The following is a 141,774-nucleotide window of genomic DNA, read 5'->3' as shown; positions in this document are numbered from 1 at the left end:
CCACAGGGAGAATTCCAGTTCAAACACCAGGAGGGACAGAGAGTGGCCCCATTCAACCTCAGACTTTCTAGTGAGGGGGATTAATCTGACAGGGAAAGTGAGTTGGCATTAACTCAGAACCACGGGAACAAGCATAAGTCAAAAGTAGAGACTGAGGCCAACACCAAGCCCTGTTTGGAGCTGTTAGGGCTCAAAAGCCAAGTGCTCAGGAGGAAATGGTAGTCCTGTTGCCTGCTCTTTGTGGACCACACCTGGATCAGCTCAGGGTGCAGAATTCCTGGAACTTTTAATGAGAGTAAACAACATTTTCCACAAAGCAAGAGGAAATTAGCTTCACTCTCAACAAAGTGCACAAATTGTCCTGGCCCACGAAACATCATTTTTCTTAATGGTTTAATGGCCCTGGGTAAATAGTAGGTGAGCCCCTGACTTAAAGGGAAAAGTCTGAGTTTGTATAATACAGGCCCTTGGAGTTAATAAAAGAGGGCAGGGAGCTGCTTCAAAGCTGCTACTCCTATGTGAACCTAAAGGCAGATGAAAGAACCTTGCAGATTGTTTTGCTGGAACAAACTTAAAGAAAGGTTTCGTTTATCAAGGGAAGGAGATTTCCTTAAAAGTAGGGAATCAGCAGAAATACTGTGGCAAGGCATTATGTGGTTACCTAAAATGTGTCATGCTACACAGTGAAGATGGTGGATGGCCCAGGAAAGGGTTGGGGCAGGAGAGGGAAACCGGGTCAGGAGCATGGGCTAGCCTGTAACATGGCTGTGATCTTGGGGAGCCCCTTCTGGGCCGTGGTTTCCACATCTGTGAAATGCTATAATGACAGCGACCAGCACTTACTGAGAGCTTCCTCCAGTGCCACATGCATGTTCTAAGCACTTTAGGTGAGTTACTTCTTTAAACTGTTAAATAATTTCATGAGGTAGGAGAAGAGAAATGCCTAGCTTCTCTTTAAAAATCAGAAAATCTGACAATGTTGGGCACCAGTCCAACGTAGCAGAATAAGCCAGAGCTGAGTAGAAGCCAGGATGTTCTAAGATGGAGCCATCAGCCGCAGCCCTCACACTCTTCTTGTCCCACTTATTTTGTTCATGGTGCCTGAGTGGCTCTTGCAGCCTGTGGGTCTGTGGCCCCTGGATTAGATGGTCTCAGTGATTTCTCCTCTACCCTGAGAGTTGATGTTCTTTGCTCCATGTCACCCTGCCCAGAGTGGTCAGGTCACTCATCAATATTCAGGTCTCAGACAAAGGGTATAGGACATTGGGCTCCCCCAGTTGAGGACCCCTAAGAAGCAGGAATATTGGGGACTGAGGAAGGGCACTTCTGTGCCCTATGACATAGAGTTTCAGTGGACACCGGGCCCTCTGCAGCCTGCCCTCCCCTGTGCCAGGAGCTTGAGTCTCACTTGAATGGAGAAAGGAAGTAATGGAGGAATGAACAAGGACATTCTGAAACCCCCAGGGACTGTATCAGGACGAATGAGGACCCGCCCATCCTAGGAGCAAGACAAGGTAATTACTTAACCTCTCTGTGCCTCAGTTTCCTCACCTATGAGTTAATAATAGCGCCTACCTTACAGGGAGGTTGTGAGAAACAGAGTAAGAACCCCTTTGAGTTGCTAAGGACTCCAAAGTTTCTGATTCTAGTCCTTTGGCCATCATGACTCACCAGTGGTTTCTTGAAAGAGGGAAGAGATATGGGAACATATGTATACGTATAACTGATGCACTTTGTTATAAAGCAGAAACTAACACACCATTGTAAAGTAATTATACTCCAATAAAGATGTCAAAAAAAAAAAAAGAAATGCAGAAAAAAAAAAACAAAAAATACAAAACCACTTTCGGCTTAAGCTAAGCATGTCTTGTGTTTTACCCATCAGGAAGTTAGAGACAGAAATTACTTAGAGATAAACTTACAGATAACAAGTCCTTCAGTTCTATGTGCTTTTTCAATGTTCTCTTTCTAAATGGGCCTCTGGTGAAGATAATGATCAGTTCACTGATTTGTTCCCAGGAGAATGGGGTAAAATGAAGTCCTGTTCATCACATTTTTAATTCTTTTTTGTCCAATTACTTTGGAAAGGTTTCTACACCAGTTATCCTTCTCCAAGCTCTCCCTCTCTCCCCCGACCTGCGACGCCTCCTCAACTGCCAGGCTATAGGAGGAATCACAGAGCAGTCTTGCTCTATGACCAGCAGGTCCTTTTCAATAAGAGCTCTCTCAGACCATATTCTCCAAGTTGGGTTTACTCATTCTTCAACTGAGGTCCCTCCAGAGGGGCAGATGCTATGTCCAGCTGGAGACCAGTATGTTCACAGCTGCCTGTTATCTGCCTCTTCTTGGCTCTTCAACATTGTCTTCAATCAAATGAACCCACCCCCACCTCTGTCTTCCATAATTGCTATTTTATTTTATTTTTTAACAATTCACACATTTGTTTTTACAAAAATATTTAATGAATACCTACTATGTTCCAGAAACTGTTCTAGGCATTGAGGATGGTACAATAGCAAGACAGACCAACTTTCTTTCCTAATGGAGCTTGCAATTTTGCAGTAAGAATATGGTAAATAGGAAAATGAATAGCTAATTAAGAAAACTACAGATTGTGATTTGTATGTCATCAACTATTGGTCTATATATTGACATTTACATGTGTGTATATGTAGATATTGATATATACATGTATATACCTATATATCTATATTGATGTATATATGTGTATCTCTATCTACCTATCTATCCATCTATCTAAAATCACACTGAGTTATCACACTAGCTTGTTAAGCACTGTTCACTCCCTTCACAGATGAGGCTCAGAGAGGTTAAAGATCTTTGTCAAGGTCATACAGATAATAAAGATCAAAGCCAAGATTTGAACCCAGACACTATGACCCCAGGGCAGTGCTCATTCTATGATTTCACCAAGCTGTACTACTGAGCTCTCTGGCAGGATGGAGAAGTGGGAAATAAGAGGGAAAGGGATTGGTTGGTAATGATGAGAGTGAACCAGAAATGACTGACAAGAGGAGCAAAAGGCTATGAAGTCCAAAAGGGGAAGGAGGTCCTAACTTGGAAAATAGCAGGAGGGTTTTCAATTTTCCTGGAGGATTTCCAGAATATCAAGACAGGGAAGGCAATGTGGGCAGACAGTAGGCTCTGGTCGAGTTCTTATCAGTATTCTACTGGGAAAGTATAGTTTAGCTTTCCCTTGTGAGCTTCTATTTTAAGATGGTGTTGGTCTTGATGATAACTATTCTCTTATTCCTAATTAAGTTTCTGGGTCCCTCACAGAGGGACATAGTAAGTTTTCCATTAATTGTTACCATAATTGCTATTTTAAATAGGAAAAAGTTGGTTTCTGTTGCTTGCAACCCAAGAACCCTAGCTCCAATATGGTACCTCAGTGCTGAGAACAAGGGAATAGATGGTAAAAGAGAAGTGTTTATATCTGAATTTCAAAATGGTGACAGCAGAGCATTAAACCAAGCTTGATCCCTCCTAGGTGCAGGGCCCTGTGTGACTTCATGGGTTGCACACACGTGAAGCCAGCACTGCCTACCTGTTACTTCCCCTGACTGCACAGCCCCAATGCCTGCCATTGACATTCATGCAGCCAGTCTCCCTACATGTCCCCTCCAGCCCTGGGAAGAGCCACACAGGACTCTGAAGGAACAATACTCTTCCTTGTCTTACTGTCTCTCACTCTCTGAGCCTAGGAAATTTCATCTTCCCACCACCATCACCACCCTCCTCACCGTCGTCCAGGAACATGTCCTGTGGTCTCCATCATCAACGTTTCTGGCCTAACCCATCCCTCCTTCTTAGAGTTCTCTTCCTGTCTTGGGCAGCAGTGGTATCCCCGCAGCTCATACCTGACCTCTTGGATCACCTTCCAGTACCTTCCTGTCTCGGGTGGTCCTCACACACTCCTCTCACCTCAGTCCAGCCCTTCTCCATCTCCCACCATCATTCTCAAGGCCCTTTCCCATTTCTCCCTCCATGGTCACCAAGCTTCCGTCCCACAAAAGAGTTCTGCCTGCAGCTTGGTAATATTCCAATCCCTTATCATAATCCTGCTCAGAGTTGTATAGGACAGCTACATTTTAAAGATATTTTGTACAAAAAGATACATGCACCCCTATGTTCATAGCAGCACTATTCACAATAGCCAAGACATGGAAACAACCTAAATGTCCAGTGACAGATGAATGGATAAAGAAGATGTGGTACATATATTCAATGGAATATTACTCAGCCATAAAAAATAATGAAATAATGCCATTTGCAGCAAGATGGATGGACCTAGAGATTATCATACTGAGTGAAGTAAGTCAGAAAGAGAAAAACAAATACCATATGATATCATTTATATATGGAATCTAAAATATTTGCACAAACAAACCTATCTACTAAACAGAAACAGACACACAAACATAGAGAACAGACTTGTGGTTGCCAAGGGAGGGGGTAGGGGAGGGATGGACTGGGAATTTGGGATTAGTAGATGCAAACTATTACATATATTGATAGAATGGATAAACAACAAGGTCCTACTGCATAGCACAGGGAACTATATTTAATATCCTGGGATAAACAATAATGGAAAAGAATATAAAAAAGAATTATATATGTGTATAACTGAGTCACTTTGCTGTATAGCAGAAATTAACACAACATTGTAAATCAACTATACTTCAATAAAAAAATTTTTTAATATATTTTATACGTGACAAAAGACATCTAAAAGTTTATTATTTGGTAATAAATACTTTTATCAATGAGAAAACAGAAATTTGGATGGGTGAGGTCACTTTTCTAAGGTCACACAGCTAGTTAGTGGCAAAGCCAAGGCAGGATTCCAGCACCTGCTGACTTCAACTATAACTCCTATGTAATTAGGGATTAATGGGGTCATAAAGGAATGAGGACATAAAGAAATAAGACAGCACTGTGGTTTTTAAAAACAATGGCTATATATTCTTCAGCATTAGTGGGAGGTGGGGTCTGTGTTCCTTCCCTTGAGTCTGGGCAGGCTTGTGACTACTTTGACCAATAGACTGGAGTGGAAGAGATACTAGGTCATAAAAGGTCTGCCTGGTTCTCTTGGGAGGCTCACTCTGAGGAAAGCCAGCCTCCACAGAAGAGTACCAAATACCCTGAGACTGTCATGCTAGAGAAGACACATGTGGTGCTCTGGTCAACAGCCCCAGCTTAGCTCCCAGATGACAGCCAACATCAGCTGCCAGCCATGTGATGAGCAATCCTGGATGTCCAGCCAACTGGACCCTTAGAAGATTCCAGCCTCCAGCTGTCAAGTGACTCCCTGTTACATGCCTTCCCAGCTGAGGCCCCAGACATGATGGAGTAGACAAGCCATCCTCATTGTTGCCCTGCCTGAATTCCTGACCCACAAGATGTGTGAATATAATAAAATGGTTTTTGGAAGACAGTCAGTTTTGGGATGATTTGTTATGCAGCAGTAAATGGAACAGACACATACAACCCGTGCATCTGTCCACTAATATTTAAGTCATAAATTTCACATGACTTCTTCTAACAGCTTTTCAGAATTCTCTTAGCAGGCACTGAGAAGGTGCCACTTTCGGAGAATGTGCTTAGAGAGAGCAGGGCTCCCCCACCTCCTCATCCACACTCCTCACTTCAGCGAGGTCTACTTTCTGAAAGTAGAGAGGCTGTGGTGTTAACTCCAGTGCCATGTTAACCCCTCTGAAGTTCCATTCCTCCTCTCTAAAATGATGGAGAGTAATTCTTCTCACTTCATGGATCTGATGGATGACCCAGGAAAGCGAAGCTGTAAATCTGCTCTGGGAATGCTTCAGCACACTCTAAAGATAATCATGAAGGCCACCTATAGCCTGTTTCCCCCTGTGCCCACTCCACAGCCCCTTTCCTTGCCTTCATGCCTGGTAGATATGGTCTGACTCTGTCAAAATAACTTTCCCAGCCTAAGCCATTAGCTCTACAGAGCCTCACACAGCTGCCATCCTTCCCCTATTGTTTGTACCTTTCCAATAAAAGCACTGCCTCTTTTGATTACAGGAGAATTCTCCACTCTAATTGACTTCCAGGCATTAAAGTTTTACTGAGATGATCTCAGAGGCTCTCTGGGGAGAGGAGAAGTGCCGAGCATCGCCGCCCTTAAGGCCCTGGTGCTAGCTAACAGTTTCTAAAACTGTTTGCTCTAAATTTTGGCAAGGCACCTTCTGGGTAATATAAAGAGCAGCTCAAAGCAAGAGAAGCAGTTCAAAGCAAGGGCAGCTGGGTCCCAAGCTCCCTGACCTCTCACTGACCTCTGAGACAGCCAGCAGAGCAGGACACAGACCCGTAGGTCCTCGCACCTGCGTACCTGCCCATCTCTGTTCATGTGATGCCTCTGCAAAGACAAAAAGAAGTGAGAGGCATGGCACCTGCCCTAGACAGGTCAGCAATGCACAGGCACACATGACCTCTGTTGAGACAATGTGAGGCCATATAATTAGGTGCCAAATTCGGTGGCATAATTAGCACTAAAAGAGGTAAGGTGGAGGAGGAGAGAGAGAAGCAGGAATTAGGGATGATTGAGGAAGGTTTCCTAGTATTGACAGAAAGGAAACAAATGCTAGACCTTTGAGAACAATGATAATAGTAAACACCTCTATAGCACTTGCTTGGTGACAAATCCTGCCCCACGCCCTTCATATACTTAAACACGTTTATTTCTCATAACAACTTTTTGAGACAGATTCTACTTTTAATGCCCTTTTTATAGATAAGAAAATCGTGGCAAGAAAAGGCTGAGTAGGGGGCTTCCCTGGTGGTGCAGTGGTTGAGAATCTGCCTGCCAATGCAGGGGACACGGGTTCGAGCCCTGGTCCGGGAAGATCCCACATGCCGCAGAGCAACTAGGCCCGTGAGCCACAACTACTGAGCCTGCGCGTCTGGAGCCTGTGCTCCGCAACAAGAGAGGCCGCGACAGTGAGAGGCCTGCGCACGGCGATGAAGAGTGGCCCCCGCTCGCCGCAACTAGAGAAAGCCCTCGCACAGAAACGAAGACCCAACACAGCCATAAATAAATAAATAAATAAATAAATTTATTAAAAAAAAAAAGAAAAGGCTGAGTAACTCAGCTAGAGTCAGAGCTAGTAAACAGGAGAGCCAGGCTGGGAGCCAGAAAGTCTGACTGGGGGTCTGCACTCTTCTGCACTGTGCTGCCTTTCAAGGCATTCACACCAGGAGAGGAGGAGGAAAAGAAAGGTCTCCCAAGCGGGAAACACTATAGACACAAAGGCACAGACCTGGAACTGTGCTCCCTGTTCAATGGCCAATCATCCTTCCTCTGTCTCTTGGAGAAAAAAAAAAGAAATCACATGTATGGTTTTATATGCTTAGAAAATTTCTGGAATAACAGACATGTTATCAGTGATTATCTCTTGGAAATAGAAATAGAGAGGAGGGGAGAAATGGAAAGAGAGCTCTTACTTTTTACTTTATAATTCTCCAAATGTTACAAAATTTTGCCTCCAATCACTTTGACAATTCCATATTGCTCCGTAAAAAAATGAACATCTCCTCTATGTCCCCACCATTCTCCTAGGGAAATAGCTGATAAGAGGGCAAGTGGGCCAAGTCAGAGCCAGTCCTTGGGCTACAGGAGTGTGCTGGGAAGATGAGCCTCTGCATCCTGACCTCCACCTAGAGGGAGCTGGGGACCTGCCCTCCTCCCAGTGAAAGGGTCCATCCCTCAGGCCACAGACGCCAGGCTCACCCTCACCCTCTTCTCTCTTCTCTGAGTGTCCCCAGCTTTCCACTCATCACCACGTGTTTGCAGAGATCACAAAGAAAGCTGCAAACCCGTGTTTTGACATTTTATTAATATTGAGAACTTTTAAAAATTGAGAAATTCCATATAAACAACTAGATTTCTTTTTTCTTTTGACCAAACCAGAAGATCTGGCAATTCTAGGCCCGATTCTCACTGGGCAACTGGGAAGCTGAGTTGAGGCTGCTGCCCCTTTTGACATGACACAAGCTCTGTTTGCCTCTGTCTTTACCACTGCCTATATTCTCACATTAAGGTCCAATGTCATTTATATACATCCATGCAATTGCTTTCTTATAACTGGCATACTTCCTCAGGTACATCCCCTGCTGGGTCCTGGTAAGAGGCTGCATTTGCAGTCTGTGGTTTAGATTACAAAATAATCTCCAGTTGTTTAACAGTTCTGTTCTCCCCAAGATCCTTGAGTGTAGGAACCAAGTCCAACACAGCCTTTCCATTCACACATCCTCTCACAGTGAAGCTTTTTATTGACGGCCTGATGAACTGATTCATCATAGTTAAGATACAGAGTAAAGACCTGGATTTCAATCCATCCAGAACTGGCTGTGGCCGAATCATTCATGTAGCTCAACTCTCAATCCTCCTCAAGAATGCACTGTGCTTTTATGCCTGGAAAAATGGATAGAAACACACTGCTCTCCCTTCAGCCTATGGTTTTACTAAAGATAACTGCTGGCTTCTGTTATCTGTTTTTACAGACAATCTACATTCCTCTGGCTGATCTTCCCACCTTGACAATCAACTTCCCATCACATCGCTCTCCTGCTCATACATAGCACATGAATGATTCAACCAAAAAAGGAATCCCTTTACCTTCTACCTGACACATTTTAAATAGTAAAAAAATACCTTTCCAGTCATTGTGTCATACTAAAATTCTTTCATAGCTTTAATCTCACTTAATCCCTACAAAAACCATAAAAGGGGGATTCTCTGCTTTTAAAAATGGGCTTCCCCACTCTATGACATAAATCACAGCAAGATCCATTTTGACCCACCTCCTAGAGAAATGGAAATAAAAACAAAAATAAACAAATGGGACCTAATGAAACTTCAAAGCTTTTGCACAGCAAAGGAAACCATAAAAAAGACAAAAAGACAACCCTCAGAATGGGAGAAAATATTTGCAACTGACAAAGGATTAATCTCCAAAATATACAAGCAGCTCATGCAGCTCAATATCAAAAAAACAAACAACCCAATCCAAAAATGGGCAGAAGACCTAAATAGACATTTCTGCAAAGAAGACATACAGATGGCCAAGAGGCACATGAAAAGCTGCTCAACGTCACTAATCATTAGAGAAATGCAAATCAAAACACTGTAAAGCAATTATACTCCAATAAAGATGTTAAAAAAAAAGGGCTTCCCTTAGCATTGATTCACTTTATAAATTGTTTATTTACATGAATTGTTTTTTTTTTTTGCATTTGTCCAGTTATTTTTTTTTTAACATCTTTATTGGAGTATAATTGCTTTACAATGGTGTGTCAGTTTCTGCTGTATAACAAAGTGAATCAGCTATACATATACATATATCCTCATATCTCCTCCCTCTTGCATCTCCCTCCCACCCTCCCTATCCCACCCCTCTAGGTGGTCACAAAGCACTGAGCTGATCTCCCTGTGCTATGCGGCTGCTTCCCACTAGCTATCTATTTTACATTTGGTAGTGTATATATGTCCATGCCACTCTCTCACTTTGTCCCAGCTTACCCTTCCCCCTTCCCCGTGTCCTCAAGTCCATTCTCTACGTCTATTTCTTTATTCCTGTCCTGCCCTTAGGTTCATCAGAACCATTTTTTTTTAGATTCCACATATATGTGTTAGCATATGGTATTTGTTTAATGTGGCTGCTGCGTTATAAAGGAAGGACGAACAGTCAGTTATATCAGCAGCTGAATTTCTCATGAACCCCAGAGAGCAGCTTTTATAAGCCAGTCCACCACTTCCATGACTCAAGCCTGGAACAAGCAGATGCAGCTATCATGGGGGAAACCTCACTCCTCTTGCAGGAAGGAACTGGGCCAGCGATCTGCAGCCAGGTTTGCAATCTTCGCTAACCAAACACACAACACATCTAAAATGTCTTCATGCCTAGTGCGCCCTATAAGCTCTTACAGGGTAGAATTAAGGAGTCCTTAGAAAAAAAGTTTCTGAGGATAATTAGTCCTGGGGAAAGGTCACTTCAAGTGAATTCACTTAAATGGGAAGCAACATTTTACAGCAAACAGTGTGTGTGGGTGGGTGGGGGTGTGTGTGGATTGGAGCTTTATCTTAAAAAGAACTAAAAATTATGATAGTAAATTTATTTTATTTTATATTTAATCACATTTTGATTATAACTGCAAAAAATGGACTAATTCTTAGAACAGAAAAATGAATCAAGACTTCTTTGGGGCATCTTTATTCTGAAAAAAAAATTTCTAAGACAGCAAAATATGAAGTCAATCACTTCTTATTTGACCTTCACAGAAAGGTTTTAAGAAAGGTAAATTTTGCAAAATAGTCAAGGGCTTCATCACTTTTCCCCAGAACCTCTCCAAATCCTTTGCATTTCCAATCATCCCCTTCTGAAGCCTTTATTATATCATCATCTTTGTTGATTTTCTCTTTTTCAGTTGTAACCAGACAAACTCTGCCAGACTCATTTCTTGGAGGTTTTCTAACAATTATTGAATCAGTCCTCAATCATCACTTTCATTATCTTAGTGAAACCCTGCATCTTTTGCAAGATTGGCAATTTCACCCTGCAACTGGTAGGCACAGTAATCACAGTGACAACATCTGACACTAATGTTGTGGGGGGAGGGGGTAGATGCCATGTTAAGCCAGAAGGAGGTGTGAACAGGGACTAGCTTTGTAAGGATCGATTTGTTAGTGAACATTTCATGTTGGGATGACCCTACATCACAACTTGTAATTATTGGTACTCCAATAGTAAGTACTCTGATAATGAAGTTCCCTTGCTCTTAAAAATAGGAAGTAGCATTGCGGGTTCAGGTGAAAGGACTCCACTGGGAGAACTGTGATGAGTCCACCACTGGTGAAGGTGGTCAACTGTAAACCGTGTGACGCTGGCTGAGGGACTGACTAAGGTCCCTCCAGGCTCTGGCTTCCAAACCCAGTGTGTTTAAGCCCCAAACCTGGTCAACACCTAAAGCTAAAATAACTGAAAAGAAACAAAAATATCTGCTTTGTGACTACTGCCACCTACTGAAATTAAGCTTCATTTCCAATTTTACTGTTATCAACACTATAACTGACTCTAGGGGGCAATGCATTGCAGTCTATCACTTGGATAGGTTAGCTTAGCTCTAAACAGGTCAGAGGAGCTTTGCAAGGTCTGGCAAGGCTTAAAACCCCTTCTTCCTTTTGGGAGTCTGTTGGGAGATTCTGGATTTGTGTCTGGTTTGGTCTGGACTGGGAGAAGTTTGGCTCTACAAGTCTTCAAGGCTTGCACAGTAATTGGGAAATTCATTCTTGGGATAGGGTGCGTTCTTTCATGTCTGACTTTGCACATGTTCTTTATACTGCTGGCCCACCTCTCCTCCACTGGCAAACTGTTCTCCTTCAAGATCAAGTTCAAATGTCCCCTCTATAAAGGCTGTCTCCACCTCCCCAAAGTTGTTCTCCCTTTCCTCTGTGTAACATAAGTTTTACTCAGTTCTGTTACAACACTTACCATATGTAACTTAATACTTTAGTAGTCCATTTCTTCCTCTAGACTAAAGTTTTTGGGTACAACTGTCATGATTTAATCTTGTTAGTACATGTTGCACTACCTAGCACATTGAAGATACTCAATAAACCTTTATTAGGCAGAAGCAAGAAGAACTACAATCCTGCAGCATGTGGAAAAAAACCACATTCACAGAAAGACAGACAAGATGAAAAGGCAGAGGGCTATGTACCAGATGAAGGAACAAGATAAAACCCCAGAAAAACAACTAAATGAAGTGGAGATGGGCAACCTTCCAGAAAAAGAATTCAGAATAATGATAGTGAAGATGATCCAGGACCTTGGAAAAAGAATGGAGGCAAAGATGGAGAAGATGCAAGAAATGTTTAACAAAGACCTAGAAGAATTAAAGAACAAACAAACAGAGATGAACAATACAATAACTGAAATGAAAACTACACTAGAAGGAATCAATAGCAGAATAACTGAGGCAGAAGAACGGATAAGTGACCTGGAAGACACAACGGTGGAATTCACTGCTGTGGAACAGAATAAAGAAAAAAGAATGAAAAGAAATGAAGACAGCCTAAGAGACCGCTGGGACATATTAAATGCAACAACATTCACATTATAGGGGTCCCAGAAGGAGAAGAGAGAGAGAAAGGACCTGAGAAAATATTTGAAGAGATTATAGTCGAAAACCTCCCTAACATGGGAAAGGAAATAGCCACCCAAGTCCAGGAAGCGCAGAGAGTCCCATACAGGATAAACCCAAGGAGAAACACGCCGAGACACATAGTAATCAAATTGGCAAAAATTAAAGACAAAGAAAAATTATTGAAAGCAGCAAGGGAAAAACAACAAATAACATACAAGGGAACTCCCATAAGGTTAACAGCTGATTTCTCAGCAGAAACTCTACAAGCCAGAAGGGAGTGGCATGATATACTTAAAGTGATGAAAGGGAAGAACCTACAACCAAGATTACTCTACCCGGCAAGGATCTCATTCAGATTCGACGGAGAAATCAAAAGCTTTACAGACAAGCAAAAGCTAAGAGAATTCAGCACCACCAAACCAGCTCTACAACAGATGCTAAAGGAACTTCTCTAAGTGAGAAACACAAGAGAAGAAAAGGACCTACAAAAACAAACCCAAAACAATTAAGAAAATGGTCATAGAAACATACATATCAATAATTACCTTAAAAGTGAATGGATTAAATGCTCCAACCAAAAGACACAGGCTTGCCGAATGGATACAAAAGCAAGACCCATATATATGCTGTCTACAAGAGACCCACTTCAGACCTAGGGACACATACAGACTGAAAGTGAGGGGATGGAAAAAGGTATTCCATGCCAATGGAAATCAAAAGAAAGCGGGAGTAGCAATACTCATAACAGATAAAATAGACTTTAAAATAAAGAATGTTACAAGAGACAAGGAAGGACACTACATAATGATCAAGGGATCAATCCAAGAAGAAAATATAACAATTATAAATATATATGCACCTAACATAGGAGCACCTAAATACATAAGGCAACTGCTAATAGCTATAAAACAGGAAATCGACAGTAACACAATAATAGTGGGGGACTTTAACTCACTTACACCAATGGACAGATCATCCAAAGTGAAAATAAATAAGGAAACAGAAGCTTTAAATGACACAATAGACCAGATAGATTTAATTGATATTTATAGGACATTCCACCCAGAAACAGCAGATTACACTTTCTTCTCGAGTGCACACAGAACATTCTCCAGGATAGATCACATCTTGGGTCACAAATCAAGCCTCAGTAAATTCAAGAAAACTGAAATCATACCAAGCATCTTTTCTGACCACAATGCTATGAAATTAGAAATCAATTACAGGGAAAACAACGTAAAAAACACAAACACATGGAGGCTAAACAATACGTTACTAAATAACCAAGAGATCACTGAAGAAATCAAAGAGGAAATCAAAAAATACCTAGAGACAAATGACAATGAAAACACAATGATCCAAAACCTATGGGATGCAGCAAAAGCAGTTCTAAGAGGGAAGTTTATAGCTATACAAGCCTACCTCAAGAAACAAGAAAAATCTCAAATAAACAATCTAACCTTACACCTAAAGGAACTAGAGAAAGAAGAACAAACACAACCCAAAGTTAGCAGAAGGAAAGAAATCATAAAGATCAGAGCAGAAATACATGAAATAGAAACAAAGAAAACAATAGCAAGGATCAATAAAACTAAAAGCTGGTTCTTTGAGAAGATAAACAAAATTGATAAACCATTAGCCAGACTCATCAAAAAAAAAAGAGGGAGAGGACTCAAATCAATAAAATTAGAAATGAAAAAGGAGAAGTTACAACAGACACCACAGAAATACAAAGCATCCTAAGAGACTACTACAAGCAACTCTATGCCAATAAAATGGACAACCTGGAAGAAATGGACAAATTCTTAGAAAGGTATAACCTTCCAAGACTGAACCAGGAAGAAATAGAAAATATGAACAGACCAATCACAAGTAATGAAATTGAAACTGTGATTAAAAATCTTCCAACAAACAGAAGTCCAGGACCAGATGGCTTCACAGGTGAATTCTATCAAACATTTAGAGAAGAGCTAACACCCATCCTTCTCAAACTCTTCCAAAAAATTGCGGAGGAAGGAACACTCCCAAACTCATTCTATGAGGCCACCATCACCCTGATACCAAAACCAGACAAAGATACTACAAAAAAAGAAAATTACAGACCAATATCACTGATGAATATAGATGTAAAAATCCTCAACAAAATATTAGCAAACAGAATCCAACAGCACATGAAAAGGATCATACACCATGATCAAGTGGGGTTTATTCCAGGAATGCAAGGATTCTTCAATATACGCAAATCAATCAACGTGATACATCATATTAACAAATTGAAGGAGAAAAACCATATGATCATCTCAATAGATGCAGAGAAAGCTTTCGACAAAATTCAACACCAATTTATGATAAAAGCCCTGCAGAAAGTAGTCATAGAGGGAACTTTCCTCAACATAATAAAGGCCATATATGACAAACCCACAGCCAACATTGTCCTCAATGGTGAAAAACTGAAACCATTTCCACTAAGATCAGGAACAAGACAAGGTTGCCCACTCTCACCACTATTATTCAACATAGTTTCGGAAGTGTTAGCCACAGCAATCAGAGAAGAAAAAGAAATAAAAGGAATCCAAATCGGAAAACAAGAAGTAAAGCTGTCACTGTTTGCAGATGACATGATACTATACATAGAGAATCCTAAAGATGCTACCAGAAAACTACTAGAGCTAATCAATGAATTTGGTAACGTAGCAGGATACAAAATTAATGCACAGAAATCTCTTGCATTCCTATACACTAATGATGAAAAATCTGAAAGTGAAATTAAGAAAACACTCCCGTTTACCACTGCAACAAAAAGAATAAAATATCTAGGAATAAACCTACCTAAGGAGACAAAAGACCTGTATGCAGAAAATTATAAGACACTGATGAAAGAAATTAAAGATGATACCAACAGATGGAGAGATATACCATGTACTTGGATTGGAAAAATCAATATTGTGAAAATGACTATACTACCCAAAGCAATCTACAGATTCAATGCAATCCCTATCAAATTACCAACGGCATTTTTTATGGAACTAGAACAAAAAATCTTAAAATTTGTTTGGAGACACAAAAGACCCCGAATAGCCAAAGCAGTCTTGAGGGGAAAAAACAGAGCTGGAGGAATCAGACTCCCTGACTTCAGACTAGACTACAAAGCTACAGTAATCAAGACAATATGGTACTGGCACAAAAACAGAAACACAGATCAACGGAACAAGATAGAAAGCCCAGAGATAAACCCATGCACCTATGGTCAACTAATCTATGACAAAGGAGGCAAGGATATACAATGGAGAAAAGACAGTCTCTTCAATAAGTGGTGCTGGGAAAACTGGACAGCTACATGTAAAAGAATGAAATTAGAACACTCCCTAACACCATACACAAAAATAAACTCAAAATGGATTCGAGACCGAAATGTAAGACCAGACACTATAAAACTCTTAGAGGAAAGCATAGGAAGAACACTCTTTGACATAAATCACAGCAAGGTCTTTTTTGATCCACCTCCTAGAGTAATGGAAATAAAAACAAAAATAAACAAATGGGACCTAATGAAACTTCAAAGCTTTTGCACAGCAAGGAAACCATAAACAAGATGAAAAGACAACCCTCAGAATGGCAGAAAATATTTGCAAATGAATCAACGGACAGAGGATTAATCTCCAAAATATATAAACAGCTCATGCAGCTCAATATTAAAAAAACAAACAACCCAATCCAAAAATGGGCAGAAGACCTAAATAGACATTTTGCCAAAGAAGACATACAGATGGCCAGGGAGCACATGAAAAGCTGCTCAACATCACTAATTTTTAGAGAAATGCAAATCAAAACTACACTGAGGTATCACCTCACACCAGTTAGAATGGGCATCATCAGAATATCTACAAACAACAAATGCTGGAGAGGGTGTGGAGAAAAGGGAACCTTCTTGCACTGTTGGTGGGAATGTAAATTGATACAGCCACTATGGAGAACAGTATGGAGGTTCCTTAAAGAACTAAAAATAGAATTACCATATGACCCAGCAATCCCACTACTGGGCATATACCCAGAGAAAACCATAATTCAATAAGACACATGCCCCCCAATGTTCATTGCAACACTATTTACAATAGCCAGGTCATGGAAGCAACCTAAATGCCCATCGACAGACGAATGGATAAAGAAGATGTGGTACATATATCCAATGGAATATTACTCAGCCATAAAAAGGAACGAAATTGGGTCATTTCTAGAGACGTGGATGGATCTGGAGACTGTCATACAGAGTGAAGTCAGAAAGAGAAAACAAATATCGTATGTTAGCGCATATATGTGGAACCTAGAAAAATGGTACAGATGAACCAGTTTGCAGGGCAGAAATTAAGACACAGATGTAGAGAATAAACGTATGGACACCAAGGGGGGAAAGCGGTGGTGGGGTGGGGGTGGTGGTGTGATGAATTGGGCGATTGGGATTGACATGTGTACACTGATGTGTATAAAACTGATGACTACTAAGGACCTGCTGTATAAAAAAATAAATAAAATTTAAAAATTAAAAAAAAACCTTTATTAAATGAATGAATACCATGATTATGCCAAATGGCCCAAATTATATCAGCCTCCTGAATTTAGGGTTTTTTTGTTTGTTTGTTCTCATTGAAGTATAGTTGATTTACAATGTTGTGTTAATTTCTGCTGTACAGCAAAATGATTCAGTTATACATATATATATATTCTTTTTCATATTATTTTCCATTGTGGTTTATTACAGGATACTGAATATAGTTCCCTGTGCTATACAATAGGACCCTGTTGTTTTGGTAGAGCTATTTGACTCTTTGAACTCTAATCATGTATAATTTTGTTAAAGGTAAAAACTGAAAATAGAAAAAAGATAATACAAGTAGAAATTTTAGTATTTTTTTCTTGACCTCCACTTTGAAAACCCGAACACTAAGCTCCAGCATTAACAGCAGGAGCTGTGCCCTTGGAGCCCATCACAGAGTCTGGGGTGTGAACATAAACCTTTAGGAAGCAAACGAATGAAGAAGAACAGACAAAAACAAATTTTCTTAAGATCTTTCAAGTCATCTTATTATTTAGCCCCTATCATACAGATATGATCTAATTTGTTTAAGACTGACATGGAGATAGACAAGTTATTTCCATACCTTGCATATCGATTTTTCCGTGGGAAAAAAAGTAGAATCTGGAAAATGGGATTGATTTGTTCATAAGAGATAGCAGCTTAATCTTACACATCAGAGACCACCATCATAGTTAATTTGGGATTCTACATTTTGATTTGAGAAGTGGAATATTATAAAATGCTGGCTTTCAACTGGGAAAGGGAACATAAGAGAATCACAAGGGCGGGAATGCTGAGGAAGGGTACCTGTAGTTTGAAGAAAAAGCACTGTTCATTTAAGAACCACTGGTATTTATGTGAAGCAGTGAAAGTAGAGTCAAGAGGGTGGTTTGTGGTTCTGGCTTTGCCACTTACCTAACCAAGTAACTTGGTCTCAATTTCATGTTAAATGCAGAGGGCTGCACTTGATGGTCACTAAGATTATAATTAAGTCTAAAAATTGTTGTATGTTCCACCAATATTCTGAATGGCAAAGGCAGGTCAGACTGATCTAGACAAGGAAACTCTTTCATCTTTAAAATAGAAATAAAAACATTTTGGAAAAGAAAATAATATTTGATTTGGGCTTTGAGATTTACCAATTAAATAATATATAATTCAATTTGTTGAGTAAAATCAGTGTACTGGATACAGTTTCTTTACATGAAAATGCCATGGTGTTTTTATTTAGGCTCCTTGCCAACAGCCTTCCTGATTCATAAATTCTATTTTAGATGCTATTTTCTCTTCCTGATCTCTATGTGGCTAGAAAAAAAGGAGGTATGTTTAGGTAATAAATGATGATACTCATCTCTTACTTTTTCTCATGTTCATTTCTATGGTCTACTGCAACTATGTTTCTTTACTGAGGATGGCTAAAAATGTACCTGCAGCAACAGCTTGTAAATGCAAGGTAAATGCTTGATTAGCTGTAATTAGGGGCTCATGAAAATAAATACCAGGTGATAGTTTGCACTATTCATCAAAGAGCATTAATGGAGGTGAGGGAGAGCATATTTTTTTTTCCTTTTAAAAAAATAACCAAATGAGGAAAAGTCATCAATAATGCTACCACTTAGAGAAAGCCACCTTTAATAGACTGCATCATTAATAGTGTCTTCCTAATCCTTTTCCTGGAGCTATAGCAAACATAGTGGTCCAGAGACACATGTCAAAGGCTTAGCACACACACAATCTTTCACATACATAAAAGTCTGTATGTGCCACAGCTGATCTAGGGAGGAGACACAGCCCCTGCCAGAGATGATGCCCAGAGCAGAGAGGAAGAAATTCTTTGGCTTCTTCCTTTCTTTTTTCTTCGGATTCCTAGTAGTGCTGACCCCAGCCAGAAGCCAGCTGACATGAGAGTCCGGAAAATGCGGGTTGCAGAGGGGAATCCCAGTCAACCAGAGCGAGGCATAAACAAGCACAGGATCAGCACAGTACCCCTATGCTACTCAGCATTCATTCCCATCCTTCTACCCATCCTTAACTCTCTGAAACGACTTCGTGCTTGTACCTAACACAGAATGGTAGTGTAAGTGCCTGACATTAGGCTTTTGATTGCTGAGGCATCCATTTCAAAAGATATATATCTTGAATAGCATATTACCAGTTGTCTGACACAGCTACTGGCAAAACAACCAGATAAGGAATTAGGCTATCACCATCAATGAAGTTCCCTCTTTCAGAAAGACCTGGGTAATCTAGATAACTGACCACCTGAGTGACCCCACTTCTCCCTTCCTGCATCCCAATTCCCATTCTTATGCTTGAAATTAGCCAATGAAAAGTGAACCCATGAAACCCTAGACACCCCACTCTGGGACCCTAATAAATGCATAATACAAGCAGAAGTTTTAGTATTTTTTTCTTGACCTCCACTTTGAAAACCTTAACAATAAGCTCCAGCATTAATAGCCCAGAGTACTGGGCACTGTTATCTCTTATCCTTTTGCACACTTGTTTCCCTGGCCTCAGCTATTTCCTCACACCTGATCAGTATTCTCCCAAATACTTGAGGAGAACCCACAGGTCTCTGGGTTTCTCTCTGAGTGCAATTCTCTCCTCTTTGGAAGCCTGTCCTGAGAACTCTTGCCTGAACTGGAAGTCCTCTCTGTTATCATTTGTATTAATTTCTTACTTCCATTGCCCAAGGTTAATTTGTTCTTTTTCTAACCTTTTGAATAGAACGTTTAATTCATGTAACTTCACTCTTTCTTATTTATAATATTCTTTTTATCACAGCTTTAACCATAACTCGTAAATTTTGCCATATAGGATTTTTCTTATCATTGCTTTCATTTTCTCTGTAGAAAAATGTTTTAAATCCCCAAATGGTTGGGGTATTATTGTTGGATCATTTACACCATTGTTATTATTAACATGTGGTTTCCCACATTATGACTAAAGGCTGTGGGAAAGCATAGCCCACAGTAGTTAACAGCTTTCATTCTTGAGTCAGAAGGCTGGAGTTTAAATTCCTGCTCTTTTTCTGGCTATATGACATTGGGCAGAGTATTTAATCTAAGGCTCAATTTCTTCACTTGTAAAATTGAGATAATAATAATACCTATCTCAGATGGTTGTCCTAAGAATTAAATTACGATAATTCATGTAAAACCTTTAGCACATAGTAAGTATTCAACAAATCTTAGTTAATTTATATTTGGGGGAATTTATAGAAGGTCCTTTGTGGTCAACTTTTGCTGTTCAAGTGGCACTTGCAAGAATTAAATAAAGATGTTCTCTGTGGGCATAAAATTCAATATGGCAGCACATGCTCTTGATCCTAGCTCCATAACCCCTTGGCCCACTCTGAATTTGCCTGCAGCTGTAGGGGACAGTGTGCTGACAGTCTTTTCAAGGACCTATACATCCCTGCTTCTCTACTTGAAGGTACCCAGCAGGGTTTGGGACTTAAAACCCTCAGAGATAATTCTTAACCAGTTAGGGATGGGAGAAATTGGATAAACACCCTGTCTTTTCTGTCCCTGGAGAGAACAAATCTAAGGTGCATTTCACATGTTCCTCAGAGAATCCTCAGAGGATCCTCAGAGGAACTGAGCTTCAGTTACCCACGGGGAAACCTGCTCTCTTATGAATCCTGGATGGGGTTTTCCTCCTTCTGTCTCACCGTCCCTGCTCTTTTTCTTGTGCTTCCTGAGACGACCTCCTAAATAAACCAGCTACACCAAGACCTTGCACAGAATCTGCCTTTTGGAGGAACACAGACTAACACAGATACATATGTATTAAATTATCCTAGTAATTGTATTGTTCACATCCTCTAAGGAGTGCTTCTTAAATCTCATTTCATATTATAATCAACTGGAGAAAAATATATTTCTGGAGATTGTCAGATAAAAAAACAAATCCAGATTTAGTAAGGAGAGATTTTATTCAAAAGGATTATTGCAAAGAGGGGCAGCATGGACCTTTGCACTAAGGGGAGGAGAGCTATTGCAATAGGGAGAGGCTCTGACCATAAGACCTCAAAGGTTAGGCAAAAAGTTTTTCTTTTATACAGAGGAGTAAATAAGACTAGAAAGAACCAGGTGTGGAGGAGTGGGGTAAAAGAGTGATGTTGGGGAGAGGGAATGTCCCCCTCTACCCTTCTTGAGTTCCTGTGTCTGGACTAATAATAAAGTTGACACAAAGATTAACAGGAAAAAAAGAAACCAATTTTAATTTGTGCACACCAAGGTTTCATAGAAATGGGACCTAAGAAGTGGCCAAAGCAGGCAGTTTTTAAACTTTTTAAACAAAGAAACAATAAATTTGTGAGGAATTGACAGAACAAAGAAACTTAGGCTTTGGGTGCTTAATGAGTAAGGAATTTAAGCATAGTTTGGGTTTGGGTAGTAAATTAGTAAAGAAGTAACAAAGTTTTCTTATATAGGCTTCTCAGTCCTGAATTCCCTATCTCTGGTGATAAGAATTACCTTTCTACAGGGAGGGGAAACTTTCATAGGGATATTTATTTCCTGTTTTCAGGGGACAGAGAGAAAGGTCAAAGTGTCCCTTTTGCATGGGTCATTTCTTAAGTAACTTTAATTCAAAAATAATCAACATGCCATTGTGGTGTATTTTGGGGTGGTCTGCCCTGGGCCCCAACAGTGACCTGATGGGAGTAGATCAGAAAATGTTTTACCCTGAGGCCAGCCTTTTCTCAGGAGAGGTTGTTAAGGATGTTGACTTAAAGAAAAATGCACAACATGAGAGTTGTGAGTTTAAGTTTTTTTCAGGGTCTTACTGAGGACTATAGCCTGGGAGCCAGCCATTCAGTAGCTCTGAGTAAACTGCTCCAAAGAGGTAGGAGAGGAGCCAGTATTTTTATGAATTTTTTGGCTAAGACATATACACAACTCAAGCATACATCTTGGCAAAAGATTAACACTAAAAAAAATTTTAAAAAGATTAACGTTAATCGCAAACAAAATCAAGTTAATGATTTTAATGCTTTTCCATGTACGGGAAGATGAAAGAAGCTGGGGTCATTGGAATTCTTCCTGAGATATGCATCTTAGCTATCTAGGGGCCCATTGATTCAAAGAACAGAGTGCCTCATTTTGTTTTTTCATCCTGAATTCCCCTCAAGGCCCATTGTGCACTGTCAGTGGGTGACTGCAGTGGGTTGTGACCTCACCCTTGTAGAACTGGATGGTGAGTTACACTCTTCATTCTTTTTTTGCTCACAAGGAGGACTGTGTGCTGGCTCAGATTCAGTGTGGGCTAAAGCTTAGGGACCTTGGAGGAAAGAATCTTAACTGAAGTTTAACAAGCATTTTGTTCTAATTGGTCAATGGGGACAAGCAGTTCCGTTAATCATTTATGAGGCCAAGAATGGGAACTTAGAGGATCTGTGTCTAGTCTTGTCATAGGTAAACAAGGGGGCACACGTGAGTCTCACCTAAGTCATATGGAAGAGGATGGTTCTTTGCAGTCTTTTCCAGAACACAAAAGAGGCTCTGTGTGTACGCGCACACGTGTGTGTGTGTGTGTGTGTGTGTGTGTGTGTGTGTGTGTTTCTTTAACTGTCCCTGTTTTCCAGGAGCACATGGCTCAGGTAAAATTCAACATTGTCAGAATGAAGCCTGGACTACAATATTTTCTAGAAGCTCCCCAGGTAATGTATAGATTACAATAAAAGAATTGAGAGACACATCAACTAATCAAAATGTGTGGACCTTATTCAAATCCTAATTCAAACAAAACTATTTGTAAAAATGACCTTTATAAAACAGTTGGGAATTTTAATACTGAATCTTTGATGAAGTTAAGGAATTACTGCTATTTTTTAGGTGGGATAATGATATTGTACCTATGAATTTTTAATTTTTTAAAAAAGTGATAATGGTATTGTCAATGCAATCCCTATCAAACTACCAATGGCATTTTCCACAGAACTAGAACAAAAAATTTCACAATTTGTGTGGAAACACAAAAGACCCCAAATAGCCAAAGTAATCTTGAGAAAGAAAAATGGAGTTGGAAGAATCAGGCTCCTGGACTTCAGACTATACTGCAAAGCTACAGTAATCAAGACAGTATGGTACTGGCACAAAAACAGAAATATAGACCAATGGAACAGGATAGAAACCCAGAGATAATCCCACGCACATATGGTCACCTTTTCTTTGATAAAGGAGGCAAGAGTATACAATGGAGCAAAGACAGCCTCTTCAATAAGTGGTGCTGGGAAAACTGGACAGCTACATGTAAAATAATGAAATTAAAACACTCCCTAACACCATACACAAAAATAAACTCAAAGTGGATTAAAGACCTAAATGTAAGGCCAGACACTATAAAACTCTTAGAGCAAAACATAGGAAGAACACTCTATGACATAAATCACAGCAAGACCCTTTTTGACCCACCTCCTAAAGAAATGGAAATAAAAACAAAAATAAACAAATGAGACCTAATGAAACTTAAAAGCTTTTGCACAGCAAAGGGAACCATAAACAAGACATAAGATAACCCTCAGAATGGGAGAAAATATTTGCAAATGAAGCAACTGACAAAGGATTAATCTCCAAAATATACAGGCAGCTCATGCAGCTCAATATCAAAAAAACAAACAACCCAATCCAAAACTGGACAGGAGATCTAAATAGACATTTCTCCAAAGAAGATATACAGATTGCCAACAAACACATGAAAGGATGTTCAACATCACTATTCATTAGAGAAATGCAAATCAAAACTACAATGAGGTATCATGTCACACCGGTCAGAACGGCCATCATCAAAAAAATCTACAATCAATAAATGCTGGAGGGCTTCCCTGGTGGCGCAGTGGTTGAGAATCTGCCTGCCAATGCAGGGGACACGGGGTCGAGCCCTGGTCTGGGAAGATCCCACATGTCGCGGAGCGACTAGGCCAGTGAGCCACAATTACTGAGCCTGCGCGTCTGGAGCCTGTGCTCTGCAACAACAGAGGCCACGATAGTGAGAGGCCCGCACACCGTGATGAAGAGTGGCCCCCACTTGCCGCAGCTAGAGAAAGCCCTCGCACAGAAACGAAGACCCAACACAGCCATAAATAAATGAATAAATAAATAAATAAAAATTTAAAAAAAAAATGCTGGAGAGGGTGTGGAGAAAAGGGAATCCTCTTGCACTGTTGGTGGGAATGTAAATTGATACAGCCACTATGGAGAACAGTATGGAAGTTCCTTAAAAAACTAAAAATAGAACTACCATACGACCTAGCAATCCTGCTACTGGGCATATACCCTGAGAAAACCATAACTCAAAAGGAGTCATGCACCACAATGTTCATTGCAGCACTATTTACAATAGCCAGGACATGGAAGCAACATAAGTGTCCATCGACAGATGAATGGATAAAGAAGATGTGGCACATATATACAATGGAATATTACTCAGCCATAAAAAGAAACGAAATTGAGTTATTTGTAGTGAGGTGGATGGACCTAGAGTCTGTCATACAGAGTGAAGTAAGTCAGAAAGAGAAAAACAAATACCATATGCTAGCACATATATATGGAATCTAAAAAAAAAAAAAGGTTCTGATGAACTTAGGGGCAGGACAGGAATAAAGATGCAGATGTAGAGAATGGACTTGAGGACACGGGGATGGGGTAGGATAAGCTAGGACAAAGTGAGAGAGTAGCATTGACATATATACACTACCAAATGTAAAATAGATAGCTAGTGGGAAGCAGCTACATAACACAGGGAGATCAGCTTGGTGCTTTGTGACCACCTAGAGGGGTGAGATAGTGAGGGTGGGAAGGAGACGCAAGAGGGAGGAGATATGGTGATATATGTATGCGTATAGCAGATTCACTTTGTTATACAGCAGAAACTAACCCAACATTGTAAAGTAATTATACTCCAATAAAGATGTAAAAAAATAAAATAAAACTTACTGAGACTTGTTCGTAGCGTATTAAAAATAAAAAAAGTGATAATGGTATTGTCATTATATTTCTTAAAAAGAATCCTTATATTTTAGAGATACTCATTGGAGGAAATGTGTGTAGGTTAAATGATATGATTTCTGGGATTTGCTTCAGTATCATATAGAAGGGGGAAAAGTGGGTGGGGAAAGTTGGCCGTGAATTGGTAACTGTCGAAGTTGGGTGGTGTGGGTCACGTGGGTTCATTAGATTAGTTTGTCTACTCTTGCATATGTTTGAAATAAAAAAGCTTTTCTAAGGAAGCTCCCTAATTGTTCTTAATAGGCAGCCCATGTTGAAAACTGCTTTTTATATCCTTACTTATTTTTAGTCTGCTCAATTGCCAAGACCTGAAAGAGGTCTGTTAAGGGTTCCCCTTCCATGGCTATTGCATTTCTATCCATTTCCCCTTGTATTTTCTGCAATGCTTCATTCTATAATTCATTGCTTTATTGTTTGTCACATTAAGGTTTATGAAAGATTTCCTTTTCCTTGCCATGAAAAAAATGTTCATGGCAAAAGTATAGAAAAAAAATCAAGTAGTATAAAAAGGTATACAGTGAAAAGTAGATTTCCCTTTCAACTCAGATTCCCAACTTTCAGTCCCTCTGCCGAGTGTCAGACACAATTATCAATTTTCTCTGTCTCCATCAAGAAATAGTCGATGTGTATGTGAACACATATATGTACATATGTACACATACTTGGAAGGCAGCTATGCTCACCACTATACCACCAATGCCATATTCAGGTACATATACTTGAATGTCATACACACACACACACATACACACAATTGGGACCAAAGGATTTTACATTCTGTTAGACTTCTTGCATTTATCACTTAAATCTTGTACAGAAAATGGAAAACTATACACTGTGGTCAACCCTACAGCATTACTGATTCTGTTTCTATGAGAGCTATTTTACAACTCTGTAAATTATAGATAACTGATAACAAGGCAGAATAACTCCTATCTATAGACATATCAATTCTGTCAGGTACAGGGACAACCTCCCCCACCGTTAGTAAACCAGTGTGGCCCTCATTTGCACATCCATTTCAACCTTCCTTTATTGCACATGAATCTGTGTTTCTTGACTTCTCCTTTGAGCCAGTTATGACATCTGCCTAGCCCTCCTCAGTATAAAAGTCCTTCCATGTCCCTGTTTCTTGATTGTGGGGAAAAGGCTTCAGTCTCACAGGCCTTCCCCACATTCCAAAAAGCTGGCTCAAGCAGTTAATGATTAGGAAAAGAGAGTCACAGGACTCCTGGTTCCTCCTGAAGGAATATAGATAACAATCTGATCCATATCTTTGAGTTGTTCTGCAGAAACTGAGACCCTCACCCAGGTGGAGGATGGTGACTACATGCTGACCACAAGCACCAGACCCCAGACTGGTTGGAACCAGAAGGCTGAGATTCCTAAAACATCACCCTGTTACCTCACCACCAACCAATCAGAAGAAGGTTCAGGAGCTGATCAGGCATCCCACGATCCTATCCCCTAACAATATCTTTTAAAACCCTTGCCTGGAAGCCATTGGGGAGTTCGGGTCTTTTGAGCACAAGCAGCCCGTTCTCCTTGCTTGGCCCTTGCAATAAACCTTTCTCTGTTCCAAAAGCCGATGTTTTAGTTTGTTTGGCCTCACTGTGCGTTGGGCACACAAACTTAGGTTTGACAACAGTCCTTCATTGTGAGCAAAATGAAATCTTTAACACTTGTTCATTTTATATCTGCATGAGAGTCATGATTTTACTTTTTTTTTTTAAGAATTATCCTTTAACAGCGTTTCACATATAGGCTGAACATACAACTCTGGGATTTAAGGAAAACCCAACTTTACTTCTGTCTCTCATTGTCCAGTGTGAATAACTGTCTGGATGTATCAACTCATTTAATCGGTCCCAGTCATTTGCTTCAACAATGCATCAATAAATATTCTTTTACTTGTATTTTTAAGTTAAATGTAATTGCACTTGTAGGATGAATTTCTAGAAGAGAAACTACTAAATCACCCTCCAAGGAGATTATACCAATTTACCCTCCCACGAAGAGTCTCTAAAATGATGGGTTTTCCACATTCTCTGAACACAGTATATTATCAAACTTTTAGATCTTTTCCAATCTGGTAGGTGAAAAATGAAATCTTATTTAAATATGTATTTCCTTCATTATGAATGAGATTAAACACATTTTCAGACAATGTAAGCCATTAATTTTCTTTTTCTGTAAGCTGCCTATTTATGTCCTTTGCTCATTTTTTTCCATAGTGTTTTGGTATTGTTCATATTAACTTGTATGCTCTCTTGGTATATTAAGGAAATTGGCCCTTTGTCATGTGTGTTGCAAATATATTTTCCCATTGTGGTGCTGGGGTACCATGAAGAGATGGGGCAAGACAAGCGTAGTACAACTCAGTGGACCGAGAATATAGCTGCATCTAGAAAGGCTGCAACTCTCCAGCCCTCCAGATGTGACTGAGCTGTTACCTTCTCATTCACAACCGCTCAGCAATGAAGATCTAATTGAAGTGCAAGAAAAAGAGTGCACTGAAAAGTTACCATGGAAACTACCCCTCCCACAGCATTTAGCATTCAAAGGCTTCTGCAGGCATTCCTGTACAACAAATTAGCAAAGAAAGATTTCCAGACTCACAACCCTAATTTTGAATGCAGTTTAAAGGTGTTTGGAGGCATAAAGAATACCTGTGGTTTCTATAGGGAGATTACCAGGAAAATAATTGTCTTGGGTTCTAGCTTCTGTGGAGGATAATTTGTTGAGACATTAGAGGGTACTTTGTTTTTGCAGCAGTTTTCCCTCCTTCCCCCATCTTCTGCTGATGGTTGCCAGTCCATAGTGCTTGCTGATCTCAGGAGTGGTTTGTAATAGCAGTCCTGAAGCTTAAAGACTACCTCTTGTCTTGCCTTTAATGAAAGCCCAAGCTCACTGAAGAGGTTAAGCTGCAAATCTAGGTGGGAAAGGGTATGCAGGGGAAAAAATCCATACTCTTTGTAGGGCAGAGAGGTCAGTGAAAGCAGGAAGAGAGGTTCTACAAAGAGTAAAGACCGTGGGAAAAAAAAAAAAAAAGAGTAAAGACCTGTGACCACTGTTGAAAGCATCCCGGTTGGTGACAGACCCTGGTCAATGATGGCTGCATATCTTAGAAGGGTGGGGCCCTAGGCACTAGGATTTCCAGCTATAACAAAAAACCCCAGTCCCAGTGGAGGAAAAGAACAGAGGCCTGGCCACTTTCAAAGCACACTGGGCACCTCAGACCTAACCATTGTGGCCTGAGGATTGTTGGTGCCTCCCCGTATGACTCCTGGTCATTCGTCAGTGACCTAACGGTGGATCAAGGTAGTCAGGGGAGTCTTAACAATAACTGAGGTTGACTTTTCCATCATTTTGGCTGTCTGGGAGCTCAGAATTATAAATAATTTCAATAAGCTAATATGATATACTTATATGTCAAAGTTTTGGAGTAAGATTCACATACACTGTACTTTTTTGGACTAGTATTTTAGGAAGCCTCAGGCAGTTCAGCTCCTGTACAAAAATTCCACCACAAAAAAGTACATTTGTGGGACTTCCCTGGTGGTCCAGTGGCAAAGAATCCGCCTTCCAATGCAGGGGACGCGGGTTCGATCCCTGGTCTCGGAACTAAGATTCCACATGCCGCAGAGGAACTAAGCCCGCACACTACAACAAAGAGCCCCCGCAGCGCAACAAAAGATCCCACATGCCGCAACAAAGACCCGACACAGCCAAAAATAATAAATAAATAAATAAAATTTTTTAAAAAGTACATTTGTGATGTAGGTTTAATTTTTTTGTCCACTTAGTAAATACTTATAAATGCATTCATTTTGCTTTATTTTCTTTTATTCCCACAATCAATTATGGTTTCTTCTGGGAGTGAATAGGCTTTCTAAAAACGTACTTTGATTATGACATTTTCTCAGTAGGAAATAAGTACCAAGGATTTTAAGGTCTGACTTGTCACACATTAAGAGCCAGTGAGGTGCAAAATCAGGGATGGCTTGGATAGTTCTCTACTGCCCTCCAGTGGGAAAGCTAGACAAGGTCAAAACATTTTTGGAACGGAAGAAACTGATTTCTATTTCTAATATTGGCGTGCAAAAATATAGACAGAAAGAAGTAAAAAGAACTAAAGGATACTTTTTTCCCAGTGTGTTCAGAAATAAGTTAACGTTGAATAAGGAGTCACTCAGTAAAGCCTTCTAAGACTGTATTTAAACCTGAGGATTTGCTGACAAGACATAAACTAGCATACAACTTTTGACATAAACATCTTAAGCATTCTGAGTCTCTATGTTTACTTATATAATATTGCTTCACTTATGCATGTTTATTTAATTATGATCTTGTAGTCTATTATATATCATAACACCCTATTTCTTTAAGGAAGCATTGTTTTAGAGAATCATTAAAGAATTATAAGGAAATAACGCAGCCTCTCAATTTCTCCATGAAGCTGGTTGATATCATGACAGGCTTGCATTACAAAGTTTATTTAGCACTTCCACATTACCTGCATGAGGCTTAAAATTTTATTCTTTTTAAAATTCATCTTTAAAATATCCAAATTAATGCATTAAGCACTAGCAGACAGTAGTAGCTGTGAACCAAGGCGCTACGATTGTGTGCTTTTAAACAAATTTTCAAAACATATTAATTCCTCTTAAACAAATAAAACAAAAAACATGAAAACGTTCATGTCACCCCCCGATGGGGGTTTGGTTCAAAGACATACCTGGTCACCTTCACTTCCTTCAGTAAATGGATTGATCACGGAGCCAGAGAACATGTATTTAAACATGTGGACAAATCTGTTAAAAGGCCTTATCATTTCATGAATCTTTTTCCAGGCTGTTGAAAACAAGAAAGTAGGCAAGAACAAAAGATGAAATTTCAAGCTGGTTTGAAAACTTTAAAAAGTGATAGAGCCTACATTATATAAAACAGGAGAAAATCTATCCTGGGAAATCACAACATTTTGGTAATGTTATTATAACATTCTGGCAATGTTTCCTGAGCAAGGTGATGATTAAAAATAATACCTAAAGTATATTGAATATTTCCTACCTACCAGGTACTGTGGTAAGATTATTTCATAAGAACCATATGAAATAGGTACTGTTGTGATTCCATTTTATAGATTTAAAAAACTGAAGATGTAAGAAGTTAATTGAAAGGTAACTGACAGAGGGAAGGGTCAACCTCCAGAGTAAGATTTAATAAGAACCAGTCTGAATTATTTGGAAGTAGAAGCCTTCTAGAACTCTTATTTACTTTTAAAATCGATTGTATTTTTATTTAATACGTATGTGGATTTTTTTTCAGGATGTTAAAGTTTTCATGTTGCCTAGGACTTTAAACAGAGGTCTCAAAAACTGAGAAAAATATAGTAGGTGTCGAGGCTTCTTACATTTTGAATAAAGGTACCAATCTTCCTATGGAGAAAATTCTAAGAGACTGATGAAGGAATTCTGCCAGGATAAGCCTCCTGACAGTTACACAAGAAAAGACAAAGAATTAAATGGAGATTGAAGAAGCTGATGATGAGACTACCTTTGTAAAGTTGTGAAAGTGCTGTGACATTTCCCCTCCTCATGGAGAAGGGAGGGTGCATTAGTTATTTATTGCTGCATAACAAATTATCCCACAACAACAAACATTTATTATCTCACACAGTTTCTGCAGTGGCATGAATTTGGGAGCAGTTTAGCTGAATAGTGCTGCCTCAGAGTTTCTCACCAAGTTGCAGTCAAAATGTCATCTGATTAATCAAGCTGAGGTCACATGCATACACTCTTGCTATAAGAAGGCTAGAAAAACTGAGTAACTGTCTTTCTCACTTTCTGTAAGCAGTGCTCACCACCACCAAGACACATAGTGGGGAATTCCCCAAACACAGAAAGAGAACTCAAATGATGGACAGCAGAAAATAAAGCCACAAAAATATCAAATGTAAAGTCATCCCTTTGGCTGCCCAACACCAATATAACCACTGCTTTCAATGCTTATACTTCCAAAAAAGTTGTCACTTAAAATACTGCAACTATCCTTTACACAGTCAAAGATGCACTCACTCTGTAACCCTCCAAAAGAGTCAACCCAATGTTTCAGCAATTACCACATCCATCATCCATTTCTAAGTCTACAACCTCTAGTTGCTATCTTTTCCTCTGCAACTTACTAAATAATGAAGTTTACGAACAATAGCACACCCCACATATAATAGTGAAGTAAAGGGTAAAGAAAGAAAATAAGTTAAAACACTTAAAAGTATACATGATACATCAAGAAAGGAAAGGAAACATGACTGCTCTCATTTCTTCCCCTGATCATGAGAATTTCACTTCCCTTTATGACTTCCTTTTTCCACCAGCTATTCTGTTGTCCCTTTACCTTCAACCAATACCTTCATTTCTAAGGGATCTGAGTGTTTGATGGACCTATCTGTTTAAAGCTATATCAGCAAACCTATTTCTGCTTCATGATCAGGGTTAATTACTTCCACCAAAACCATAACCTTGCTCTTCTCCTTCTCTTGCCTATTCAGTGACACAAGAGATGTAAAATGGTTAGGTGGCAGTCCCAGCTCCAAATCAGTAGAACCATTGTTCAGCCTTGTTGGAGGAATTCCTTTCTTTGGTAACAAACCTCTAAACTAGCAAAGTCCAGAATCTCAGAGAATGGCAGTTTAAAAAATTGTAATTGGGGGACATTAGGTATAATATCTCTTTGTTCCTAAATCCACTAATTTTACCTTTGGAAATGCAGTGGTTTTAAAACATATCCACAAATTCTTTGACATTTCTCCCATTTTAAAAAAAGGAGTCTCCTTAGATATCAGCAGCCTTAGTGACTAAGTTCTATGAACTGAATGTGGTTTGAAGTGACACTGCAGGACTTCCACTGTTAGTTTAGAAAAGGCATTACAGTTCCCACCTGGATTTCTCTCTCCTGGCACGCTTGCCCTTGGAACCCAGCTACTATGTTGTGAGGAGCCAAACAGCACTGTGGAAAGGCCATGAGTAGGTGTTCTGCCCACAGATTCAGCATCAGTCACCAGACATGTAAAGGAGTGGGCCTTTAGATGATTCCAGCTGCCAACTTTTTAGCTGCCCCAACTGGCATCAAGTGGAAAGTGGAACAGAGATAAGCTGTGCCCACTGAGCCCTGCATAAATTACAGATTTGTAGGCAAAGTAAATGTTGAAGTTGCTTTAAACGACTAAGTTTTGGGGTGGTTATACAGCAATAGGTAACAGGAACAGGAAGAAAGAGTGCCAAATATTGGACACTAGTTCAAAGCATATACTGCATCCTATAAAACAGCATCAAAAAGGGTTATTTTCCAGAAAGCACCATAACTAAGACTTCAATAAGACTAGGTGCTTCTTGGTGATAGACTATACAATTAGACCAATGAATTCTATGGGCAACAGCCCATTGCATTGCTTCTTTCATTACAGAGTGAATTTCTTGATCAGAAGCAATATGGTGTCAGACACAATGACAGTGCATAAAGCATTCAGGAAGTTCCCAGATGGTGGTGCTGACAGAGCACAGCAATCAAGGAAAGCAAATTTAAACTCAGTGTATTTCAGAGAGGACAAATAACTACCACTTCCTCGATGACGGGGAGGGCCAGTGGAATCCGCTTGCCTCCAAGTGGTTGGCTGGTCTTCCTGGAGCATGAGGCATATCACCAACTCAGGACTGCTCACTGCTGCTAACAAGCTGAACGCTCAGCAGTGGCTTGGTGATCCCATGCACAGCTCCAACCTTGTTATCATCACCATTTCATTCATGAGTCCACTGAGCAATCACTGAGCCTGGAAAAGGAGGCTGAGTTTAATCCATAAAGCTGTTCATTTCATCCATATGATTCTTAAGATTCATTCTGCAAAGTCCATCACCATATCCCTTCCCAAGGCTTCCTTGTCACCAGTTCTCCAATCGTGCTCTTTCCATGTCCTTGACCAACTGGCCAAATAATTAGCCTTGGACCATCAAGACATAATTAGTGTCAGGAAAATTTCCTCAGGTCAAACCTTCATCCAGAAAGGTCTAACTGTCCCAGTATAAGAGATGATTTAAACCAGATACTAGAGTGAGCCCCAACTCCTTCAGGATTTGGAATTTAGTTGTCTCTGTCAACTTTTTTTTTTTGCCGTGGGTCATGCGGGATCTTATTTCCCCCCGACAGGGGATCAAAACCATGCCCCCTGCAGTGGAAGCTCAAAGTCTTAACCACTGGATCACCAGGTAAGTCCGGCTGTAAACAATTTTAACTAGTATGTATTTTTTGCCTTCTTATAACACCAATTTTTTTTTGGCCGCTGAGTCCTAACCAGGACCGCCAGGGAATTCCCCATCTCTTATTTAAACGAATACTGTGCGCCTCCTTAAGATGGGGCCACCTCCTTTGCAAACCTTTCTATTTCTCCTCCCCAGGCCAGTTTATAATTCTCCGCCTTTTTTAGGTACTTCATGGCAAATATGCCGGTTCCCTTGGCTGCTCACGAATGTTTGAGGGAGTGGAGGTGGAGTCCAAGGCGCCCATCTCCAGCAGTAATTCTTTCAGCGCTTTCTTATGCCTACTTGGGCCTCTGAGGAGAACAGCGCACGCCAGGCCCACACAGAGCTGGATACAGATTGCTCCCTTGCGTCACAAAGTGGCTCTCTCTCCGCCAGCATTATATGCACGCAACGGTTTTTAAGTGCTTCTGCCGCACCACAGGGTCACCGGCCACAGCGAGAAAGATTCCCTGAGGAAAACTCCACCAGGCCTCGGCCAAACGGGAAGAGGCGGTACATCCGCCTGGTCCAAGCCACTGCCGGAAATGACGTACGAGTGTCAACATGCAAGATGGCGGCCCATCACCGGCAGAACACGGCAGGGCGGAGGAAAGTGCAGGTAGGGGACCCCGGCTCCTCGACCTCCCGGGCGTGGCTGGCATCCCCGGGCCCACCTCCAGCGAGCAGATACCTCGGGCCGCGGTCGGCCGGGGTAGCGGCTTGGGGCGAGCGGGACGGGGCGCGGCCGGCGGCTAGGGGTGGGGCTGCGGCTCTAACGGCTTGAGGAAGGGGCGGGGGGCGGCAGACTGGACCCGCCGGGGCCCCGTCCCGGGACCCTTGGGCGCGCGGTTGGGAGCCTGGTGTTGCCGGTCGTCCACTGTTTCGTAGCCTTGGGCTTGCGTGGTCGGGCTGGGCTCGTTCCCCGCCCATCTGCCTCCCTTCCCTTGCCTGTCTCCCAAGCGCTGTGCCCAGCGGCGTCGGAGCGGAGGCCTGCGGGAGCTTCCCCGCGGGGCGGGCAGCGGAGTGAGTGGGCCCGTGCGGGGGCGTGGCGGGGCTGCGGCGGGGCTGCGGCGGGGCTGCGGAGCCCTGCCGGGTTTTTGAGCAGGGGTCTTGCATGTGGGAGCCCCCTGCCTCCTTTTATGCGGGAGCTTCCCCCCACCCCCAAGGTGGAAATGACGTGGGAGTATGCTGGTGTTAGTGGGGGAATTATAATTTTCATTGTTTTGGAATTTAATTTCGTCTTCACCATTTCTTCAGAGTGCATCCTTGAATCTTTCTTTCTGTTTCTCTAATGTATTATTCAAGGGTAAAGAGTTACCTAGCCCGCCCGTGTGTGCTTTATGCCTTCGTGAATCCAGTTTTGTTTTGGGTACGTTTAAGCGTTATTGCTATTATTTTCAACGATCTAAGGAGTAAAAGCCCTATTACAGGTGTTTACCTGCAGGTATGTTGTATGTAGTGGTGACAGTACGGTGCACTTATTAAACATTTACTGAGCACTTAGTTTAGGCCCCAAAATGTGCAAAGAATTGAGAGAGTACAGGAATAAGTAACACCCAAGCTTTCTTTATAAAACACAGCATTATATGTAGTTCTACAGGTTGAAATCAGTGAGTGTTTAATAGGTAGTCCGGACAAGGGGTTCCTTCATTGAGGAAATGGCTGTAGGCCATAAAGTCTTCTGGCCAGTTCACTTCTTTGTTTTATTGATCTCATTGATCAGTACAGTGTCCTAGGCACTTACTAGATGTTTGTTGAATTGAGTGACATTAATAAGAATCTAAAATAGCATACCTTGTTGGTGATTTTTAAGTGCATCAGTGATGGGATTTAAGTAACCCCAGCATCCAAGTCAGGTGGTGAGAATGTCTCTTCCTGACTAAAATGTAACTCAAAATTGTAACTTGATTGTATTCTAGACACTAGAGTGGTAGGTACATTCCTTAGGATAGTAAGGAGAGTTAATCAAGTGTCTTAGTTTCTTGCATTTAGACTTAAAAGGCAATATAAAAGTACTGAATGGGGAAAATGTAAATTAGCTGCAGCATGTGTGGAAAAACTGAGTGTTTTAATAAGCTGAATATGAGCCATTGTATGCAGAATGAAAAAGATGATCATTTCACTCTTCACTGATCAGAGTACAAAACTAGAGTTTGGGGATCAGCACTTAGTACCTTGTTCTTAATAGGTATAGCAATCAGATTGGTGAAGTGACTTGAAGCTATTTCCTAGGAATAGCATTCAGAAGAACCATCTAAGATCAGTCTGCTGAAGAGAAGATTCAATGAGTCTTGTTAGCTGCTTTCAGAATTTGTCTTTAAGGTGTAGAACCAATATGAGAAGCCACAGAGATTGATTTTATCTCAACACAAGGGAGAACTTTTGTTTATGGAAGTGTTTTTTAAACTAGTGCATGTTCATTGCAAAAAAAAAAAAACCCCACAAACAAAAGTGTAAATGATAATTGTCTTCCACTCTTCAAAGAAAACTGCTTTGAAGACTGTGAGATATAATCCTAGCTAAGTGTTTTTCACTGAGAGCCCTATTGACATCTTGGGCTGGATAATTCTTAATTGTGGGAGGACTGTTGTTTTCCATCATCCTGCCTTCCCACTAGACACTGGCACCTTCCCAGTTGTGACAATGACAATTGACTCTAGACATTTTCAAATGTCCCCTGGAGGTCACAGTTGTTGCTGGTTGAAAACTAATGTTCTATACTTTTTCGTGTGTGTGTGTACCCGACTTAGGTGATTTTTTTACTCGAAGTGGAGTCATGGTATTCACTGTTTCGTGTCTTCCTGTTTGTCAGATTTTTAAATACACATTTCCTTTGACCCAGCAATTCCTTGTCTAAAAAATTGTTTTACAGAAGTACATATGCATATATCTTTCTCTTGTTATGCAAGGGTGTTTATTATAGGAATGTTGTCATTGTGAAAAACAAAAATCTAAATGTTTATCAGTAGTCAATTGGCAGATAAGTTAGGTACATTCATATAGTAGATTAGTTTGCAATTAAAAGATAAACTAGATTTATATTATTAAAAAGGAAACGTGTCCAGAAGTCAAAATAGGAAATCAACATAGCATGGTCCCATTTCCACAAAGGAAATAAGGCATTTTCAAAGTCTGGAAGGATGTCAACAGTGATTATCTCTGGAGTATTACATTATGTGATTATTGGTAAGGTGGGAAACAGAATATCTTTTACTTTAAAATATATGAATCTTTATATTTTTTAACTTTTTACAACGTTCTTTGCTCTTATAAATTAAAAAAAAATCTTTCCATTTTGGAAAAAATATAAATGGCTACAGAAATTTATTTTGCCTCTTGGCTGTCTGTTTCTTGTACCAAGAGGCAGTAGCCCTGAGCTCCGTTATCAAATAGTAGGCCAGAAAGAACCGTTGAGACTTATAATATTGATAAATAACCAGTGGAGAAGGGTCCAAGCATACTACTTATTAATTATAGACATAATGAAGAATGAGCACATGTCCTACCGTCTTCAACTTCTAAGGAGACTGGAGGTGAGTATGAGGAGGAGGGGTGGATTTGTGATTGTCCGAAGCATGATCAGACAAATGTGTGAATTTAGATAGATGATGCAGCTCTCTCCTGGTAATCAGGATATCAAAGCAAGTTTTTTCAGTCCCTGGAAATCCCCTTAATGTTATGATTTTCCAACAGCCTGGGTCTGTTGGTTGGCTGTCTGTCTCCATCCTTCCTACAGCTGTGGCCTCTTTTCCTTACTTGCTTCAGAACTCTTGGAATGAGGTTGGACAAAAGTCACTAGTGTTCCTGGTTTAGGAGCAATAACCATGCCCTAGTACTCAATGTTGTTTCAAGAGTGTAAATACTTGGTCTTTCATAACAAGATGATTCTTTTGGTTGGAAATGACCCCAAATCCAACATAACCAGGTTCACACAATAAACATATGTATTGGCTCATATAAATGATAACTCAAGAGGTGGTGCTAGCTTCATGCAAATCTTGAACCAGCAGATTCACTGTGACTCTGTACCCTGAGGAGTGATGTAAAGTCACCTTTACTATTGGGCTGCCTCCAGGTTGTCCTCTCCTATTCCCAAACTCCTAGATCTAGGTCTTCCCTCTTGGTGGCATGGTGGCTGCACCTGTTCTAGATCTCAAATCCTTTCCCCATACTATCCATGGTAACAGTCTCTTAAATAGTCCCTACACAATTTCTTCTGGCATTTGCTTGCCTTGAGGAAGATATTGGGGAGCAGTGGGGAATATAGAGGCAACCAACAAATGTCTATTCTACCAGTACTAATCCCCTTTCCCTGCCAAATATTTAGTTATTCTAGACCTAGTCAGAGCTCAGTGTGGTCTTTACTCCTCATTCTGAGCCCCAATTCTGGGTTGTTTAATCTTCAAGACTTTCTTAAGGTAGCAGTAGGATGATGCCAAATCCTGGTTTCTCAAGGAAAGACCCTTATAAATTAGCCATATGTCCAAGGTGAGTTACTTTTTATATAGGATGGGTAATAAAAAATTCGGTGCCAATATGATATCCAGTAGAACAGGGGTCAGTAAACTTTTTCTCTAAAGGGCCAGGTGTTAATATTTTAGGCTTTGCAGGCCATTTTCCTGTTTCGTAACCACTCAACTCTGCCGTTATAACGTGGAACCAGCAATAGGACAATACCCAAATGAATAGGTGTGGCTGTGTTCCATTAAAACTTTGTTTACAAAACAGACTTTGGCCTGGATTTGGCCCTTGGGTGGTTTTTTACTAACCTCTGTAAAAGTTTTTTACTAACCCCTGACTAAGAGAAGTCAGGCTAGAAAGTGTCCTATTTTTATTTGCAAGACTGCTTTTTAGAATACTTTTTAAAATCAGCACTCTCGAAACATAGGTACAAGCAGAAAGTCATGGTCCACGAGATTGAACAGGAAAAACACATGTAAGAATTATTCATATTTGGCCAATTTTTCTTGGCCAAATTTAGCCTGATGTAACCTGAGAGCTAGAAGTAGCCTTACAGAAAAGAGCTGTGTGGTTCCCTTTATAAGGTGTTACAGAACAGGCAAAAGTAATCTATGGTGAAAAGGGTCAGTTCTAAATTGTCTGGGGGTGGGGTGTAGAGGTTGGGAAGAGGATGAGGGAACTTTCTAAGGTGGTGATGTATATATCTTGGTAGAGTTTTGTATTACACAGGTGTATTAATTTGTCAGATGTATCTATGTATACTTAAGATGTGTACATTTCACTGAATGTAAATCTTAACCTTTGAAAAAGGAGCCATAAATAAATAATGAACTCTGGTCAATGATATACATGAAGTACTTAGGAGGAAATATTATTAATGATGCGCAACTTAATTTGAAAGCCATTGAAAAATGATATGGATCAAATGGATGGGTATGTTCAAATGGATAGAAAATGTTCATTGTAGAATATATCCATATGGATATATGGATGTTGCTGTGTAATTCTTCCAACGTTTATATGTTCTCTAAATTTTTCATGATACGATGTTGGGGGAAAAATAACCTTTAAATGTCAAAAAATGATTAATGATAAGCAGCAGAGGAGGGAAAGTGAAATTTTTTTTGAGGTGGTCAGAGAAAGCCTTGCTCAGAAGCTGACTTTTGAGTAAGAATCTAAGAGAAATGAGATTGCTACTTGGGGGAAGAGCATTCCAGTGAGAATATCAAACACAAAGGTCCTGAGGTGGGAATGTACCTGGCCTATTTGTGGAATAATAAAGTTGCCATTGTGGTTGCCATGGAGTGAGTGAGGGGAAGGGAGTAGGAGCTGAAATCAGAGAGGTAACTGCAGGCCAAATCATGTAGAGCAGTACAGGCCATAGTAGGGCTTTGGCTCTTACTCCTGAGTGAGGTAGGAAGCATTTGGTGGATTTTGTGCAGAAGAAATGTGTTTTCTCAGGATCACCTGACTGCAGGTGAGCAAGGGCAGAGCAGAGAGACCAGTAGCTATTTAAGAAATCCAGGTGCTATGTGATAGTGGCTCCACCCAAGGTGGTGAAAATTGGTTGAATTCTGGATGACAGAACTTGCTGACAGGATGTGAGATGAGAGAAGTTGAAGTAAGGCTGGCACTAAGGTTTTGGGCCTGAGCAACTGGCAGAACGGAGTTGCCATTAACGTCATCAATGAGGAAGACAGGAAAAGCTCATTTGGAGAGGACTGTCAGGAGCTCGGTTTGGGACATGCCGTGATTAAGATGTCTATTAGACATCCAAGTGGAAATGAGTTAATGCATACCTCGGGGAAGCCTAGGGGAATAGCCCAGAGTGTCCTCTTTGTGAGCCTGAAATGCTTTTAAGTCTCCTTTCTTTTCTTAAAAATACTGTGATCTTGTACTCATTCTGTAATATATCCATATTTGTTTTCATACAAAAAATTGTTACTGTGGTAGGCAGAATGCCCGCCCCCCCGCCCACTGCCAAATGTCCATGCCCTAATCCCTGGAATTTATGCATATGTTATGGTTATGTGATAAAAGGGATTTTGCAGATATAATTAACGTTACAGACCTTAAAATAGGAGAATTTTCCTGGATTATCCCAGTGGGCCCAATCTAATCATGTGAGCCCTTAAAAAGCAGAGAACTTTCTCCGCTGGAGGACAAAGTCAGAAAAATGTGAGACATGAGGGGGGCCCTCCTGTTGCAGGAGAAGGCACATAGAAAGCATGAGGATTTCAGGCAGCCTCCAGGAGCAAGGATGAAGCCCTGGCTGAAAGCCAGCAAGGAAACAGGGCCCTCGGGCTTACAACTACAGGGAGCTGAATTCAGCCACCAACCTGAATGAGCTTGGGAGCAGGCTCTCCTAGCATAACCTAACTGGATATTGCTGCTGGGGGAATACCCTGTCATTTTTCTCCCTGTCAGAGTCCCTTTAATTGTCTCTTCCAAATGCATACTTCCTACTGAAGGTCTGGCTTCTGGCTTCCCATCCCTTGCAGAGTCCTTATAGTACCTTCTCTTCCTCCCCCCCCCCTTTTTTTTTTAAAGCAAATCAAGGCAGAAATGAGTCCTCATCTTCTCTGCCTTTGCCTGTACTCTTGACTTTGCCTAAATGAAGTTTTTCCAGGACTTTGTTCACTCATTTATTGCTTCTGTGTCCAGCACCTTCTACTCTTCTTTTTACTTCCATCTCTTCTGCCTGCAAAGCTTGCCTATATCTTGAGAAAAAAAACTTCACTTACTGTCTTTCCCCCACTAGAGTGAAAGCTCCAGGAGGGCTTCTGTGCTCACTACTGTATCCTCAGCATTTAGAATAGAGCCTGGCAACTGGTGGATGCTTAATCAGTATTTGTTGAAAGACTTGAATCCTATTTTTCTTCTGTCTACAGCCAATTTTTGTTTCTTTAACAAGTTTTTAATGTGATATGTCTTGGAATATATCATCGTATGTAATTTATTCTTTAATGACTACATAGAATGGATGGACCATAATTGACCTAGCCATTTTCTTATTGAAGTTATTGTTCCTATTTTGTCCATCATACTAAAATTTACCAAAAAAATTAATAGAGTTATGAAATAATAAAGGAAGTCTTACAAAAGTAAGCAAAAAGACAGAGATAGATAGTATAGAATGCATAAAAGATGAAGGATCAGTTTGAAAGTTCCAACATCTGACTGATGAGAGTTTAAGAAGGAGCAAAGAAAACAGAGATAGTTATTAATGAATTGATGTAAGATTTCCCAGAGCTGAAAGTTTCTAGATTGAAAGGGCTTTCAAAGTGCACAGCAAAATTAATGATAAAATGACCAAAAATTATCATGATAAAGAACCCCCCCAAAAAATACCCCACCAAGTAAAAAGAGAAGATCCTAAAATCTTGGGCTGTATAGGTTGTGGTACAGGAGAGAATGAAAATGGGATCACCTTAAAGGTGAGTGAAACAGAATTGGCATTGAATTCAGTGGCAGCACTGGATACTAGAGAAAGTTAGAGTAGTGCTTTCAAAAGCTGAGTTTTTTTCTACATGGACTTCTTTATCCTGCCAAATCAAGTGTAAAGGTAATGACCTTTTCAGACATGCAACAGCTAAGTCACCTCCCGTGTACCTTCTTCTATGTTAGTTTCTTAAGGTCCTGGGGATGTACTTCTGCCAAACTGGGAAGTGAACAAGGAAAAGAGACATTGGAATTCAGGAAACAATGGCTCTAACCCAGAAAAGCAGTAAAGGGAAGCACCGAAGGTGACAACTGTGCCAGCAGACCGAGAGGGCAGCCAGCCCAGATTAGAGTGAGAATGTGGGGGATTCTAAGGGGGAAGCCTTGTGGGAAAGTGGGGGTTGGAGGTGGGTTCTTGCTGGACTATCTAATATGCTGCAGTAATTCAAGAAAATCGGAGTTAAAGTAGAGGGAGCCATTGAAGGAAAGAAGGAACTCTAGGGAAAATGAAGAGCTCTCTGAGGAAGGAAATGTATTCATAATATAGTACTTGGCTAGTCAGTAGATAGCAATTACAGTCCAACAGTGTAGCACTGATTATTTAATCAACCAAAAACAGTGATAGATCTATCGATATCAGAAGAGTAGAGGGAAGAATTACTGAGGGAAGTTTCAGAGCTACATCCTAACCTACCATAGCTTGAGTAAATAGGCGATGTCTAAAATGGATAAGGATAAGCACAATATTTCGAGAAATGCAGTAGCTATGTAATAGAAACAACCAAGAGTTGAAATTAATTACCTCTAAGGATTAAGACTGGGTATGGGGAGTCTTAACCAGACAGTAGGGAGATGGTTTTTCATTATTGTCTTTCAGTACTATTTGATTTTCTGAATACAGGCAAGAATTAGTTGGATAAGAATTAAATTATAAATTCAAAAAACTAAGTAATATATGCCTATTATAAAACATTCATACTGTATTAAAAAGGCATGAGTGAGTGACAGTCACCATAATTCCATCACTCAGGAATAACTACTGGTAGTTTTATACATGTATATCCTTCTAAATTTGTGTGTTTATTTTTAAATATATGTATATTTAATATTATGCAGCATTTTTACAGTAATGATTATTATACACTACTGTGTTAGACCATGCATACTTCACTTAAATATACCCTGGGTTTCTTCCCATATTAATCAGTCTAGAGTTACACCAACATTTTTAATGATTAAATAGTATTCTCTTTTATAGATGTATGTGCCAAAATTTACCCAACTAGGTAGGATACTTCTAGTTATTTGCTGTTTTTAATCACACATCTGTAATAGATGCCCTTAAAGAGGTTGGTCCAAACTTGTTTTGCTAAGAATTCCTTGCCACCTGGAATGAGGACTGACAATCATGTTGTTATTCTCTGACCCTTTCCCACTGGGCCAATCAGATCATCTCCCAGAATTTGAAAATCAAGATTCATATATGCTACCTCATCTTCGTTAAATAAGAAATGTACTGAGAAAAGCTGATAAGGAGACTTGAAGCCCCAGAGGAAGAGGCATTAAGAGAGACTGAAACTAACATTGAAGCCAGCTTGTTTCCTGATGGTTTTTCAGTATCTGATTCATGCAAAAAATATTTATGAGATGTCTTTTATATGCCAGATACTATAATAAGGATACTGTGGTGGGAGGAACAAGGCAGACAAGTTCCTTGCCCTCTTGCAGCTTTTATTCTAATGGAGAAGATATAGCAAAAAAGATAAATATGCAGTGTGGTAAGAACTGTAGAAGAAATGGAGTAGGGGAGGTGATAGGGGAAGGAGATCAGGGAAGGCCTTTTAGAGGAGATTACTTTTCTGCTAAGACCTGGAGGGTGAGGGTGAGGGTTAGTCAGCCAAAATGAAAGCTGGGAGAATAATATTCTTGTGGGGATTGGAGAGGTGAGGAATCTTCTTGGCACAGGGAAAAGTAAATCTGAAGGTCCTAGGATGGGAAAGAACTTGATGTGTTTGAGGAACAGGAAGGAGTTTAGTGCGACTGTCATCAAAGAGCATAGGGGAAGTTAGTTTGAGGTGAGTGTGAGTTTGCAGGGTAGAACCAAAGCATGTGAGGAATTTGGACTTGTAAGTGCAGTGAAAAGCTTCAGTAGAGAAGTGCCATGATTTTATTTTTAAAATGTCTCTTATGAGTCATGATTGAATTTCCTGCCCTTGAGCTCTGTTAGATATCCTTGTTAAATTCTCATCTTAAATTCTCCATTTTTAAAAAAATTTAAGCTTGTTTGAGTAGATTTCAGTTACAGTTACTTGCACCGAAAGGCCGGGTTAAAACAACATCCTTGTCTTTGTGTATACAACCCTGGCCTTTTTCTCATCTTTTATTATTTATGTGTTTGTTGGCCATTTTCTTTTCTTTTAAAAAAATTTCCTCTTCATGATCTCTGTTCCTTTTTCTGTTGGAGAGGTTGACTTTTTCTTATTGTTATCTAAGGAATCTTTGTATGTTGTCAAGAGTAAACTTTTGTCTTTTGTATTCATTTTTTCCCCAGTTAGGTGTTTGCCTTGTAACCTTGCTCATGTTATTTTTTTGACATTCAGAAGTTTGCTTTGTTTTAAATAACAGCTTTAATGAGATAAAATTCACATAAATTTACCTTTTTAAAGTATACAACTCAGTGATTCTTAATATATTCGCAAAGTGCATTGACCACCTAATTCCAGAACATCTTCATCACCCCCAAAAAGAAATCCTGTACACCATAGTAGTCATTCCCCATTCTCCTCTTCCCCAAGTCCCTGGAAACCATTAATCTACTGTCTGCGGATTTTTCAGTTGATGGACGTTTGAGTTGTTTCCATTTTTTGGCTATTGTGAATAATGCTGCTGTGAACATTTGTGTATGTGTAGAAAGTTTTGGCTTGTGTTTGGTCAGATCAGCATTGCCCTTTTCTTTTGCAAAGATTGTGGTCTTTCGTGTCACGTTACCAGAGCCTTCTCTATGTAGAGACTATGTAAATACTTGCAAGTATTTTCATGATTAGGTTATTAAATTTCAATCTTTAGTCCATATGAAAATTCATTTTGGTTTAAGATTTGGAGAGAGGATATTATTTTTTGCAATAGAATCACTAGATGTTCCTAGATAATTTATTAAATAATTTATCATGCCCTCATTGTTTCAAAATCTGTTTATATCAAAATAAAAAATGTATAATGGGAAAATATGTTTCTGAATTTTGTTTTATTTCATTGATCCTTTTATATATTCCTACTGTGGTTCTCCTTTGTAATTCTGGTAGCTTTATAATACCTTTTAAGATCTTTAAAGAATATCTTTTCATTTAAAAAAGTGACTGGGTAGTCCCTTCAAAACATTGTACTATTGGTATATATTTTGTCAACTTCTAGAAAGAAATCCAGTGAGACTCTGACCACAGTTGGGTTAAAATCACAAAGTTAGGAAAAAATTGTTTATTTTGAATCTTCCTGTACTACCTTCCTGTACTAATATGGTATGTCTCCTTTATTCAAGTTTTCTTTTATGTACCTTGTCCTGTTGATTATGTATCTCCTTTGCAAAATGAATTTCTAGATATTTATTTTTGTTGCTATTGTAAATAGGATCCCCCTCCCCCCATTATATCTTAACTGGTTATTTCATTAGAATAGAAAAGTTTTGCTTTTGGCTGCCAGCCAGCTTGTTGAGTTTTTCTTAATTGTAATTGCTTTTGGTTGATTCTCTTGAGTTTTCTCATGGAGCAGACAGAAGTTATCAACCATAACAGAGTAGGGAAAAGTTCTCTGAAAGAAAAGTTTAGTGTGTTATTGGAGGGCAAAACCTCATTTTACTTAGCAGGTCAGAGAAGGTCTTTTTGAGGAAGCATCATTTCAACAGAAACCTAAAGACTGCAGTAGGAGTTAGTCAGACAGAGTGGGAGGAAGAGCTTCTAGACAGAGGGGACCAGCACATGTGCCCGTCTGGAGGCACAGTGTGTGCAAGGAGTGGGAGCAGTGAGCAAGGATGAGGGGCAGGAGAGGCGCTTGAGGAGTCCAGATCCAATCCTGAGTCTAGTGGAGTAAGCAGCCAGAGGGGTTTTTGAACAGGGAGCGATATTCCTATTTACGTTTTTAAAAGATATTTCTATTTATGTTTTAAAGATTCATCCAGCTGCTTTGTGGAAATGGATTAAAGACAAACAAGGGTAGGAGAGAAAGTCCAGTTAGGAGATATTTGCAGTGGTTTAGCCTCAAACTTGCTTATCTTGGTCTAGGCTTTTATTAATGTCACTCTTCTCTCCTCAGCCCTTCAGTCTCTATAGAGTAAAATAAAGTTTTTATTGGATTGGGAAATAAGTTTTATATTAGAAAACATGGGATTTTGAATTTCAGATTGGCCACTAGAAGGCTACATTTTATTATCACATGGTTTGTAACTTCATAAACAGCCAATCTTGACATATTTGTCAGGTTTCCTATGTTATTCGAGATGAAGTGGAGAAGTACAACCGAAATGGGGTCAATGCCCTGCAGCTGGACCCAGCACTAAACAGACTTTTCACAGCAGGTCGAGACTCCATCATAAGAATATGGAGTGTCAATCAGCACAAGGTAAGTCAGGGATTGAGTTTATATTTTAAATCTATACTCAATAAGTTTTGGTCTGTCTAATACGGTGCCTTTCACAGTTTCAGATTTAATCTCTTTGAGCACTGAGTTATTTGGTACACTCTATAAATAAAGACACTGCAACCAGAATTCAGTAAGCTTCTGAGAAAAACACCCCAGGGGAGTTTCAGAAGTGTTTTAGCTAAGGCAGGGACTCTATAAACTAGGTTTGTGATAAGAGCCCTTTACTGCAAAGGAACAAAGAGATTTGTCTGGTAGGGAGCTTCTTTTCAACAATTTATTTTTCTGTTTTAAATATGTTCCCAAAAAGCTTTCTTGCATCCCTTTTCAGTGTTACTAAAAAAAGATTGAATATGCTTTTACATTTATAATTAACCTTGAACAAGTATTTGATCTCTTCATTTAAAAGTGATTAGGGTGCCCGCAAAACCCATAGGGCCTTATTATATAGTATAAAGTTGGTGTAAAAATATGAAAACAGGAGCAGGACTTAATGATATGTGAAGATAAATCCCCAGTCAAATGGAAAGGAGCTCTTTTTGTATTTTGTTTGAATGCCTGTATCATGAATGACATAGAAAGGAAGATTCAGGGAAGAAGAAGGAGCATTTCTTGAACTCCTAGCTGTGTACCAGACACTTAGCACTTTCATATCCAATATGGTTTTAATAATCCTTCAAGGCAGATATTAAGATCCATTTTCATAGATGGGAAAACAGACTCAGAGAAACCCATGGTTAAGTAGCTAGTTCATGACAGAGAGTTAGAACGCAATCTAGCCCTGAAACCCTGATGTTAGACCTTGTCATTTTAAAAGTCTGTGTCTTTTAGCAAGCTCTACAAGTCTGATGTTCCATCCGAAAAGGAACCACTACTTTGCACGGTTCCTGGATAGTTTCTTTAAATGGACTTTGGTCCAGTGGGCTTTGAATTCTTTAACCAGTGGAAACAGTGGTGGCCCAATGTTAAAAACATGGAAAGTAAGAAAACTATGGCTCTGAAATGCTTTTTGGAACTTATATTTGAATTGGAATGTCATTCTCCTGGAAATTTACAGTATTTCAAACAAATTAAGGAGAAAACAAGAACTAGCCTGGAAGAATTAGAAAGCTGCCTATCCTGCCCTCAGACATCTCTTTCTGGTCCTCATTTTTATGACAAGATTGAATAGCATCATTTCTCAACTAGACTTGTAGAGAGCTATTCTTTTTGCCCATGAATCATCTTGAACTTGCCTGTCTTAGGTGTAGGATATAGCCAAATACTCTTCTTTAAAAGGCCTCTCCTGGTGATTAAACCAAGTGAGAGGAATAGAAAAATCTTGAGTTACTGAATTGAAATGATGATCCTTTAGCCCTTGGCTTCCATTTCTTCTCTGAAGGACTGTAGATACTGTGACAAAATGTTTAGTTCACAGGTAAAAACAGCAGTAGGAAGCTAAGAGCAGAAGCGTGCATCCCCCTCTGCAGTCCGGCTACGCTTCTCACCACTCTCATCAGCTTCCTTTCTGTCCCTGCTGTCTGCTTTGAGCCTTCACCACTACTGAGTCAGATCCCCCCAGCCTGCAGATTTGTTCATGTCCTGTCCTTTCTAGTGAACCCCTTCCTATTGTACTCGTGTCACACACAGTGCCTAGCCCAGATCTTGTTGCCTTCACTAACTCAGGGCATAAAAATTAAGCATTTTTCCTGGAAACCTAGACTTTCATCAGTAATAAAACTGTCCTGAAACAAAACTTCTGTTTATATCTGTCATATGGAAGCATCAATTGTTTGATGAAATTCTACTCTGAATTCAGTTGTCAATTTTAAGACCTTAGAGCAGTGTGTCACATTAATTGAAGAATATAAACATATCTATAATTTGTGATATATTTTATCCTCTAATATAAACTAAAGACATTTTTATGATTTTTCTTTTAATTTCAGCAAGATCCATATATAGCATCTATGGAACACCATACCGATTGGGTAAATGACATTGTACTCTGTTGTAATGGGAAAACATGTAAGTATTTCTTTGAATTATAGGGCTGCTGGAAGATTTTAATTCAATTTGATATATTTTTCTTTTCTTTTATGTAAGCCTTTTTATTGAAGTATAACATACATACAGAAAAGCACACACACCTTGAGAGTACAACTCATTAAAATTTTACAAGGTGAACATCCATATCAAGAAACAGATTACCAGAAGCCCCCTTATGCCACCCTTTCAGTCACTACCCCTTGTCCCAAGGTAACTGCTCTCATGTCTTATAAGCACTATTGATTAGTTTGCCTGCATTGTCATTGTATATAAATAGACTCATACAACATGTATTCTTCTTTTAACCTTATTAATATCTCTTTTTGTTTTCATTATGGTAAGATCCATTTCTTGGTTTTGCAATCTGTGTTAGAGAAACTTTTCATAATCAAATTAGTTGTGCCTTCAACTGAAACATTAAAAAAAGTTTGTCTTTCCTATCTAAAAAAATATTTGAGACAAAATACAATAGGTTCTAGAAAGAACCTTCAGGTATATATGTATATGTGTATGTGTGTATGAATATTAAGATGTTTGAATTAATGTTAGGAATATTATAAATATTCAATATACATAAATATTCAGATATTTATGTATGAACATTTTGTATGTATGTGTGAAAGTTTGAGACAATGTTACATTGTTTTACGTTAATTCTTTAAAATGGTGTTAAGTCACATTACTAAAGGGTTTAATTCTTTGCCTCTTCTAGTAATATCTGCTTCTTCTGATACAACAGTAAAAGTATGGAATGCACATAAGGGATTTTGCATGTCAACATTAAGGACACATAAGGTAAAACAACTAACACAATTTTCAATGTCTTTAGTGTAATACTGAGATCTCAGTACTTCATGTGGCTCATTTGCTTATTGATCTACAGAGTAGATCAGAGTATGTGTATTTTGTTGCAGGATTATGTAAAAGCCTTAGCATATGCCAAGGATAAAGAACTGGTAGCATCGGCTGGGTTGGACCGACAAATATTCCTTTGGGATGTGAATACTCTAACAGCATTGACTGCCTCAAATAACACTGTCACAAGTAAGGTGTTTGAAAAAAATTTCTTTGAAAGTGATCCAAATTGACATAAATAAAGAATGGTGTATAAAACAAGTTTGATAAGTTTGCATCAAGACAGTGGTTCTACCTACAGCATTCTAGCCCCCAAGAGTATGATTAAACAACAAGGAACTAGTTCCTCACTGCAATATAAAAATGGTAACTTCTCCAGGTGTAACCTGGTTATTTTTGTACATGTGCGTGTGTTAGCTCCCTAGCTGAAGTGTAAGCTTCCACAGGGCAGAAGTGCCTGTCTTATTACTTTGTATATCCCAGCTGCGCCGGGCCCAAAGCCACACTCTAGGCAGATATTATTGATGGAGGTGGTGATTACCTGGCAAAAAGTAGGCAGCTTTTGACTTTTAAAAGTGTTACTATATACTAAGAGCCTTTGAGTTAATGGCCAACTTGGAAAATACCCAAAGGAAAGAAAGGTTTTTAGTGCCAATATTGTGGGACCCTTTCAGAGCAGCCCTAAAGAATCCAGCCAACTCTTCCTGAACAGAAGAGTTCAGGAAGGCTAACCTAGCATCTAGAGGCAATTCAGAGACATTCACAGCAGGTTAGTAGCATGGATGCCTCATCAACTAAGAGATCTCAATTACCCAGTCAGATCCAGACAGGTCTAGACTTGAAACTCAGCTCACACTTGGCCCAACCTATAAGAGTTCTCTAGGCCAGGTGTCAGTAGGAATTCTTGAGAGCACTTTTACGGCTAAGCCTGGCCTAGAAGGTCTGTGTTCAGGATATGGGCTGAACTATCTAGATTCCTACATAACAGGTCCAATTTGTCATGACTGTGGAATACTCATGTTGATATAACTAACAGTTCTAATATAATCTAGTGTGTGCCAAGAAGGGTAGGTTGGGAGACTGGTGTTTATAATTTCTTAAATATTATTTTGCCCTTTTTCTCAGAAAATATGTGAAGGTCTAAACACTATTCTTCCCTTGTTTTCCGTGATTTTTCACCTGTACACAATCTCAGGGATTCAGCAGCTGGTCCCTGCTGGGGGCTGTCATAATACATCATTTAGCTCTCTCTAGATGTAAGGCCTGCCTGAAAGAGACACTAACAAGAAGGAATGAAGCAAAAAAAGCAGGATTGTCCCAAGGTCAGAGACGAGGCTTAGTGGTTATAGATTCTGCAACAGATATGTCTTGCTTAGAGTTGTTTAGAGAGGATATCAAATAAGTTTTTTATAATTATGGAGATAATAAAAATAGCTAACATTTATTGAGCATTTAATACAAGCAGTTACTTTTCTAAATACTTTACATGTATTTACTCCTTTACTCACAGCATCTCGGTGTGTGTTTAAATTTATTCTTTGTTGTACGGTTGGAATCATACTGTATAGACAATTTTATGTACATACTTCAGTGGTATTGAGTTCTGAATCAAAGGGCATGAATATGATTCTTGCTACACATTGTCTAATTTCCTTCTAGAAGAGTTGTACCAAATTATCATTCCACAAGTAATGTATGAGGGTGCCATTTTAACTGTATTTTTTGAGAATTAAGTATTGCCTTGTTTTTTATCTATTTGGTAGGTGAAAATTGTATTTTTGTTTTGATTTGTGTTTTCTTATAAATAATGAGTTTAGCCATAGTTTTCATTTTTATTGGCACATGTGCATCTTTGAAAATACATTACTTACGCAGATAGTTTCTTAAATGGCAGTGCAATTCAATTTAGCAAATATTTATTGAGCACTTGTGTATGCTCAAATCCAGAAGAGATGTAAATTTTGTTAACAATATTATGATTTAGAATTATTTCCATTATAGGGATTTCTTTTCCTTAGAGTACTCATAAAGATAAGATTTTCTAAATCGAATAATTAAACTTGCAGTTTGTGCTAACTAGTCATTAAACAGCTGATGATTTTAACATATAGCTCCATTTATCCTTAATAGCTTCTTCTTTAAGTGGGAACAAAGATTCCATTTATAGCCTGGCAATGAATCAACTGGGAACAATCATTGTATCAGGGTCCACTGAGAAGGTAAGGGGAAACTTAAAGGGTATATTTTAACACTAGAAAATAAAGAAACCAAAATAATTTGATCTGTGTAATTACAAAATATATAGACAGCGGTTTTGCCTTGTGGATACTAAAATAAGCTTTTATTTGAACAAATAAGAGTATAACTGTATAATTACTGTCGTGTGTGGTAACAGGCGGAGGGTGGAGTGGGGGAAGCCTGTGCTTTTTTTGACATTAAAAAGACTTCCTCCTGCTTAAAAAAGTTGGGAGCCTTGGACACTGTCTATTGGCAGAAGTAGTACTTCCCTCTCAGAATTTAATAGTTGTCATTTGATTTATAGAAGTCATCTATTATTTAAATTTGATCATTTGTATGATAGTTTGTTAAAATTCACAGGTTTTAAGAGTATGGGATCCAAGAACATGTGCAAAACTAATGAAGCTTAAAGGGCACACGGATAATGTTAAAGCATTGCTGTTGAACAGAGATGGCACACAGGTATGCAGTTCACATGAACATTTACCTACTGACCTTGACAAAATTTCATACAGTAGAAGCTCCCCCACTTTGTATATTGTTGCATAGTTGGTTTGAACCAAAAGCCACACATATTAGAAACTGTGGTCTAATTTTTAAATCCTTAAAATACTCAGTTGCACATATAATAATCCACATTTCAAAATTTCTCTGTTTGCCTAACTTTTAAATAAAGGCCAGACGAAGGATTTCCTAAGAATAATTTTAATGCAAGTGAGTATATGCAGTTATGGTATGTATAGCTGAAATAATTTAAAATGTTCCCTTGTGTAAAGCAGAAGGAAGCTTTGGTATTGAATGCTTTCTGGCAGTGTAGTAAGTGGAAAATTTCCTCACAGTGGGTCTGTTTTCCAAGCAAATCTTGTCAGTTGACTATGTAGATACGGTCTATAGATTTAGTTACCTAACATAGTACTTAGAGTCAGCATTTCAAAGAAAAACATTTTGGTAATGTTTGAACATGTATTAATACTCTGTTGGCCACGTAATTTGTGAATTATATATCACAATTCTGTCCTGTAGCAGTAGAAAAATGATCTTTCATCAGTGTAGATAATAAAAAACAAAAACTGAGCACCATTTTATGTTATGACATACCTCTACCATGTACTGCTGCCATTTTTTGCATAGGGCAGGGATCATTGGAATTGATTGTGATTGGTTTAGAAGAGGGAGAGTATGAATGTGATGAGATGAGAAACACCATTGGTCTGTTACTCCTGTGGAATTACGTCATGGAAGTTGCCTCACACATGAATTAGAGAAGCCTTTGTCTCCAGAGGTGAAAGGAAGGTTTGAAAAACTAGCCAAAGGAAAGAAATCATTTTTTCAGAACCAGGCAGAGAAGCTTGAATATTACCATGGAGGTCTTTGGAGATGTGGAAGGATCTTGATATTAAAGTATTGTGTGGCCTTGAGGAGAGGAATGTACTGGTCCCTAGTTTGCTTATCTGCAAAGTGGGAGTCATAATATTTAGTTAGTGTAATTGGTGAGAAGAGTAGAAATAATGAGTATATTCTTGTCTGTAAGCCATGGCATTTTCTAGAGCTCTTGAGTTTCTTCATAGCAGCATTTTCATGTGAGTCTAAAAAGCCCAGTACAGGGGAATTCTCTGGCAGCCCAGTGGTTAGGACTCCATGCTTTTACTGCCGGGGCCCAGGTTCAATCCCTGGTCAGGGAACTAAGATCCCACAAGCCGTGAGGCGTGGCCAAAAAAAGCCCAGTACAGTTAGCTCCTCACTGTTGCAGTAGCTGCTAGGCTACACTTGAGATGGTTGTCCATGCCTAGTTCTGTTAGCTTTGTCCAGGATTGAACTAGATCATATGGTCTCCATGGGACTGGGCTTAACTAGAGGCTATAGACAAGATGGTTTCCAGAAATGGGCTGTGGGCCTGGCAGACTTTCGTAAATCTCCTCCTGTCTACTACACTCCATGCCTTGTTTCCTATATAGACAATTATGAATGTGTTTTTACCTAAGACTATTTAAGTAGCACATTTACTTACAAATGCACTTCACCTGTAGTCAGTTCCACTTACTGAAAGCAGAGAAGGTGATGTGGTACTACTTTAAAAGCTGCCTGTCAGCCTTAGAGTAAATAATTAAGCAGATGCCATTCCTCCTCTAGTTCCTCCTTCATCCATTTTCCTTATTGGCAACGAGAGACTAAATGTAGATTTAGCCACCAACAACACGGCATCCTTACATTAGGGAATTGATCAAGAAAACATCTGTAATAACTACTCAACTGAGAAAAGAGAGGAGGAAAAAAGAAACCTTTACATACTGATTCACAAACTCTTGCAACATGGAAGAAGTAACCATCGGTTACTGGACCAGAGTATATACTGCATCTTGCAGAGTTGCCCTGCAAGCTTCTAATGTAGGGGCTCTGCTGGCATTGTAAGTCAGGGACTTATGATAAGATGTATAATAGGCCAAAGAATCCCATCGATGTCAGCCTGTTGCCTCACTTCCTTCATTGTATTGATAGTAAGATACTTAGCAAATCTTACTATCTGAGGTCTGTCACCATGGCAGTTGTTCTGATTGTGCCAACATTCGTGGGCCAAGCCAGCTGACTTTTCAGTCCTTGTACTCGCTCAGGCAATTGCTTGAGGATCTGGGACAACCTGCCATCTTGCTCTGAGTCAGTCACATCCTTGTGTGTCACTCACAGGGTTTTCCTTGGTAATACAAGTCCTGCTGAAACTAGCTCATGGGTCGGGGGTATCTCTGAGCATTAGGTCACTCCCTGCCCCTGACTTGCTCACTGGGCTGCTCTCTATTGGCAATTACAATTGTGTGTAAGCGACCATTCCAGAAACGCTTTGTGTTGGTCAACAGCAGCCTGGCCCCAATACACTGGTACCTCTCATGTCCATTGGCAGAAGCACAGAGCACCTGATCAGGCTATAGAATCTGTTCCCCTAAGTCTGACTTAGCAGAACCATTTGGGGCATTCTGTCCTAATCCCAGAGGCCACCTCATAATGAAGGGGTCTTCATTTTTATCCCGTGGAAGGGTGGAGGCAGTGGGAAATGTTTTGATGACTCCTCTAGCTCTTATAGGATATCAGGCACTAGAATTCCTATAAAATGGCCACCTCCTTCAACTATACTACCAAATACTGCAAAGATGTTCGCCTGCATAGTACTTTAAAAGTGATTGCTGTCTATTTGGGAGCCTGCTTTTTAGCAGTCTTAGAATACTGACTAGCATCAAAGATTATTTTGTATTCTATGTCAGGGTTGATATAGAACTCTAATATACTCTTTGTTTCCTCATCTACTTTCACCTGTGCATTCTGGGTTTGGAACTTATCTCTTTACTGCTGTAAGTCACCCAGCCTGTGAGGACTTTCAACATATCATCTTTGCTTTCCTTTTCCTAAAGTTGTCAGACCTTATTCCTTGCAGATATATGGTCTAGAATCTGAGTGATCAAAGCTTTACTAACAGCTTTGCCACCACAGAGTAGCATCTCTTCCTGGAATGGAGAACTCCTCCCTGCCTTCTCCCCATCAGACTGCCACAGTGCTCCTACACACGTGATGAAGGTCTGCTTGCCACCTTACTCCTGACAGTTTCTTTATTGGTTAGTCTCTTGGTTCTCTTGTGAACTAGTTGGAATTGGAGACTAAAGCACTGATGCTCCTGACAGCTTATGGGGGAGTCTTTAGTGTGGTGTTTGTTTAATTAAACATGTCTGAAGGCCCCTTCAAGTCAGAGCAGGCCAGTAAATCCTTAATATTCCTGAAGGCCTCATCTGTTCAAACACTATCCAGGTCTCCAAGCCCACAACTATCTTCTCTTCTTTGAAGCTCTTTGCCTGCTTAATTTCATACAGTTCCTTTCCCAGCACCAGCAGTTCCTTTCCCCTCAGGGTGATTTTTTTCCCCAAAGAAATAAGTTTTTATCCCTTTCCTCAGGTCACCACAGTAACTAGTAGAGAACACCAGGCATCTGAATGTGAATGTGGGGTGGCTGATTCTGCCTGTTTCTGTCACACTCTCTGTGTGCTCAGCCCTGATTTGTGTACCTGCAACTTCTATGTAGTTGACACTCCTGAGCCTTTAGAAATTGTCAGAATTGCCAGTGTTAACTCTGAATGCTGAGGGTCTACATTTTGTATTAATGGATGTTGAACTTGAAGCTCATATGGGAAGTATCCAAGCTCACAGAGTGAGTGGCAAGCCTGGATTTTGCTTTTGGCTCCTGTCAGTAGAATCCAGGAGACCTGGCAGGCCATCAGGAATCCAGAGCCGTGAGGTGGGGGACAAAACAGAGGTGTGACCCAGGGCTCCAGAAGGCTTCCTTGCCTAGTGCAATGGTTGTCAAACTTGGCATACCAGAATGACCTGGAGAGCCTGTCAAAACAGGTTGCTGAGCCCCACCAGAGTTTCTGCCTCATTAGGTCTGGAATGGGAATGGGGAATTTACATGTTTAACATGTTCCCAAGGGATGGTGATGCAGCAAGTGGCCAGGTACACAGGACAGAGGAAGTTTTGCTCAGAGGGTTCCCCTGCTTGAGCCCATACTGTTGCCTTTGGTCGTTTCAGCCTGTGGTGTATGCTTGTCAGAAGTCTTTATCAGAGGCAGGAATACAGGTTGTTAGAGGTGTGTGTTTGACATTGTGGAGTCAGGAGCGAAGACAAGTGTAAAGCACAAGAAAGCAGGAACTTTTTGGCAGGTTTCTAACCTTAGCTTTCTTTGTTCTCAGTGCCTTTCCGGCAGTTCTGATGGGACAATTCGCCTTTGGTCCCTTGGCCAGCAGAGATGTATAGCAACGTACCGAGTGCATGATGAAGGTGTTTGGGCTCTACAGGTCAATGACACCTTCACACATGTGTACTCTGGAGGAAGGGACAGGAAGATTTATTGTACAGACCTAAGAAACCCTGACATTCGGGTGCTAATTTGTGAAGAAAAAGCACCAGTTCTCAAGGTATGTCATATGTTTTAGTTTTATGATTAAGATTGTTACATGTGCTAGCCAAATACAGCAAAATCAATATTAAAACACAAGTCAACTGTGAGGTTGTAAAAAGATACTTGTTCGTCACCCATAGAAGAAATGGCGACTTCATGGGTACGTCAGGGATGGATGGCTCTCGCACTGGCGAATCCTAGTGAGCTGGCCCCAAAGTGCTCCTGAGCTCTCCTGGCTTTCCTAACCTGTCCTTAGAGGAGGAATATGAGGAGTTCAGGTATCCGAGAGTGGACAGCAAAGCAGAAATTTGTCCACTGCCTCAAGAGGAGGATGTGGAAGAGTGCTCCTGAAGAAGACGGGAAGCTGGTTCATATTCCAAACCATCACTGCCTCAAGATAGTCCTGGGTGGTGGGTAAAAGGGTACTTGAGAAGCCATCCATATTGACACCTGCTAAAAGTGAAGCCTAGAAAATGGCCAGTCATCATTGACAAGATGTTCAGTCTCACCAATGTTCACAGAATTGCACATTAAGACAACAGTGAGGAAATTTCCAGGTTTAAAATGGAGGCATAAAGACAGCACTCCCCCCCCACCCCTTCTCAGAAATCATCTGAAAACAACAAGGAAAGCAGGAAACAGAATTGTAAATACCCATCATCTACGAAACTAAGTGACATCTGAAACCACAGTATAGGAGGAAGGACTGAAAAAGGGAATAGAGGTCAAATGAGACGCTTGAGAGGATGCCTATGGTCTAAGAGCTCATGTAATACTGGCCAATTACAGTTCTTTAAAACAGATGGCACAGCCTAATGGACAAAAGCAATAATCCTTTAGAGAAGCAAGAGAGTGGAGGCTAAAATACAGACATAGCATGTGTGCAGGAAGCACACTGATGGGGAGAGTCACGTGTGGAGGAGAAACTGCACTGCGAGTCCCGCAGCTGCCAGGATCTCTTGGCTGTGGAGAGAAAGACTAGAAGTGTTTAGCACAGGCATAACCATGTTGTAAGGAGCATCACTTTGAACTGAAGAGGATTCCTACTTGCTAGTGGTTCAGCCCTGTCCCCATGTCTAAAAACCTGCAATTTCCTGGTGCAGGAAGAATAGTGGGCAAATGTAGAGTCATTCCATTTGCATAATGTATACATGGGTATATGTGTATTTTTATATGTATGGTATTTTAAAAATATAGGAGGACACAGTAAACTGTTCACAAAGTACAGCTGTATTCCTTAAGCAAGTTGGGGGGGTACATTATGTGGGTACTTTTCCTTTTGCTGTGTTGTTAGAATGGTTTTGGTTTTTGCTACAAACATATTCCAAGAAAAAAACGTATTTCCTTGTTACTAAGAACATGAAGACAAAACACAGGAGTGACAAAACCAAAAAGTTATGGTAAGCCATCCTTTTGACTGTACCCATTTAGAACCCTTAAATTAACCACACTTAAAACTTTAAGCCACTGTTTTTGGTAAATAGTCACCCCTATTACACTTTTATAGGGCTACGAATTCCTTTAGCAAAGAGACTCATTCTTCTGTGCATCCCTAGCTTTTAACACATGCTGTGGTATCATCAGCACACAGATATTGAATGAAGGAGTTGATATTTAATAGTGTATAGCTGGTCCTGGCAGTTCAGAAGAGTCAACATTCCACAAAGCAATATTTTTGTGCTTTGTTTCAGATGGAGCTTGACAGATCAGCTGATCCCCCTCCTGCAATCTGGGTTGCAACAACGAAGTCTACAGTAAATAAATGGGTAAGTGAGCCACTGTATATCTGGCAAAGGTTTATAAACATGTGGTTTGTTATCACGGACCTCCCAGGTACCAGTAGCAAATGCTCAGTATGAGCCTGACTCTCAGCATGCTTTTGGACAGTGACAAAAATCTGAAAGCCCCTATGAATGCAGGTGTGATCCTAAGGATTGTACAAAAATTAAGGTCATAGTCAAAATGCAGCTTCTGACTTCTTTGTCAGGAGCCAAGATACACATTTGATGTGCTTAGAATAAGCACTGTTCCCTGATAAAACCAGTAAAGTACAGCTTTTAGTAGTACAGTTTCTGACCTCTTGAAGCTGTATTTGAAAAGAGGCAGCCCAAGTACCAACACAGCAGGGAAACTCTAGGATTCTATTTTTCTAAACGTAAGAGAAAGCAGAAAGTTGTTTTTTCAAATTCATTTCCTTTTTCTTTATAGCATGAAGAACAGGTATCGAAATAAAGGATAAGCAGAGAGAAGTCACAAAAGTACTATTAATTCTTAAGTCGTAATTAAAGAAGATTTAAGTTTTCTTGCTTACCAGACTGTGGATAACAAAAGAGAAAGTGTTTGCGTTTATTCCTGTTTATATGTAGATCAAGTGGTCTTTCTCTGTACTTGTAAAAAAGAATGTTATATAACTTGTTTAAATTTCATTGTGCCAATTTGAGATCAACATAGCTTTACCTGGAAGAGTGCGTAGTCTTCTCTCCAAAAAGACAACATTCCCTTCTTAATTTTTGTTTTGTATTTTTTTAATAATGGTAGGTAATTGTATTTTGTGACTAAGTATTTTTTGGTTGATGTTGTTATTGTCGGTTTTTCTCGTTTGTTCTTTGTTTTTCTTGCCACTTTAAACTAATTGGCATAAAATGATTAAATAATGAATTTTGTTCCTTTAGACATTGAAAGGAATTCATAATTTTAGAGCCTCTGGAGATTATGACAATGACTGTACAAATCCTATAACACCCCTTTGTACACAACCTGACCAGGTTATTAAAGGTAAGTAAGGATATTGCAAGGTATTGTCCGTTTTATTGAAGTTAATTATACTTACTAAGAAATTGACAAAAATAAAGGAGATGACCTTCCTTTAAATATAATCCTGATGTCAACAAAAGACTAATAGTATATTGGTTTGTTTTTAATAGAAGAAAAATATTTTTTAAATGCTTTTTAATGACTTTAAAAATTGAGCTTTCTTGAGTTAATCTTTTTGCCCAGCATTAGAATAAGCATGGTCTTGGTAAAGCCAGCAACCACTTTGTAAAAGATATAAGATTTAATGTTGTCTTTTGGCACAAGCCAGAATGGTCAGATCTGGCCCCTGAATTCTGCATGCTACAACTGCGAGTGACAGCTCTGACTTCAAGGGGATTAGAGTATTGAATGGTGTGTTTATCTATAGTTAGATGTCCATGCTGTGACCTTTAGGATAGAATGTCCATTCAGGAGAAGGAAGATAGGAAACAAAAGTTAATGAAAGATAGGACTAATTCACAGATTTCCTGTCATCATGTGGACTTTTCCTAGTGGGTAAAAAAATTATTAAGGGGTTTGCTCTTAATAATTTTCCACTAGTAGACCCTTGAAGTGAATGGAGAGTCTTTTAATCTGTTATTAAAATCAGACAGTTTTTCTTTGGTTAGCCTCAAATTGCCTTAGAAATAATTATATGGCCTTCTGATTTACCTTCTCCTTTCTGGGGGCTAGTATGATTTACATTCTGTTACAATACATGCCAGTTAACATTATTGCTGTACTGTGAATTTAAATGTAGGATTGCTTTCCTAATTGTGTGGATTTTTTTCCTTTAGGGGGTGCTAGTATTATTCAGTGTCACATTCTTAATGATAAGAGACATATATTAACCAAAGATACCAATAATAATGTGGCGTATTGGGATGTATTAAAGGTAAGTATCTTTTTGTAATTAAATATAGGTTATTGGATTATGTATCCCTTTATTTTTTATTGTAGTCTGTGTGTGTATATGTGTTATATGTGTGTGTGTATAAAATAACCAAGATAATAATCATATAAATAAAGATTTAATTGCAGCCTTATTTTGGGGTGGATATATATATTCTTATGTGAATATTAGATAAGGCCATAGTTTATCTTTTTAAGTACCCAGAATTTGAATGGAACCGTTTGCTCTGTTTAGTGTATTACAAACTGTGTTGTGCTGCCTTCCCTTAAAATGAAAACATCAGAGTTCCTCGTCCTTGAAACTGTTGACATTTTGGCAGGGGGGCGGGGTAGGATCTGTCCTGTGCATTGTAGGATGTTTAGGAGCATCCCTTAGCCTCTACCCAGTAGATGCCAGTAACCACCTTCATCCCTATCCCCCACTTCAGTTATAACAACCAAAAATGTCTCTAGATATTGCCATATGTTTAGGGGGAGGAAGGAAGAAGAAGGATGCAAAATCACCCTGGGTTGAGAACCACTGGAGTACACAAAATAAGTTTGGCCATCTCTTAGGATTTATAACCATCACTGTGAGCAGCAGTTACTACTTTGGGTCATGTTACAGTGACTCCTTGGATAATTGAGATGTATTAAGCTGTTCAACCACATTATAAATAGCACTGAAGAATTTATAGACAGATTGAAAAGTTTGCTTTTAGAATCCTGACAAATGTCCCTTCTTAGTGTTGTTGTTATAATTGTTCAAAAAATATTTCTGGAATGAACGAATACTGTGTGCAAAGAACTGTGTTGAGGGTCACAAATGATGAAAAAGTCTATTTCATGATCCCTTCTGGTAGAAGGGACAACAGAGCACAAGATAGCTTATGGACAAGGGTGATTACTTACAGCTGGAGAAATCAGGAGAACCTCACAGTGGAGAAATCATTTGAACAGGGCCTTAAAGGATTCCAGCAGATGGATTATGGGAGGGCATTTTAGGAAGAGGAAGTGAATGACAAAGGCACAGAAGAGGAAGGTAATCAAAACATACTTATTCAGGGCCAGGTGAACAGTTTTGTATAGCTGGAGACCAGAGTAAGTATAAGAGAGTAGTAGGGGTGTGTAAGGATGAAAGATGAGATTCACATCATTTACCAAAAAGTCATGAATTTCAGGCTTCAGGCTTGGCCTTTCTTTGGTACTTCCTAAAGATTCTTAATCATAGATGATTTTAGAGCAGGAAAACCCTATGTTCAGAGCAGTAGCAGTATGTATAATGGGAAAGAAGCCGGAAGTCAGGAAGTCAGTTGTCTTAAGCATAATGACTTGGGGATCTACAGAAAGAGATGGATGACTTTTGGCCACTGTGAAGCCTTGGAGAGATCCTGGCCAGGCCGAAGACATCAGATCTCATTGTCCTCCAGGCCTTCCACCCTCCCCTGGAGTCCCTCAATAAGACGGTTTGATCCAAAAATAAAAGAAGAGACAGATGTTGGGTATATTTTAAAGGAAGAATTGAAAAGATCTGGTATTTTGGTTAGGTTCCTGGTTATAAGGAACAGAGATTCACTTAAGTTAACTTCTGGATCCAAAGAATAAACACATTTCTTTCTCGGAAAAGGGGACTGTCTCTGAATGGAAACCTTGGCCTGACTAACACATTCCCTCCCTGTGGCGCAGCTGTGTGGGAAATCACATTACAGAACAGTTGCTTGGTGAGCATGGCTTCAGAACAAGAGACCTTAGTTGAGTGGAAAATGTAATTGCAGTAGGCTCCAAAAATTCCAATTGGTTTTTTCCCTACAGTAGAGATGTGCTTGTCAGGGGACCAGAAACTCACGTTTGTTTCAGAGAGGGGTTCTGTGAAGACAGAGAGGATCCAGAGTAGCCCTAAGGACCTTATCAGTAGGAATTTGGCTGCTTCACCACTAATGTGGCCCTAGCTCTGCCCTGTGGCTAGGCTTTACCTCATGCTGCGCAGCATCTGATGTTCTCCAGAATATCTAACAAAGTCAAATCGAGCCAGTTCCTCTTTGATTTTCTGCCTATGAGTCTGATGTCCTCTCTTGCTCTAATTAGCTGAAGTCTGAGTAGAGTCCTGCTGTCTGAATGGGAGGTAGTTCTACTTAGATGGGGTGCTCAGCTGGCATGCACCATCATTGGCATTTTTGTGTCCCTGGCAGCTTACCATATCCAGACACTAGACCTTGAGGTTTTAAGATCAAGTGATCAGGCAAAATGGACATGGTATTATACAGAAATATGGAAGTCAGGAGTATTTAGGACCATAGGCTCAGAGTTAGAGCTGCATTCTGACCTTGGCTCTGCCAGCTACTAGCCAAGTGATCTCCAGAATATGCTTACCTTTGTCTTTATTCCTAAAATCTGGATGGTCCATATTTCTTGGTAATGTTAAGGGGGTGTTTGAGAAGTATTTACTGTAGTGACTGACACATAATAGTTAGGAGGCTGTTGTACTAATACAGGCGGAATATCAGATATTCCTCTGGAGTGGGGTGGGAACAAGGGGAAAAAACAGAATGATTAGAAAGATATTTAGGCCTGTAGATAAGTGATGCTTGAATAAAAGGGAGTATGAAGAAAAGGAAGGAGCAGAGATTAGTCCTAGGTTTCTGAATTAGTTTGGTGAGTAGAAGTGATATAGGGAACGTCAGAGGAGAAAACATTGTTGGGCGAAAGGGACATGCTGAGAAAGACAGCAGATTTGAATTTATGTGAGATATCTGGGTAGAGGTGTTTGCTGGGCAGAGAGCTATACAACCTAATGCACGCATGAAAGAACTGGGCTGGAGAAATCGGTCCAGCCGTCTTCAGCTGTGGATTATAGTTGGAGCCATGAGAAAGGTCAGAGTTTCTAAGGGATACATCTATACTGAAAATAGAAGAAACCAAGTCATCTCCCTTTCAAGAATTTTTAGAAAAAGAGGAAGCCACAAAGGTGTGTAATAAAAAGGGGTAAGAAAACAAAGAGCTCAAGGACTAATTAAGCGTTTCAGGAAGGAGCTTGTGGTTAGCTGCATTGGCCTGCTGAGAGTTTGTGTGAGACAGTGGAATGGAATGTGCACATGGATCTAGCCAATAAAGAGGATGGTGTCTGGGGAGAGTAGTTTCTAGGGAGACCTAAGGGCAAAAGCCAGATAGAGTGGGTTGAATAGTGTTTGCGAGGTGAAGAAACAGAATTTGAGGGGAGACAATCTTAGATGAAATTTGACTTTGGTGAGATGGGCAGGAAAGGCAGTAGCTGGAGAAGATTTAGGCATGAGAAGGTCAAGGGAAGGTTTTGTTTTGGTGTTCAGGCATTTTTAAGATGGGAGAAATTTGATCGTGGTTCACTGTTCATGGGGAGAAGCCCGTAGAGACATGAGAAGGTAAATGGTGGTACAAGGTCCCCAAGAAGCAAGAGGTGAGGGGATCCAGAGCACAGCAAGAAGGGACACCTTTTTCGTTGCACCAGGAAGAACAGTAGCAGAAAGTTAAGGGGATTCTGTCAAGGCTCCTCTTTTTTTGAGAAGTAGAGGTCAGACTCATGTGCTGGGGGTAGTGAGGGAGGTGGTGGCAGCAAGGGCAGGGGTATGAGGAGAGTAGAGATTTGACAAAGATGTTGTGGAGAACTGACTTTGGAAACAAGTTCCAGGTAGCATTAATGACTGTATATTTATAGTGGGAATACTGTCAAGGATTTGAGAGGCCATCTTTTCCTGTGTGTTGTCCATGTGGATGTTCATATTGTCCGGGATGCAAGCAAGATCTCAAGATGGGTTTTAAGATATTAAGCCAGGCTCAAGTTGCCATTGAATGAGGAGGATGAGGGAGAGCGAGCACAGAGGTTGCTAGATGGCTGTGAGGAAAAGGGGTACGGTTTACTGCAGCTAAATGATACGGGCTCAAAGAAATAGGAGTTTTTACATAGCGATGGTGGAATGATGGTCTCTGTATGCCATTAGAGAGTTATGGGATGTAGGAGAAGATGCAGAGTCACCCTTTGAGAAGACAGCTGATGAGATGGGACCCTCAGGAAAGAGCCAGTTTGCTGTTAGGAAGAATAGGTAGAGGGAACATTCTGTGATATTGTTCAGGATAGAGATGAACTGTGATTGGAAATGCTCCATGGCACGAGGGGAAGTTCAGGACATACTTTTGGGGAGCATAGATATTTAGGGAATGAATAAGAAAGATTGTGATGGTCAAGAAAGAGAAACTTAAAATTGCTGCCTATATTATAGCTGTTGTCTGAAGGTATTGATAGCTTCACAGTTCTCTTAAAGTGCTTAGAAACTGTTATTTGTTCCTTGAAGATTTTTTTTGCTTCATTTGACATTGCTTCCAGATAAGTGTGGTGGTATATTATATCAATATGAGCAAAATTAGGATACAGTTTCCCAAAAAAGAACAGTTCGTGTTTTTTTAATTTAAAATTTTAATAGGACGTAGTTACTTAAAGGTAAATGCTTTAAGATAAAAATATTTGACTATGTTCTTTTTGGAATGTATTTAAGACTCCATTATATTTAGGCAAATGTGTAAAATTTTGAGTGGCTAAGTCAGAATCAAATCAGTTGACCACTTAACATTGATAATTATCATACTTTATTTTTGATGTATAGGCATGTAAAGTTGAAGATCTGGGCAAAGTGGATTTTGAAGATGAAATTAAGAAAAGATTTAAGATGGTATATGTACCAAATTGGTTCTCAGTAGACTTAAAAACAGGGGTAAGTTAGCAATTGATATTTGTGCGATTTGGGTTAGTTGAAAATTTCTAATATAGCTCAAAATTAAGTATTATTAGTTATAGAGTCCTGTGTTTTTATGTATGAAAGGAAAAAATTTTATGCAGTTTAAATGCCTTTTCATATCCCAGTGTATTAAATTGTAGTTGCATCGAATCACGCAGAAACACATTTTGGTTCTGAATCTGTGGCTTAGCACTTTAGTTAAATAGTACAAATAAATAATGGTTTAGAGACTTATTTGGAGAATGTATTCACATGGAATGTCACTAACAATTTTTTTCTTTTGACAGATGTTGACAATTACTTTGGATGAGAGTGACTGTTTTGCTGCTTGGGTTTCTGCAAAAGATGCTGGCTTTAGCAGCCCTGACGGGTCAGATCCAAAATGTGAGTTTAAGTGTCCTTCTTTCCCTTTCGCCTTCCAAAAGAGAAGGTGGATCTGTGCTGTTTTTTTATGTGCTCATCTTTTTTTTTCTAAACAATATTTGGGTTTTTTAAAAATCGTTTTTCAAGAAATCTGTATATTCTCTCATATGGAAATGGAAAATACTATTCATTTTAAATGTTTTGGGGATCTTGATTTTTCTCACAATCTATGGCTTAGCTTTAACAGTTAAACATGCAGCACACTCTCTACCCTTAAACCGTTCGGGAAGTCTGTTAGGTTAGGAAAGTGAAGCTAGGAAACAGTTTTTCCCCCCCAATTAAAAAAAAAATTTATTGAAGTATAGTTGACATATAATGTATTAGTTTCAGATGTACAATATAATGATTCAATATTTGTATATACTGTAAAATAATCACTACAATAAGTCTAGTTAATATCCATCACCATACATAGAAAATTTTTTTTTCTTAATGAGAATTTTTAAGATCTACTCTCTTAGCAACTTTCAAATATGCAATACAGTAATAGTAACTACAGTTGCCATGCTGTATATTACATCCCCATGACTTATTTATTTTATAACTGGAAGACTGTACCTTTTGACCCCCTTCACCCATTTTGCCCATTCCATTACTCCCCACATCTGGCAACCACCAATCTGTTCTCTGTATCTGTGAGCTTTGCTTTTTGGCTTTTTTGTTTTTAGATTCCACATATAAGTGAGATCATACGGTATTTGTCTTTCTGTGTCTGACATATTTCATTTAACCATAATGCCTTCACGGTTCATCCTTGTTGTCGCAAATGGCAAGACTTCATTCTTTTTTATGACTGAATAATATTTCTGTGTGTGTGTGTGTGTGTGTATGTGTATCACATTTTCTTTACCCATTCATCCATCAGTGAACAATGAGGTTGTTTCTAATATCTTGGCTATTGTAAATAGTGCTGCAGTGAACATGGGGATGCATATATCTTTTTGAATTAGTGGTTTCCTTTTCTTTGGATAAATAGTCAGAAGTGGAATTACTAGATATGATAGTTTTATTTTTGAGGAACTGCCGTACTGTTGTCCACAGTGGCTTCACCAATTTACATTCCCATCAGTAGTGCACAAGGATTCCTGTTTCTCCACGTACTCTCAAACATTTGTTATTTGTGGTCTTTTTGATAATAGCCATTCTGACAGGTGTGAGGTGATATCTCATTGTGGTTTTGATTTGCATTTCCCTGGTGATTAATGATGTTGAGCATCTTTTCATGTACCTGTTGACTGTCTGTGTGTCTTCTTTGGAAAAATGTCTATTCATATCTTCTGTCCATTTTTTAATCAGATTGTTCAGTTTTTTTGCTATTGAGTTGTATGAATTTTTTATATATTTTGGATATTAACTCCTTTCAGATACATGATTTGCAAACATTTTCTCCCATTCACTAGGTCGCCTTTTCATTTTGTTGATGATTTCCTTTGCTCTGTAGAAGCTTTTTAGTTTGATGTAGTCCCACTTGTTTATTTTTGCCTTCATTGCCCTTGCTTTTGGTGTAAGATCCAAAAAAATCATTGCCAAGACCATTGTCAGCGAGCTTACTGCCTGTGTTTTCTTCTAGGAGTTTTATGGTTTCAGGTCTTACATCAAGTCTTTAATCCATATTGAGTTAATTCTTGTGTATGGTGAGAAGAGACTCATCTTCATAAGAGTCTATTACATTTTGTTGATTATATTTTTGATCAGTATTCTCCTAAGAATGTAGCATGTAGAAATACCTGATATATATAAATATAGGGTACTGGCTTTGTATGGAAATAGCCCTTTAAAGACTACAGTTGCTGTTTTTGTTTGTTCATTTTTAAAGAATGGCTGTATCTGAACAACCAAATAGAATATGTGTTTGCTCCATATTATCACAGCTTTAAACATTCTAAGATAAAATTTTAATAGACTTCGTGAAATCTCTAAATCTTGCTTTTAAATATCCTTGGCATTGGGTTAAGAATGTAACATCAGAGTTTGTGGAAACTTTTAATTTTTACTTCTTTCCCTCTATTTTTAGATTAAAGCTAATGATTCTCTTTTCCATTTCTTTTCTTTTTTATATCAACTCTTTTGCAGTGAACTTAGGAGGACTTTTACTCCAGGCCCTCCTAGAATATTGGCCTAGGACACATGTGAATCCAATAGATGAAGAAGAAAATGAAGTAAACCATGGTTCGTGTTTTTATATCAGGATAATTGATTTAAAAATTACTCAGAAGTTAAGGACACTTAGATTGTGTGTTATCCTGAGAATGTTTTTTTAAAAAAATTATTTTAAGCATTTGCTAAAGTGTGACATAATAAATATATGTGATGTGCCCAATTTACTGCCCTCCCTTCCACATCCTAGAGAACATCCATCCAGTCTTAACTGAGATTCCAAAAGAGCTTTTAATCAGTGAGATTCTATACACAAGATATATAGAATAAACCCTGTGTATTCAAATGACCTTTGTCCTTAAACGTAGGCAGCTTAGCAGGGTTATTCCAAAGATATTTCTTAGGGTATCCGTGGAGCTGCTGGATTTACCTCCAGTGCTCGCTAATTAACATCAGAAAGCCAGGTTTGTCCTTGTGTAGTCAAACTTCACGTTGGCTTGAAATGTAGATATTACCTAGTCTGATGATCTACCTGATCTTGGCTCAAAAAATCAAATCCCAACTCAGAAGTGTCAGGGTAAGTGAATGAGTATGTGTAAAGAATTAATGTCATTGAGGGCATTGAAAAGCTTTGTGTGCCACAGGCAGTGGCAGTAACTTTCTCTGGGAAGCAGAGGAGAATTTGGCTCAGTTTCATTAAAGAAAGGGGAAAAAAAACCTTAAAGTTTCACAACTCATATGTAACCTTGAGTCCCACCTACTGAGGACTTATCTGCTGAAGATTCTCTGAAGATTGCCCACTTACGGTGGTCAGCAGTGACGAGGACCTCCTGCCAGAGACTTTGTTCTGGCTGACTGATTCATCCAGAATGATTTTTGGAGTTTAAATCTGTTTTGCAAGGATGACATACCTCTCTCTCTGAAAGCCAGTCTCCTGATGTCCCTGTCATAGAGAGGGCACTGACCCCACCTGTGATGTCATTTCTTTTGTCACCTGATCCACTTCATTCCCCTTTAGAATTGTACAGTGGGCTGTGAGCCAGGGAAATTCAGTGGAAATATCTCTTCACGGAGGATTGAGCAAGCTAGGTTCTGGTATGGGCTCTGCCATTTATCAGCCATGTAGCTATGGGCATGTCATTTCCTGTTCTTGGCTTGTCTGTCTCCATCTGTAACAGGACAGGGTGCCCTCAGAGGCCCAAGTAGCCAATAATAAATATTAAGTAATGAAAAAACAGTGGTACAGGGACTTCCCTGGTGGTCCAGTGGTTAAGACCTTGCCTTCCAATGCAGGGGGTGCGGGTTCGATCCCTGGTCTGGGACCTAAGATCCCACATGCCTCGCAGCCAAAAAACCAAAACATAAAACAGAAGCAATATTGTAACAAATTCAATAAAGACTTTAAAAAAATCAAAAAAAATCTTTAAAAACAAAACAAAAAACAGTGGCACAGAGTAGGGGTGGTGTGATGAATTGGGGGATTGGGATTGACATATATTCGCTAATATGTATAAAATAGATGACTAATAAGAACCTGCTCTATAAAAATAAAATAAAATAAAATTCAAAAAAAAAAAAGATCAAAAAAAAACCAAAACAAAACAGTGGCATAATCAGCACCTCTTGGATCCAAGCTTTGGTTGGGGGAATAAAGAAAAAGTCACGGGAAACCCCAAATCATCCTTAAAATCAAACTGGCATAGTAAAGGCAGGGCAGGACCCAGCCAGAGCTCAGGACACTGCACACTCTACGTGTCTGGTAATCTTCTGCTACACCTGCACCATGCTCAGTGGATACTCAAGAGCTGCTTAGATTATACTTGGGGAGCAGCTCAAGTATTCTGAGGCCTGTATTGTGTTGCAGGTGGGGGTAATAAAGATAAATGGGCGTGGACCCTGCCCTTCAGGGACTGGCATTCTGGTTGGGCAAAGGGCCGCTTACATCAGCATTATGAGATCAGAGAGTAGGTGCTGTGAGAGAGGTTCTGAGAGTGCTGTAAGGTTGCAGAGGGCAAGACTGCTTCCAGATTCGTCAGGGAAGTGTTTATGCACAAGCTGGCACTTGAGTGGGGGTCGACGGCACTCTGTTCAAAAGATTACAAAGAAAGCGAGTGAAATGAAGTCTGCGGAGAGCAGTAAAAATGAGATTATGACCTCTTTGAGGTTTTGTTTTTCACTAATACCTCTGCCATTAGTTGTGGCTACCGTTAACCATAAAGTTTTTTCTGACAGAAATTTTTCTGAGCTCGGCATTTTACCGGCCCCATCCCGTCCCCGCAACAAAAAAAGAGCAAATCATCGTTTATAAAGAGGCTGTCCTGTACTTACCTGTGGCTGAAATAGACGGTTATGTTTTTTGTTTCAAATCTCAAACATTAATCTCTTCTGTTAAAATCCTCTAAAATGTTCATGAGGTACATCCCAAGTTGCCATATTTCTTATTTTCAAGAATTTAACTTTGTTTTTTTACCTTTATTTTTGTCTCTGACTGACGTACAGGATTTTGACTTAAAAAATCTTGCAATGGTTGGGCTCTGTGGAAACGAAATGTTTAGAGTCTGTGTTTTTAGCACTAACTCTGGATCCTGACACCATCTGTACCTTTTCCTAGTAAATGGGGAGCAGGAGAACCGAGTACAGAAGGGAAATGGCTATTTCCAGGTGCCCCCGCACACTCCTGTGATCTTTGGTGAAGCTGGAGGTCGCACCTTGTTCAGGTATGGGTAAGAAGGGCTAAGAAGGCATCCTGTTTGCCAAGAAGTATTCATTCAAGCACATGTTTATTTTTAACTTCTAGGGGTGTCAGGGGTTTGGAAGCTTCTTCATCTCCATGACATAGTTAAGTGTCTGGTGCTATTAGACCCCATTCTAATTGCGAGCTGAGCCTCTAGTGTTAAAATGAGGTTGATACCTTGCCTTGAGGCAGCTTCTTAGTGGTTTCTGCAGGAAACCATCACCAGAAGTCCCTGCCCACAGGACAGAATCAGAGTAGATAACTTCCCTCAGGCTGGGCCAGGGGAGATGGACTGGGCTGCTCTTGGGAACTGTTGTGCCCAACAGTGGCCCGACCTGAGGCGTGAGGCAGTCCTTCATGAGGCTCTGCACACAAGAGCTAGACTGGCTTCGTCTCCAAGTTGCCAGCCAAGGCCCAGGGAGAGTCATGGGGGAAAGCCTACTAGAGTCTTCTGTAGGGCCAGAAGTAAGAAGATTGTTTGTCTTGCCCTTGAGGGCAGAATTTTCTTCCTTTATGATGGTTTCCTGAGAGTGTGGTTACCAAAAATAAACCTGACCCCCATTGTGTGTGGAGTGCCACACTCTATAGCACTGGCAGACGACCTTTCTCAAGTACTTTGCCTACACCCAGGTTCCTATCCTCACCCAGGGAGTCAGGCAGCTGTAGTGTATGTCTGGCCTCAAAATCTGGGGGCCTGAGTTTTAGGGCTTGCTCTCCCTCTTAGCAGAGTGAGTCATTCTGCCTGCCTTCACTTTATTTCCTCAGCTGTCAAGTGAGGGTTATCCTAAATGAACTCTATAACGGTCCCTCCCCCTAACATTTATTGACAATGATTTTGGGATCTGTGCTTGTTTTGTCACTTACTACCTGATGGATTATGTGTAGGCTGCTCTGCCGAGACTCGGGGGGTGAGACTGAGTCCATGCTTCTGAATGAGACAGTGCCACAATGGGTAATTGACATCACTGTGGATGTAAGTATCCTTCATTCCCACTTTGCCCTTTTATTTTTTTCCAAATCATGAAGACAATTAAGAACTACTTTAGACTGTGTAATCTTTAATTAAAACTAGACTACCAAGTGGAATCCTCTTCTGCTTCCCTGCAGTTCCGAAGTTGCAGAAGAAGTATTGATAATTATTTATATATCTCTTTATGTCTTTAAATTACATAAATAATACATGCTTATCAAAGAAAACAATAAATGAATAAGGTGAAATTCCCTTCCCTTTCCCAATCACTGTTTTTCTTTTATTCACTCCCTATTCTTCTTCCCAGAGGTAGTAAATATTAATAGTTTAATGCATAGCCTTCAGTACTTTTTTCTGTGTGTACACAAGCATATATTATTTGTGTATATATGTGTGTGTGTATAGATCATTTTATTTTGCACAAAATCTCCTACTATATCTACTGTTCTGCAACTTGATTTTTTTTTTGGTTTTTTTTTTCTCACTTAAAAATATATCTTGGACATATTTTCATGTCTGTATATGGATCATTCCTTTTTAATGAGTGCAGGGTATTCCATTGTATAAATGTACCAAGATCTATTTAGCCAGTCCCTATAAATGGACATTTAGGTTGTACCCAATGTTTTCTGTTACAAACAATGCTTCAGTGAACATCCTTGTACATACATCTTTGTGTACTTTTTAGGATAAATTCCTAGAAGTGGAATTGCTGGATCAAAGGGTATGCACATTTTAAATTTCGATAGATATTGCCAAATTGCCCTCCACAAAGGCTGTACCAGTTTACACTCTTACCAGCAGTGTATGAGTGCCCAGTACCGCACACCCTCACCAATGCTGGATACTTCTAATCTTTGCTGAAAGATAGGCAGATTTTTTTTTTATAGGCAGATATTATCTCGTTTTAATGTGTTTTTTTGTTTTGTTTTAATTTGTGGTGAGGTTAAGCATCTTTTCACGTTGGCCATTTTTATTTCTTCTTTTGTGAATTGCCTGTTTGTATTCTTTACTCAGTTTTCTATTGGGTTATTTGTCTTTGTTACTGACTTGTAGGAGTTGTTCATATTCAATATTAACCCTTTGACTATTATCTTGACTATTATCTTGCCTCTCAATTGAATTTTACTTTGTTCACGATGTCTTTTGGCAGGCAAAAAGTTTTAATTTTTATATGACCAGGTTGATCCTTTATGGCTCTGAGTTTCATGTCTTGCTTAGGTATTTCCCACTTCAAAGTAGCAGAAATGTTCTCTTGTATTCTCTTCTAGTATGTTTATGATAATGGTTTGTGTCTAGATCTTCAGTCTATTAGAATTTATTGTTTGGTGTGAAGTGGAATGCTAACTTTCTCCAAATGGATAGCCAGTGTGCCAACACGATTTATTGAATAATCTAAACTTTCCCTACTAATTTGAAATGCTATCTTTATCATATACTAAATTTCTATACACACATGGGTCTGTTTCTAGACTCTTTTATGTGCTGTTGACCTATATTTCTAAAGCCATATGAAAAGAGATTTAATCTCTAGAACCTGCAGAAAATTCATTTTCTGTCCCAGATATACCTCCAAGAACTTAAAACCGGTCTGACACCTGATAGATATTCTGTGGTCTTCTCTAAATCCGAGCTCCCCATAAACCACAACTTCCTTTGAGTGTTAAACTCACCTAGATGCATTGCTGACCTTAGGCCTGTGGCTTATTCCTCAGAGGAGACATCCAGACAGGATATGACATGGAGGCTCGGAGAGGATTAACCCCCAGAGAAAAGATGACCAATTAATTTTACCTTCATCTAAGTATGTGGTTTACCTCATGGTGGACATCTAGGTGGTTGGCTGAAGTTTCCACTCATTTAAAACCTCAGACCTCACTCTGATGTCAGAGGAAATGAAAGTGGGAGGACTTTGATTGGCCTTTTCAGTTGGATAATGGGCCTCCCCAACGTAGAGTGTATGGTTTTGCTCAAAGGTGAATGTTGTGGGTTTCTCTCAAGACACTTAATTTTTTGTTTGGGCATTTTAATGTAGAATTCAGATTTTGGTTTGTATGGCTTAAAGAATTAAAATTTGTTTCCTTTTCATTCCTTGAATTGTTAATTGAGAAGATCCATGCTGCAATTTCATATTGCCACTGACATTGCATATAATTTGTCTTTATGTATCTTTTATTACAAAATGAAACATTATACTTTTCTGATACCTTTTCACTAAGGCTGACGTAGATAATTTGATAGCTTATTAGAAATTTCAGGGGCTTCCCTGGTGGCGCGGTGGTTGAGAGTCCACCTGCCAATGCAGGGCACATGGGTTCGATCCCTGGTCCGGGAGGATCCCACATGCCGCGGAGCAGCTGAGCCCGTGTGCCACAACTGCTGAGCCTGTGCTGTGGAACCTGTGAGCCACAACTACTGGGCCTGCGTGCCGCAACTGCTGAAGCCCACGCACCTGGAGCCCGTGATCCGCAATGAGGGAGGCCACTGCAGTGGGAGGCCCGCGCACTGCGGTGGGGAGAGGCACCCGCTCGCAGCAACTAGAGAGGGCCCACGCACAGCAGCGAAGACCCAACGCAGCCAAAAATAAATAAATTAAATAAATAAATGTAAAAAAAAAAAAATTTCATAGACAGTCACTTTTAATTGTAAAATAACTGTTAACTTGTGGATAGTTTTCCTGTTGACATCATTTTAGTTTATCAGCTAATAGAAACTATTTTACCTTTTTTCACTTTTAATGTTTCAGAAAAATATGCCCAAATTCAACAAAATTCCTTTCTACCTCCAACCTCATGCATCTTCAGGAGCAAAAACCTTAAAAAAGTAAGTAAATGGAGTGTCGTGTGATACTTTGATCTAATTTATTGCCAGAGATTTTAAAAAATTCCTTATAATTGCTTTTATAGCACAGGAGGCAAGTACTAGATCTAAGGCTAATTTCATAATATTGAAAGTTTATATAATTTAACCATATACCAAGTACCTACTGTGGCCAGCTGCAGTTATTCAAAATAAGTAAAACATGGATTTTGTCTCTCATAGTTTAGGACACAATCTGTGTATAGTAACTGCTTTTATGGATACTTAGGGAATGATGAGTGTAGGGGAAAGAAATTAATTTTTGGCTGTAGCTTTCTAGAAAGCTTTCTTGAAGGACATGGAATTTGAGCTGGACATGTAAGGATGGAAAGAACTTCAAAAGAGAGATATTCCAGGTCCAGAAAATGGTTCGATCGGGGATGTGGAAGTAGGAGCCTGCATAAGATATTGAAATTGGCAAGAACCTATGTAGCTGCAGCATAGGCTGGAGGGGTGGCCAGGAGATGCTAGGAGGGAAGTCAGAAAGGACATTCAAGGTTTCACTGATGTGTATCCCAGCAAGTAGAATCAGCAGGACTTTAAAACCTTTTGTTAGATTTCGAAACATATGCAAAAAAAGAGAATAGGAGAATGAACCCCATTATCCCATCACACAGCTTAAATAATTCTCAACATATGGCTAAACATTTTGTTTCATCTGTACCTCTACCTGCCCTCCCTCCCACTGAACCCATCTGCCTACACACACACACACACACACACACACACGATTATTTTAAAGCAAGTTCTAGATACACTTCAGCTAGGTTTAATGACTGAAGTTCAGGATGGCTTTCAGAGTATGAGCCTTAGCTACTTGGTTTGACCATTATTAACTGATGTCAGAGATACAGAAGTAGGTTTGGGGGTAAGGAAATTGCTGAATCTAGTTTTGGACATGTAGAGTTTGAGGTGCCTTTGGGACATCCATCTGGAGCTGCCTAGCCAACTGTTGTGTTGGTAGGTCTGGAGATCAGACAGGCAGTTGAAACTCAAGGGCTTGGCTATAGGAGGAGGAAGCCTTGGGAGAAATGAGCACATATATCATCAGAGCCTGGTAAGCACCAGGGGCTGCCTTCCCTTCCAGGAGCATTTAGTTTGCCCATGCTCTGGGAAAGTCTTTAAGGGAATAAAACCCAGAAGGCTATTCCTTATGTATATAGAAGATTTAAGAGTTATGTATTTAATCTCATTTATTTGCACATAATCTGTCTTAGGGGAGGACACTATAGAAAATCTATTGGCGATTCTAAAAATGGATTACGGCAGTGACTAAGAACATTTATTGGTTTAGGTTTCTGTGGTGTGTTTTATCTTTGTCAAATGTTAATACCAAAAAATATGGAAGAGATAATATCCAGTGATTTCCTGATGTCACAATCTGCCCTTGCTTTTTACAGAGATAGACTCTCTGCTAGTGACATGCTTCAAGTCCGGAAAGTAATGGAACACGTCTATGAGAAAATCATCAACTTGGATAATGAGTCTCAAACCACTAGCTCTTCTAATAATGAAAAACCAGGAGAACAGGAAAAAGAAGAGGATATTGCTGTGTTGGCAGAGGAGAAAATTGAACTTTTGTGCCAGGACCAGGTAAGTGGACTTGCGGACACAGCCCCATTTTTTCCAGTGCTGGTGCTCAGAATTTCATCATGTGGTAGGATCGTAGTTTCCAAGTCTGTTGCCTTTGGGGGGCTTTTGCTTTTAGGAGCACTGGGTCTCTCCCACCTATTTGTGAGGCCCCTTCTGAAGGGCTCTATAGCCCACCCTAAAGCTTCCATTTATCCCTGGGGCAGTTTTCAGGAAAGGGACATGGAGACTTAAATGCACACACAGACAAATGTGGATGTGCTGGTGGCTTTTTTTTTTTCTGACAAGAAAGATACATGCTCGTCTTTATTTGCAGGGCAGCATCTGCCACATTAGTTTAAGATTTGAAGTGGAGGTGGGTGGAGCATCGATGGAGATGTTGTAAATGAAGATGCACTCAAGGTATTTCTTCAGAGGAATGGCTGAACATGGCCTGTCTGGCCTAGCCACACAAGCTGCACATCTTACCATGCCCAGATCCGTGCCTGCTTACAAGGCAGCTGTGTCAGCAAGAATAGGCCACCAGGCATGGGCGAGGAGAGTCCCAGAGTTAACGATAAAAGCCTTAGATATTAGATACCTTTTTTATTACTCATTTTTTGCTATTCAGGTTTTGGATCCAAATATGGACCTTCGAACAGTGAAACACTTCATATGGAAGAGTGGTGGTGACCTCACCCTCCATTACCGTCAGAAGTCCACGTGAAGGGTGGGTGAACGCTCCTGGGTATTCATTTACTGACCTTCCTCTATGGCCCCAAGAGTAGTCCTAGGAAGCCCACTGAGCCCCAACGGGAACAAGACTTCTAACGGCCGATTTGGTATGGACTAAGATTCTCTTTCAATTGAAGTGACTAATCGAGATGTAATACAGAAACCAGTCTCCATGTGTAGATTAAGCTGTCCCCAGGAAGGCAGAGTGCCAGAGCAGAAGAGCCCCGAGCAGACTGTGTCTTGCGAGGTGTACAGAGAACTAACGACAGGCCAGCGCAGACTTTGCTTCCTCCTTTTGTTTCAAAGGACCCTATCTTGATCTGTTAGCACTTGTTAGAAACACATTGGTAGGGCCACATCTGTCACTGTGTTTCAACTCCAAACCCACACTCTTGAGCTTTGCTAAGAGTACATTCCATTCATGCAGTACCTATGAAGGCTTTTTCCAAGTTTGTCATTAAAAAAAAACAAATTGTTTTCACCATTTAAGACAGTTACTTTTAATAGGAATTTGCTGCTGCACAATTCGAGAGCCAGCCCATTTCATAATAAATGATTATTGTTGGGCTTGTTTTTAATATTGCATCTCAGATGTGTTCTTGTAGGAAGATCTGTTGAAATTCCAGGTGCTGGATCACAGCACTAGGACTGCCAGCCTAGAGTACGCCCAGCCTGTGCCCAGCGGTGATACCCCCACGGTGCCCGGACTGGGTGGCGGCCACAGGGAGGTGCAGCTCTCTTACTCCTTCCTCCACTGTGTCGTTTTATTTATGGGCAAAGCCAGGTGACACCACAGGTTCTTGCTCTGGGTGAGCAGCGTGACACCATCAAAACTTAAGACTGTGATGAGATTTTAACTTCATTTAAATGCTACCTAATATTTATGGTGTCAGAGTAAAAGGGTATCATAGTGAGTTAATTTGATATTCACGTCCTGGAAGTATACATGTTTGTTTTTTCCAGTTTTATATGCAGGTTTTTGTTGTTGTTGTACCTGTATCCAGATTTCTTTTCACTGTTCTTTCTAACAATCTAAAGCTTTCATAGAATCATTTGGATCTTGTACAGAATATAACTTATTGGGGATAAATACTTCAACTTTTGGCAGAAAAAAATACTTTGGATTCTCCCCAAGGTCATTTGTATTTGGAATAGAACAATGGTCCACCCCCATAAAACTACGTAAGACAAGCCTCCTGGATGAAGCCAGAAGCACAAGTGCCTTCAGAGGGCAGTTTATTCCAGTCCAGTTGCCTCCCCAGCGTGGCCCGTCCCCACAACAGCAGGGACTGGGGAGGGGGTGGGGAAGGTTTTTTCTTTTCTACGCCTTCACAGGTTCAGCTGGAGGCAGCTGGTGGCCTGAGTCCAGACCTCACTATCTGAGATATTCCGACCGGCACAACCGTAGAGACAGGGTTTCCTCACTGCTGGTCAGCCTCCTTTGGAAAGTGGGCTGGTCACTGCCGCCACACTTTGAAGAAGTGCGCAAAGACACGCCACATCTCCAGTGAGCCTGTCTCCCTTATGCAGAGAGCAACCGGCTGTTTTTAAAAATCCTTTCTATCTGTTGAATACAACAGTGCGCTTTTGGTGCACATTTTTTAGCAATAGTTGTGAATTAATGGCAAAAAAAAAAAAAAAAAAAAACTCATTTACCAGCCCTCAGTTGTGTTTGCACAAGGGGCCCTTGGGCTGAAGGAATGGGCCTCGCTGGGCCATGCTGCCCTGTGTGCCGAGCCTCGAGGGGCGGCTGTGCTCCCTTCCCGTCATAGATCTCACCCCCAGCATGGTTGTGGTTTTTTTTGTTGTTCCAGTCAAACCAGTAATAGTTTCCAGAAAATCTTGACAGTCTGCAATGCCAAAAGGGTAAAAATCTGTATTTCACAGTTGTATAGAATAAAGGCTTTAGTTACAATATTTCAAAGTGTAGTACACATTTATTTTCACTTGTCATTTTCCTTCATAGATTACAGAGAAAGGAAGAAATTTCTGGTTTTGTTTACCCTGGAAATAATTAGCATTGATATCCATTTTATCCCCCAATTTAAGGAGGGGAGTGTGTGAAAGTGAGGGAGGGAAGAACCAGGTCCCTTGGGTGAGGGTGACTCTGGGTCGGACTGCCAGGCTACAGTGAAGGGAAGCTGGCCTCAGAACAGGCCCTTGGTGATTCTTTTCTACTTCCTGGATTGCTGCAGGCAGACACTGGGCTCCCAGACAATCCAGGAACCAGGCTCCAACACTGGCTTTGGACACAATGCCTCCCTGTTCTGCGGGCTTATCAGCTGCTCTGGTAGACTTGACAAAGACTTGCTTTTTAAATGTAGTCACAGTGCTAGAAGCGAAGTGTTTGCTGGTTTGGGGCCCTCCCTCCATATACTTGGTCTGTGCCCCCCAGAGCAGACAGTCCTTGTCCTATGAGCCTAAGAAAGCTCTGAATTCCCTGTAAGTGCACACATTCCAAATCAAATGGTAAAGGTGGGACTTTCGACTGGGCCGAGGCTAGAAGGCCAGGCCAGAGGCAGCTTTCATGGTACTCAGCAAGGGCTGTGGGAAGGTGAGGGACTCTAGCCAAAGAGGAGAGGACTTCAAGTGATGAGGGGCCATCCCTGGATGGAGCCCTCCTCTTCCTGCAGGAACAAGGCAGAGCAAAAGACCCAACCCAGTCTTAGCCTCCCAAGGCACTGGAGGTGAAGGGAACAGCCCTCTCCCGTACTATAGGGAAGAACAGAAGGGCCCTTACTCAATCTTGTCCAGGCCTCTCATTTCCCCTTGGAGTGGGAGCTGTGTGTAAAGAACTCCAGTCGGGAGGACTGGCTGAGAGTCTGCTTAGGATGGTGAACTTAAATTTGTAACTCTTACTCACCACTGGGGCTAGCTGGATGACTTGTATATTTAGAAGAGATGGTTGTAAAAGTTTGGGAGCTGACAGGAGTCACAACTGGGGACACTAGGTCTGTAGGGTGTAGACGGTGGGGAAGAAGCAGCATCGTGGTCCAAGCACAGGTGAGTGTGCTGAAGGGCCTAGAATTTCCAACCATCCTCCCTCAGAAGAGGTGGGCAAGTTCACTGCCTCTCCTCCAACCATGGCTGGAATATGCGGTCAGCATGAGCCAACTGTGCAGTGTAGCACAGAGTGAGATAGTAATTGGAGCGGCAGAGGTCCCCAGGGCTTGGGGGTGCCTTCCATTACAGATAGAGCTGGCTGAGCTCTGTGGAAAGAATCACTGCAAGCCCTACAGAGCGATTAGGCAAACACTCCACACCAACCCCTTTGTCCCTCACCCCATCTTCACACCTGATGGCGCCTGGACTCTGCTACCTTCTGTGCAGCCACAGTGACCAGAGCAGGAGCAAGCAGTGGGTACATGGCCAAAAGATGCCCTTCCCCAAGGCCCGCGGCCTCCTCTTACTCTACCCACTGAAGTTCCACGCCCTACCCAAGTGGCAAAGAATCCTTTGCTTTCCTACCCTAGCTCCTGGAAAACTTATTTAACCTGGGTGCTACTCCCAGCCCCCTACTACCCAAAAAGTACTTGAGATTCTCAAACAAGTGGCCAGTTCCCCAAAGGCAGGACCATCAGGCAGAATGAATGCTGGGAGGTCACCTCTTGGAGACCAGTAGGGTCTGAGTGGACACAAGCCACACCACCCCCCACCCCCGTCAGCAGCAGCCTAGGAAGCGTAATGCAGGGGGCTTGGCCACGCAGTGTGGCCTGAGCTGCCTCCCACTTCTGGGCCTCATGAAATGCCATCAGAGGCCCTTCTTAGAGCCTGGGGTGTTATTTTGGGGTGGAGAGCTGTGCCTGGCTGGCTGCCCCCTCAGCCTCTGCCCCGAAATCTAGGCGCTCTGTGCTTGCTGGCTCCTCCTCAGCCTGGGCTTCGAGCAGCTCAGCGGACAGCCCATCTTCTGGTGAGGCTGCAGAGGTGAGGCTGTTGGGAAGTGTCAGCTGAGGCAGGTGGTCCGCCTGGGCGCCTGGGCTGTCTGGGAAGGAGACCTCAAACTCTGACCCAGACCAGGTGGCCTCACCTGAAACACACGGGGTGGGGCTGAGGAGGCCCACAGACCAGGGCCAGTGTAGCCTGGGGCAGTAACCCCGCTGACCCTCGACTCCCACCCCCAGCGTTGATGGGGGATGGGCGCTTTAGCGTACAAATGCCTTGATGCGGCTGCATTCCACCTGCAGGCCAGCCTCTAACCCAGCTGAGAGACTCAGGGCCACCTTCCCCACAACCCGGGGCCCTTCCCAGAAGGCCTCCGAAGGTGCCGGCCGGCCACTCACCGCCACGCTCACGAGAACCCCTGCTGGAGCAGACGTCCTCCGGCCCTGAGGCTGAGACCACAGTGGAGGTCAGCTCTGTGGAGGAGGGCAGGCCAGACCAGGCGCTGGTGTTGCTGCTGTCCAAGAGGGAGATGCCGGACACGTCCAGGAAGCCTAGGGGAAGGTGCGCAGTTCTCTGCCAGAACAAAACCCTGACCACTGGAAGGCCAGCGCCCTGGGCTCACGGCGCCCTATTCCTGGGGCATCTGGCCCGGCCAGAGACTGTAACCTCCTCAGCCCGTGGCAATGCCCCCAGCCAACCCCAGAGGTTCCCCACTGCCGGTTTCTGAGGAAAGAAAGGGGCCTGGGGTTGGGTATCATGGGAATAGCCCAGTGGCAGAGGGCCCAGACCCTGCTCTGTGCCCAGTGTGCTGTGTGACCTTGAGCAGGCCCCCTCTCTCCTCTTGGATCACCTGCAGTTATCTTGGCAGATATCAGATAGGAGGGCTCAGTGGGTCTGCCGAAGTCCAGCCCAGAGCTTCGGACCCGCTCCGGCACAGGGCTTGCAGGCCCTCAGCTTCCTCTCAGCCTGCTCAGTACCTGGGTCCATGACTCGCTGCAGTGGAGGCGGAGGCTGAAGAGGAATCTCCATGGAACGGGGAAGGTCGCCAAGGTCTGGAGTGCCATGGCCAGGACTCTCGGGCCCAGGGAGCTGTTCCTCCTTGGAGGAGCCAGGTGCCTGCAGCAGGGCCTACGGGGAGCCAGGGAAAAAAAGGAACAGGAGAGGCCTGTTGGACAGGGTAGTCCAACCTAACCGCCAGCTCACACCCACCGGGCGCACCGCTCAGCCCGAGGAAGCAAACAGCCCTGGGCATCTGCCGCTTCCTCTGCAGCAGATGTGAAGTCAGGCAAGAGGGGCCTGGCTGGCCTCCCGTGCAGTGTGGACATGGACTCGGGGAACCCTTCCCACTCTGCTGAGCAGCCCCAAGGGCCCACCTGACGGAGCCCCATCCATGACCCACAGGAAGAGTCCATGCCTGGAGAGCAGTCCCCAAGGGCCCCCGTGCAGACCCCAGGCACCAGCCCGATGCCCAGAGGCACTTGGGGGACCTCTCAACAGTCACGATCTGGCTGCAGACCCAGACAGACACCCAGCCCCTGGCCTAACTTTACCACAGACTCACGGAGGCACAGAACAAGGCTCTGCCCACCTCTGAGCCTCAGTTTCCCAGTCATGAAATGAAAATAACAACCAGTGCCTCACTACCCTCACCTCCAGACCCAAGTGGCAGAACCAAAGTAGGTTCCACTGTCCCAGGATGGGCCCATCTGCTCCCACTGGGTCCCACAAGCAGATGGGCCTCCCAAGGGCTCTGCAGACAGGCCCCCAGTGAGGACAGCCCCCAGTGTCCTCTCTTCCCAGCTGCAGGCCCTTCTGCCCACATGAAGCTCCCCTCTCGCCACAGCTGGCAGGTGCTCCCCACGTACCTCCACATAGTCACCCTGCCTGGAGCCTGTCTCCAGGCCAGAAGGGGCAGGAGAGTCCTGGGGGGTGGGTCCAGGTGGTGGGGTACCAGATGGTGGGGCACCAGGCGGCGGGACACCAGGTGGCGGAACACCAGGTGGCGGAACACCAGGTGGCTTCTTGTGGTGGCTGGGAGGCTGGGTTGGGATCCGGTGCAGATACCCGTAGCCGATACCACAGCCCAGGCTGCCGAAGACCAGAAACATTCACTCCAGGGCTTGTCCCACTGCCCTTCCTATCACTGCCACCCCCATCCACCAGCAATGAGGGGGCCTCATGGACCAACTGTCAGCCTCAGGATCCCTGGGCCCAGGGCCCAGCCCTCCATCCCTACCATGGGACTCCAGGTCCATGCCCAATGGCCAGGGTCCCCCACGGCCCCACCAGGGCCCCACCCTGCAGCCCTGCAACCCCAGGAAATACCTGCCCTCTCCACCCCAGGCTGCATTGGGAGTGACAGTCACCTCCCGGCAGGAGTCGGACTCGGAGTTATAAACCATCAGCTTCAAGGGCTTCCCCTCATGGGACTCGATGAGCGAGAAGAAGTCCTCGGACTACGACAGACACATGGCACCTGAGCCCTGCTCCCACCCTGGGATGGGAAGCCTCACAAGACGCTTGTCATGGACAGCACCCATCTCTCCACACCCCATCCAGGGGGCTGGGGGGAAGGCCGTGGTTCCTTACCTCCTGGAGGATCTGGTCTGAGCCAACCACGTAGTCGGTGTAGGGGCGCAGGCCAGCAAGGAAGGCAGGGGAACAGGGTTCCACATCCTGAGGAAAGAATCACGAACTATCCAACTATCGGCCTTGCTACTGGGGGGCGGCAGGTGGGAAGCTGCCTCTCCAGGATCTGCCTCTCCACCTGTCCTCTGTCCCCAGGCCAGGACCTCAAGCCCAGACTCTCCCAGCCCAGCCCCTGGTTCCCCTGCCTCCCCCGGTCCACAGCCTGTCCAGCAGAGGGCAGCACCGTGCCACAGGCAGGAGCTCCCGCATCTGACCACCTAGGTCCAACTCCCGGCTCCACCAGCGGCTAGCTGGGGCGCTGTGGATAAACACTTAACCCCTCGGCCTCAGTTTCCCCACAATTAAAAGTGGGATATGTAGGACTTACTCAACCGTTGCTGAGAAGATTAAAAAAAATAATATATGCACAGAATGAAAACCACACCTTGGCCCACAGTAAGTGCCCAACTGCATTGTTACAGCTGCAGGCACAGAACTGAAGACCCCTGGGGTGGCGGGTAGGGGGAGGTTGAAGGAGAGGGTGGTGAGAAGTGGGTACGAGGATTGCCTTCTCCCTTGGAAAGCTCCACTACCCAACCCCCAGTCTCCCGGGAAATATAGAGGGATTTGCATCACCACCCCCATTGCACTTATGGACAAACTGAGGCTGGCTGAAAAGGTTGAGAAGGCTCCCGCGAGGAGTCAGTGGGCAATAGAGGGGGCTAGAAACCAAATCAGCCAATTTCCAGCTCAGGGCACCCTCTGTCCATCAAGCCGTAGGACCGAGCATTCGAGAACTCGGGCCCCATCAGTGACTGTGCATGTCATGTGTGCATGTGTGTCTGTGAACGAACACTAACAGCAACATCTGTGACAACTCAGTCACGGAGATTTATTAAGGTTCAGACCCTAGGCACCAGCCCAGTGCCCAAAGGTGCTCTCAGGGGACCTGCCAAAAAAAACCATAATATACTGGTATATCCTAGAGCAGCGGTCCCTGACCTTTCTGGCACCAAGGGTCAGTTTTGTGGAAGACAATTTTTCCACGGACGGCGGGGGTGCTAACGGTTCAGGTGGTAACGCGAGCGATGGGGAGCAGCAGATGAAGCTTTGCTCGCTCGCCTGCCGCTCACCTCCTGCTGTGTAGCCCGGTTCCTAACAGGCTGGGGACCGGTACCGGTCCGCGGCCCTGGGGTTGGGGACCCCTCCCCTAGAGTATACCAAAAAAACCACTCTTTTAGATAAAGACTAAAGCAGCAGCAGCAGCCACCTTCTGGCAGTACAACCAAGCTTCCAGCAGATGGCGTCCCCACCTTTCCAAAGAAGAAGCCAACGTCTAGAGGGTAAGAAAATGCCCAAAGTCACAGGGCACTGCTGGGCTGAGAGGAGTTGCCCTCTTTGGGACACTGGAGAGGGGAGACCACACCCTGCCCTTGGGACCCTCTAACAGACCCACTGCCTGCTGGCCTCTCCCGGGAGGCCCCCACCCCACACCCATCCCATACGCCCCGCCCACTCACCAGCACATGCCACACGTGCTCGCTGGCCCTTCGGAAGCTGCAGAAGCGCACGCTGGCGCCCAGCAGGCCCTGGCCGCCCCACATGTTGCTGGGCACCACCTCCACCTCGCGCACCTTCATGGTCTTCATGTTGAACACCTCCAGCTTCACCGGCTTCTCCACGTTGGCCTTCAGCAGGGCCTTGAGCGTGTCATTTTCCTTGTTCTGCAGGGGCAGTGGGGCTGACTCCCGGACCCCCACACACACCCGGCCGGGCCCCCTAGACAAGTCTGGGTCTGAGATGGGGCAAGGGCCTTGGTGGCTGGGCTGGGCCTGCAGCCACTGTGACCCCCAGCACCCCCAAGCCCTGCTAAACCTTCCTCCTTAGGTCCCCCCGGAAAACACAACAAAGTAAGCAAAGAGCCCCCGGGGTCCAGAGCACTGCAGCACTGCCCACTCTGAACTGCCCCTTCCAGAGCTCCCACACCTCTCAGGCCCCTCTGGGCAGGCCCCGTAGGCCTTGCAGCCAGTAGGAGTCCACCTGCTCCAGACCACCCCTGAGAGCCCAGGAGCTGAGCTCCAGGCAGGGCCCCCATCAGGCTCAGGAAGAAGGGGAGATGGGGCTCAGCCTCCCTTCAGCAGAAAAGGGAGGCAGGAGCAGGGCTGGGGCCCCTGTGGGACAGCAGGAGACACACACAAGCAAAGCAGAGGCAGGAGGGGGGCCTCACCAGCCTTGAGTGCCCAATGGTGATGATGAAGTCGAAGTAGGGCTCCAGGCCTGCCTGCTGGGCGGGGGAGTTCTCCTGCACCTGTGCTGCACAGAGGCCACGGTCACTGCGCCGACCCTGGGACTCTCCCAGAAGCCCCCAGCCGTCAATTCTAGAAACCATCACCACTCCCCGTGTCCCGGCGAGGACACAGACACCAGCATGAACCATTCCAGGCAGGCCACACGTGGGCATGGTCAAGGTTCACTCCATCCTCTCTCACTACCTTCCTGGGCACAGGTTTTCCTCTTTCGGAAAACAACTCTTTCCTGATCATGATCCACAGACGCTTCCAGAGACGCCTCATAGGAGAACCCAGAGCAGTAGGCCACACGGAGACAGGGTGACACAGATGGCTGCCCCAGAAGCCTGGGCTGGGGCTGCTGGAAAGCCAGAAGGGTTTACCAGAAAGGTTTAGATGTGGACAGGAAGGGAGTACCCCAGGATGGATGGAGCCAGGGCCGTGCCCAGAAAGACAGAGTGCAGAAGGCAGCCTGTGGCCAGATCCCAGAGGGCCCCTGACCCTGTGGTGACAGATCCAAGCCCAGTCCCGCAGGTGGGGCGATAGGAGCTGTTGAGGAGGGGTGGCTGAGGAGAGCAGACCCCAGGGTCTGGAATGAGCCTGAGCCAGGGAGCCTGGTGAGCAGTGCAGAGTCCCCTCACCATCCAACCTCCCCCCACAGGACAGCTCCTCCAGGAGCCATTCCCAGCCCAAGGGGCTCCTGCCCTGCCCTCAGCTCCCGAACTCCCTGCTGTCTCCAAAAACACCACAACCAGGCTTGCAGCTATGGTGGAAATCCATCTCAAAGGCCCCATTCACAGAGCTTTGCTCAAACAATGCAGCCTTTATCCCCAGGTCTGGACCGAAGATGGGCCCCACACCCTCAGGCCTTTGGCTGTGAGCACTTGATGCCCTGCTGGTCAGGCACCAGCCAGGCCCCCAGCCCACAGGGCACAGGGCTCATGTGGCCTCAGGTTCTGGATGCTTCCTTGAGGGAAAGGCCCCCATGGCTTCTGCCACCCACTAGCCCCTCCAGTCTTGGAGTCCCCAAACTGAAGGAGAGCTTACCGCTGAGGCTATGGATCAAGGCTAGTTCGCCCCTGGAATCAGGGCTCCCTCCAGGCAGTGGAACCAACGGAGCCCCGCCTTGCCACCTCCAGGAGCTGCCATGGCTTCCAGTGAGAATGAGCCCAGAAACCAACTCCAGCCCTAGTTGGCCTGGCCCAGAGGGCAGCTGCTTGGAGCCTGCCCCTCCGTCCCTTCAGGGGGAAGCTGGGAAGAGGGGTCTTTTGAGAATCAGAGGACAGGTCGCCAGGGAGAGCTGGCGGGGAGCTGCCCCTCCCTGCTCTGGGCCACTCCACCTTCCTCGGGTAAGGCCCCCACTCCAGAGGCCGGTTGCCCTCTATCCTCCTCAACACTGTGTCTGCCAACCTCCATCATTAATGAGGCTCAGAGGCTCGGGCCCCCAGTGCGCAGGCCCGGCCCTCTCCCAGCCCACCCAGCGCCTCCACCTCCCCTCTCCTGTGGCCTTGTCCTCAGTCTGGCCTTGTCAAGGCCCCTTGCTCTGGGCCTCGTCATCACCCACTATGGCTCCACAGCGGAAATCACCTGCGGTGCTGCCCACCACACCCCCGGCCCCGCAACAAGCGCCCCCTCTGTCTGGCTCTCCCTTGGGGGTTCCCATCACCCCAGATCCCGCAGCCCCACAATGAGTGCTGCTTTCATAACACTCCCCCCGCCCCCTGTATCTCCCATCAGGGCACCTAGAGTGATTAACAATGATGGCAGTTTACGCCTTCTGAGGCTTGGCTGGGTGCCAGAAGACTGCACCACCTGCTTCCCCTGTCATTTAACCGTCTCACTAACCCCAACTGACAGGGGAGGAAAAGCACTCAGTTATTCAGCAACAGCCTGACCCCAGGAAATCCGACCCAGAGTCTGCTCCTACCCACTGCCGAGGACAGTGACTTCTCCACCATGCCCAGCACACCGTGGGAACGCCAATATTTAGAGAAGGCAGCACACTTGCTCTTCGGTTTTTTTAAATGTTTAGGAGGCAATGTCACACCTCCACTTAAAACCTCCCAATGGCTCCACAGCTCAGCATAAAATCCTAAATCCTCAGGACAAAACGCAAGGCCCCAAGCAACCTGGCCTCATCCTTTAGCACACTCCTCGCGTGGGCCACGCCATCCAAGCACACCAACCCCACCTCCTTGCTTCTCCTCAAGCCCAGCAAGCACAATCCCACCTCAGGGCCTCCCTCTGCCCAGAACGCTCTTCCCCCAAATATCTGTATTGTCCACTCCTTACTTCCTTCCAAGGTGTCTGTTCAAACGTGACTTGATCAGAGGCCTTTCCTGACCCCTGTATACAAAAGAGCACCCACTCATCACTCTGGATCCCCTCACCCTGCTTTATTTTTCTCGCTAGCAATGATCACCACCTACCATATATTTCTATTTCCTGTCTGTCTCCCTTCCTTCTCTGCTGGCATCCAAATGTAAACTCCATGAGAAAAGGGACAATATCTTTTCTGCTCACTGCTTTATCTCCAGTGCCTGTAACTCTACCTGCCACAGTGTATGTGCTCAAAATCACTGTTTTGGCTATAAGGATATATTGTACAATGCAGGGAATATAGCCAATATTTTACAATAACTATAAATGGAGTATAACCTTTAAAAATTGTGAATCACTATATTGTACACATATATAATATTGTACATCAAGTAAATAAAGCTACACGTATGAAACGGGGAAAAAAAAAAAACTGTTTTGTGAATGAAGACCTCCAATTCCCCAGTCTCTCCATTCTGTCCCTCTCCAACAGGCCTTTCCCATCTTCACTCTTACCATCACCACTATCACCACCATCACCACCACCACCCCACCACCCCTTGTCGATATCCTCAATTTGCCTTCCATCAAACCTGTTGGAAGACTCTTCTGGCTGCATGCATTTCACTGTCCACCTTTTCTGTCCGGTGCCTCACCATGACGTCCACTAGGGAAAGCCCACCACCAAGCACAGAATCTGTTACCTCTGGGTCCTGCAGCCATCCTGGCTTTCCTTTTAGGAAACCTCTTCTTTAGCTGCCCTCCTCCCCCATAGTTGTTAACAGAGCCTCCCATCACAATACAGAGACCGCTCAACAGCCAGGCACCAAACTGACAAGCCTGTCTGCCTACCCCCATCTCTGCTGCCATCCACCGTGCACAAGGGAGAAGGGAGTCCTGCCCCGCGGCGCGCCAGGGACAGACACTCTCCTGCCCCTCTCATCTCTGTTACAGCCCCTCCTTCTCCGTAGTACAAATCACCCCAAATCTCCATCTTGCTGCGGGCCCCTCTCCTCACCCTCAGGCTCTAGGAACCCACTCCATCTCCAGTTTCCCCGGGACTGCTCATCCAGACCTCTGTGGCAACACCGAAGGCACATTCTCAGCCGCGGCCTTACCGCGCTTCTCCGCAATGTTCCACCGGGGAGCCCTCCCCCGCGGGAGCCCTCCCCCCCGATCCCCCGCAAACTCTCTCCCAGAGCCTTCTGCCGCATTCTCTTGGCTCTCCCGCTCCCACTTTCCCGGGCTGGTTCTCATCGGTCTTCTACCCCACCACAGGCAGGATGCGCGCTGGCAGGCTCCCCCGCAGCTGGCGTCCACTCGGTTACCCCGACCCCTGGATCCAAGGGCGGGGACAGCCGGGCCCTGGGCTTAGCTGGCTCTCTCCCCAGGCCCAGTAACGAGCGCAGTGCACAACAGGCGATCATAAATGTGATCATACAAGTGCACAAATCCGTCCCGACTGGACCTGGTGCTTTCACTCTTCACCCGGGAGAAGTGCCATTCCGGGGCGGCCCGACCCGACCAGGAAACGCTCCAGCTTCCTGCAGAGCTGGCACTTGGGGCTGGCGCCGGGCCGACCCGCAGCCGCAGACGGGCCGGGGCCCAGGAGTGCCGTGGCGCCATCTCTCGCCGGCGGCTCCTACCGGGAAGGGGCATCGCTCTCCCCCGGGCGGCCGCACTAAGGCCGGGACCCCGCCTCTACCGCCCCCGGGCCGGTGATCGGACGTCCCCCGCACGTTGGTGCGGACGCCATGCCAAGGCCACCGGTGCCGCAGGGGCCGCTCACCCCGTGCAGGTGGAAGCCCTCGGCGCCTCCCGCGGGCTGCTCGGCGCTGGCGCCCAGGCCCATGGCCACGGTCGGCTCGGGCGCCGGTGCCCAGGACCGCGGCACCACCAGCGCGTACTCGCCCTCTCGGCTCTCGACTACCCGCGCCTTGTCACGTGGGTGCCTGGCCACGCCCACCCTTAACTATGACGCCCTTAGAGAGCGGCCTGCTGCTCCGTTTCCAAGGACGCGCGCTCCTCCAACTGCAGGCCGCGAGAGGCGCGACCGGGACCCTGACTCGGGAATCCCGCTCCGCGAGGCACCACCAGACCCGGACTCGGAGCCGCGGGTGCCCGGAGATGAGCAGCAATGACTCCTCCCTTATGGTGCGTGGCCCGGGCACTGCCCAGCCGCTCCCTCCGGGACTCTCCGCCCCTGGCCCGGTGACCCCCGCGCCTTGCAGCTCTCCTGTTACCTCTCTGACCGCTCGTGCTGCCTCCGCCACCCGCCTTTCGCTGTCCCCGGCCGCTTCAGGCTGTCTTCGTCCCTTCTCGCCTCACTCTCCGTGGCAAGCGCATCCTCTCTGGTGTTCTCTGAGCCCACAGTCATCATCCCCACCCATTCCTATCCCCGAGCTCCCCCAAACCAAAGCGTAAAAACCCATCTCCATCACCTAGCCATTATCTCCCCTTCCCCTGTCTGTGCCTCTTCACCTCAGTGGATCGCACCACCATTTGATCCCCCAGCCTTTACTCTTTCCCGTACTCATCTCCAGATCCTGTCTATCGGCAGGAAGTATCAGCTCCTAAATGTCTCCTGAGATCACCCACTTTTTGTCTCCTAGTCCCCCTCCCAACTGGTTTCTCTGCTTCGGCTCTCTTCACCAGCAGTCCCCCACCGCCACCGCCACCGCCACCGCCACCACCACCAACATCCACGACCACCCCAACACACACACACACACACACACACACACACACACACACACACACACACAAGCCAGAGTGTTTTCAAAAACACACACCTGAATACATTCCCCCCCCACTCACAACGCTTAAAACCATTCCAGCTGCTTCCTATTACTCTCAGGATGGTGTCTGGGCTCTTTCGTATGGCCCACAAGGCTGTTCACAATCCAACCACATCTATCCCCAACCCTGGCACCCACAAACCTTAGGGGAAGTGAGACTTCGCTTTGAAATCTCAGCGCCTCTTATTGCGTGACCTTTGTCAAGCCACAGCCTCCATGGGCTTTGGCTTCCTTAACTGTGAAGGATATGGAGAGGATAATGCATAGATGATGGGCGTAAAGCCCTTGGTACACTTCCCCACAGGTGGTTAGCCCACAATAACTTGTACCTCTAAGTACTGGCGTCATGATTCTTATTATTGGTCCTCTTTCTTCCCTCTTATTCCCTTCCTAAGGCAAAACCTGAGTTGAACTCCCCATCACATTAGAACCAGAATCTGTGGTTAATTCCAAAACACACGTCTCCAAACTCCTTCCCAAGAAAACTGTATGGAGCTGTTCCTGGGGCTGGGGAGGAATGGGATGAGGCCTGAATATTCTTTCTCTTCTCTTTACAGAGCTGGAAGAGGAGCAGGGACTAGGGGAGGGAGCAGGTCAGAACAGAGACGGAAAAGGGGCTGGGACTATTGCAACTGTGTCTTCCTCCTCGCAGGCTGGGATCATTTATTACAGCCGAGAAAAGTACTTCCGCCATGTGCAGCAGGCCGCGGCCGTGGGCCTGGAAAAATTCAGCAATGACCCAGTGCTGCAGTTCTTTAAAGCCTATGGAGTCCTCAGGGAAGGTAGAGACTCGTCAGTGTTGCCTTCTGACCTTAGGCACTAGCCCAGCACTAACGTGCCGGCTCCACCTGGATGCCTACTTCTACCCCAATCATGTTCCCATGGAAAAAGTCTTACACTCAGTAGCTAGATTCCCAGGTTAATCCACAGAATGTAATCCATATCTAGTTGACTTTTGAGACCTCAGAGACCTCACTACCCCTGCTCTGCACCTCAGTTTCCCTATCTGTAAAATGAGTGGGGGAAAAGATGACTGCAAGATTATTGAACCAATCCCAGGCTTGGAAACTGAGAGCCAGTAGTGCAGAAAAGGAGGAAGTGGTAGGTGTGGCCACAGGCAGGTGTGGGACAGAAGCAGGGAGAGGAGTGGGGCCCATGGAGGTGCGACTCACTGACATTTAGAAGGTCGTCCTGGGCGGGGGGGCCAGCTGAGCTGCCCATGGCCAATGTCAGTGGACATGGAATGATAAATATAGCTGAGCAGCTAGCTGGGAATGCACAGAGGTCCTTCTTCAGAACCGACCTACAGGAATCCTTGTGAATACTCACAGGTACATCTCTCAGCTCCAAGTCCTCCATCCCCTGGCAGCCTGGACCATGGCGCCAGCAGCCCTTTCAGGAAGCTTCAGTCTTCAGGGAACTTGGGCCACTAGTGACCTTTTGGACCAGTTAGTCCAAGTCTTGGGTCAGGTGGTACCAAGCCTTGGGTCAGCCCTGTGTCTGCCATGGAGCCTCCTGCCCTCTGAGCATGGAGCCCCAGAGCATAACCACTTGGGCTGTCTTCACAGAGCGCATCCAGGATGCCATCAGCAGCCTAGAGAGCATCCAGAATCACCCAGATGTGTCCCTGTGCTCCGTCATGGCTCTCATTTATGCTCACAAGTGCTGTGAAACCATCGGTGAGTGCAGCCATGCTCAGCCAGGCCTGGCCCAGCGGGGAAAAGAGAGCCCCACTCCAGAGATATAGCCCCTCTCGGGCTTCAGGAGGTGTGTGCACCCGAGACTGCAGATGCTGTGAAGAGTGGTTCCCCTCCCCTCCCCATGGAGACCTCAAAGAAGACCCCAGGCCCAGGCCCAATTGAGTGGGAGCCACAGGCAGAAAGCATGACAGTGGGAGGGGTCCTCCTTCCACGTCCCAAGAGCTGGGGAGACACCCTGCTTTCCTTTGCCAAGATCTTGTCGAGAAAAACCAAGCCAAAATAAAAAATTCTACCCCTCATCTCCACCTCTCTAGAGTCAGGAAGAGATTCCAAGAGACTATGTACAAACTACAAGTTCCCCACCTGGAATGGATTGTGGGCCTGAGGTGGGGGGTTCAGGTTTGATCTGTCTGCCCAGCAAACTGCTGGGCACAGAGGAGAAAAGGTAAATCTCAGCCAGCAAACCCAATTCCAGGGCTGGGCAGCTCCTGTGGCATCACACGGGCCAGTGTTCCTGGTTCCCAGGCCCTGGGCTGTCGTGTAGCCGGCTCCGTGTGTTGAGGGAGGCCCAGAGCGTGGAGAGGCAGGGCCAGACAGACCTCCCCATCCTAACTTGTCCCCTTCCTCCTCTGTCTCGGATTCCCAGACCGAGAAGCAATTCAGGAACTTGAGAGCAGCCTGAAGGAAATCCGCAAGACAGCCAGCGGGACTGCCCTGTACTATGCCGGCCTCTTCCTCTGGCTCATGGGCCGCCATGACAAGGCCAAGGAGTACATTGACCGCACGTTGAAGGTCTCCAGCAGCTCCAGAGAGGTACCGGCCCTGGGCATCGTGGGGGCAACAGCCGAAGAAAGCAGCGTCCAAACACATCCTAAAGGGTGGCCCTTACTCCCATGGAGGGCCCTGGGGCTGGGGGAGGGCCACACCCAGACACCAACAAGACCCATGTTGGCTCAGGGTTTAGACAACTACACACTGGCCTTTGTCCATAGAGTCCGATTGCAGATAGGTTTTATGGCCTGCACTATATATTTTTAAAATCTTGAATTAGTTTGCTGACATTTAGAAATCAGAAGATTTTTACCAGAAGTCCAGATTTCTTGGTTCTTTTTTTTTTTTAATTATTTTATTTATGTATTTTTGGCTGCATTGGGTCTTCATTGCTGTGCGCAGGCTTTCTCTAGCTGCGGCGAACAGGGGCTGCTCTTCGTTGCGGTGCGCAGGCTTCTTATTGCAGTGGCTTCTCGTGTTGTGGAGCACAGGCTCTAGGTGCGCAGGCTTCAGTAGTTGCAGCACGTGGGCTCAGTAGTTGTGGCGCACGGGCTTAGATGCTCCGTGGCATGTGGGATCTTCCCTGACCAGGGCTCGAACCCGTGTCCCCTGCATTGGCAGGCGGATTCTTAACCACTGTACCACCAGGGAAGTCCTCTTGGTTCTTTTGAAAAACTAGATGAGCTGACTACACTGGACCTGTATTCCTTCCTTGCAGTGATCTGCTAGGTGTCAGTGGTGGCTCACACAGAAGATCTCATATGCAGTGGATGTCATGTGCTGTAGAATTGTACTCATGGTAGAATTAGAAGCCTCAGTCTAAGCCATGCATCTCAGCAGGGCATATATCACCCCCAGCCCCCCAAGGGGGTGAAAATTGGTTCTTGGAGGAGGGGGTGAAAAAAACCTCACTGTTTGTATATAAAACACAGATATACACACAGTACATAAATGGTATATCTGTGATATTAAAATTTCTTGGAGGGGGAGGGAGTGATTAGGGGAGAAATGACTAAAAAGTCTCCTTAGGAGGGCAATAATGGAAAAGAATTGAGAAACCTGCTCTAGGCCGTGAGAGATGCTTCAGGGCAGGGTCTTGCAAGCACCCCTCTAACCTTGCCTCCTGGGCCTGGCCTGTGGCACCTGCCAGGCGAGGTGGGGTGAAGGCTGGAGGGGAGCCACCAAGGCCCTTGAGCTCAGCAAGGCCGCTTGCCTGCTCAGAGGGCATTCCTGGCTTTCCACGCAGGCCGGGCCCTGTGCTGGTCTAAGAAGTGGAGAGAGCTGGAGTGGCCCTACCCTGGCGCCCTGACCCCAGTGTAAGATAAACACACAATGACAAGACAGGTGATAGTACCTCCATAAGGGGCAAGAGAACCATGAGGGTCACAGGGAGGGCCCCAACCCAGCCTGGAAGGTCAAGGAAAGCCTCCTACAGGAGGGGCCTCCTTGGCTGGGTTTTAAAGACTGGTGGTGGTTAATCAGATGAAGGGACTTGGTTTGGGGGGCGCGTACTGGGAAGGGGATTCCAGACGAAGGAACAAGAGGTACGAAGGCCTGCAGGGAGAGAGCAGGGCTCGCCTGGGATCTGGGAGCAGTGGTGCCCGGCAGGGCCTCAGGGAGTGGAATGACAAAGGGCGGGATGTGGGCAGGAGAGGCAGGCTGGATGGAGGCGATACAGGACCAAGCACTTCACCTTTCCCCTTGTTCTTATGCCAGGGCTACGTGCTCAGAGGCTGGGTGGACCTCAGCTCAGACAAACCCCACACGGTGAAGAAGTCCATCAAGTACCTGGAGCATGGCATTCAGGACACCAAAGATGTTCTGGGGCTGATGGGAAAGGTAGGAGGGGCAAGAGTGTCCCCACCCAGAGACCTCAGTCTCTAGACCCCCCAGCTGGTGGATGAGGAACAAAGGTCCGGAGAGCGTCAGGGTCTCAGAGCAGCCCCGGGCCTGCTCCAGTCCTCCCTGCTTCCTGCCCAGTTGTGAGTTTCCGTTGCCTGTGTGGGGTCTTCTTGGGGGCTAGGCTCCCTGGGCTCTGGCAGGCTTTGTCTCTTTGCCTTTTGTTTTCACCCACTGCCCCTTTTCTATGCATCTTTCTTTCACACTTTCTCATCTCACCTGTTAAATTCACTTAGTTGGCCATAAGAGAAGGGAGGTATGTGTTTTGTATTTTCTGACCTTAATTTAAATTGTTTCCTTTTTCTGATGTGGCCCTCATTGAATCAATCTATGAGGGAAAAACCATCCTCTTATCCTCTTCTGTTTGTATATCCTTTCTTATAAAATGAATACTTACTCATTAAAAAACCAGAAGTCTAAGAAAGTCAAAAGGTGATTTAAAATGGCATCCTTAGCCCTACCACCCCCGAACAACCCATGTTAACATTTTAGGGCCATGTCTCCGAGTCTTTCTTCTACGCACTGGTTCGGGGTGTGCCTTCGGTGTTTTTCTGGGGAGCAGAGGCCATGAGGTTATCACACAGGAGGTTTAGCAGGTTGTGCCCTTGGGACCAACACTTGTGGAGAAAGTGAAAGAAGCAGGAGGGAGAACTGGGGCTGTGAAGCAGCTCCAGTGAAGGCCTCAGCCAGCTCTGCTTGGAATTATGGAGCTGGGATGGCCCTTCACTGACCCCCTCACTGACAAGATGCTGACTGTGTGACCTGCCCCTCGGGGAGGTGTGTGACCTGGTACCAGGCAGCTCCCTGAAGCCACGGGTGATCCCAGGAGGGAGACTCCCCCGAGAGCTGTCAGCGGCCAACTCCCCTTTTCCTGAAGTAGGTCACACACAGCACCCACCATGGGGTGGGAGATAGCGTGGGTAGATCATACAGTTGTAATCATAGGGCATCTTACCGTTTGGTCTCTTTCTCTTCATGTAAGGTTATATCATAAGCACGTGTCATTTTGAATGTCTGCATAAAGCCAGGCCCCTGTTGTGTGGGCCTAATGTAATTTGCCAACCCCGCCTCCTATTGTTTGGATATTGAGATTGTTTCTAGTTTTACACTTAGAAAGAGTGCTACAGTGAACACGTTTATGCATATATCTTTATTTAGAATAATCCTCCTCTTGTTTTTAATAAGTCTCTTAATGGAGGGTTACTGTAAACTGAAGCCGTCCTTTCAGAGTCCAATTTCAAGCCTTTTGGGAGCATTGCCCTCTGCCCCTCAGGCATCTGTGTCATGACTCACCCAGGAGAGCCTGGTGGCTGGCTGCCTGCAGAGGCCATGACCCCAGCCCGGTGTGCCTTGAGAGAGAAAAACACCGCAGGCTTGCCGTGGGGAGGGGAGGGTTACCTGCAAACCCTAACCGACTCTGAGTTGCTGCACTGGTCCAGTGAGCAGTTTTCAGTGGTGAATTTTAGGAAAGTGAATGGGAAATGATGGGCCATATGTGGAATTGGAAGGTGGCCAGCAACCCCAGCTTCTCCGCTAGGGGGGGCCCTCCCATGACCTTGCTCTGTTCCAGGCCTGCTCAGGGCTCAGCCGTCTCCTGGAGCCCCTGCCTTGCCTGTCAAGGAACCCAAGACCGCTGTGGACCCTGATTTGTCACTCTGAGTGATGGCTCCTGCCCACATGTCAGGCTCTGCTTCTGTCCTGGTGGGGACCCTGACACCCCTCCATCCTTTGTGGGCACCAGTGGGGCTCTTTTCTTTGGCTTTCGACAGGCAACGTACTTCATGATGCTGCAGAACTACTCGGGGGCCCTGGAGGTGGTGAACCAGATCACCGTAGCCTGGGGCAGTTTCCTGCCGGCCTTGGTCCTAAAGATGCGGCTGTTCTTGGCTCGGCAGGACTGGGAGCGGACGGTAGAAACGGGACACAGGTGAGGGGCGGGGCCGACCTGCTATTTCCTTCCTTTGCTAGCCAAGGGGGCTAATCGTTCCCATCTTACATGGAGGCGAGATGGGAGATGCTGTGTACTTGATGGAATAAGACATAAAAGTCAGTATTGTCAACAGGAGTTATGAATAGTGACATTATGACATTGGGGGTGGGGGAGGAGAGGGAGGATGGATGTGAACTAGACACTTACCTGTCATAGCAGGAAGCCAGCAGCGGAGACCTGCAGTGGAAGAATCAAGAAATAGGCCTATCAAGAGGTCTAAGCATAGTGTTTAGGAGAGAGATGGAGGGAACTACCAAAGGAACCCAAAGCAACAAGAGTTACAGGGTAAACAGCAGTTGTCTCTGAGGAGTGGTGGGGAGGGGACAGTAAAGGGAGAAAGGGACTATTGTATTATTTACTTTTAAAAACTGTGGGTGTGATATGCGTTAATAAAAACTTAAGGGGACAAAGGTCATTGTTGCCTGAGAGAAGACTTTAGTAGCAAGCTGAGTGCATCCGGAAGACAGCCTAGGGTTCAGGAGTTAGGCAGACTTGTGGAAGCCAGATGCCAAGTATAGGGTGATCCTGAAGCACTTTCACTGTGAATATAGATAAAGATGGCTTCAGGGGAGGGATGTTTGATGGAGGGTTTTGTAGAATGGAATTTTTTAGATAACTGAAGCTTATCTCTTTAACCTCTAACGCTTTAACTATTTTTATCACAGTAATCCTAAAACGTACAGTACCAATTTTCTTCCTAAAAAGAGTTAGTGGACTATGTTTTTTTCTGAGTGGCCATGAGTCACCACTACAAGTTTTTACCAAATTGTGAGTGGGAAAAAAAACCCCACAAACATACCTCTTCCTTCCCTGTGGAGGGATGATAACTCCTCTGATGATAGCTGGAATTTGAGTCTCAGAAAGAGGCGCTGGTAGGAAACTGAAAGTGATTCCAGCCTGTGCCAGGCCTGGGCAGGTCCTCAGCAGCCCTCTCTCACAGTTGACCCCTGGCCGGTGTCCTTGGCAGGAGCTGGGTCAAGAGCTTGCTTTGGAGGCTCTGCCTTGGGCCCACAGGATACCTGGAAACACCTGGCTGGAGGCCTCAACCTTGAGTGTGTGCGACCTCCCTGCCCAGGCCCTGCCGCATCCACCTGCAGGGAGATGGTGTTTGGTGCCAATGGGTTGAGTCCAACACCCGACGCCTTCCCTCATGGAGGGTTTCCCAGCTCATAGAGTTCCCCCATTGCTCTTTAATTTTTTTTTTTTTTTTTCGGCCACACCACACGGCATAAGGGATCTTAGTTCCCTAACCAGGGATCAAAACCATGCCCCCTGCAATGGAAGCACGGAGTCCTAACCACTGGACTGCCAGGGAAGCCCCTCCCCCATTGCTCTTTAAATCTCTGCTCTCTGTAGGTGTGTTTCTCTTTTCAGCCCTAAAAATTGTTTATTTTTTCCTTCTCTCTTATTTTTCTCCACTGATACTAAAATAATTTGTCTCTTTCATTTAAAGAACCAGCTTTGAGTTTTGTTGATGCTATTATATCTTTGTTTCCTAATTTATTAACTTCTGCTCTTTATTATTTTCTGCCAACTACCTCCTGTGGAGTTACTCTGTTGTTATTGTCTGACTCTTGAGTTGGATGCCTGGCCTTTCTCAATCTTCTTTTAGAAGATAAGCATTTAAGTCTATGAATGTCCCTTCAGGTACCATTTAACAGTATCTACACATTTGGATACTTCAGTAGTATCTTCAGTATCTTTTGGTTCTAAGAATTTTCAAACATTCGTTCTGATTATTTTTTAGTCCATACATCTTTTAAAAGTTTTTTTTTTTAATTTCCAAATTATGAGGTTCACAGTGCCTTCAGAATCATCATAAATGCTTAGAAGTCTTTGAATGTTGACTGTGCCTAATCGTGTTGGAATTTTATATGTCATTAGAGTAACCGTCAATTAAGCAGAAGGGCCATTCCCTGATCAGGCTGAAAAATATGAAATTTCCTGTAAAGAAGCAGAATATTGGGACTTCCCTGGCGGTCCAGTGTTTAAGACTCCATGCTCCCAATGCAGGGGGCATGGGTTCGATCCCTGACTGGGGAACTAAGATCCTGCATGCCACTCCGTGTGGCCAAAAAATAAAAATAAATCCAAAAAAAAAAAAAAACGAAACATAATATAGAAAACTCCACAATATGATCAGGAGCTGCATCTTCCCAAGGACATATGATGGAAACCAAGGTTCCTTTCCATCTTACAGCTGCAGACTGCCCCCCAAGCACCTCTCTGGCCCCCCCGGACCTTGGCACCACAGTCATACCTGTGTTATTTGGGACATAATGGGCTTCTGTCACAAAGACACCCCCAAATATGTGACTTAAATAACATGTTATTCCTCTCTCAGGGAAAAGTTTGGGTGGTGGGCCAGGGCTAGGATGACAGCTTAACTCTGTAGGGTCCCAGGCCCCTTCTCTCTCACTGCTGTCCTGTTCCTAGGATGTTGCTCACATGGTCCACATTCCAACCAGCAGGAAGGAGGAAAGAGAAGAAATGGAAGGCATGCTGTAGGGGCACCACTGGATATACCCTGGGCACTTCCGCTTGCATCCTATTGGGCAGAACTTAATCACAGGGTCACACCTGAGCTGCAAAGGGAGACTGGGAAATGTAGTCTTTTTTCCGGTAGCCCCGTGCCCCAACAGTTTGGGGGTTCTATTATTAAAAGGAGAAGGGGAGAATGGATGTTAGGAGACAATCAGAAGTTGCCGCCACACCTTCCTAGCCTTGCTTCTGAACACTCTCAATTCACGTGGCTCCTCTTCCTATTTCAGAATCCTAGAAAAAGATGAAAGCAATATTGATGCCTGCCAAATTCTAGCTGTGCATGAGCTTGCAAGAGAAGGAAACATAACCACAGTAAGTTCTTTCAAGACTCAGAAGTTACGCCTTGAAACCAACACAGCCAAGGAGGGACCGCTCACAGCACCTCCACCCCCAAGGCATTGGAGGGGGCTCCCTGGGTCTCAGCTCCCTCCCCCCTCCTCCACACTCCCTGCCAGGGAGGTCTGCTCTGGTTTGGTCTTTGAGCCACACAGTTCCAAAGGCCAGCAGTAAGGCTGACTCTGGTTCTGCCACATGTTCCCTGTGTGACCCTGGGCAGGTGTCTCCACCTGGATGAGCCCCAGGATGCTCATCTGTAAAATGGAGATAATTCCACCCACTCCGTGAGCTTGTTATAAGAACTAAATGAGATGACAGGTGGGACAACTGGGAACAGTGCCCGGTGTACTACAATAATTTGCTCCATGTTAACTGGAAGTCATGGTTGTGGTGGGGGTTTTTTTGTTTTTTGTTTGTTTGGGGTTTTCTTGTTTGTTTTTTTGCCACACCACACGACTTGCAGGATCTTAGTTCCATGACCAGGGATTGAACCCAGGCCCAGGGCAGTGAAAGTGCTGAGTCCTAACCACTGAACCACCAGGGAATTCCCCACAGTTGTGTTTCATATTTCAGGAAATGCCTTTTTTTAGGGAATGGTTGGAATTGCTCAGGTATTGACCAGGCAGTACCTGGCCCCAGACTTGCTCCTAAGCCTTGTAGTTTTCCAAAGACACCCCAAAGAGCCCTCAAATCCAATCAGAAGCACCTAGAATTCTTAATGAAAACCTCCATGCCCAGACAGCTTCTTATTTTCAAAAAGAGTTTGTGTATTCAGCTAAAACCTTGCCTTCTGAATAAAGACATTGCCTCTGCAGGGAGTGTGACAAATCAAGAGGCTCTAACGGGTCATGGTGGGAAGAGGAAGTTTCTGGTTCCTTCTGGCCAGCTCTGAAATTACGGATTTTGTGGGGTGAGGTGAGGTGGAGGGCACCGTTCGTATTTGGGAGGAAGAACCCTCGAAAAGGGCTCTACCACTGTCTCTGGGTCAGAACAAGAGAACAGGCATGTCCTCTGCTCCCTGAGACCCCAGAGCCCTGGGCAGGCCTTCCTAAGGCCTGGCCTGAAGGTTAGGCCCAAGGACAATTAGCATTTAATTCTTCTCCTTCATTCCCACCTCAAACTCTGGGATCTGCCCCTCGCCCCAGCTCAGGCTGCCCAGTTCTAGTCTTGCAGAAAAGATCCACCCTACCCCGGGCTTCTCCTCTGGCACTTCTTTGCAGCTGGGGACTAAAAACTCCCTACTCCCACATAGAGAGTGAGCAGAAGAGTCCATTGGAAAGAACACAGGCTTTGGAGTCAGTCAGCCACCTCGTTGGCTGGGTAACCTTGAGCAAATGACCTAACCTTTCTGACCCTTCATCTGCTGGACTGGAAAATTCGGGTATCTATAGTTACACTAACTTACAGGGTCATTGGGAGCATTCACTGGAATGACAGAGAGGCACTAATGTGGTGACCCACGTCAAAATGGAGCAGGGGTTTGGGGCCAGGGACCTGCCCTGACCGTTTGCTCCTGGGCCAGCCCAAGTGGTTTGCCGCCAGCCTGGTGGGCTGCAGTGTGGGCTCCGTGACAGGTGGCTCCTGGCCCTTCCTGGGGGTGTCCCAAAGGGCAGCTGCTCTTCACAGATTCATGAACAAAGCGGCAGTGCCAGCTCTGGGATGAAAAATGTTCCTGAAAGCTCCGCCAGTGAGGCTCCGAAGTAATACTGAAGCCTGGGCCTGCCCAAGGCCAATTAACTCTGAATCTCTGGGGCTGGCTTGGGGGCCTGGGTGTTTTTAAGATCTCCCAGCTGGTGTTCATGGGCAGCCACAGTTGAGAACCTCTGCCCCACTCCCCTTTTATATACTGCCTTTGACATTGTGTTTTGTTCTTTCAGGCTGCCAAGCATGTTAGAAATCTGATTAAGGCGCTGGAAACAAGAGAGCCCCAAAATCCAAGCCTCCATCTTAAAAAAATTATTGTGGTGGGCAGACTGGTAAGAAGGTGCTCCCTGGTTTCTGAACGAGTGCTTCTTGTTATGTTCCCTGGGGGAGACCTGTGCTCCCTGGAAGCTCCCTGAGGACCCTGCCCCTCCCCTCTCTGGCTTAAACTTGGCCTCTCAGGCTGGTGGCCCAGACCCCGGGGCCACTGCCTGCCTCCAGCCAATCACTGAATTGTGGGCTCTGTAGCCTGCACCTACATGCCCTTCAAAGATGAAGATCACGGAGGTGAGATCTAGAAGTGCTTTCAGAGAGGGAGGCGCCCTGTTTGGGGAAAGAGGGCAGTGGCACAGCTGTGGTACAGCAGAGCAATGCCCAGCTCTAGCCTCAGGGTGCTGGAGCACCGGACTCCCATATTCTTTCTGTGGAAGAGACCTGGTGAGGCTGGCCTGCCTAGGCCTCTCTGACGCCAGGCAAGGTGCAAACAGGCCAGGCTGCCAAACAATCTGTCTCTGTCAGACCCTTGAGCCCCAGAGCCAGATTTACTAGAAGGAATTGCCATAAGAACAGGGGCAGCTCTGGGGAGTCGAATGCCACTGGGATACCCTCTTGTCCTCCACATCTATGTCTGATTCTCTCTGCCTCATTCTCCACACGTGGCAGGGAAAGTGGCTGCTCGCAGCCTTCAGAGCCACTTTCCATCAGTGGGACACAAAGAGTTTCTCTCATGCAACTTCAATTTGTGAAAAACCTCCTGGTGACTTGTTGGACCAATGACTGTGGCCAGACAGCGGCTGGGTCCCTCAGAGGGCCCGCGGCTGGAGGCGGGTTCCACAGCTGTGGCCAGTGGGGGGTTCTTTGGGAGGTGGACAGCTACCCGGACCCAGCTGCCTGGACACAGGGTACCTCTTGGGCTCTCCTGAGCACCCCCTAGTCCCACCAAAGTGACACAGCCGTGCTCAGACAGGCTGGCCTGACTGATTTCCCCATTCCCGTGTCTGTGCCTTGCAGTCTGGGAGGCACCAGGCGATTCTGTGGCTGGTGTGTAGCTTCCTCGAGCGAACCTTCATGGCCACATCCTCCTACGCCCACGTGGCCGCAGAGCTGGGCTACCTCTTCATCCTGCAGGACCAAGTGAAGGAAGCATCTCTGTGGTACTCGGAGGCCATGAAACTGGACGAGAGCAGCATGGCTGCCTTGACTGGTCTGTGCAGGCGGGGCAGGGCGAGGGGTGGTAGGGTGGGGGCTGGGAGCCAAGCAGGGTGGCCGCCGTGGGTCCAGAAGAGAGTGGGCTGGGAAGCATTCTCCCCAGGGTGTGTGTGAGTTTGGGGCTGCATTGTATGATGGGGTGCCTGTCCATGAATCTACAAGTATAGATGTAAGAGGAACAGGAATTCTCGAAAGTGCTCAAAGCCATTCTGATATACAGCCGACCTCCAATAGCCATACCCAGCCCATTACGCTCAGTCATCCCTGCTTCCTCTCAGGCCTCACCAGGCCAGTGTGGGAGAAGGTTCTACTGCCAGAGCACCCCTCCCCAAAGGCTCTAGCCTCACCTCTGTAGACCCTCCCTCTTCAGGCCACTGAGCTGAAAGGCCACCAGAGTGAGGAGTTTTGAGAGTTTTACTTCCCTGTCTGTCCCAGTGCTTCCCTCCCACTTTATCTAAATGTCAAATGAATTTTCCAGAGCCCGATTTTCATTTTTACACAAAGCCCGCAAATCTGTGGTCTCTGGTGAATCCTGAAGCAGCAGTGTTTGATTTTAGTGGGGGCAGCCTCATGACCAGTGCTCCAGGCAGGCTGGCTTCTTGCCTTGGCTCTGAGGAGTTGTGGGCAAGTCACTTCTGTCTACACTCCAAGCTCCTCATCTGTGCGGCACAATCAAAAAAGCAATCCAAGTGATTGGTCTTGATTTCTGGTTCAATACGTCAGGCTGACTCATCCGTCATCGCCTCTTCCTCCCTCCCCAAATCCCACAAAAGTCATGGGCGACCTTTTAAAAAGATAATGAGTCCCTGTAGCAGCCCCAGAAACAGGGAAAGGTGCCTTAGGTGGACCAGGAACTTTGAAAGACTTCTCATTTCTAGAAGATATAAAGCAGATTGCATCCAACAAATGGAAACTCCAAGCAGGTCTAGAAACCCATAAGCCAACATGGGTTGGGGCAGCTAAAGAAATGAGTAGGTCAGCTTTCCCCAAAGGGCTCCAGGAAAAAGAAAATTTTAAAAACATAAGCTCAGGGTCCCCAGAGGCTGGGAGCAAAACGTGCCATAGGGTAGTCATTGAGATAACAGGAGGGTTATTGAGGGCCAGAGAATGGGATCAGGGAGGCTCTTACCAGGTGGTGGGGTAGGAGGGAGCAAAACAGAGCCCCCCCCCCCGCCATGACGTCCCACCACCATCAGGGACATGAAGGACCAAAAGACTTGGATGCCCGGCACATAGGCAAATCCCCCGAAATGTTCCTCCACCAAGCTGAGTCCTTCCCCACTTCCTCATTCAAGGGAGATCCCCAGCCGATCAGCCAAAAGGGAAGTCCACACACTCCAGCCCAGGCCGAGCCCACTCTTGTGTGTCCTGGATTCATCCATCTTATCTGGCCTGTCTGGGAAAATCAGTGACCTTAACAATTTGGGAAATCTGCCTCAGATGCTAATACTCATCACTCTTGTCCATTTATAAATCTACTAGCAGTTTGAAAAAGGGACCAAGTGGAACATGCAAAGCAGTGCCCCTCTGAGGAGCAAAGTTAAGGCCAGATACAGAAAAGACTTTTTCCCCCAAACACCTCCCATGTTGGCTGGCTCTAGAGGGTATTATGTCAGTAAGTAAAGAACATGCTACTAGGAAAAAAATACAGAGAACAAAAAAGAGTTGCTGAAAATTTAAAATATGATTATTGCAGAGTAAAAAATTCCATAGATGAGCCAAATAGTGGGATGGATATAATTGAAAACCAAGTTGGTGATTAGGAAGACAGAAATAACTGCACCAAAATGGCCAAGGACTATCTTGTAAAAGAAGAATAGTAGGAAGAGAAGGGATTTGTCCTCCCAATATCAAAACATATCTCAAAACAAGGATAGTTAAGTCTGGACTTCCTTGGTGGCACAGTGGTTAAGAATCTGCCTGCCAATGCAGGGGACATGGGTTTGAGCCCTGGTCCGGGAAGATCCCTCACACCTCAGAGCAACAAAGCCCGAGCGCCACAACTACTGAGCCTGCGCTCTAGAGCCTGCGAGCCATAACTACTAAGCCCACGCGCCACAGCTACTGAAACCCGCGCGCTCTAGGGCCCGAGTGCTGCAACTGCTGAGCCCGCGTGCTGTAACTACTGAAGCCTGTGCACCTAGAGCCCGTGCTCCACAGGAGAAACCACCACAATGAGAAGCCCGTGCACTGCAACAAAGAGTAGCCCCTGCTCACCGCAATTAGAGAAAGCCCATGCGCAGCAACGAAGGCCCAACTTAACAATAAATAAATATTAAATGCTTTAAAAAAAAAAAAGTCTGTCAGTTTGAGGCCAACACTGGAATAAACAAATAGATAAATGGGATAGAAACAGGTCTTATGATATAAATGACATTTCAAACCCATAGAGTTTCAATAACTTGTGATTGGACACCTGACTCTCCATTATGAAAAAAATAAAGGTAAATGCCCATCTCACACTATCCTCAAAAATAAATTCTAGATGAGTTAGGTATTTAAACATAAAAATTAAATTGGACTTGGGTCCCCTGGAGGATGCTAAGCCTAACCACAAACTCAGAAGCTGTAACGGAAAATATTTGACCAATTTGACTATGTAAAAATTTAAAACTAATGGATGGCAAAAGGCACAATAAAATAGTTAAAAGGTCAAAGGCAAACTAATGGAAAATGTAACAAAGACTATATATAAAGAGAATATAAATATATAAAGAGAAAAAATAGAGAGAGAGAGAGAGAGAGAGAGAGAGAGAGAAATCCATCCAGAGAAAAACAGGCAAAAGCTATCAGGAGGAAATTCACAGTAGAAAAGACCATTAAATATATAAAAAGATGTTCATTCTCCCTAAAAATTTTTTTAAAATTTGAATTAAAATGAGTTACTATTCACTCTTTAACCTGGTAAAGAGTGAAGCACGTTTGTGAGGTTGTGAGGAAAGAGAACACTTTCAAATTCTTGGCAGGAATATTAATTCAGATATCCTTGGAGGACAAGATGGCCTCATCTATCAACGTTTTAGATATGCGTGCCCTTTGACCCATCAGCTCTACTTCAGGAATTAGAACACACACAAATGTAGACCATGGCAATGTAATATTTAAACACTGAAAGCAAACTAAATGTGAAATGAGGAGTCCTTCAGTAGGGCAGTAGTTAAATAAACGGTTACATCCACAGTGGAATATTATGTCATGATTAAAGAGAATGGGGTAGATTTGTATGAACTGATGGGAAAACATGGTATACACTAATAACATATAAATGCTTCAAAAGATGTTTGGAGGCATATACCCCAAACTGTTCATGTTGGTTCTTTCTAGAGAGAGACACGGTTAGCCAGAACATGAGCTAGGGTTGTTTTCCTTGCCTTATGATTTGAATTCTTTACCATGAGTATGTGCCACTCTAAGTTTGTGAAGATGTCGGAAAGGCCCCCTGCCGTCCACTCTCCCGTCCCTGCCTCTGGCCTGCTGGACTGCTGGCTCTGCTGCAGAGCTGGCTGCTCAACCTAGTTTTGCCCCATCCCAGGGGTCATCTGGTGCCAGATCTTAGACGGCCACCTGGAAGAGGCTGAGCACCAGCTGGAATTCCTGAAGGAGGTGCAGCAGTCCCTTGGGAAGTCCGAGGTCAGAGCTCTCTGGGTGCTGGGGTTGCTCCAGGATCGTGCCCCCCGCCCCGCCTTCCTCCCACCCCCAGTTTCCAGTAAAGCACCCAAGACAGCCCAGGCTTCCGGCAACTCTGCCCAGAGGGTGTTGCTTCCAAGACCTGGGCCTGCCTCCCACAGGTGCTGGTTTTCCTCCAAGCCCTCCTGGCTTCCAAGAAGCACAAGGGGGAGCAGGAGGCCGCAGCACTGCTGAAGGAAGCGGCCGAGCTGCACTTCTCCAGCATGCAGGCCCTCCCCCTGAGCGCCGAGTACTTCGAAAGGCTTGACCCCCTCTTCCTGGTCTGCATCGCCAAGGAGTACTTGGTCTTCTGCCCCAAGCAGGTTAGAGGAGAGTGCATCTTCATGGCGGCGGGGTGGGAGCGGGGTTGGTCCTGAGGACAGGTCTGGACGGAGGCAGGACGTACCTGGCAAGTCACCAGGGTGCTTGAGCCTCTGGCGGTTGGGGAACCCAGTGCTTTTCACACTTGCACGTGCAGCACACCAATCAGCCAGGGAGTGGGGCACAAGCCCTGCATCTCCCAGGTGATGCCGATGCTGCTGGTCCAGGTACCGCACTTGGAGGGGCAGGGCACTGGCCCCTGTGTCTGCATTTATCCTAGAGAAGAACTGGGCTCCCTTTTTGCCAGACGTCTTCTAAGAAGTATGCTGGTCTTTTCTTGTTTGTCTGGCTTTCCCAGACAATCAAGATTCCTTGTGGGCAAGGATCATATCTCATACGCCTTAATATCCCCCCAGTGCCTTGTAATGTCATTCCACAAATATTTATTGAAGGCACTACCATGTGCCAGATGCCGTGCTGGGTAGGGGGGATGCAACAGTGAACAAAAGAAAGTCCCCATTCTCGGGAGCTTATGCTCTTGCCCTAGGTGGTACAGAGTAGATGGTATATACATGTGGAAAAAAGTAAAACACTGCGAGAGTGTTTTCTGAGCACTCCAGGAGTCTCCCTTGGAATAGGGCAAACCGCACAGCCAGACCCCTGTGTTCCTACAGCCCCGGTCGCCAGGCCAGATCGTGTCTCCACTTCTTAAACAAGTCTCTGTGATCCTGAATCCTGTAGTCAAGGCAGCACCAGCCCTGATCGACCCGCTGTATGTGATGGCCCAGGTCAAGTATCTCTCAGGTGAGCCTGTGGGTCCTCATGGCTGGCGGGGCCCCTGGGTGAGTGTCCACAGGCTCCCTGCCTGGGGTAGTCCACACACACATACCCTCAGCAGGCGGGCCCACTCCTTCCAGCCTCTAACCCCCGAGACGCCTTCCTGACTCCTCACCAGCAGGGGTCTCTCCAACCTGCCCTTTTGCTGATAGCTTACTTCAGCAGTCCCCAACCTTTTTGGCACCAGGGACCAGTTTCGTGGAAGACAATTTTTCTTCCACGAAGAAGCGGGGGGTGGGGGTGGGGTTGATGGTTCAGGCGGTAACGCGAGCTATGGGGAGCGGCAGATGATGCTTTGCTTGATGGCCCGCCGCTCACCTCCTGCTGTGCGGCCTGGCTCCTAACAGGCCGCATCCGTAGCCCAGGGGTTGGGGACCCCTGGCTTACTTGATCTGTGCCAGGTAATAGTCACTGAACTTGATGACGTGCTGGTACTGCTCTGATCCTGGGGGACAGCAGTACTCAAAACAGGCAAAAATTCCACCTTGGAGTTTGTGTTCTAGTAAGGGAACTTGGACAGTAAATGTAGTATTGTTGTTAGGGCACGATTGTGCAATGGAGAAAATGAAAGGTGGGGAGGGCGTGCGGGGGTGCCAGGGTTGCAGTTTTTAAAAGGTGGTCAGGAAAGCCTTGTGAGGAGGGGAGACCCTGTACCATTAGACTTTCAGAGCCTCCAGCAGCCAGAACAGTCCCCGTCGTCCATCCTGTCCCATCTCAGGGCCGAGATGCTGGAGGGAGAGGGAAAGAGGGGGAGAACCCTCCGTGGGGGCCTGTTGTCCTCTCCGAAGTCCTTGCTCCCTGCAGCCTTTCACCCCCGTCTGCCCAAGGCTCCAGAATGCCGTGGCGTGCCTGTGTCCTCTGGCTCTGCGTTGTGTGGGTTACACTCTGTCCAGAGCTCCCCGGTCTTCATCCTCGGTCCTCCTAGTGTTCATCCGGCTACCAGGTTTACCCACTTCTTGAAGGTCTCCTGGGTACAAGGGGAGGGCAGAAACCGCCCCCACCCGACATACACACAGGGGTGCTGGCAGCTGCCAGCACCTTTAGGGACAAAGCAAGGTCTCCAGCTGCTTAGGTTGTCATGGTGACATCTTCACGTTTCTGCAGCACAAGGGAAGGATCAGGGAGTTTGGGACCCAGAAGCAGGTGTTCCCCGCCAGCTGGTGATGGACCCCGAGCAGGAGCTGTTGAGGGACCTGGCTGCAGAGGGAGGAGGGCTCTCCCACCAGCTCACTGTACCCCATTCCTGGGCTGCCACTGCCACCTGCTTAGGGCCAGCCTGGCTGCAGGGAGGCCTCTTAGCCCCAACGTGCCAAGGCATTCAGAGCTCAGCCTCAGGAGCTGATAGGCCTGGATTTAAATACTGACTTTGTCCCTTCCAAGCTGAGTGACTTATATCACTGAAGTTTCAGTCCTGCATCATAATACCAACCTTGCAGGGCTGGGAAGACATTAAACCAGCCTTTCTGAAGTGCTCTGCCTGTGTTGGCACAGAGCAGGTGCTTCTTAAGTTGTGGCTATTATGGTTGCTGTTATTATTAGATTTTGTTCTGCTCTTAGGTGTGGGAATCGAGACTTCAGTCTTCCCCTGAGCTTCCAGATGGAGCCGTGAAGTAACTTAGCCATCTCCCTGAGGGTACAGAGAGAAGGGAGGTGTCACACCAAGGTTTGAATTTCCTGGCTTTTGTCTGGGTCAAGGCAAAAACTGTAGTTCTAATTTTAGGAAGAAACCTCTGAGTCAAGCAGAACAGAACTGGGTAAAATGCCCAACTTGGGTATTTCTGGGTAACAGGACATGTAAAATTCCTTCTGCCTTTACATAGTGGGTCCTGAGAGTCCCAAGGATCCCTGGATGTAGAGATTTGTTTATTATTTCTAGGAGAGTTAGAGAATGCCCAGAGCACCCTGCAGCGTTGCCTGGAGCTGGACCCCACCTCCGTGGACGCCTACCTCCTCATGTCTCAGATCTACCTGGCTCAGGGCAACTTTGCCATGTGCTCCCACTGCCTAGAGCTGGGCGTCAGCTACAACTTCCAGGTGGGGGTCCCCTATGCCCTGTCACGTGCTCAGCATCCCACAGCCCAGCTAGCATCAGCCCCCACTTGGTTCAGGAGAGTAGCCCCAGGAGCTGCCTGCATCCCTCAGCCCCTTCTGCTGGCCCAAAGGCAGGAGAAGGCTCAGTGGGCTCCTGTGGCTTTCTCCCCTCTGGGAGCTGGAGCCCCACACTTTGCTTATGCTCCTCTAGGTCCGAGACCACCCCCTCTACCACTTCATCAAGGCCAGGGCCCTCAACAAGTCTGGAGACTACCCAGAAGCCATAAAGGCACTGAAGATGATCATAAAATTACCAATTCTGAAGATGGAAGAAAGCAAGAAGTTCCATGGGCCCTCTGTGCGGCCCAGCGAGCGGGTATCCATCTTACTGGAATTGGCAGATGCCCTCCGGATGAATGGGGAGCTGGTAAGAAATGTGCTGCTCTCTCCCCTTGGTGCTGGGGCATGCTGGAGGTCCAGGGTAGGCCTGGGAACCAGGCTCTTTGATTCTGGCTGATGTCTCCTTGTGCTTTATTTGAGCCTTTATTCATTTGGGAACATCCCTCTCCCTTACCTAAAAGGCTTCAGTGGCTCCCATTGCCCTCAAGATAAACTACAAACCCTACTGAGTCCTGCATGATCTGTCCCCTGCCTACGTCACTGTCCCTATAAGGGTCTCAGGGAGGTGGAGCACACAGGCCCACCAGGGCCACCACAGGTGGTTGTGCAGGTTGGGCAATGCACAGCTCCAGTAGATGCCAGTTACGTCCCCTGGAAGTTTTGCAGTGTACAACCTGCTCAACTGTATGAGGCAGCCCTGGGACCTTGGAAGGTCTGACTGGGCAAAGGCAGGAAGCACCAAAATGGGCAAAGAGAGTAACTTTGTTAGAATAATCAAGGGTACATATACAATGAAGATATAATTCGAATAGACCTTTATGTGCCCAATACCATAACGTTAAAATATCTTTGACTGAAAGCAGGAAGGTACAAGGAGAGGTGTCCATAGGTCTCCCATAGGAGGGAATCACCAACAGACTTTGAGGTGCTTGGGAACAAGTTCTTACAGTCAGGGGTTTCGTGCCCCCCAGCTGGCCCTGCCCTCCAGGAACAGTGGCCCTGGATACCGAGGGGCTCTCTCTCCTTCCTGCTGCTCTGAGGTGGAGGTGGGCCATCCTCTCCTTGGCTTCCAGGAGTGGTGGGTGACGGCAGACGGAGGGTCTGTTGGGTTCCCATGTCTTAGCACGAGGCCACTAAGGTCATGCAGGACACCATCAACGAGTTCAGCGGCACGCCGGAGGAGATCCGCATCACCATCGCCAACGTGGATTTGGCCCTGAGCAAGGGGAACGTGGACCTGGCACTGAGCATTCTGAGGAGCATCACGCCCAAGCAGCCCTGCTACACAGAGGCCAAGGAGAAGATGGCCAGCATCTACCTGCAGACCCGCAAGGACGTCCACCTCTACATCGGGTGCTACCGGTGAGCCCTGGGCAGTGCACTGACAGCCCCAGCCCCAGAGGCATCTCAGCGAGCGTTTTCTCCAGATTGTCTTCTTCACCCTGGGTCTTCAGAATGTGTGCTCAGAGTGTGTTTGATGAAAGTAGGGAATTTCCCATGGGTTAGAATTTGAGTATGATAGGTCGGTCAGACCAGCTTGCGGCTGACCTGTGAGGATACAGGGGTGAATCTGCCCTGAGCCCTGCTTGCCCCCCGTTATGGGTCACATCCTGGTGGGAACCATGGTTCTGCCCTGGCCGCTGGCTCTGCCTGTCCTTGAGGAAATGTTCAGTGACTTAGATGTACCAATGTGAGTGAAGGAGGATGGAGAGCAGGGATTGGAAGCCCCAAGTTACTGTCTCTACAATTTGACATTGGGACTTCAAGGGTACCGCCCTGGTCCCCTTCCTCAGGCAAAACTCTATCTAGGCAATTCAGGAGGAAGAGGAGGTGATGCCAAGAGCAGTGGGAAACCAAATAGTGGGGTGACATGGTCACACTGGAGGTTTAGAAAGAGCAGGCTGCCTCATGAAGAGGGGTCTGGGGGTTTGGGAGTGGAGGCCAGAAGAGTGGGTGGAAGTGCCGGCCGTGGTCCAGATGACAGATGAGGAGAGCCTGAACTAAGGGAGCTAGCACCATGCCTCATCTGAGCCAATAAGTATTGAGTGATGAATGAATGAGTAAATGAAAGAATGTCAGCCAGAATGAGTGGGAAAGAAGAGGAGATGGATTCAGGAATAGGAAGGATGCACAGGGCTGCGCTAAGGTTTTGGTTACTTTTGCAGGGAGCTCTGTGAACATCTGCCTGGCCCTCACACCAGCCTGCTACTGGGTGATGCTTTCATGAACATTCAGGAGGTGAGTGAAGGTCTCATGACCTCACCAAGTGGCCCCCTCCCCCGCAAAACTTACTTCTCCAGTGAGGGGGAAGAGAGAGACTGCGGACCCTTTCCCCACCAGCCTGAGAAGGCCCTCGAGGTCTACGACGAGGCCTACAGAAAGAACCCACACGACGCATCCCTGATCAGCAGGATTGGGCAAGCTTATGTGAAGACCCACCAGTACACCAAGGTCAGGCTGGGCTGGGATGGGAAGGGGTGGGGAGGGCCAGCCCAGCAGGGACGATGGAGGAGGGTGCATGGGTGGGAGGCTGGATGGGAGGGGAGACCCCGCTGAACAGGGTGCCAAGGGGAGGACTCAGCAACTCTCCACCACCCCCCACCACCTGCCGAGGCTAAGGCTCGGGCCCTGAGCCAGGAGGAAGGCCTTTGCCTCTGAGGCTTCTGTGATCTGGAGGGTCACACAGGCGCGGTGGCTGCGGCGGGGAGTGGGGCGGTGTGCACACGGTGTGAGGCGCTCGTGAGTAAAACCAGACCTGATGCCAATATTTCCTGTGTGCACTAAGGCGATTAATTATTATGAGGCCGCCCAGAAGATTAGCGGACAGGACTTTTTGTGCTGCGATCTGGCTGAACTGCTCCTGAAGTTAAAGAAGTTCAACAAAGCAGAAAAAGTTTTGAAGCAGGCACTGGATCATGACTTTGGTGAGTCAGCATCCTCACTCCCCTAGCCTTCGAGCAGACAGACTGTCCCCGGCCCGCACCCTCTTCTCCTGCAGAATGGGGCGGGGGACGGGCACTGGTTGGGGGTCTGAACCCAGCCTCCATCCTCCCCCATCCCCCGCTTCCCAGGGGCCAGAAGACGCTACTTTGAGTTTCCATTTTGCAGTCAAAGACATCCCATCCATGATGAATGATGTCAAGTGCTTGCTTTTGCTGGCAAAGGTTTACAAGAGCCATAAAAAAGAAGATGTGATGGACACTTTGAACAAGGTAATTGACAAGTAGACTCAAGCTCTTTATCTGCCATTTCCTGATGGGAGCTGAAGATAGGATAGGACTGCAGGTCTGGAAGGCTCCAGGCCTGGTCCTCAAAAGAGGATCTAGGTTACACCTCCGACCTCCACCTTGCATTTATCCCCCCAGCCTTGCTCTTTTATTGATTGTGCATGGAAGTGCTCTAAGCCCGCCTGGGCTGGGCTGGAGAATGCAGGGCATAAGACAGTACCTTTGTCCTCAAGGATGCTTGTGGTGATAATAATAGATAATGCCAGCAGGCTCCCATGCATTGAATGCTCTGTGCTGAGTTCTGTACTAGGCTTTTTGCTTTCTTATTTAATTCTCACAGTAGCCCTTTGAGCTAAGCACTGTGACATTCCTATTTAACAGATAAGGCTCAAAGAGGTTAAGAAATCTACCCAATGTCATACTGCTAGTAAGTGGTAGAGCTGAGATTTGAACCAGGTTTGGCTTGTCCCAGCCCAAAGTCTCCTGCTGGGAGACTCCTGGCCATTCTTTCCACTCCTTCACTCATTCTACCCGAGGGTGTGGCCTGGCACTTGCCCCTGGGGTGTATTCTGTGGTTGTAGAACATCTCGGACTGCTTGAGGTGACTTATCCCCTTGTTTCCCTCTGGATTTCCATTCCTCAGTCTGGCCCGTAGGGAACCCGGGGCTGATCTGTGCCCACTTCCCGAAACTTAACCCTGGCATCCTCATTTCCTCTTGCCCCAATGCTCTCTGGTTACTCACTTGATCACTGTATGTCATGGACATTTGTGGGGGCCGCCTCAAGTTCCCAGCAGGGCAGTATTCAGAACAAATGCACCCATCAAAACACAGCCTGCATTGAATACCTACTGTGTGCTTGTCCTAGCCTGTAGGACAGCTGAAGCAAATCAGATACAGTGAGTACCAAGGTGTGATGGAAACAGGTAAACGAGTCAAGTACAATAGAGTGTTTTGTTTGAGTGCCTTTGCTTCTGCTCCTGCCCCAGAGGCTGTGCCAGTTCACCTCCTGGGTACTCAGCCAGTGGCCCTGCCTGTCCAGAGCGACCCAGATTTGCTCAAGGGCACTTGAGATGCCCTTGCTAAGACAGCTGGCCCTGAGTTGAGAGCTTGGGGACTTGCTGTGAATTGGCCTGAGATCTGGCACATCAGGCTCTGGGTTTCTGATGCAGAGTTTCCTGCTTTCCCAAGGCCATGGACCTCCAGTCTCGGATCCTGAAGCGTGTTCCCCTGGAGCAACCAGAAATGATCCCCTCCCAGAAGCAACTGGCAGCCTCCATCTGCGTCCACTTTGGGGAGTACTACCTGGCAGAGAAGGAGTATGCCAAGGCAGTGCAGTCTTACAAAGATGCCCTCTCCTACTCACCCATTGACAATAAGGTGGGGATTGAAATAAGGTGGGTCCTCAAGAGCGAGACCCTCTTCCTTTTCTTGGGCCACGAAGCCTCGCAGAGCTCCCTGACTACGGACGGAGGCCAGTTCCTTCTCTGTGCCTCCCTGCAAGGGGCACAGGCCCCTGGTGCCGAGGGGACCTGCTCCAGCTGACCCCAGGGCCCTCACCCACCACAGCCCTCGGAGCAAGACTGGAAGCCTTGCTTTGTTTTGTTTGTTTGTTAATATTTATTGATTTTATTTGGCTGCACCAGGTCTTAGTTGCCACATGCGGGTTCTTAGTTGCGGCATGCATGCGGGATCTAGTTCCCTGAGCAGGGATCGAACCTGGACTCCCTGCTTTGGGAGCACGGAGCCTTAACCACTGGACCACCAGGGAAGTCCCCTGGAAGCCTCGCTTTGGACAGCCACTTGTGGAGGGTGGAGCGGGGAAGGTGTTGCTGAAAGGTGCTGCAAGACTGCCCTTTTCAGGTCCCCCTTGCAGATGGAGAGACAATGAGAGTGTGGCTGCTGGGGGCTCTTTGGGCATGAAGCCCAGGCTAAGCTTCCAAGGAGGTTTGAAGTCTTGTGAGAGGTGTGGCTTCAGATAGGGAATGGTGGCTGGAGTTCACAGGCGGAGGGTAGATGAAGAGCCTAGTGACAGACCCATTCATTTATTTAATATGCTCTCATTTAACAGATTCCCAATATGTGCAAGCCAGGCACTGAGCTAGGCCCTGGAGATGCAGTGGGGCAAGACATGGTCTCTGCCCATAGACTGCCCTCAGGCATGGGGTACAGACAAGTACACATGCAGTTCTCATACCATGTGATACCCGCATGGGGCTCAGTACACTGTGGGAGCTCAGAAGAGGGGTACCTGTCCCGGTGTCTGGGGCACAGAGGGCTTCCCAGAGGAGATGAGGTCGGAGCTGAAGCTGAAGGATGAGTATGAGTAAACCAGGCCCCGACTCTCAGCGGTTAGTTAGTAAAAGGCACGGTGTGACTAGAGTATTGGGTGGGAGAAGGGGAAAGCCAGAGACACCATCCCAGGGGATCAGACACATATTTTGAAGGCAGAGCTGATAGAACTTGGGTGTGAGAGAACGAGGCATCGGTCCCTGAGCTTTCCCATGATGTGCATTGGTTAGTTATTGTATCTGGTCTTGTCCAGGTGGTGCTGGAGCTGGCACGGCTCTACCTGCTGCAGGGCCACCTGGACTTGTGCGAGCAGCACTGCGCCATCCTCCTGCAGACCGAGAAGAACCATGAGACAGCCTCCGTGGTAAGAGGCTCCGGGCCCTCTTCCCTGCCTTCCCCAGGGTCCCTGCGACCGCATGTGGGCTGCTTCCTAACCCCGTAACCCCAGGTGCCCGGCTGACCCGGCTCTGAGGGGCTGTCGGGCAGCAGGACTCAGCACTGGACCCGCTGCCCTTCAGATGGGAGGGGCGGGCTGGCAGCAGGGGGCAGCAGCGACCTCCCGGGCCAATCTGAGGGGAGGTGGTGAGGCTGATTCACTCCGGGGGAAACCACACCCAACTGTTGAAGGCAGGGGTGGGACAGGTTCCTGGGGCTTCAGGAAGTGTGTGGGAAGAGCCATCCCCAGTCCTGCCCCTCTCCACCCTGTCACCCAGACCACCTTCAGGGCCGCCCCAGCGGAGGTGGGGAGCCCCCATTCCACCTCGCTGCCTGGAGCTGGTAGTTCTCAGACAGGGGTGGAGGGCCTAGCTCCTCGCGTGTCTACCCCCAGCCTTTCCTTCCTACTTCCATCCTTGCCCCCTCTTCTGGGCTTCTCTGGTGGCAGCTTCTCCCAGCGCCCAGAGAGGCTACCTCGGAAATCCTCTCCTACCTTCCCTCCTTACCCACCCACTTCCCACGACAGCCTCCCCGCCATGCCCATGCAAGCTGCTGTCCCAGCATCGCGTGTTTTCTGATAGATGATGGCTGACCTGATGTTTAGAAAACAGAAATATGAAGCTGCCATCAACCTCTACCACCAAGTCCTAGAGAAAGCGCCAGGTAACTGCCTGCATCGAGCCTACCCACTGAGACTGCCTGTGTCGGTTCCCAACAAGCGAGGGCTGCTCTCCCCCCAGAAGGGTGGGCCCTCTCCCCTCCTTCCTGACTGAGCAGAGGAAGCCCCCTCCTCTCTGATTGTTCCCAGAGAGGCAGGAAACTGATAAAGGCCCAGTGGAACGTGCTGGCCCTTCCCGAGTCCAAGGGGCCAGTTCCTGGTCTCAGGCAGGGCAGTGCTTGGCACTGGACCCAAGACAGCCTGTCTATCCCCAAATCACAGACACTGGGGCTCAACATAAGTCCCCTTTTGAGGTCACAGCCACCTAGAGGTAGCTAGAAATTCTCCCCTGACATGTAGCTCCATTCCCACTCACTGCAACATAAAACCACTGCTTCTTGCTGGGGAAGGGGCCAGACACGAGGCTCAGGGTGGAGCCCCGGCCAGGCCCACAGCAGTCACCCAGCAATCACAGCTATTAGGAGTTCGGGTCCTGGAGCCAGGCTGTCTAGGTCTGAATCCTGGTCTTCTATTTACCAGCTTTGTAACCTTTGGCAGATTACTTAACTTCTTTGTGTCTCAGTCTCCTCATCTGTAAATGGGAACAATAAGAGTACCTACTTTATTGTGTCTCAGTGGAGACCAGTGGAGACACTGGAGCCACTGGGTTGCCCCTGCTCAGCCCAGACAGGTAGTGTTTCCTGGTCCTCCCTGCCTCTCCCTACCTGATTCAGCTATTGGTTATCACAGCCTGAAGGTTTCTGCTCTCTTGTTTTAGACAATTTTCCTGTGTTGAACAAACTAATCGATCTGCTACGAAGAAGTGGCAAACTTGAGGACGCCCCTGCCTTCTTTGAATTGGCCAAGAAGGTGTCCAGCCGGGTGCCTTTGGAGCCAGGGTTCAACTACTGCAGAGGCATCTACTGCTGGTGGGTTGGGGTGGGTGTGTCGGCAGTTATGTGCAGGAGGCTGTCCCTAACGGACATGCTGGCGTTTGCTAGGGAAGCAGAAATTCAGCTTCCAGATCAGGAAGCAGGGACACCAACGATCCTGCCCCTGCATTGTGCAGATTCACAGAGTGACCCCTGTGTGTCCCTGTACTCCTCGGGCCTCAGTTTCCCTGTCTGATTCTTGGTGTTTCTCTCCTCCACTATAGGCACATAGGGCAACCCAACGAAGCCCTGAAGTTCCTAAACAAAGCGCGCAAGGACAGCACTTGGGGCCAGAGCGCCACCTACTACATGGTGCAAATCTGTCTGAACCCAGACAATGAGATCGTGGGTGGAGAGGCTTTCGAGAACCTGGTGACTGAGAGCAAGTGAGGGCCCGGCTGGCCTGCGAGGGCAGGGGCGGGACCTGGGGGAAGGCGGAGAGAGCCCGTGGCCTCTGGGTCAAGGCCAGGAGAGGGCCAGGCTGGCAGGCCAGCGCCCTCTGCCCTCCGGCTTGGCATCCGATGCCCGTGGCTCCACCGACAGGAAGGAGTTGGAGCAGCATGGCGTGCACACTGCTGAGAAGCTGCTGCGGGAGTTCTACCCGCACTCGGCCTGGGGCCAGACCCAGCTGCGGCTGCTGCAGAGCCTGTGCCTGCTGGCCACCAGGGAGAAGGCTAACATGGAGGCGGCACTGGGCACCTTCATTGAGATGGCCCAGGCCGAGGTGCACCAGCTGCCCACCGGGTGGGCAGGCGGTGGGGGGTGGCCGAGGGCCGGGCGAGGCAACACCTGCTTCCCACCCGCACAGAAGGACAGCATTCCCGCCCTGCTGGCCGTGGCACAGGCCTACTCGCTGCTGAAGCAGGTCCCCAAAGCACGCACGCAGCTGAAGCGTCTGGCCAAGGCCCCATGGACGCTGGCTGAGGCCGAGGACCTGGAGAAGAGCTGGCTCCTGCTGGCCGACATCTACTGCCAGGGCGGCAAGTTCGACCTGGCCTCGGAGCTGCTGCGGCGCTGCATGCAGTACAACAAGGCAAGGGGCGCACGGCTGTCAGGGCAGGGTCGGGGGAGGGGCACATGGGCTTCGGGGGCAGAGATGCGGGGGTAGGAGGGAGATGAGAAGAGGCGGGACAAGAGGGTTCCCGTGGACCACAGAGCAGGATGGGACTGCGGAGCAAGGCAAGAGGAGGCGCACAGTGTCCGGCAGCCCGGAGGGGGGAATGTGGAATGGGGAGGAGAGATGGGAAGGGTTCATGGGGTCGAGGGGCAGCGTGCAGGGAGGGTTTGGTGGGGCCGGGAGGGGCGTTTGCAGGTCAGGGCAGGAGGGCTGCGGAGGAAGGGGTCCTGTCAGAGTGGGCACAGCTGAGAAGAGGGTACACAGTTCACCCCTCGCCAAGGTGGGCGGTGCTGCTGGAGTCCCAGAGTGGTTTGGGTGAATGCACCCACCGCCCATCCCTTGCCCCCACCGGGACGGGATGTGGCTTCCCCTCCGCAGAGGCTCTGACCGGCTTTCCCTGCAGTCCTGCTGCAAGGCCTACGAGTACATGGGCTTCGTCATGGAGAGAGAACAGTCGTACAAGGACGCAGCCACCAACTATGAGCTGGCCTGGAAGTACAGCCATCATGCCAACCCTGCCAGCGGTAAGGCAGCCAGGCAGGCGCGCGTGGGTGCGGGAGGGAGCTGGGCCGGAGGACCAACAAACTCACCCCACAACACAAGGCCTATGTTCTGGCTGTTGTGGGAACCAGAGGGGTTCTCAGGTCGTCGGAGTGCCACCCATTGTCTGCATTCTCCCTGCCTCTGGACAGGCTTCAAACTCGCTTTCAACTACTTGAAGGACAAGAGATTCGTGGAGGCCATCGAAGTCTGCCACGATGTAAGCCCCCGACAGTGGTGGGGGGCTTGCTGCAGCGGCAGGGAGCCCCGCCTGGTGCTTCACACCCTTTCTCTCTCGGTCCCAGGTCCTCAAGGAGCACCCCAACTACCCCAGAATCAGAGAAGAAATTTTGGAAAAGGCCCAAGGGTCTCTGAGGCCCTAGCTGTGGTCAGTGGGAGCCAGGGTGGGTGGAAACTATCAACCTACAGAAGTTTCATGGAGGGAGTGGGAAGTGGGTCAGTGGAGAAGAGAGTCAGAAAATGACATATTCTTCCCATTTCTATATTGTGTGTGGTTTATGTGAATCATGCCTAATCTGGTTTAAGGGACATCCCAAAGCTTTATGTTTTTAAGGCACAAGAAGCAATTTTGCTCTGGGGAAGAAAGCTATCAACCAGCTTAGCTTCCACTGAGCTCACTGGGCAACTTCTAATGGGCCCCACTTTTATCCCAGACTCTCAGAGGCCAAAGGGGAACAGAGAGGTGGTTTAAAAAATACCCTACAACTATTTTAATATTTTTATGTTGGCCCGTACAAGCCTCTCTTCTCCTGTCTGGTCCCCAGAATCCTGGATTAAAGAAGCAACTGCTCCTCTCTGCCAAGCTGCCCCCTGTGTCCTCCCTGGCAGAGGCCCAAACAGGCCCACTCTGTCCATGCATTCTGCCTCCCCCTCCCCAAGTCTTCAGCCGGCGTCTGCTGGTCCTTACCAGTTTGGGACAAACCCTGATTACTCTTGCCTCTGGCAGGAAAATACATCCCAAGAAAAACTAGCTCCTACTTCATCTTTAGTAAAAGACAATGACCAACTAATTCATCCTCGAGGAACCCTTTTAACACCTCAGGGGACAAAAGCAGGGGTCCCTGTGTAGATGAATAGTGTTAATTGTAACTGGCAAGAGGGTGACAGAGGTCACCTTTGGTGTGCTCCCAATACCTTACTTCCTGTTTTGCAGGATGGCACTAATGGGCCAGTCTGACCTCAGGGGAAGGAACTCTGAACTGGGAGTCAGGAGGCCTAGAATCTCCCTGTGTGACCTTCCCCTCTGGGTATGTGTCCCCATCTGTGGCAGGAAATTAGACTAGATCTCTGTGTTCCCAGATCATGGTACAAATCCCTGCTAATGATATACAGCAAACATTTGAAAGTTTAATAACTATGTGTTTAAGTATCATCCTTATAGAGAAAAATAGTACAACAAACTCATGAATTTGCGGGTGCTGTTATGTAGAATGGTTCTAACTTTTAAGCATATTGATATAATTGATATAAAGTAAAATACTTAGTATGAGTAGAATGCAGATATGGCAAAGTTTTCAAGAGAAGTTGTCCAGTGACTAAGGTTTGGGAACAGTGAACGGGTAAGGGTCCCTTCTAGAACAGCCTAAGTCATCCCTGATGGCTGCGAGCCTTGTCTTTATAACATACTGCTGATCACGTGCATGGCCTTTTGGTATGAGTCAGTGATCTGGAACATTTTCCCCAGGTTACCACCATCCTTCCTATGGGAAGCCAGCTGCCTTTATTATGATCTGCTTTACAACCTAGTTTCTTGGGGTGGATTATGTTGAGAAAAAAACCCAAGTGACCCTGGGGCCCTAGATGGGGAGTGGGTAGGCTCAGTCCAGCCATGGGCTGTGGCCACGGGATGGGAGCCTGCAGGAGCTTCCAGCCAGAGTTTTGGAGCTGTCGGGGGCTGCCACCCAGACCACCAGGCTGGCCAGAGCAGAGCCTCAGGACCCTTGGAGAGACCCAGGTTTTGGATCATGCGTGCTGGAGCAATCTCTACAATAGGGCTCCCAGGGATCAGTGAGAGGGGACACGAGACAACTTGATGTACCAGAATACTCCACCCTGAGACGCCTAAGACCTGGCTGTCCCTGCTTAAGCTGGTACCAGGGACAGGCAGCCCCACCACAGCCCAGACTCCAAGCCATGAGTTCTCTAACGGCCACTCCACTGACGACATGACCACATGACCATGTCTACACATGTCCTGAGGCAAGCGATAGATACGTAAAGGGTGACAGAACTGGCAGAAAAAGAGGATAAAACATACAGAAATAGAGCAGACACATGAAAACAGAATGGGAAGTCAGACACGCACCCGAGGCTTACATGTTCCAGGCACTCCTCTGAGCACTGGGTGCGTGTGAACTGAGCAAGCTTGTGAGGTGAGCAGTGTTATTATTTGGACAATACAGGGGACACCAGGCACAGAGAGGGGAAGTAATTTGCATAAGTCACCTCACTAGTTAGTATAAGAGCTGGGATTCGAACCCTGGGACTCTGGGTCTGTGCTCTTAACCAGTAAGCCATAGAGAGTAAATAAGGGGTGCCCAGCACAGGCAGGGAGACCCAAGTCAGGTATTTTCGGTGACCCCTCCTAGCACTTGTATAAATCATTATTATTCCTAGAGGGGAGGTCAACCTTGCTCCTCAGGCCCCCAGACTGGGGCCCCCTGGGGCAGAGTGCAGCCTGCTCTTCTGGCCTTTGGCCCAAGCTGCCAGGGACAGGTCAGACAGGTCTGGCTGGTGCAGATGGATGAGGTTCTGCAGCTTCTGGTGCTCAAGTCCCCAAGGACCTCAGCCACTCAGTCCCACATAAGGCCTGCACCAGCCATATCCCACTGCCCGCTTCACCCTCAAGGCCAGGCCCCAGCTCAGTGCGGGTGAGTGGGAAGAAGTAAGCCCACACCCATCCCAAGCGGACAGCCCTGTCCCAGAAGACTGCCCTGCTGCTGCTCCCCACCACCATCCAGGTGACCACTGGAGATGGCTTCATCCACGGGGAAAACTGCTCCATCTGCCTGGCCAGCCTCTTCTCGCTGGCTTCCTGTCTCTGAGTTGACTGGCTGGCATGGAAAGAGGCCCAGTGTGTCCCCCACTTCTATCCCCAACACAGCCTCAATGTCCATACTGCCCAGCAGGGCCTGTCTCCCCCTCCCCCTCCCTCCTCACTGCCACCTGAGGGTGTACCTGTGCTCCTGGTCCCACAAATGTGCTCCCAGATCCACAAACGCAGACCACACTGAAAAATAGAGCCTCTTTATTGGTACCTGTAAGCTCAGGTACAAGGTGTTCCCACAAGCTCGCAGGCTGGCAAGGCCTCCTAGGCAAGACGGCAGGCCCAGAGCCTGGGCTTCTTGGCACAGACACAGAAAAATGAATAAATTACAGTTCTAATACTCAGGGACAATATAGAAACTATGATGCGAAATTCAACATCTGCAAACAAACGGCATGAAAGCCATAAGGAGCCACCCCTTGCCCCTGGCCAACTGGCCTTAGGGTATGGGCAGGTGGACCAGGCTGGAGTGCGTGCCTGGAAAGCCCTGAGTGGTCAGGGGCGTGCTACAGGCCCTGGGGCAGCCCCTTGCCCTCTCTGGGCCTCCTGCTTCCCCCTCCTACATTGATGGGCTTGGAATAAAAGCTGCAGCCTTTGGGGAGGGGGAAGATGGGGCAGAGGACAGGAAGGAGGGGGGGCTGCGTGGGGCAGAAGAGGGTTTTGGTCACGGTTGGTCAGCCCAGCCCCTCCCCCTGCCCAGATGCTGTCCCAGGCCAGCCCCGGCTTGCTCAGCCAGCCGGAGCAGGGCAGCTGCCACATTAGACAGAGGGCTCAAATCCATGCCTGGTCTACACCAAAGTCCCGGCAAGGGCAGGGCTGCAGGACTAAAAGGCAAAGGGACTCGCAGGGGTCTGTGCCCCACCCCGACCCTAGCATTGCCTGCCAGCCACCTAGTCTCCAAATAAATTATGGAAATAAATTATAGTCTTCACAGTCCAGAGGATTCAGCCACCCATGAGTCGAGGGCTCAGGGTGGCAGAAGAAGCCTTAAGAAGTGGCTGATTTCAGCCCTGTGTGGCTGTCTTTGGGCTTAGGAACATCATACGAGACCGAAAAGGAGTCTGCAAAGCTCCAGGGGAGCCACATTTCTTCCTGCTCCTGGCACGGCCATGGAAGTGGAAGAGAGGGTGTGGGCATATGAGGGACCAGGCGGCTGAAAGGGGAAGTGCCCCCCCCGTCCCCCTTCAGCACAGAAGGTTACAAAAATAAATAAATCAATCCAGAGTGTTGCATGAAAATTAGGAGTGCCCACATGGGAGCCAGCCAATGGGAGACCGTTACATACAGACAGACCTCAGGGAGCCCCCAATTACAACGAAGCAGCAACAGGGCTCTTGGGGCCGGGAAAAGGCACCCTAACCCTCACACAGACACAGGCTCCACCAGCGACGCTGGGGCAGTGTCCTCAAACAACTGGCCGTCCATGAAGGGAGCAAGGGCCTCGGCGGCTGGCTCAGACAAGCCCATGATGGACTCCAGGAAGCACGTGCTGGCGTCCCCAGGGGGAGAAAAGGCAGGCAGGGCGAAGTGGGGCGCCTCGAGGTTGTCCAGGCTATCAGACACCTTTTGGGAGGTGTAGTGGGGCCCCAGACTGTAGTCTGGCAGGGCCTGGAGCAGCTTGAAGGAGTCACAGGAGGACAAGCTCAGGTCCACTGAGCTGCTCTGGCTGGCATCCGTGATGGCTGGCACCGGGTGGCCGGGGAGGCTGCCTTCCCCCAAGCTTTCAAGGCCACTATTGAGGAAGCAGCTGGCATCCAGGTTGGCGTTTTCATCCAGGATGCCTGACGCGAGGCTGGAGCTGGAATAGCTGTGGGTCCAGCTGGCCAGGCCAGCGGGGTCACCGGTACCAAAGATGTCAGCTGGGTGGAAGCAGCTGAGGTTGTCCAGGCTGCCCACACCCCCTTCCTCCTCCTCCTCCCCATCTCCGCCCAGGTCAGAGTCACTGAAGCTCAGGATTCGAGCCAGGCTGTCATCGTCCACTCCAGGCTGGAAGCCAGGGCCGGGCAGGGCCGGGTGGGCAGAGCCACTGGGGGCCTCGCTGCTGCTCGATGCTGTGGACGAATCGGTCATGTCGCTGCTGCAGCTGTTGTCTCCCAGCTCGCTGCTCACGGGGGGCTTGGCCAGAGGGAACGTGGGGGCCAGGACCTGCTCGTTGGGGCTGAATGTGGCACCCTGGGCCGGGGCCTCCAGCTCCCCAAGGCTCTCAGCCCCCTGCTCCAGCTGCAGGCGGGTGAGCGTGTGGATGAAATGGGTCTGAACTCGCGCCTGATTAAATTCCACACGGCCCTTAGGGTTCTCACAGCCCTCTCTGCAGCAGCCACAGGGGAACGCTGTGTGGTCCATCTGCAAAGAAAGCAGAGGTGCAGGTGAGGATCCGGCGGAGCCCGGAGAAGCCCCTGACTCAGGCTCGCCTTCCCAGCCCCGCCTGGCTCCCGTACCTGGCACTTGATGCCCGCCAGGCTACAGCTGCAGGTCTCAGGGTCACAGACCCTGTCACAGCGACAGCCACAGTCCTCCCGGGACTGGCGCAGGGCCTGCAGCTCTCGCTTCTCCTCGCGATCGATCCTCCGCACGCCCGAGGCCCGCAGCAGAGCCCGCCGCTTCCGGGCTGGGTAGGGCTGGAGGAAGGTCATTTCCTCCAACTGGCCACCTGCCACGGCCACTGCCAAATCCTCCTCCACAAAGGCATCATCTATGGTGTCCACTGTAAGCGGCAGGCCGGCCTCCGTCTTGGGTATCCCGGTCTCCGAAAGCTGTGTCCAGCGGAGAGAGGAGGGACGTGAGAGGCAGACACGGATGCAGTTTCTGGCAGCATCGGTCACTTGATAAATACCTCCCTGCCACGTGCTTACTCTCTCTGGGCTGGGCACTGTGGATGCCATAGTGAATGGGACAGCCAAGAAAACACCCTCAGGGCATTTGCAAACAGGTTTCCTATTCATGTCATTCCCCAGTTCGTGGACAAACCCCCTCCCCCAGACAGACACACCGACCCCCGGTGTCCCATCCACTCCCCCTCCCCAGTGAGGTCAGGCATATTCAGGCACCACGCCCCCAGCCCTGCAGCAAACAGGAGACCTTCTATACCCATCTGCCTGCAGATAATTTGGCAGCAAACCCTGATCAGGCCAATCACAGCCCCACAGGCCTCCCAAAAACACAACAAGCAAATCGGCATCCACCCTGACACCTGTGCCCCCAAGGCTAGGACTTCCGAGCAACTCCTGGGGCGAGGGCCATGCAGAGGGTCTCCTCACCTTCCATCTCAGCGCCTCCAGCTTCTCCTCCTTCAAGCGTAGGCGCAGCTTCTCTTGCCGTGCCCGGGCTTGCTCCTGCGTAAACTCGGCCAGGGAGAAGCGGCGGTAGGCACTGTGGCGGGAGGCCATACCCAGGGTGCAGCCGCCGCGGCTGGGCACACTGGTGAAGCCCTGGCACCGAGGGAAGTAGAAGACAGTGATGCCATCGAAGGCTACCCGGCCTGGGCGCTTCCGGGGGGCCCGCTTCAGGATGGACAGGGCTGGAAGGCAGGCAGGGGAGGGGCGGGCATTAGTTCTCCGTGAGGCAGGGCCTAACCCCCAGGAGGTGATGCTGAACCGTCTCTCCTCACACCCCTCCCACCCCAAAAAAGAAATGAATCTGAGCCTAGGAGCCGGCCTGGCCGAGACTGGAGCCTATGTCAACACTGGCTCATTGTTATTTACCAGTCCAAATGAGAGCATTAAACATCTTTCCCATCTTTAGTAGCCATTTACAGTTCCCCTGCACAGTTTTCTATAGTTCTTTTTTTTTTTTTCTTTTTGTAGCGGGGGGCGGTGAGTGCCATTCGGCATGCGGGATCTTAGTTTCCTGACCAGGGATGGAACCCGTGCCCCCTGCAGTGGAAGCACGGAGTCTTAACCACTGGGCCACCAGGTAAGTCCCTCTATAGTTCTTAAAAAATTTATTTGTAGGAGCTTTTTATATATATTCAATATTAGACATTAATCATCTAACCTATCTGTGCAAATATTTTAGTCCTTTTTTTTTTTTAACATCTTTATTGGAGTATAGTTGCTTTACAATGTTGTGTTAGTTTCTGCTAGTCCTTTATTTTTGCTTGTGAGCTTTTACGAAATAATTTCTAAGGTTTATGTAATCAAAAGTATATTGAGCTCTTCCTTTATAGCTTCTGCATTTTGCAACAAGCTTAGAAAGGTCTACCCTTTATAAGTTATTAAGTATGTTGATTAGTAAGCTATGTATTGGCATATTCGATATATATATTGGTGTATTATTGATTTTTATTAGGTTGAACCATAAGAAGTTACCATGAAATAATCAAATCTTAGCAATTCCATATATTTAAACTTAATATATTAATTGTGTACCCAGCTACCTGAGGGAATTCCCTTCTAATAGGTTTTCTGTATACATATTCTTGAATTTATCATGTAGTCGAACACCTGCAAATCATGGCAATTTTGCCTGTCCCAATCCAGTATATTTCTCATTCTCTTTGCTAACTGAATTGTCTAGCACTTCCTGAACAATGTCAGCTAACAGTGGTGACAGACAGTGTCCTCATCTTGTTTCTGACTATTCTTATCACACAGAGGGTCTTATCTGGAAGGAATATTACATGTTATCAAATATTCTTTCAGTATCTACAGCAGCTCTTATATTTTTCCTCCTCTGACATAGTCATTTGGTAAACTATATGATTAGATTTTATAGTATTAAACCATCCTTGTATTTCCAGAGTAAACCCATAGTAGTTTAGTCAGTTAATGTACTGTTAGATTCTATCTGGTAAAAATTATACTTTTTCATGTATAATGTATAGATATGCATATAGTACATAAATAGACATATCTGTGGTATTAAGACATCACGGTGGGGAGGATCAGGGAAAAAATGTCTCAATGGGCTCCTTGGGGTTTGGGGTGCAATAATGAAAAATAAGGTTGAGAAACACTGCTCTAGGGCCACCTTTGTCAGTTTGGAATCAGAATTACGCAAGCTTGAAAAAATAACTGGGAAAAAACCTTTTCACTGCGTTCAGGCAAAACCAAACAGCATTTTGCTAGGCGAGGGACCAGCCTGACGCCCCGCAGCACAGAAGCGTGGGGTGTGGGACTCGGGCAGTTCAGTTGGTAGAGGATAGGGAGCCAGCTGGAGAAACAAAACAGGAACTGAGGGACAGAGCTGGGCGGGAAGGCCCCAGGGCCACTGAGGAGCCCTGCCCTGAACATGATGACTTCTAAGCTGGAGAGTCCCAAGGTTAAAGGTGAATGTAGCTGGACCCAAGTGCCTCTGGACAGGGGGCATTCCCGAGTGACCCCTGTAGGACAGGAAGTAGATGAGGTGGGGAGTCAAGTAGGGAAGCTAAAGCCATGGGGACACGACCTCCAGAGGCCAGAACGACTTCATCAGGGCCCCCCAATTTCATCTTCAGGAAGGAAAGAGGGGTGTAATGGGTTCCCAGGGTGAAGGGACTCACGGGTGAAACTTCGGGGGCCACAGAAGTCGCGGTCAGGCAAGGGCATCTGATCCCAGGGGCCCTCCTCATCCGAGTCCCACGATGGGGAGGCCGAAGAGCTCGGGGAGCAGGAGGGAGAGTGGCGGCCCGAGGAGGACAAAGAGGAGGAGGACGAGCAGAGTGAGGAGGAGTCCTCATCCAGCTGGTCAAACTTCCTCTTCAGCAGCCCAGTCATGGTGGTGAGGGGTACTCTGGGGTCTGGGCACAGACAGCCTGGAACAGGAAGGGGAAAGCTCTAGGTGGCAGGCCTGAGGGCAGGAGGTGGGCACCCAGCCCTGGCCATCACCTCTCCCACCCACCCTCCGAGGCAGCCCGGGCCCTCCCCGAGGAGCCCTACGTGCCAAGGCCACGTCTCTAGTAGGCTTCTTTGCACCAGACGGAGCACTGAGATCCAAACCCTCGTCCTGGCCCTTACAGACTCCCGCCACCTCTGCCCCAAAGGCTTCCTGGGACAGCACCGGGCACCTTCCCCTCTACCTCCTGTAACCCACCTACACGCAAGCACACGCCAGACCGACAGATGGACCGACAGACCTCAGCCTGGCCACGCTCATTCCCCGGCAGGAATCCTGGGGCTGACTCACTGGCTGGGTGATTCACACAGCTGCATCTGTGTGCCTTTGTGTGCGTGAGGCTGGGCGCACGCCGGCAGCCTGCACGGCCCTTGTACAGTGGCTCTTCCTCCTCCTCCTCCTGCCCCTAGCACACTCACAGACACGCCGCCCCGCACACCCCGGCAACGGGCCCTCGTTCAGGGCCAGGCTGACCAGGACTCAGGGGACAGGGTGGCTTTGACACCAGCCCCGATTTCCAGCGTCCAACTTTCCTGTGATGGAGCTGTTCGGACTCTCCCTGAGAAACCCCCGCCCACAAGAGAAGTCCCCGGCCTCCAGGCCTGACTGGGGCCAGAGCCACCTGGGCTTTGTGTCTCTTTAGCATCTCCTGTTTGATCTTCAAAATTCACCTTCATCTTGCCTTCCACTCCAATAACTAACCCTGTTTGTTTGAAATAACTTCCTAGGGAAATTATTTTCTCCCCTTAAGAAAAAACCCTCTTCTAGTAAAACTGACCGGCCAAGACGACGCTCTCCCGTCCGTAGTTGGGTGACTTGGAGCACCCCAGGATACACTGCTCGCTGTGTCTCCCCTTTAAGGGTCTCAGCCCTCCACAGGAGTGCAACCAGAGATTCCCACAGCTTGGCTGGCCTCAATCGAGTGGAGGGCACTTGGGGTTCCTTCCCTGAAATGCTGCAGCAAATAACAACCCCTTCCACTGCTTGGGAATCCCCAAAGGACTCGGTCCTTAGGGCTGAGTCCAGCTACCTTGTCTCTCTGTGCCTCCTGAGCACTCAGGGCTGGGCCCCAGGAGGTCACCAGGAGGAAGGGGAAACGATGCAGAGGCCCCAGTGCTGGGGAGCCCCTCCCCCACTGCCATCACAGGAAATGAGAGTGAACAGGAAAAACCAACCAGAAGGCTGGCGATCTCCCCTACTCAGGTGTCCTTTCTAAACACCCCTATCCCCGTTTGCCTAGCCTTCCACAAAATCTGTGGACCCCAGACCCAGGCGGTGTGCCGTCAACCAACTTGCTAGATGAAATTCATCCCAGGGACAGCCTCTCCCCACAGGCACATGAGCAGCAAGAGAAGCTCCCCAACTTGCCAACCCTCCAACAACAACGGGCCCAGGGAAGGAGGACGCACAGGTGTTTCCGGGGGCTTCTCAGCAAATAGTTTCTCAGGCTTGGCACCCCCACACCCCCCAGGGTCAAACCACAAACAAACACAACCCTGCTCTCAGCTGACCTGAAGGCTCTCACAGGAGATGCAGGAACTCATGGCCCAGAGGCAGGCATACACTCACATACACACAAGCAGACAGAGCACAGAGGCACCCAGACACAGAAACACACAAGGACAAACCACAACCCACGCATCTTGTCCCCACCACAATCCCGCTGGGAGACCCCATCCTTTCCCAAACTCCAGATGCTGTCTACAGGGTGCTGAATGCCTTCCTAATCACACACCTAAGCCTGAGATTCCCCCAAACCAAAGGCTCACTTGGTCTCTCTGCCTGGCCATCCCTTAGAAACAAAATACTGCAGGCCCCAAATCGAACCCCTTGTCTCTGTTCCCCACCCCCCATGCCATCTGTTCCTCTTCCTGTGTTCCCTATCTTAGTAACAGCACTGCCACCCACCCACTTACTCAAGCCAGAAACCTGCAGTCATCCTCAACTCCTTCCTGTCTCCCTCCATCCACATCCAGTCACCCAGTCCTGGAAGTACACATTAGCTCATTTAAGCCACACAAGGCCAGGCACAGACTTGGTAGGTATCACGGAGGCCACCCAGCATAGTGTTAAGAAAACCTTGGCTCCAGAACCAGACTGCTTACATTCGAACCCTGACTTGGCTATCAGTTGGCTGGGTGACCCTGGGCAAGTTCCTTAACTTCTCTGTGTCTTCAATTCTTTGTCTTACAACCTCACAGGGATGGGAAGTTTACGTGAATCATTACATGTCAGGTTCTTAGAACAGTGGTAAATGCTTGGTGAATGTGTCATTCTACACTGAGAAAAAAAGAAAGAGCTCCTGGATACACACAATACAGATGGATCTCACTGATATCATGTTGAGTGACAGAAGCCAGACACAAGATTACATGTGAACGAAGTTCAAGAAAAGGCAAACCCAATCAGTGATGATACAATTCAGAATCGTGGTTATCCAGCAAGTGGGAAGGGCATGCACTGGGGACAGTCATAAGGGAATTTTCCAGGGGCGGGGGGGGGTCGGGGGTGAGGGGTGTCTAGAAATATTCTATGTTGATCTGGGTGGTGGTTCCATGAGTGTCTAAAACATCTCACTGTACACATAAGATTCATATACTTTGTGCATTTTACGTATGTCACCTTCAACTCTGAAAGTCTGTTACCCCTATGTCTCTGTTCCACTGCTACTACCCATGTCCCCTGCCTCTGTTCCTGCCCTCTGCCCGCAGCCACTCTTTACCCTGCAGCTAGAGTGATCTTATTAAACCGCGTGTCTATCTACTGCCACCCCCATGCAGAAAATCATTCCCTAAGGGGAGCCCTTAGGATCAAGTCCACAATTCCAAAAGAGGCTGAAAAAGGCCTGGCTGCTGCCTCCCCTCCAGATTCATCATGCAAGACTCTCCCCACCCCCCTCACTTTATACTCCAGCTGAACTTGCAGTTGCCCAAATGGCCATGACCTGCTCACCTCCTGGCCTTTGCACAAGTTGGAACCCAGCCTCACTCCCCTTTAGAAGTCACCTCCAAGAAGGCCTCCCTGAAACCCTCACTCCTCCCCACTACATGCCTCTCTGGGCTCCCGCGGGCTCTGGGATTCCCCCACCACAGCCCTTACGGCCCCTTCCTGCAATGGCCTCACTGCTCATCTCCCTCATGCCAGGATGAAGGCCTCTCGGCCTGATCGGCACTGTGCCTGTGCCTGGAATAGAGTCTGGCACAGAGAAGGCTCCTGAGGACCATCAGAGGTAGGCAGCTGACGCTGCAGATCAGGTATACACAGAGAAACGATTTAGGCACATGAGGTCTCTGGGGCCCACTGGTCAGTGTGCCCTCCTCCTGCTCCTGTCACAGTTAGTTGGAGGGGAGGACATGCCCATCCCCCAACCTGTGCCTGAGGGTTTGAGCAAGAATAGCACCCAGAAGGGGGTAACTCTGAGAGCAGGAAAAGGAAGCTCAGGCTGCAGGCAGGTGCCAACACAGGCATCTCAGGAGGTTCCCCAAGAGTAAACAAATAGAAGGAGTGTAAGGAAGCAGGTTCAAGCCAGACACCCTGGCTCTGCCTCAGGGATGTCTACAGAATGGGAGCTTAAGGTGAGGGGGTTATAAACTCCAAGGCTGCAGACAGGGAAACAGGGACACAGGAAAGCTACAGCCCGTGGTGCAGGTTCTAATGATGAGCACCCAGCAAACTCTGCAGACCTGGAAATGGGAAATCATCTCCTCCCTGACACTGGGGGAGGAGGAAGAGCCCCTGGCTCTTGTGCTTGGCCGCCCGACCTAGGGATCCAGAGGCTGAGAGAGGCAGAGGCAGATGAGACAAAAAGACTCAGCCAGAGACAGGAGAGGCCAAGTCAGAAAAGGAATGAGAGATAGTGAAAGAGTCCAAGAAAAGTGTCAGACAGTGAGTCAGAGGGTGGGGGAGGGGCCCTCAGCAGCTACCCAGGAATCAAGATCTTGACCGTGGCACCGTTCCCAGGGTGAGCACAGCCCCCTCCGAGGGTCCTGGAGGAAGGAAAAGCAATTCCCAGGAGCCAGCTCAGACAGAAATACCACACCCCCAAGGAGCCCCAGAGACAGGCCCTGAATCGAAGAGAACCAGGCTTCTTCCGGGATCTGCCTGGGCCCTGAGAATCAGGCCGCCCTGCCGTCACCACTCACAGAAGCTGACAGCCCAGGAGGAGGAGGGGCGCCTCCCCACCCTACTAGCCACAACTATCTACACACTCAGGCCACACCATGTGAGCCGAGGGAAGGCCACCTCACCCTGGGTACCAGGCAAACAAAGGCTGTTTGGGGGCAGGAATCCCCAGGCCTCTGAAAAGTCACACCAACTCCTCTTCGACCACAGCAGTCCCAATGCCCTGGCCCCCAGTTAGAGCTGGTATTGGGAAGGGGGCACCTTCAGCTGCCTCCACCCTCCTTCAGGAATTTGAAGAATGTCCTTTAACCTCAGAGTCCCAGGCCTTGGCCAGGCCAGGCCAGCTCCCCGCAGTACCTGGGGTCAGATGACCTCGGATCCTCAGGAACTACTTATTGGCACAAGGAGAGAGCACCTCTGAGCACCTCAGGCCCCCACGGGGATTGGCTAGAAAGGCAGCCAGGGCAGCCCAGAGAGGGCAGGCAGGAAGCCTTGGCACACCCCTCCCCCACCCATCCCTCCAAAAGTGATCCCGGAGGAGGGGACAGTTCCTCAGCCTTGGCCTCCAGGGCCTGGCACTAGGGGGGTGCCAAATGTTTGCAGGCTACATGAGGCAATTGCTCCTGCAGAAAGGAAACTGCACCTGACAGAGACTGCTTCCTCCACCTAAGCGAGGCCCCCTTCACTCTCATTCATTCATTCCTTCAACAAATATTTATGGAGCGCCTATGACATGCCAAGCACTGTGTCACACACCTGGGCATACAGGGAGCAAGACACAGACCAGTGCTGCCCCCCTGAAGCTTTGAGTTTAGTGAGGAGGAGTATAATGAGTTACAAACCGTGTTGAGTGCTGGGATGGAGGGTGGGAGGGGTACAGCTTGGGGTGAAGACAGGTCTCTTGGAGTAAAGGATGGGATGTAGGAAAAGCTCCAGAGAGAGAGGGGGGCACAGGAAGCGTGAGGGACTTGAAGAGGAAGAGGCAGAGAGATGAGGGGGAAGGGGCGGCCTGGGACGGGGCTTCAGGAGCCAGGGAGCCAGGGCTGACAGGGTAGGCTTTAGCCTGAGGGCACAGGAAGCCACAGAAGGGTTGAAGTAGGGAGTGACAATACCAGATTTGCATTTTAAAAAGATGGCTCAGCAAGGGACAGAAGGGGGTGTGACCGGTTGGACCAAGCTGCCAGAGCTAGGTGAGAGATGACAGGCCAAAGGCTTAGGAGAAAGGAGAAGGGAACCTGGTGACCTCTGGAGGTGGGGACCAAAGAAGGCAGTGATGATGAGGATTTGGGGGTAAGCTATGAGTTCCGCTCCAGAGGACTGTGAGACATCTGAGTGGAGGTGTCGAGTGGGCAGTGGAGCCGGCGAGGGACCCCCTTGTGTCAGGAGTGTGGGCGGTGTGTGACTGTGCCAGGGAGCAGGAGTGACTAAGTGTGTGACGGCTGCTGTAGTGTGGGCATCTCAACAGTGCCGTGACGGTGTAAGGGCCCCCGGGGAGGGGAAACTGAGGACCTGTAGGAAGTACGTGCTGGGGAGGGAGCCGTGCGTGGGAGAAGCCTACATGTGCCCGCGGGTGGCCGGTGTAGCTGCGCCCGTGACTCACAGCGGTGGCCTCTGCGTGTGACGGTGACTGACAAACAGGTGAGCATACGACACAATCCCTCCTCCTCCCTCCCTCCCGGGGTCCGTGACTCACGGAGCCTCACTGCACGCTCACCCCTCCACTCCCTCCCTGACTGACGCCGGGCACTCGCCGCAGCCCCGGCACCCGCCCCCGGGGGGAGCCCGAGGAGGAAGGCGACAAATGTCACCTGCTCCGGCCATGCGAGGAACTTCTGAAAAGTTCTCAGGCAACTGGGTCAAAAGGGAACTCACCCGCGGACGCGCGCCCGCCGCCAGCCCGCCGCCAGCCCGCCGCCAGCCCGCCGCCAGCGCGCAACCCCGGCTCGGCAGCAACCCGCCCCGCACTCGGGGCGCCGGGACCTGTTGGGGTCCCGGCGGCGGGGGAGGGGAGCGGAAAACCTGAGACTGTCGCCTCCCGGTCTCCCGACCCGGACTCCGGCCGTGGCGCGCCGTCCGGGGCCGGGCTGTCCCCGCCCCGGCACCCGCTCAAAGTGGCGGGGGGCAAACGGCAGGGTCCGGGAAGCAGCGCGTCCCGTGCGAGACACCCCCTCCTCAAGGTCCCGTCCCCCGGCCCGGAGCCCACGGTGCTGACCTGCGATCCGGACGCTCGCCAAGGGCAACGCCGCGACCCGCGTCCTGGCCGGGAACGCCCCCTGCGCTGCGACCCCGCGCTCGCTCGCTCGCTCGCTCGCTAGCTCGGCGGGCAGCCGTCGGCCCAGCAGCCCCTCGCTCTGCGCGTCCGGCAGCGGCGGCGGCGGCGGGAGACTGGCTGCGCCCGGCCCCGCCCGCAGCTCCGCCCTCCTCGTCAGTGGAAAACTCCGAGGCTCACGGCGCTGACGCACGCCGGGCCTCCCGCCCGCCGCCCCGCCCAGCCCCGCCCCGGTGGCACCGCCCCCCCGCCCCGGAGGCACCGCACCCCCCGGCCCGAGCCAACTAAGCGGCCGCGGGCCTCCCTGTGGACTCTGATCCCGCGCCAGCGCCGCGGGCGCTCTCGGCCCCCAGCCTCTCCCACGCCCCTCCGCCGCCCTCCCCCGGGCCCTCTCCCGCACGCGTTCCGAGAGTCTCCGACACTCCCGGCAGGCCGAGCAGGTCGGGAAGATCCCCGCCTCTGCTCGCGGCCCCCGTTTACAGATCGGCACACTGAGGCCCGGAGCAGCGCGGAGCGTCCGTTAGGCCACCCGGCGGTGACAGAGCCCAGGCCTCCTACACGCCCTAACCGCCACCGAGCCCGAGGCATTTTACTATAATACCATCAAACGTTCCCTCCTCTGCCCCCTTCCTACCCCCCACCCCCAGATCGCCTGGAAAGTATACTCTGGGGATGAAACGGGTGGGGGATGGGAGTAGAGATAGGGGGTTGGGGGAGAAGGTAATCCTTGGTCCCGACCTTCACCTCTGCCCATGGGCCAGAGACTCTGCAGAAGCCCTGAGCTAGGGGTTCCTATAACCAGCTTATCCCCATCCCCACCGCCACCCGATCCCTCTCTTAAAAAAGAAGGAAAAAAAAAAAGGCTGGTTTCTTCTCAGCCAAACCCTGGCCACTTAAAATGGCCCACTGCCCGCTCTGCTCCCGCCAAGGCCTTTCCTGGGTAGGGGCCAACTCTCCCAGTATTACTGCGCCGGGGAAAGTGTGTGCATGCCCCGGCAGCGTGTTCTGGCCCAGGAACCCACCCTCCGCCCCTCTTCCCAAGCGCTGGTCAGATCCTACCCACCACGCGTGCCCTGAGCGTTTCTAACCTCACACCTTTGCTGCAGGTGTTCCTCTCGCCTGGAACGCCTTCTTGCCCTCTCGCTGCTTACCAGAATCCCACCGCCTTTAAGGTCTCAGCTTGCACTGCCTCCTCCAGGGAGCCTTCGTGGGAGCCTGACCCTCCCCCCTCCCAGTCTGGCTCCCGCTGCATTCTGGGTTCTTCTCTGACTGTCCTAGAAGAACGCTGTCTGTGACTAGCCCAGCCCTCAGGATTCCTTTCTACCTCACTCCAGGTGGCGGGTGGGGGTGACCTGTCCTGCCTGGACGGCATCTGGGGTAGAGATGATGGTAAGGGCCCCTCTAGCCACAGGTGTGTATGTGGAGGGGGCCAGGAGGGGTCTGCCTGCCCTTTACCTTTCTAAGGAAGAACCCTAGGAGGAATGCAGGTTGGGGGAAGCTACAGCCCCTGTTCTTGCCGGATGCTTTGAATGTGCAGGGGGGCCTGCAGGGGGGAGGTGTCTGGACAGCTGGAGCCAACCTTTCAGTGACTTCCCAGTGCCCTCAGGATGAAGTCTCGACTCTGTGGAGCCTACAAAGCCAGAATAATCAGGTCCTTGCCCACCTTTGCAACCTCACCTCTTTCTTCAAACTCCCACGCCCCACTCACTTCCCTGCTCCTCCATTTTGTCTTTAATGTGTGCACGTCTTTTTACTTGCACATTGTGCTTGTAACATTGCTACAACCTGGTTTTAATTTACACACGAGGTATTCTGTTCTGTACCTCCATAAGTTTCTTCCACCCTTACCTCTGCACTTCCACCCCACGCCCTTGATAACTGCACTCCAGCCCTGATTGCCAGCAGTCAGTTCTTGGGGTGTGTCCTGCTCATCCTGGTTTAAACTTCCAAAGATGCTACTCCCCAGCCTGCACCTGCCTTGCACCCACTTAGTTGTATGGTTTTCTTGTGCATTTCCATGTGAGTTGTCTGTGAGCCCGGGGAGGGCAGGGACCATGTCTGACTATCCTTCATGCTCGTGCTCGTTAAGAACATATTGAATAAATTGTCTATGCAGTAAATGTGTACCGGGAGCTGGGGCTCAAGGAGAGGGCAGGGCTGGAAGTGGGGATGGAAGGGTCATCAGCAGACAGCCAGTACCTTGAAGCCCTGGGTGTGGCTGAGACAGCTCTGGAGGGAGTTGAAAGGCTACAAAGCTGTGTCCTTTGCTAGAGATGACTCAGCCCTTAGGGCTATGAGGCGGGTGGCTACCCACCCACTCCCACCCCCCTCAAATACTCAGCTGCACTGTCTCCTGTGGCTGCTGGGTGATAGACCTTGCTGGTCCCAAGGAATCACTTCTTCCACTGCCTCCTCCTTCCTGCCTCTAATCCTCTAGGTAGGTCCTCAGGCGACAGGGAGGTCTCTGTGACCTACAGTGGAGTTCTAGTTTTCTGTGTGTGTGTGTCTGTCTGTCTCTCTCTCTCAAGTCTTCCAATTTGTAAGATGGGGGCATTAGACCAGAGAACCCCACTACCTTCAACATTCCTTGAGCTAGTTTCTAGAAGATGCTGCCTGCTGATCAGGGAACTGGGTAGTGTTGAGCGCTAGTTAATGAGGGTCTCTCAGGCTGTCTCAGTTTGCATCCTGCTGGGCTGTGTGTGAGGGAAACCAGACAGGACAGAGACCAGAGCAGGGAGCTGGCAAGGGCCGGAGTGGGGGCTTAGAGCAGGGAGCCCAATGGTTGACAGGGTTTGGGAGGCAGGAAAAGAAGGAGAAAATAAGGGAAAACATAGGATAATAAAAAGAATCAAATAAGTGATGTGTTTTCTCTAGAAAAGCATCTCCCTGTCCTGGGATGGGCTCACCAGATGTTCCCCAGATGTTGCTGGTGATGAGAAACATCTTCCTCTGGGATCACAAGTAAGCTCTTCCTGTTGGTAGGGAAGTGAAGGGTCTGTTCCAAGGCAAGGAGGGTGGGTCTGGAGCAGCATCCATCTGTGACTATGGCACATGCATAGGCAGAAACACACCCACACACCCTCAGGGAATTTTTGAATACTTTGGAGAGTCCCACAAGTTTCTCAAACATTCAGCATACATGGACCACCCAATTTTAGGTAAACAAAAAATTACTACTAGTTTTAAATAGATATTTTTTAAATTAAAAATTAATGATGCATTTCCATCCAAAAGATTAAAATTAAAAGGACTTTTTTTTTAAGTACTAAATGCGGCAGGATTGAGAATTCATCAGATTTATCATACATTGTTGTTGGGAGGGTAAACTGATACAATCAGTTTGGAAAATAATTTGGCAGTACCTACTAAGGCCAGACTCTGTGATCTTATAATTCTACTGCTCTGTATATTCCCAAGAGAAAAAAAGGTGCTTATGTCCACGAAAGACACTTATAAGAATGTTATGGCAGCTTTATTCATAATAGCCTGAAACTAGAAACAACGCAAATGTCCAATAGGTGACTGAAAACAGCTACAATTTATCATACAATGAAATATTACATAGCAATGAAAAAGAACAAACAATTGCCTCATATAATGACAGGGATGAATCTTAAAAACATTATGTTGAGTAATGAAAGAGGAATAACTATGATTCCATTTATTTATATGAAGTTTAAAAATAGGCAGAACTAAAGCACAGTGACAGATATCATTACCTTTGCGAGTATTGACTAGGAAGGGTGACGAGCCTTCTGGGGTACTGGAGATGTTCTATATCTTATTCTGGACAATGCTTGGACAAGTATATACATATGTAAAAATTCAAGGTCTACTCTTAAGATTTATTTACGTCACTGTATGTAAGTCTAACCTTGATAAAAGGAGGGGAGGAGGGGATGACAATCATAGTGCCATAACTGTGAAAGGGATGCTGTTGTTCTCAGCTGTCCACCAGTAAGTCTACCTCCTGACCAGTGAGGGATACCTGGGGCTCACAGGTCAGGTTCAGCTGTTTAGGTTTCTCTCCATCTAAATTACTGTAAGAGTTTTATTCCACCATGATTCTTAGGTACAAGGAGGTTCATGGTTTTTGCATCTAAGGGTTTTAAAGTTTTAGCTCTTACATTTATGTCTTTGATCGATTTTGAGTTAATTTTTTTTTTGAGTTAATTTTTGTATATGGTATAAGGTCATAGTCCAGCTTCATTCTTTTGCATGTGAATAGCCAGTTTTCCCAGCACCCTGGCTGAAAAAATATTATTTTTCAAAATCAAATCAAAGCAGCTAAGTCCCAAGGAGAACTTCAACCTCAGTCAGCAGGGACCCTCTCCCATATGCTGCCTCCAAAGTTTGTCTGAGGAGTGGGGATGCCTTCTCTGTCCCAGATGGCCTGGTTCTCTGATTTTCAGTCCATGTTTTCTGCTCATGGGTAGCATGCCCCTATCCACGCCTATGGATTCACAGAGAGTAGGTAGGCTCTGCTGTTTCTGAGCCAACCTTGGTTGTGGGAAGGGAAGGGAGGAGTCTTTAGTGAGACTGGGAATGGGGACTAAGTCCTGTCTCCTTAGGAGGCTCAAACATCCCTCTGGGGATAACCTCACCCTACCACCTCCTCCTCTGCCCAGTCCTGGGGAGCATCCTGTTCCTCTCCACCTTGCCTCTTCCTCCTTTCCCTCAAAGGAACTCATCTCTCCAAGCCCCCATCCCTCCAAGTACCCTAGTCCCTGAAACAGGCTAAAGGTGTGGCTCCCAGGCCAGCAGCGTCAACATCACCTGAGAACTTGTTAGGAATGAAGATTATTGGGTCCTCCCCAGACCCACTAATCAGAAACTCTGGCAGCGTGGCCCCAGCAACCTGCATTCTAACCAGCCCTCCATTGATTCTGATGCATATCAAAGATTGGGACCCACTGAGCTAAGGCTGTGGAAAGCGAAACCCAGGAGAGGGGAATGTCTTCAAGCACATTTCCTGAACATTCTTGTTCATCTAAACTGGAAGACTTTTTAGTGTAGATCTGTGGATTGAAAATCTGAGCAGTTGAGTTCTGGGTCAAAGGATTTTGACTGATATTGCCAAATCGCCCTCCCCAGAGTTGCACCAATTTTACTCTCAACCAATAGTATTTGAGCATGCCTGTTTCCCAACACCCTCCCTGGCACTGAGTGTTATCAAACTTATTGATCTCTGCCAATCTGATAGGAGAAACCAAGAAGAGAGCTTACTGTTTTAAATGCATTGCCCTAATTATGAGTGAAGTTGAGGCTCTTATAAGCCATTTGTGTTTCCCTCTAAACCATGGGTTTATATTCTTTACTTATCTTGTGTTGTTTTAGGTCTTTGAGGATTAGGGAGATGAGCCCTTCTGTCTGTCACACATGTGGCACTTAATCCTGGTTTGCTTTTTACCCAGGTTGATAGTATGTTCTATTATACAGAAGTTTTAAATTTTTATGTAGCCAAATGTCTTAAATATTTACCTTAGGGATCCTGGTGTTTGTGTGTTGCATTCCCTATCAGAATATTACAAATAAATTCATCTATTCTTTTCTCTAAAGTTTTACAGTCTTTTTGTTTTTTTTGGATGTGTTGGGTCTTTGTTGCTGCTTACGGGCTTTCTCTAGTTTCAAAGAGCGGGGGCTACTCTTCGTTGTGGTGCGCGGGCTTCTCATTGCGGTGCCTTCTCTTACTGCGGAGCACGAGCTCTAGGCCCATGGGCTTCAGTAGTTGTGGCGCATGGGCTTGGTTGCTCCGCGGCATGTGGGATCTTCCTGGACCAGGGCTCGAAGCTGTGTCCTCTGCATTGGCAGGCGGACTCCCAACCACTGCGCCACCAGGGAAGCCCTTTACGGTCTTATTTTTAAATATATAAATCCTTTATCCGTTTGGAATTTATTTTGACTTAAAGTATGGTATAGAGTTTCCATTTTATTTTTTCCCCCAAATGATTTATTTTCCTACCACCTTTTTCTTTTAATTCAAATGTCACTTTAAACAGAAATTGAATTCTCATGTGTTCTGGAGTCTGTTTCTGGTCCACTGGGTTGTCTATTTCATCTTTGGGTACCAAATTGCTTTACAAATTACAATTTCATAATGTGTTTTATCATCTGATAGGTGTAGCCCCATCGTGTTACTTTTCTTTTTCAGGGCTTTCCCAGCCCCTTATTTAATTCCCCATTTGAGTTTCATATCATTTTTTGGCAAGCTCCCCACCTAAAAATCCTGTGAGTATTTTAGTTAGAAACACATTGAATTGATACATTAATTGAGCATTGACGTTTTTATAACATTGGGTCTTTCTATTCAAAAGCTCAGTATAGAATGTTCCCTGTATAATTTTAATATTCATAAAGGCCGTTATATGTCTTTTAAGTATTTTTCTGAATATTTTATCTTTTTGATTGCTATTATAAGTGCAATTGCTATTATATTTTCTGGTAAATTGTATTTTTATATGTAGAGGAAGGCTACTGAGTTTTGTATATTAAGCTTTGTAAACTGCCATCATTTTGAATTCTCTTATTGTCTGTAATGGTTGTGCATTTTTCAGTCATATCATCTATGCATAATTTAGCTATTCTGTTATGGTTTTGTTTGTCTTAAGCAGGAATTGATTGGGATATTTTTCAAATGTCTTTTTGGCATGTATTGAGATGTTATATAGTTCTCCTCTGATCTATTAATATGGTCAGTTTTATTACAAATTCCCTAATGTTGGACCACCTGCATTACTAGAATGAACTTACCTGGATATGATGAATGATTCTTTGAAGGTATTGTTGATTTATATTTGCTAGTATTTTATTTGAGATTTTTGCACCTCACGTTCTATCATATTTAATTACTAATTACTATTTGGATTCCCCACATTCCTCCTTATCTTTTGTTTCTTACTAGGTCATGAGCCAATGAGGTCAGTTAAAATGTACTCATGTCTCATCCAATTTCTATTTGCATTTTCTGTATGTATACTGTTATTCTCAACTCTCATATCTTATTCTTGGTTTTGAAGCTATGCTATCTGGTGCCTAGAGATTTCAAAAAACTAGATTCTTAATGTGGATACTGCTGTCTTTCCTGTTTAACTTCCTCTTCTCTCATTTAGCATTTTTATTTTGAATTTGACCTTGACTGATAGTAACATTGCAGCCTCAGCTCAGTATTTCTTGTATACCTTGGTTTATATTTTATTTTTAACTTTTCTGAGTGATTCTGGTAAAGATGCATCTCTTCTATACAACATACAATAGAACATTGTTTTATGATCTCATAATCTTTTTTTTCTGTTATAATATGGGTTTATTCTATTTACATTCCTTGATATAACATGTATTATGCTTACTTCTGTCATCTTCTGCTGTGTTTTCTATTTTAATGCTTCCTCTGTTTTCTATGTTTTACATGTGTATTTTTTTGTTTTCTTTAATATGTATGTGTGTGTGTGCTCACATGTGTTTGTATTTTTGTCTGATGATTTGAAGTTTTATAGTCTGTTTTTAATTTTTCTAGTGGTTGCCTTTATATTGATTTATTTCTCTGCCAAGAGAAGAAAACCTTCAAATGTAGGGAAAGAGTCATATTCTCAAAGGCTGAGCCTTGGCACCACAGTTCTGTCTTCAAATTCTTGATATCCTCAGAATCAAACAAACAAAAACCAAGAAACAAAACAAAATTCTTGATATCCTCAACATGAAAAATAGTGATAGTCTCGCCCTGAAGCCAAAGGTTCAGGGTAACCAAGATACTGAACGTGCCACTGAGATGCTTCTTGAGTGAGCGAGCCACCTGTGGCAAAGAGCTATCGGTACCACAAAGGGACGCTGTATCTCATCTCTTATTTCAAAACCTCATGTGAATATCTTTCCCTCAACAGCCAGCATACTTTGTTCAACAGCGTCTTTTACTTGCTGTCCATTTCTCCACACAGTATTCTGAAAAGGCATAGTCGGAGAGGCATGAATAGAGGGCATTGACTCTTCTTGCTATTTGTTTCTACACATATCGAGATCAGGAGCCAGATTGTTGCCTGACAGCTGGTCTTTGTGAATACAGTGGTGTGTGGTTGGTGTTCAGATGCAAGTTGTGTGTGTGTGTGTTTTCTTTTAAATCTGACAGTCAGTGTACCATCAGATAATGGCACACTCAAAACAGGATCACTTTAGGAAAGCTTATTTACAATGGTACTACTTACAAACATGTAGGTGTAGGAGCACCCCAAGGGATGGTGCAATAACCTGGACGAGCAGCAGCAGAGCTGTTACCACCAATAGACCTGAAGGGAAAATGTGGGGGGAAGGGAGAGGTCACTAGAAGGGAGAGAACTGAGTGGGCTGGCTGCCTTGGGAGGACCAGTGGCCCCCCACTGGAGGATACCTCCAACCCATGGAGACTCACAGGCAGGAAACCAAAGGACTAAATACCTGATCTCATTCGCTTCCCTCTACTGTCCCTGCTGGGTCTCCCCATGGCTGAACCCAACTGGAAGCCAGAAGCTCATTCATCTAATCTTGCAAAGGAATTCAGTGATACATAGAACAAAAAGTCAGCAGGT

General features: G+C 46.1%; 4 protein-coding genes across 22 annotated transcripts; 2 read left to right on the top strand and 2 right to left on the bottom strand.

Moving 5' to 3' along the window:
- Positions 1-33,619: 33,619 nt before the first annotated feature.
- Positions 33,620-77,415, top strand: WDR48 (WD repeat domain 48). 3 transcript variants are annotated; one of them, XM_061196606.1, is made up of 19 exons: positions 33,620-33,690; positions 45,444-45,584; positions 47,531-47,609; positions 48,343-48,425; positions 48,545-48,674; positions 50,616-50,704; positions 51,084-51,185; positions 55,449-55,673; positions 57,349-57,423; positions 58,330-58,432; positions 59,248-59,345; positions 63,973-64,080; positions 64,392-64,488; positions 66,601-66,696; positions 69,236-69,341; positions 70,244-70,331; positions 73,075-73,151; positions 74,588-74,780; positions 75,388-77,415. In XM_061196606.1, the coding sequence occupies exons 1-19, from the start codon at positions 33,643-33,645 to the stop codon at positions 75,481-75,483; spliced, it is 2,034 nt and encodes a 677-aa protein (XP_061052589.1). In that variant the 5' UTR covers positions 33,620-33,642; the 3' UTR covers positions 75,484-77,415. The 3 variants fall into 3 exon arrangements, with proteins under 3 accessions (XP_061052589.1, XP_061052590.1, XP_061052591.1); XM_061196607.1 differs by lacking the exon at positions 75,388-77,415 and adding an exon at positions 75,094-75,349; XM_061196608.1 differs by lacking the exons at positions 33,620-33,690; positions 45,444-45,584; positions 47,531-47,609; positions 48,343-48,425; positions 48,545-48,674 and adding an exon at positions 49,791-49,807.
- Positions 77,409-88,535, bottom strand: GORASP1 (golgi reassembly stacking protein 1). Of its 6 annotated transcripts, none has more exons than XM_061196611.1 (9): positions 88,398-88,535; positions 84,229-84,314; positions 83,522-83,780; positions 81,963-82,049; positions 81,699-81,829; positions 81,239-81,461; positions 80,351-80,501; positions 79,772-79,924; positions 77,409-79,518 (listed from the first exon to the last, which is right to left on the bottom strand). In XM_061196611.1, the coding sequence occupies exons 1-9, from the start codon at positions 88,458-88,460 to the stop codon at positions 79,271-79,273; spliced, it is 1,401 nt and encodes a 466-aa protein (XP_061052594.1). In that variant the 5' UTR covers positions 88,461-88,535; the 3' UTR covers positions 77,409-79,270. The 6 variants fall into 6 exon arrangements, with proteins under 6 accessions (XP_061052594.1, XP_061052598.1, XP_061052595.1 ...); XM_061196615.1 differs by having other exon boundaries at positions 83,522-83,725; XM_061196612.1 differs by having other exon boundaries at positions 83,522-83,725; positions 84,229-84,309.
- Positions 88,536-88,593: 58 nt separating this feature from the next.
- On the top strand, positions 88,594-124,838 carry TTC21A (tetratricopeptide repeat domain 21A). Of its 9 annotated transcripts, XR_009701590.1 has the most exons (31): positions 88,594-88,762; positions 90,059-90,188; positions 90,975-91,085; positions 91,753-91,919; positions 93,594-93,716; positions 95,546-95,703; positions 98,538-98,622; positions 100,524-100,622; positions 101,578-101,770; positions 105,308-105,405; positions 105,564-105,764; positions 106,437-106,566; positions 108,476-108,633; positions 108,842-109,057; positions 109,874-110,112; positions 110,916-110,988; positions 111,091-111,201; positions 111,536-111,674; positions 111,859-111,962; positions 113,168-113,356; positions 114,522-114,632; positions 115,285-115,366; positions 116,140-116,290; positions 116,518-116,679; positions 116,837-117,017; positions 117,102-117,326; positions 117,814-117,934; positions 118,103-118,170; positions 118,256-118,338; positions 119,125-119,218; positions 124,821-124,838. XR_009701590.1 is itself a non-coding variant. In XM_061196596.1 (30 exons), the coding sequence occupies exons 1-29, from the start codon at positions 88,736-88,738 to the stop codon at positions 118,331-118,333; spliced, it is 3,930 nt and encodes a 1,309-aa protein (XP_061052579.1). In that variant the 5' UTR covers positions 88,594-88,735; the 3' UTR covers positions 118,334-118,338; positions 119,125-119,302. The 9 variants fall into 9 exon arrangements, 8 of the variants coding, with proteins under 8 accessions (XP_061052579.1, XP_061052577.1, XP_061052580.1 ...); XM_061196596.1 differs by lacking the exon at positions 124,821-124,838 and having other exon boundaries at positions 119,125-119,302; XM_061196594.1 differs by lacking the exon at positions 124,821-124,838 and having other exon boundaries at positions 118,256-118,354; positions 119,125-119,302.
- CSRNP1 (cysteine and serine rich nuclear protein 1) lies at positions 121,202-134,448 on the bottom strand. Of its 4 annotated transcripts, none has more exons than XM_061196604.1 (5): positions 134,371-134,448; positions 126,497-126,748; positions 124,275-124,534; positions 123,456-123,770; positions 121,202-123,360 (listed from the first exon to the last, which is right to left on the bottom strand). In XM_061196604.1, the coding sequence occupies exons 2-5, from the start codon at positions 126,708-126,710 to the stop codon at positions 122,380-122,382; spliced, it is 1,770 nt and encodes a 589-aa protein (XP_061052587.1). In that variant the 5' UTR covers positions 126,711-126,748; positions 134,371-134,448; the 3' UTR covers positions 121,202-122,379. The 4 variants fall into 4 exon arrangements, with proteins under 4 accessions (XP_061052587.1, XP_061052586.1, XP_061052588.1 ...); XM_061196603.1 differs by having other exon boundaries at positions 134,315-134,401; XM_061196605.1 differs by lacking the exon at positions 134,371-134,448 and adding an exon at positions 134,308-134,364.
- Positions 134,449-141,774: the final 7,326 nt, after the last annotated feature.

This window comes from Eubalaena glacialis, chromosome 7 (genome assembly GCF_028564815.1).
Source record: "Eubalaena glacialis isolate mEubGla1 chromosome 7, mEubGla1.1.hap2.+ XY, whole genome shotgun sequence".
NCBI classification, from domain to species: Eukaryota; Metazoa; Chordata; class Mammalia; order Artiodactyla; family Balaenidae; genus Eubalaena; species Eubalaena glacialis.
The sequence above is the reverse complement of the archived record's forward strand: the minus strand, read 5'-3'. Positions and strand labels throughout refer to the sequence as shown.

Bases quoted from the DNA above. Each gene is read 5' to 3' on its own strand.
- GORASP1 (XM_061196610.1), bottom strand. From the start codon at position 84,462: ATGCCCACGTGTGGCCTGCCTGGAATGGTTCATGCTGGTGTCTGTGTC. The intron at 83,726-84,228 runs GTGAGGCCCCCC...CTGCCCCTGCAG, and splicing joins CCATTGGGCACTCAAGGCTG to AACAAGGAAAATGACACGCT. The intron at 81,830-81,962 runs GTAAGGAACCAC...TGTCTGTCGTAG, and splicing joins CAGACCAGATCCTCCAGGAG to TCCGAGGACTTCTTCTCGCT.
- TTC21A (XM_061196596.1), top strand. From the start codon at position 88,736: ATGAGCAGCAATGACTCCTCCCTTATG. The intron at 105,406-105,563 runs GTCAGAGCTCTC...TGCCTCCCACAG, and splicing joins AGTCCCTTGGGAAGTCCGAG to GTGCTGGTTTTCCTCCAAGC. The intron at 110,113-110,915 runs GTGAGCCCTGGG...TTACTTTTGCAG, and splicing joins CTCTACATCGGGTGCTACCG to GGAGCTCTGTGAACATCTGC.
- WDR48 (XM_061196606.1), top strand. From the start codon at position 33,643: ATGGCGGCCCATCACCGGCAGAACACGGCAGGGCGGAGGAAAGTGCAG. The intron at 33,691-45,443 runs GTAGGGGACCCC...CATATTTGTCAG, and splicing joins CAGGGCGGAGGAAAGTGCAG to GTTTCCTATGTTATTCGAGA. The intron at 45,585-47,530 runs GTAAGTCAGGGA...TTTTAATTTCAG, and splicing joins GGAGTGTCAATCAGCACAAG to CAAGATCCATATATAGCATC.
- CSRNP1 (XM_061196604.1), bottom strand. From the start codon at position 126,710: ATGACTGGGCTGCTGAAGAGGAAGTTTGACCAGCTGGATGAGGACTCC. The intron at 124,535-126,496 runs GTGAGTCCCTTC...CCTGCCTTCCAG, and splicing joins TGGCCCCCGAAGTTTCACCC to CCCTGTCCATCCTGAAGCGG. The intron at 123,771-124,274 runs GTGAGGAGACCC...CGCTGGACACAG, and splicing joins TGGAGGCGCTGAGATGGAAG to CTTTCGGAGACCGGGATACC.